This window comes from Trifolium pratense, linkage group LG3 (assembly GCF_020283565.1).
Source record: "Trifolium pratense cultivar HEN17-A07 linkage group LG3, ARS_RC_1.1, whole genome shotgun sequence".
NCBI lineage: Eukaryota > Viridiplantae > Streptophyta > Magnoliopsida > Fabales > Fabaceae > Trifolium > Trifolium pratense.
In genome coordinates, this window is record NC_060061.1 from 28933154 (window position 1) to 29077332 (window position 144179).

Consider the following 144179-nt stretch of genomic DNA (forward strand, 5'->3'; position numbering starts at 1 on the left):
GCAACATCATTCTAGTGATACCAGAATTTCAATTGGCATCAGAGCAGGCACCTTGTTCTGTTATTTTGGGTGAGCTCCAGGGAAAGTACTTTCTGGTACAATGGATAAAGAAGGAGGGTCAGTGTCTAAACCCCCTTTACTGACAGGTCCTGAGAACTATGATTATTGGAAATCTCGTATGGAGGCTTTCATAAAATCAATTGACAGCAGGACATGGAAGGCTGTGTTACGTGGATGGGAACCACCAATGGTTCTTGATAAAGATGGCAATAAAACTGATGTTAAGAAGCCACATGATGAATGGACTAAAGATGAGGATGATCTGGCACTTGGCAACTCCAAAGCCTTGTATGCAATTTTCAATGGTGTGGATGCTAACATGTTCAGGCTTGTTAAAAGATGTATTACTGCTAAGCATGCCTGGGAAATTCTGAGAAAAGCTCATGAAGGAACATCAAAAGTTAAGCTATCTAAGCTTCAGATGCTCAAAACCAATTTTGAGAATCTCAGAATGAAGGAGGAAGAAACCATTCATGACTTTCAGATGAATGTGCTTGACTTTGCAAATTCGTTTGATGCACTTGGAAAACCTATCTCAGATGAGGAGCTAGTTGGAAAAATACTCAGATCTTTGCCTAAAAGATTTGATATGAAGGTGACAGCCATTGAGGAGGCTCATGATGTAACACCCCGAACTAACTACCCTTAAAAATGTGATCTTAAAAACTCTTTAAAGATAAGTAGCCGGAGCGCTACGGAAAACATTTTCAAAACGATCGTGCACATGACACGAAACGTCGCAGCGGAAAACATAGCATAAAGGATTTTCAAAACAATGAACAAAATAGTTCAAAAGATAAATCATCTACATAAAACATAAGTTAAGATGTTCGCATCGATATACGACGGAATACAAACGATCCCCGACTCGATGTTACAACATACCAGAGCACTAATATACATCACAACCAAACTAAACTTAACAAAACTATACAAAGGTAGCCTACACTAGCTCCTCACCAAAAGTGCTCCACACCAAAACGATCTGCAGCTAAAACTCGTCGAGACCTCGACCTGAATACCTGAACCCCCAAAGGTCCAGCACATAACAATTAGGTAGAGAGTTAGTAAACATAATCACATACATACGAATATAGAAACGCACCTATATTCAACCTATCACGTATTACTAACTCACACACATGCCTCAATAGGTAATACACCAGATAACACATACTCACAAATACACAACCAGATAGTTTCACGTCGTTTCGGACAACACAAAGAACTCACATAACACATAACACATAATTGCACATTTACTCAAATGCGACTAATGCCAAACATTCAATGTCATGCCAACCTAGACACGACTAATGCATGTGGTACCATCTTCTTTATCAAGGAACTTACCATTGATATTCTTCTTTATTGGACAAGTCCAATATCCTTCTTTATCAGACAAGTCTGATATCCCTAAGTAATGCATGAATTTATGAATGCCATGCATTTACCAAACATATGATAATCACTTAGCACGAAGCTACTGCTCATTACATGGATAACATAATCCATTAAACTTCTTTATCAGACAAACTGATATTCTTCTTTATCGGACAACCCGATATACAAAAACACATATACTTCTTTGACATTTTATATAAATGCCATCACACAACACGATTATTAAACATATAATAATTCAAAACCAAAACAAAACCATGTTACAAGTGCCTAGATACACTTATAAACAATAACAAAAGTTGCAGGTTCAGTACTGTTCGCTAAGCGAAGCCGTAGCGAACAGGTAGCGAACTTATTCGCTAAGCGAAGCTCAGTTCGCTGTAGCGAACTACATCAGAGGATTACAGGTGCATGGCGAACAGGTAGCGAGCTTGTAGCGAACAGGTAGCGAACTTATTCGCTAAGCGAAGCTCAGTTCGCTGTAGCGAACTACACCAGAAAAATATCTGTTCTTGAGTTTCTAAGGCGGTTTAACACTCAAATCCATCCAAAATACATTATAACATGTTATAAATGCATAACAAGTGATCAATCATGTATATACCATACATATATACATGTATTAACATTCACAAACACCAAAACACATCACACATACAAAATCATGCCAATTTCTTGCAAAATAAGCAAAGTTGCATAAACATGCAAAACCATCATCAAACATATACATATTCCCTCCTAGATGTTCATTAAGCATACTAAGATGAAAAGACATGTTTATGATAAAGAAACTTCACCCAAAACCCCAAAGAAATTGGATGAGAGAGTTTAGGAATGGAGGCTAGACACCTCCCCTCTCTTGGATCACCCAAGCTTATGCTTAACCACTCTCACCTTAGATTGAATGACGATTCTTGGCCTCTAAATCTCTTCTCCTTGCTCGTGTTCTTCTAGCCAAAACCCTAGCTTAGCTTGTTCTTGCTTCTAAGCTTACAACTTCTAACTTCTCATGAAAATGAATTGTGAGACTATTCATTGGTTTGACTTGGTACTTATACCACTCTCTATTGGTCATGAACCAAGCCCAATGGCTTAGGCCCATAAGGTTCTCACACGCCCCAAAGCCCACTAACACGACAAAGGTTTCGCTCACAAACTTATGTTCGCGATAAATAATTATACGTCGCGTAAATAAATATTTAACACTAACCCAAAATATATGCAAATATATAAAATATCGATTTACTAAAAATCGGGTCGTTACAACTCTACCCCCCTTAAAAGAATTTCGCCCTCGAAATTACCTAAGAGATAAAACAGAGAACGAACCCTCAACGCGGCATCTTCGGTTTCTTGCATACCGGACTCTTGTGACCTTCCTCGCCACAATTGAAACAAAACACTTTCACCCGACAAGCATCGGCCTTGTGCCCAAACTGTCCACAATTGAAACACTTGTCGCTTCTCCTCGGGCAATCATATGACATATGACCCCGCTCTCCACATTTGTAACAACTTCCACTTCCTTGCTTCTTCTTTCCACTTCCATTGCCCTTGTTCTCATACGGCTTACCACGATCCAAACCTTTTCCTTTCCTATCATTCAGAACCTTATAGTAGTTGGTCTTAGTTTTGCTATCTTCATCACAAATCCTTGCCTTGGTCATAAGGGTCGGAAAATCCCTGATTTCAGAAAATCCAATCAAAAGCTTGATATCCGGACGAAGTCCACTCTCGAACTTGACACACTTATCCTCTTCGGCTTCCACCGTGTTGTAGTGTGGACTAAACACACACAAAGCTTCAAACTTAGCCGTATACTCGGCGACCGATAAATTTCCTTGCTTGAGCTCCATGAACTCGATCACTTTCTTATTCTTCACATCAGCCGGAAAGTACTTCCTTAAAAATTCCCTTTTGAAAGTTTCCCAAACGATAGCAACACCGTCCACTCCAATCCTGAGTCTCACATTCCTCCACCAAACGATTGCCTCCTCTCTAAGGGCGTAAGTTCCCAAAGTAGTCTTGTTCTCCTCAGAACAACCCATTGCTTCAAAGATGATCTCAACCTCGTCTAACCACTTGATAGCCCCCTCCGGGTTATAGCCTCCGGTAAACAGAGTTGGTTTATGCGACATAAACCTTTCCAATCTTTTCTCACTATCCCTTCCCGGGTCATTATCCCTTACCACCAATGTAGTCAAAGCAGTCAAAGCTTGTGCAATCTGAGCGTTCGTCCTAGCAGCAGCCATGATTCCTGAACGAATCACAACTCGACGTTAGAATGTATTAACAGTGTACCCAACACATGCTTCATACAAGAGAAAGAAAATCCTAATGGCTCACATGAACCGACCTGCTCTGATACCAACTATTGTAACACCCCGAACTAACTACCCTTAAAAATGTGATCTTAAAAACTCTTTAAAGATAAGTAGCCGGAGCGCTACGGAAAACATTTTCAAAACGATCGTGCACATGACACGAAACGTCGCAGCGGAAAACATAGCATAAAGGATTTTCAAAACAATGAACAAAATAGTTCAAAAGATAAATCATCTACATAAAACATAAGTTAAGATGTTCGCATCGATATACGACGGAATACAAACGATCCCCGACTCGATGTTACAACATACCAGAGCACTAATATACATCACAACCAAACTAAACTTAACAAAACTATACAAAGGTAGCCTACACTAGCTCCTCACCAAAAGTGCTCCACACCAAAACGATCTGCAGCTAAAACTCGTCGAGACCTCGACCTGAATACCTGAACCCCCAAAGGTCCAGCACATAACAATTAGGTAGAGAGTTAGTAAACATAATCACATACATACGAATATAGAAACGCACCTATATTCAACCTATCACGTATTACTAACTCACACACATGCCTCAATAGGTAATACACCAGATAACACATACTCACAAATACACAACCAGATAGTTTCACGTCGTTTCGGACAACACAAAGAACTCACATAACACATAACACATAATTGCACATTTACTCAAATGCGACTAATGCCAAACATTCAATGTCATGCCAACCTAGACACGACTAATGTATGTGGTACCATCTTCTTTATCAAGGAACTTACCATTGATATTCTTCTTTATTGGACAAGTCCAATATCCTTCTTTATCAGACAAGTCTGATATCCCTAAGTAATGCATGAATTTATGAATGCCATGCATTTACCAAACATATGATAATCACTTAGCACGAAGCTACTGCTCATTACATGGATAACATAATCCATTAAACTTCTTTATCAGACAAACTGATATTCTTCTTTATCGGACAACCCGATATACAAAAACACATATACTTCTTTGACATTTTATATAAATGCCATCACACAACACGATTATTAAACATATAATAATTCAAAACCAAAACAAAACCATGTTACAAGTGCCTAGATACACTTATAAACAATAACAAAAGTTGCAGGTTCAGTACTGTTCGCTAAGCGAAGCCGTAGCGAACAGGTAGCGAACTTATTCGCTAAGCGAAGCTCAGTTCGCTGTAGCGAACTACATCAGAGGATTACAGGTGCATGGCGAACAGGTAGCGAGCTTGTAGCGAACAGGTAGCGAACTTATTCGCTAAGCGAAGCTCAGTTCGCTGTAGCGAACTACACCAGAAAAATATCTGTTCTTGAGTTTCTAAGGCGGTTTAACACTCAAATCCATCCAAAATACATTATAACATGTTATAAATGCATAACAAGTGATCAATCATGTATATACCATACATATATACATGTATTAACATTCACAAACACCAAAACACATCACACATACAAAATCATGCCAATTTCTTGCAAAATAAGCAAAGTTGCATAAACATGCAAAACCATCATCAAACATATACATATTCCCTCCTAGATGTTCATTAAGCATACTAAGATGAAAAGACATGTTTATGATAAAGAAACTTCACCCAAAACCCCAAAGAAATTGGATGAGAGAGTTTAGGAATGGAGGCTAGACACCTCCCCTCTCTTGGATCACCCAAGCTTATGCTTAACCACTCTCACCTTAGATTGAATGACGATTCTTGGCCTCTAAATCTCTTCTCCTTGCTCGTGTTCTTCTAGCCAAAACCCTAGCTTAGCTTGTTCTTGCTTCTAAGCTTACAACTTCTAACTTCTCATGAAAATGAATTGTGAGACTATTCATTGGTTTGACTTGGTACTTATACCACTCTCTATTGGTCATGAACCAAGCCCAATGGCTTAGGCCCATAAGGTTCTCACACGCCCCAAAGCCCACTAACACGACAAAGGTTTCGCTCACAAACTTATGTTCGCGATAAATAATTATACGTCGCGTAAATAAATATTTAACACTAACCCAAAATATATGCAAATATATAAAATATCGATTTACTAAAAATCGGGTCGTTACACATGATCTCTCAAGCCTAAATTTAGATGAACTCATAGGATCACTTCAGACCTATGAAATTGGTTTGAACAGAAGGAATGAAAAGAAAGATAAGAATCTAGCCTTTGCTTCAAAAAGTGCTGCTGATGATTTACAAATTGAATCTGAAGGTGAAGAAAGCTTAGCTGAGTCTATGGCTATGCTTGGGAGACAGTTCAACAAGTTGATGAAGAAAGTGGATCAAAGGTCCAAGCCAAATGGTCGATTCAACAACAACAAACAATCCAGCTTTCAGAAAAAGGCAAATGAAGATGAAAAAGGAGTAAGATGCCATGAATGTGAAGGTTTTGGCCATATCAGACCTGAATGTCCAACCTTTCTAAAAAGGCAAAAGAAAAGTCTTGTGGTTTCATGGTCTGATACAGATTCAGAGGAGGAAGAATCTGCCAAATTTGTTAATGTTTTAAAAGGAGTTTGTGTATCTGACTCAGAATCATGTGATGAGGAGGTAACTTATGAGGAACTAGCTGCTACTTACAAAGATCTTCATAATAGAAGTATAGAAGTTTGCAAAGCATTGGAGAAACAAAAGAAGATCAATGGCAAACTGCAAGCTGAGAGAAATGACTTACTCATGAACATTAATAATCTCAACATTAAGGTTGAAGATCAGAGTAGTCAAATTCAACAGTTGGAAATGGAGAAATCTAACCTCCTGTGTAAAGTTGCTGAACAAGGTGAAGAAGTGACCAAGTTAAATGCTGACTTGGATCAAGTCACAAAAGTGGCTAAAATGATGACCAAAGGTACTGATGCCTTTGAGGAAATGTTACAAAGACAAAACTACGGGAAACCAAAGCCCATTGGTTTTGAACATGAAAGAGTAAAACAACAGATGAAGTTCAACAATGCCACTATACATACTCCAATCAACAACACGTTTGTGTCAGGAGGATTGTCGCAACATCTTATGGAACATCCTGTGCCCAGGTTCTATAACTGGACCTGTCATCATTGTGGAAGGAAAGGACATATTAGGCCTTTCTGCTATAGGCTGCACGGATATCCAAGGAGAGTTCATCAAGAATTCTATACTCCTGTCTTTCCTAATGTTACAACAAGACAGGAATGGAGGGAAAAGAAGAAGATCACAGGTCTAATAGCTCATACATCCTTGAGAGCTTCTTCAAGAGAAACATGGTACTTTGATAGTGGCTGTTCTAGACACATGACAGGTGTTGAACACTATCTTGAAGACTTGAAGTCATATGCTACCAGTTTTGTAACCTTTGGAGATGGAGCCAAAGGAGAGATCAAGGGAGTTGGTAAACTTGCAAACCATGGCTTACCAAAGCTAGATAATGTGCTGCTTGTAAAAGGGCTTAAAGCTAATCTAATCAGCATAAGCCAACTTTGTGATCAAGGCATGAAAGTTAACTTCACAAAAGCTGAATGCCTAGTTACAAACGAGCAAGGAGAGCTGTTGATGAAAGGAGTAAGGTCAAGAGACAACTGCTATCTCTGGATCCCTAAAGAAGAAGATGTACCAACATGTCTTATTAGTAAAGAAGATGAGGTAAAGTTGTGGCACCAAAAACTTGGCCACCTGCACCTCAAAGGCATGAAGAAGGCAATAGCTAAAGAGGCAATCAGAGGTCTTCCAAAACTCAAAATTGAGGAAGGAAGTATATGTGGAGAATGTCAAATAGGGAAGCAGACAAAGATGTCGCATCCAAAGTTGCAACATCTTACCACAACAAGGGTTCTAGAATTACTGCACATAGACCTGATGGGGCCAATGCAAGTGGAGAGCCTTGGAGGAAAAAGGTACGCGTTTGTCATGGTAGATGACTTTTCAAGGTTCACATGGATTGAATTTCTAAAAGACAAATCTGAAAGTTTTGATGCATTCAAAGAACTTTGTCTTCAACTCCAAAGAGAAAAGAACTCTGCTATTGTTAGGATACGAAGTGATCATGGTAAAGAGTTTGAGAATGCAAGCTTTCTTGAATTCTGCATCTCTGAAGGAATCAAGCATGAATTCTCAGCTCCAATCACACCTCAACAAAATGGTGTTGTTGAGAGGAAGAACAGGACAATACAAGAGTCAGCCAGAGTGATGTTGCATGCAAAACATCTTCCATATCAATTCTGGGCTGAGGCTATGCATACTGCTTGTTATATTCACAATCGTGTCACACTCAGAACTGGAACTTCTACTACACTATATGAACTGTGGAAAGGCAGAAAACCAACTGTCAAACACTTTCATGTGTTTGGAAGTAAGTGCTATATCCTATCTGATAGAGAGCACAGAAGAAAAATGGATCCTAAAAGTGAAGAAGGGTTGTTTCTTGGATATTCAACAAACAGCAGGGCCTATAGAGTTTACAACCAGAGAACCAAGGTAATAGTAGAATCTATCAATGTTGTGATAGATAATTTGACATCTACTAAAACATCTGACACTGAAGATGATGTTGCAACAACTTTGCCAACATCTGAAGAAGCTGTAGCAGAAAAAGAATCAGATTCAGATGATGAATCAACCATTCCTACACCTCGTCCTGTGAGTAAAGTTCCTTCAATAAGAATACAGAAGAACCATCCCAAGGATCTCATCATAGGAAATCCTAACCAGGGAATCGCTACAAGAAGGACAAATGAAGTGGTTACTAATTCATGTTTTGTTTCAAAAGTTGAGCCCAAAAATGTAAAAGAGGCTCTCACTGATGAGTTTTGGATAGAAGCCATGCAAGATGAATTAACTCAGTTTAGAAGAAGTGATGTGTGGGATCTTGTTCCTAGACCCAATGGTGTTAATGTCATAGGCACAAAATGGGTGTTCAAGAACAAGTCAGATGAAAATGGTGTTGTAACAAGAAACAAGGCAAGGTTAGTGGCTCAAGGGTACACTCAGGTTGAAGGACTTGACTTTGATGAAACATTTGCGCCAGTTGCAAGATTGGAATCTATTAGGCTACTTCTTGGTATAGCATGCATCTTCAAATTTAAGCTGTACCAAATGGATGTCAAGAGTGCCTTTCTTAATGGGTACCTACATGAAGAAGTTTATGTGGAACAGCCAAAAGGTTTTGTAGATCCTGCTAATCCTGATCATGTGTACAAGCTGAAGAAGGCTCTTTATGGACTGAAACAGGCTCCAAGGGCTTGGTATGAGAGGCTGACAAATTTTCTTGTTAGTCAAGGATACATAAAAGGAGGCCATGACAAAACTTTGTTTGTTAAAGAACAAGAAGAGAAGCTGATGATTGCCCAGATTTATGTTGATGACATAGTATTTGGAGGTATGTCTGAAAAGATGGTGCAACATTTTGTACAACAGATGCAATCAGAGTTTGAAATGAGTTTGGTAGGTGAGCTAACATACTTCCTTGGTCTGCAAGTTAAACAAATGGAAGACACCATATTTGTCTCTCAAAGCAAGTATGCGAAAAATATGATCAAGAAGTTTGGAATGGATACTGCAGCACACAAGAGAACACCAGCTGCTACACATCTGAAACTAACCAAAGATGAGAATGGCATTGATGTTGACCAAAGCCTATACAGGAGCATGATTGGCAGTCTCTTGTATCTTACAGCTAGTAGACCAGACATCACCTTTGCTGTGGGTGTTTGTGCAAGATATCAAGCTAAGCCAAAGATGAGCCATCTTGTACAAGTCAAAAGGATTCTGAAGTATATAAAGGGCACCAGTGATTATGGGATTCTGTACTCCCAGACAAAGAACTCTACTTTGATAGGGTATCGTGATGCAGATTGGGCTGGAAGTGCTGATGATAGGAAGAGTACCTCAGGAGGATGCTTCTTTTTGGGTGACAATTTAATCTCATGGTTCAGCAAGAAGCAGAATTGTGTGTCTCTATCCACTGCAGAGGCTGAATACATAGCTGCAGGTAGCAGTTGTTCACAGTTGATGTGGATGAAACAGATGCTGAAAGAATATAATGTTGACCAAGATGTCATGACATTATATTGCGACAACTTGAGTGCAATCAATATATCAAAGAATCCAGTTCAACACTCAAGAACCAAACACATAGACATCAGGCATCATTTCATCAGAGACCTTGTTGAAGAAAATTGTGTGGAACTTAAGCACATTGGTACAAGTGAACAGGTAGCTGACATTTTTACAAAGGCGCTTGATGCTAATCAGTTTGAATTTTTAAGGGGCAAATTGGGAATTTGCCTGCATGAAGAAGCATAGCAGTTACAGCAGTTGAGGCGTGCAAAAGGAAACCGCTTTCTCTCCCATCAATCAATGCACGCTAATTTAGGGAAATCATTACAAACTTCCCTTAAATGTGTCTGTACACGCAATCAATGCACTTCCATTCAAATCCTAATTTTTTATCATGAACCCTATTCTTCCACTTCCAACTTCAACTTTCATCCATTCAACTTCCTAAAACTCAAAAATCATCATCCAAACATGTCTGAATCTTCCCAAACTACAAAGTCCGGTCGTTCTACTCGATCAAAAGCAAAGATCGATTCCTCGAAGATCATTAAGGATGCCATCCCTGTTACAGTTGTTCATGCTTCCAAACCAAAAGTTCAATCAAATGTCGCTGAGAAGAAAGGGAAAGGAAAATCTGTTGAGAAAAAGGAAACTCCAAAAGTAAGTGATGATATCCCTCTTTCTACTGTTAAATCTAGTAAAGGAAGTTCTAAAAAGAAGAGAAGGGATTATAAGTCTAAAATTCCTCTTTCTATGTCTGATCTGGTTTTTGAATCGAATGTTAAAACATCTGAGCAAACAACTGAAGTAGAATCTCAGAACCCTAAATCTGTGTCTGAAGTTGTTGAAACACTTATTTCAATTGCTGGTAACCCTAATCAAGATAATTTGGGATCTGATGCTGAGAAGAGAGATCTGAATAATATGCCTGTTGATACTGAGATGGAAGACACTCCTACAGAGGTTGAGCCTAATATTGCTGATAAATCACCAACAATTGCTGAGATGGTGGCTGAAAAATCAACTCCTGTTGTTACTGAAGAAGTTGTTATGAAGGATGTTGAAACATCCTTGAATGTGAATGAAGAAGTTGAAACTGCAACTGCTGAGGAAGAACCTGTGAAGGAAACTGTTGCTGAAAAGGATGTTGAGACAACTGCCACAACATCTGAGTCCACAGATGAAGAAACTGGAACTGCTGATGAGGGTACTTCTGATAATGAAGGGGACACTCAATCTGAAGAAAGTAACCAGTCCATCCCTACAGATGAGCAAGAGGTTGAAGCTGACAAGCCTGCAGAAGCTGAGAAAGAAAAGGATGTAGTAGATGTTGATGATTATGTCTCCACCAAGACTGCTGTAAAACCAACTGGTGGTATAACAAAAAGGTTGAGAAGCTGTACAGGGAAGGCTGTGGCCACTGCAAGCAAGACTCCTGCACCAAGAGTGAAAACAAAAGGTGTTGGACCAGTCAAAGGTTGGAGTAAGGTTCTCTCCCCTCCTGCCAAGAAGAAGGAGACACTGAAGAGAAAGAAGGAGTCATCCAGTGACTCAGATTATGATGCTGCTGAAGATGTTGCTAACATCTCATCTCCCAATCCTAAGAAGGCTACTGCAAAGAAGGTTCCTCAAGGTGTTGAAGAAGCCCCATGTGATAACATCTCTTTCCATCGTGCTGCCTTTGCACTGAGATGGGACTACATTTACCAAAGGAGATTGGCTGTTGAAAGGGAACTGACCAAAGATGCTCTCAAATGTCAAGACATCTTTGACTACATCAAGGAAGCTGGTCTGATGAAGACAGTCTGTGACTTCAGTCCCTGCTATGAGCTGCTGGTGAAAGAGTTTCTTGTAAACATCCCTGAAGAATGTGATAATCCACTGAGCAAGGACTACCACAAAGTTTTTGTCAGAGGTAAATGTATCAATTTTTCTCCTGTTGTGATCAATAAGTACTTAGGAAGATCTGTAGAACCTAAGGCTGAATTAGAGGTTGCTAATGATGTTGTAAGTGCTGAGATAACTGCTGGTAAGGTTAAGGTCTGGCCCACGAAGAAGCTGATACCCACTAGTAAGTTAAATGTCAAGTATGCCATCCTCAATAGGATAGGGTCAACAAATTGGGTGCCAACCAAGCATGCAACCAATGTTGCTACAAACCTGGGTAGATTTATATATGCTGTAGGAACCAAGTTTGACTATGACTATGGAACCTTTATTTTTGATCAAACCATTAAGCATATTAGATCAACAGCTGTGAAGATGCCAATAGCATTTCCATCTTTGCTATGTGGAATTATCTTGGCCCAATATCCAGACATCAAAGTTGTGACTGACACTCCCAAGAAAAGGGAATCTGGTTTTACTTTTCATCATAAGCTCTTTGGTAATCACAATGTTACTGATCATGTTGAGACATCTGCTGCTGGAGCTGGTGTTATGACCAAAAGAGAGATTATTGCTGGTTTGAAAGTTCAATGTCAGGACATTGATAAACAGCAGGCTGAGCTTGAGGAAAGAAAGAAAGTGTTCATGAAAATGATTGAAGGCTTGGAAGCTGATGAAGTACCTGTCAAAGCTAGTGCAAATGTGGCTGCTGCAGGTGAACAAAACAATGCAGATGAGGATGAAGGATATGATACTGCTACAGATGAGGATGAAGCTTCTGACAGCAGTGATGATGAATGATCTTGTAATCTTTTTACTATTTGTTTTTACTGCACTTTGTTATTTGGTTTGTGGGTGTTTTGTGCCCTGGATTTTAGCACCTTCTGAGTGCATGGTCTGTACTTTGTTTAAATTCTGCACTTTTGGTACTTTACTTTCCTATTTTGGCACATTTTGTGGCTAAAAAGGGGGAGTAGCATTTTGGTTTGTTTGTTTCTGCTACATGTTTGTGTCTTTTGTTATGACATGTTTTAAGTAGCAGTAAGCAAGTATTCAGGGGGAGTAATTTTTTTTACCCTGAGATGATGCACAAGCTGATGAATTCAGGGGGAGTTTGCTACTGAATGGATGCCGCCCTGATTGGACGAACAGGTGCTAGAAGATGTGCTCCCATATGTCACAACACCTTTGATGACATATGATATGATTAATCATTTGCTCTGATACCACGTTTTATTTTTGCTCGAGGCTATTTAATGATAACTCCGCTGCTGCTGCCTCTGATGCATATATTTTTCACCTATGTGAAATTGTTTAAATGATGCTCTAACATTCCTTCTTTTGTGTGACCATGGTGATTTGAAGGATTGCGCTTTTTAATCTCTCAAGGGTAATGGCCTGAAATTGTTTTAGCCAAAAATTGCCAAAGGGGGAGATTGTTGGGTATTTGAATTGGCTTAATTTTGCTAAAACAAATATACTAACAAGATGTTGGTAAACATGTTACAACATCATATTTATTCAAGGAAATCTCGCGCATTTATGAGAGCATCTGCTATTTATGGAAATCCACTTAAAGAGCACGCTCAATGGAGATTTGATCTGATCAGGAGCTTTAAGGATAAGACAAACTTAATGAAATAGCTGGATGACTTATCCTATCATATAAAGTCCTTTAAACACTTTTGGAAAGTCTTGATATATCCTTAATGAAGATTGAAAAAGTATCAGATCATCCTTTATGATTCTCAAGGAGCGTCTGAGCATTTGTGAAGAAAGAGGAGCGTGCCTAATCATTATATATACGAAGACCAAGCTCAAGACTAAGTATCTCATTGAAAAATATTAGTTACACATATTGAGTCTTTGTTGAGTCTTTTATTGTTTGATTGTAATTCTTGCTTGTGGATTCTATAACACGAGTTAAGAAGTAGTTTATTATTTTAAGGTGACTCCTAAGCTTTGAAGTACGGAGTGTACCGTGTGTGATTCACTTGAAGTTTTTAAGCAAAAGTGAAGTGTTGTCTTGGCAAGTTGTCGCCACATCATTCCTAACATTGTATAATCAACACAGGTTGTGTTGTGTGAGTGGAAGTGAGATGGGATCTCATGTCTAGGAGTTCCTAGGCAGAAGTTGCATGAGTAGTGTCGAGGTTACAAGGCGTAAACCAGGGGTTTGCTGGAGGTCTTAGTTTAAGGCGTAAATCCTAGGGTTTGCTGGAGGTCTTAGTAACTAGAGCTATTAGTGGATTTCCTTCCTGGATTGGTATCCCCCAGAGTAGGCAGTTGGCTGAACTGGGTTAACAATTACTTGTGCCATTTATTTATTTTCTGTCAGTTTTTATATGTTATATAAGATGTGCCAACAATAGAAAACAACATTATTCACAAAGTAGTTGTTGGGACATCTTAGGCAACATCATTCTAGTGATACCAGAATTTCACATATGAAAAAATCCAATCTACCGGTACATTAGATCAATTAATTAATAAATTAATAATTATTTATTAAATCAAAAAATTATTTGCCGAGTATTGTATTTCAGAGATAATAATTTCATAAGAAAAGACACAATTTCAATGTTTTATAAGCAATACACAAACGTTTTTACATTTTTTCATAAAAAAAAATCAATATTGACTATTATGAGTGATAAAAATTTTATTTTTTTTATAATTTTGATAAATAGTATTTAGTTATTATAATATTTTAAATGATAAAAAATGATTTCTTTCGGGAAAATATTCATTTACCTAATAATTTAATGATCTAATATATCGGAAAAATATTCATTTACCTAATAGAGGTCTGGATAGGGTTCAATTTAAAAGCGACTCGCAGGTGTTGACTGAAGCTATTCGAACGAGGAGTAGTGGTAATTCGGAATTTAGTTTAATTGTTGCTGATATTATCCAAACTATGTTATCGTGTATAAACTTTGAAGTGAAGTTTGTTAGGAGACAAGAGAATATGGTTGCTCGTTCACTTGCTCGGGCGGCCAATTCTTGGGCTAGTTTCCGTAGATTTGAGATTATTCCCTTATGTATTGAATATTTACTAGTTAATGAAAGGCGTTAAGTTTGTTTGATTAAAAAATAAAAAAATTTGAAGTAATATTTTTAGTAAAGGGTAATTTTGGTAAAAACTCTCAAATATCTCAAATATTGTACAAAAAAAATATTTGAGAGTTTCTACAAAAAAAAAATATATTTGAGAGAGTTTTTAAAAAAAAAGTACCGTATATATAATATTTGAGAGAGTTTTTTAAAAAATATATAACATTTGAGATATTTGAGAGTTTCTACCAAAATTACCCTTTATTACAAATATTTCCTCGCTTTTCCTTCTCTCCATCTACTTTGAACCAAACATACCCTAAAGGAAAATGCTACTCCATCCGATCCTACATATAAGAAAAAGTTTATTTTTTAGATTCATTATAAAATTGATGTATCTAGATAACATTATAGTCTAGATACATTAACATTACATTGAATTTAAAAATAAATTTTTTCTTATATATAGGATCGGAGGGGGTATTTAGTAAGAATTTTTTGATGCAAGAAAGAGAAGAATGATACCCACAACCTAAAACAGAAAAAATCCAACCGCCGGAAATTGAAAAACCTCGAAATTGCATATATGAAATAAAAATATGAACTTTACGAGAAATTGAAAGAAATGCTTCAAAACGAGTGGTGCTGTAAGTATAAAAAATAATAGAAATTGATGAAAAGCAAAAAAAACACACATATTAAAACTCTTTTGTCAATTTCACAAAAAAAAAAACCCTTTTGTAAAAAAAAAAAAAATACCCTTTTTGAAATTTTTGTAAATTAAAAATCTCATCTCATCTAAAACATCTCATCTCTTTTTTTTTTTTTTTTACAAAACATCTCTTTTTATTTTGACAAAAGACAATTTAGGAAATTTCTTTAATTTCCATTTTAAAATTTTTGTAAATTAAAAGAGTAATTTAGGAAATTTCTATTTAAAGAAATCTTGAAATGACATGTTAAATTATTATTACATGTGGACCAATTAAAATTATAAGAATGTTAACTTGTGCCCTTAAGGCACATGTTAAGAAGATAAATGTGGAAAATATTTATTGAACTTGTGTTGTATTCAATTCTCTAAACATTAAATTCTTTGTATCATTAAATGCTATATATTTCTATTTTTAGGTAGCTTAACATATGCCCTTGGGGCACAAGTTAACATGACCCTTAAAATTATACACCTTAACAATGTACCGGTACACGTCCACATAAGATGTGTACCGGAGTGCTCACAAAAAAAAATTGATGCTCTAAATTCCTAAAAATTAAAAGATAAAATATGTCCATTTTCTTTGTATTGCTGCTTAAATATTGTACTCTAAATACAAAACTATCATGAGTAAAAAATAAAACTTATAATTAAATTTTTGGTTGTTCTAAAACACTCGTAGATTCAATCAAAATTTAGAATCCATTTCTTGAGATACTCCACGAGATGTTGATTCAATCGTCGTAATAAAAAAACATTATAAACGAAGCAATGTAACCAAGACTCAATCAAATATGAAATGTGATTATATCGCATGGTGGTAACAATTGAAACAAAGAAAGAGTATATATTTTACCAACATTCTCAAACTTCAAATAATAATAAAATATTTCAAATATTGAGTATATACATGGTTGAAGGCTTGAAGCCATTTGAACACTTTTGTAGAAAGAGAAAAAAATTCGAACCAATATTAATAAACAACACAAATGAGAAAAAAATGGAACAAACATTAATGCACAACACAAATATGATGAACACTAACAAAGAAAAAATAACAGTAGATGAAGAACCAAAGAGAAAGGGAGGGAGCGAGTGAGACAAAGAGTCTTGAAATTGAAGCACCATCACTGACATGGTCTTCCATCGTGCGTATTTCCAATGCCAAAGATCAATAGAAAAGATGTGAAACAAAAATCGTAGTGAGATATTTGTTTGCCGCATTGATGATGTCACTTCGTTTCAATTTCAATGAATGGACTTCTGCAATTAAACGTTACTGTAGAAGAAATGCCAATAAATAGTTATATTTCTTACTTGTATTTTTTTGTTGATAGGTGTAACATTTCTTACTTAAATTTCCATGATTTTGACCATGCCATCGCTGAGAAATTGTAAGGTTGAATCTCATTTTATGATTAAAAAACCCTTAATATTTTTTTTTGACAAATAAAAGACCTTAATTAAGACTACTATATGAAGTGAAAAGGAGAAAGCAAAAGGAGAAGAAGGGGTGTATTCAAATGGTAGTGGAATGAAAGGATGTGTAGCGTTGGAAGATGTTGGAAGATAATATAAGCCGTTAACAAATTTTTTTTTGAAATGGTAACCGATATAGGATTTGATTTTTGAATATTTAAAATGAAAACTTTCAAGTGTATTTTGGGATTTTTTTTAAAAATACAATACCAAAACACAATGTTTTTCCTTTATTATTGTTACTAGGTATTAAACCCGTGCGATGCACAGGATTGATTAAAATGTTTTATAAAAAAATGTGTTTTATAAAAAGTTGTATTGAAAAAAATAGTTTTAATAGATGTATTGAATTATTCTATGATTGCGATGCACATGTTTTATTAATTTTTTTATTTTATAATTTGCTTATTGAAGAAAATAATATGATATTCAATTTTTAAAAATTTAATAATAGACTTATAATATTCATAATATCCGTTGTATCTAGTGAAATCAATAACCTCTAATGAGTTTGTTAACCTGTAAATAAGCTTCCCTTAAATTGAATTGTTAAGTGTTAGATTATCTTAGAGTTCAAAGCAAAACTATCAAAGATAGATAGGTATATATATTAAATTGAGATTTTAAAAAAAAATTATGATGAAAGTTTTTTGTGGTATTTAATCAAGACTTTTATAAACTTGATCGGTATTCATTTTCTCTATTTGAAATAATTCACACAAACTAAAATACCCAAAAGAGACTAAACAAAACATCAACGCCTTTCAATCTCCACCACTCTTGTTGGTAAAGCAAATTAATATATGATTTGGAAACCACCTTGCAACTTTTCATCATAGCCAAGAAGGAAAAATAGATATAAAGGACCAAAATGTTAAAAAAATAGATAAATGATCAAAGTGTTAAAAAAAATAAGATAAAGAACCTGCAGTGTAATTATGCCTAAATAAATCTAAGCCTGCGCATTAAATCGGCCATTTTGAAAAAACCTCTGATTCTCCGGATTTGGCCGGTTCATGCCAGTTTCCACCGGTTTGTTAGCATGTCCGATCCAATACCCAAACCGGATTGGTTCGACTGGTTCGGTCAGTCCGGTTTTTAAATTTCTCTCACGCTCCGTTTCTCTTTTTCTCTCTGTTTTGTGTTTCCAGCTACGCGCATTCCCCCCTCTTCTCTCTCTCTCTGCTCCCTTCTCACTCCATTCAAAACCCTAATCAACTAAACTACAATACAACCCACTTCTAAATCCTCAATTTTTCATCTGAATTTCAACCATATTAAAATTACCAATCTACACTCCCGAAACCCTAACCGCTTCCACATGACCCGCTCGTAAATTATCGATTTTCGTAGTTGCAATTGACAATTCAATAGATTCACAGATCAATCTTCGCGACAAAAATGACAGAATTAGATCTGTCTAAGAAAGTAGCTGATAGGTATCTCAAACGTGAGGTCCTTGGTGAAGGTACCTACGGTGTTGTCTACAAAGCCATTGATACTCAGGTATAGTTTTTCTGATGTTTAATTTTTTTTTAGTAAACATGAGCGAAATTATGGGGAATTTCAGTGAAAAATATGATGTTTTGAATAATGTTTTTTCTGGATTTTGAAAAATGGACCTTTAAATAAAATTTGGAAGTTGTTAGAGAAGTTCGAATATGTTATAGGTTGATTATGAGCGAAATTACGAGGAATTTCAGTGAAAAATATATGATTTTGAAGTTCTAATAGAGAAGTTTGAATGTGATATACATTGGTTATGAGCGAAATTACGAGGAATTTCGGTGAGAAAACAATATGATTATTTTGAGTAATTGTTTGATTGGTTTTGAGAATTGGACCTTTAAATAAAATTTGGAAGTTGCAAGAGAAGTTTGAATGCGTTATATAGTGATGGGGTTAATGGAATCGTGATATAAGAGGAAAATATATCGTTACATTGAACTTTGGAGTAATTTGGTAAGGGGAATAATGTGTTGCATTGCAATCAAGCCTTGATATGCTATGAAACGTGTTATAGGAAAATATATCTCTGTATTCCCATGATATGCTTGGAGATTATATCTTTGTATTGCTATAAAATTTGGGAAGTTTGGAATAATTTGGTCTTTATATCTATGAAGCCTTGATAGTTGAAAATTGCTCAAGTAACGTGTTGTACTGCATTTAGTATTCTGGCTTCGTAGGGGAATATTCATGAGTTTATCTCTACGTTTGTATTTTTCTTATAATTTGCAATGGTGAATTTGATTATTTTTTTTTGGCCGCGCCGGACTGAAGATGAAGTGGCGCGTAAACGAAAATAGTGTAGATTTAATTTTACTATATTTTAGATATATTTGTTATTTTTGTGTTTTAGCTAGATTTATTATTTTTATTTTTTAGCTAGATTTATTATTTTTTTTAGCTAGATGTGTATTTTCTTTTACTATCTTTTAGGAGATTTGTTATTTTTATTCTTCACTACTATTTAAGCTAAACAATTGTATCCTTGAAGGCAACCTTTTGATTCAATTGAATTATAGAAAATTTTCTCAAATTTGGTGGATTCCAAATTACTCTTTCTGGTGGATTCCAGAACTTTATCTAACAGGTTTGTTGCTTGCAAACCTGTGTTCCATAATAGGATTTGCGTTTGCTATTCCTTCCCGCTTTCGTACATCTAACAAGTTTGTTGCTTGCAAACCCGTGTTCCATAATAGGATTTGCGCTTGCTATTCCTTTCCGCTTTCGTACCGCGTCAGGTTACTAGTTGATTTTGTTATGGAGATTTGTTATTTTTATTTTTCACTACTATTTAAGCTAACCAATTGTATCCTTGAAGGCAACCTTTTGATTCAATAAAATTATAGAGAATTTTCTCAAATTTGGTGGATTCCAAATTACTCTTTCTGGTGGATTCCGAAATATGGTGGATTCCAGAACTTTATCTAACATGGTTGTTGCTTGCAAACCTGTGTTCCATAATAGGATTAGCGCTTGCTATTCCTTCCCGCTTTCGTACTGCGTCAGGTTACTAGTTGATTTTGTTATGGAGATAATGTTGCATAAATGTCTTCATGATCTGGCTTTTTATTCAACAGTGGAAATGAAAGGACATCAGTAGTACTATTATTATCTTGTGGTCCTTACAAAGATGTATTTATTTCATGGACAGACAGGACAGACGGTTGCTATTAAGAAGATTCGGATTGGCAAGCAGAAAGAAGGGGTGAATTTTACAGCTCTTAGAGAAATTAAATTGCTTAAAGAACTCAAAGATCCAAATATAATTGAGTTGATTGATTGCTTCCCGCATAAAGGGAATTTGCATCTTGTGTTTGAATTCATGGAGACAGACCTTGAAGCTGTCATAAGAGATCGAAATATTTTCCTTTCACCTGGTGACATTAAATCTTACCTTCAAATGACGCTAAAAGGTCTTGCTCATTGTCACAAAAAATGGGTATTGCACAGGTGGGTTATGTAACTGATTTGGCAGTTGCAAATTTAAATGTGCTATTAGTTCATAGCTGAAAAGTTTTCTTTTGTATTTTCAGGGATATGAAACCAAATAATTTGTTGATAGGACCCAACGGACAGTTGAAACTTGCCGATTTTGGTTTAGCACGGATATTTGGTAGCCCAGATCGCAGATTCACTCATCAGGTTTGCTTATCATGTATAATCATATCATGTGAATCCCTTTGAGAATGTGGGAGGACTCCCATATATAGCATTGGAAATTGTTAGAAAATCTGTGTTAATTGTGTTAGGCCACTCCTATGTTCTATTTTTGGACACTTTGTTTGTATGCCTTCATTGCAATGGTACAACACCTTTATGGTGTGTTTGGTTGTGAGAAGAGAGAAATAGGTAGGAGAGAGTATGAGAAGAGAGAAAAAGATGAAAAATAGAGTAGATTTTGATGTATTGATTGTTATAAGAGAAAGATGAGAGAAATAGGACACAAAGAAGTGTGTGTAATTTTTTCAAAGACCAAAATATCTTTTTTTTTACCAAAGACCAAAATATCCTTAGACTAAAATATATACAACATTAACTCAAATGTAAATAATTAGTTAATTAGCCAATTTGGGTGGGCTAATTTAGCTTATTCAAAAAAAATAATTAGTTAATTAGACCTAATATAACTAGACGTTTACCCGTGCGATGCACGGGTCTTATGCATTTTTAGACTATAATTTTAAAAAATTATTTGTATAAATTGAAACAATAGGTATTATATGAAATTCTCCACTATCTGCATTATAAATGAGATGCTACACGACTCTCTAATACTGTAAAGAAAATTTATAATGTTGCATGAACTCAAGTATCATATATGAAATCAGTTTATAAAGAGCAACATTGTTATAAATTGGTTACGTAAAAATGAATTAGATCTAATATAAAGAATGAGATCCTTCACTATATATAATACTAATACATGTGATATTACAGAGTATAAAATAAAAAACAATATTATCCTACCAACGCAATTATTTTTCAAAGATAACACAAGCACATAACACATGTAAAATTTCAAATTAATCCATGTTATTCGAAATACATTGCTAAAACGATGACTAATTTCATAAAACAGAAAGCCAGAGTCGATGACTAGTTTCATAAAGCAGAAAGCCGTAGTCCATCAAAAGTAAACGCTACAAAAACCACATTCCAAAAGTAAATTGTAACATCATAAAAAAAGGTTAAACCAAAAAAAGATAATATCCATAATAAGGAAATTCAACTCTCAATCAGAAGATTTTGTTTCACACGGGCAAGCTTCAATGATTTGGTAGTCAAACTTTCTCCATTTTTAGATGCGTTTTCAATTAAAGACCCCTTGTTAGTAGTTGACCTGCATTTTCTATTAGGTGTCTCACAATCATTTGAAAGAAAAACTTCATCCTTATTTGTAGAGTCAACAAACTCCAATGTCTCCTACATTTAATTTACTACAAATATAAATATATAGATTAATATTTTAATTATTGAATAAGGACGGTGCTATTTTTCTCACTTTTATATGAGAATTATCGTCCAATTCAATTAAAGTTTTATTGTATTCAGCCTTGTTATAATAATCACAATACATGTTTTTTTAGTCATGGACATTACCAATATCACTATTGAGTATCAATTTTATATCATACCATGAACTGGATATATCCATTGTACATTGATATAATTTAGTAAAATGTAACTTAAAATCAATCGACACATTTACACATTATTTTAACTGATAAAAAAAAAAATATAGACTTACCAACATATTTCTTTAATTTACACAAATAAAGTGCAGATTTATCAAAAAAAAAACAAAATTTATAAAGTGCAGAGACATAAAAGAAGTGCAGGTAGTTGACGAGAGAGAAGGGCAAATTAGGAAAAAGCAAAATTGAGGCATTCTCTCCTCTTTCTTCGCAGAATTGGGGAGAAGAAAAATTGTGTGGGCCCTAAACCAATTTAGTCTCTCCTCTTTTTCTCTTCAGTAACAATCAGAAGAAATGTGGTCTTTCTTCCCTTGCTCTCTCGCATGTGTTTCTCTCGCCCCTCTTTCATACGTTCCAATCAAACCATTAGTGTGTTGGGTTGAATGGGTGAGTTTAGTCCCACACTTCCTAGAGATATAACCTTTGCAAGCGATTTTGTGGGTTGAGTTAGGGACAAAATCTAAGATGACATCAGACCTATCCTAGATCTATTAATTGGCCACACATTATTTATACACCAGACCCAGTAGCCCTTGCCCTTTGCTATTTGGGAAAACCCAGGTCTCGCATTAGCAAGAAATAAGACCTAAATAAACTTGTAAAGTCTGTGGCTAGTTCCCACACTACAAGCAAATTTTGTAGGGTTGAGTTAGTACAAGCAAATTTTGTAGGGTTGAGTTAGTATCTAAGTCCAAATGCTAATATGTTATTAGAGCTTATCTTGGATCTTATATTGGGTTGCTCGCATCACCCGCTCTACAGGCTCATTAGGCCTGGCCATGAATATTGGAAACTCTTTCTTAATTTCAGCCTCCCCTATTGTGATATTTTATTCTGCCACTTCATCAGCATTCATTGTAGTGGTGCAACAAAACTTTAGTGTGCTTTGGTTCAAGAGGTGGGTTTAGTCCCACATCTCCTAGATATATAACCTTTGTTGTTTGTAGTACTTATAATGCCGCTTTACAGAGTTAATGAAGCCGGTTTTGCGGGCTGGAAACCTAAAATGCTGTCAGAGTTAGCCTAGATATGGGCCACTTTTATTGTCCACGCACTAGAAACAATAGCCTTGGGTGTAGGGGTTGTATTGGTAAAATCCAAACTCCCACATTGGCGTTAGAATTATGAAGTCCAAACAATCCTCACTTTCTTACCTGTTTTGAATTCTAAGATGAACCATTTTCTTTCCTCTGATAAAACTCAGAAATCTTAGTAAACTTCGAATTTTAAAATTAAATTATATCATTAATCATCCTACTTTCCTCATATTTTTTTGCTGTCAAAATTAGAAAAGTCCACGAGGTGTCTGCTCAATGGTAAGAGCTTGACTTTTTAACCTCAAGGGACAGAGTTCAAATCCCATATGAAACAGTTGTAAAATGGCCATTTGTGCCATCGTCAAGGTATGCGGTATGAAAAATCGCGAGTTAGGACATAAGATCATATGATACTACCTTTTGGAACCTTTCTTTCGTGCTACGATACAGTATAATTGTATTGACTGGGATTGGAGCAACTTGCTAAACTCGTTGGGCTGAATCGGTCAGGTTTTGATGAATCGGGCTGGACTTCTCTTCTCTGGCTTTCCTCCTAAGACACAATCTTGTGTGATGGCCACCATTCGTCCTGCAGTGACGCCACCCCATTCGTCCTCAGGCCCCATGTTCCCTTTGATCCTCTGTTTCACGTGTTGCGTCTTCACCTTGTTTCCTCGCTGAACTTTTTAGTGTGTTCCTCTCTCAATCTCAAGTCAACAACCAGTATAATTTGGGTCATCTGACTGAACCAGACAGGCCAATTCCCCTCTTTTTGTTTTTTGTGAAGGAGATTTGTGGTTTCGACTTTCAACCCATAGTTAAACTTTATTTTATTAACTGTACCACAATCTCTTTTTAATTTTATTATTTATAAATTTAGTCTAATATTATTATTGATAGATTATTTTCTTTACTTGTCTTTTTTTTATATTTTTTATTTTTTATGTTTATCACCTTAGTTTTTAATGTTGTGATTTAGAGGTTATTTTCTCAATATATAATAATTTTTATGCATGTGTATGAGTATATTTTTCCCTATTAGTAGGATTTTACGATCTGCGCTACAATCCTCGAGTTATGATTTTTTAGACCCTTTCCAATTTTTAAAACATTGGCGAATAATAATTTCCCCTTCCCCATTTTTTTAAATTAGCAAACTTTTCCTAAAAGTTGGGTGATTAAAGTGTTTATTCAATGAATTTTTATCATGAATCGTCCACTTTTACTTGTTTTTGTCCCAAAATCTAATGAGAAGAGGAGATGGAAAAATAGGTTCTGGAGATAACCATACATTGATGTATTTGAGAAATGTATTAGGTCTTGGGGCATGTTTTCTGGAAATGTGATTCTCTAGGAACCATACGAATGATGTATAATATTGAACATCACTCGTTTCTGTTTTATATATTTGTATCATGAATTTTCTCTTAATCTATCTCCAAATTTGACTCTTATACGTGAATAGGTATTTGCGCGGTGGTATAGAGCACCTGAACTATTATTTGGCACCAAGCAGTATGGCCCAGGGGTAGATGTTTGGGCTGCAGCTTGTATATTTGCTGAGCTTCTTCTTCGTCGACCCTTTTTGCAGGTAAACCAAGATTGCCATGGTTGATTAAGGATTATTTGTGGTAAATCATAAATGGTTGTTATTCTGGAAAAGATGGAATATGGTTTTTCTTATCTTTACAATTTACCATTTTTAACGGTTTAGCTAATTTTAGGATGAGAATAACCATTTAGTTTTATCATGTAGTTCGAATTTGAATTGGAGTCTAAGTAAACCATTGAAAGCTGTTTTACTGAATTAGGAACAGTTAGGGAGGTGGTGCTGTGGTGTATAATATATAGAAATAGAAATTATTGACTATTAGTTTTGGCTTCCATCTAAGTGTGTAATGTCATCTATTGCATGGATTGATTGATTTTATTCATTTGTTTATGTGTTTAAAGACACCTTTCTATTGGTTAATAGTTTCATGAGGTTGGTTTTATTATTTGGTAGGGCTCAAGTGATATTGATCAATTAGGAAAGATTTTCGCAGCATTTGGAACTCCATCTCCATCTCAGTGGCCTGACATGTTATACCTTCCAGATTATGTTGAATATCAATACGTGCCTCCCCCTCCTTTGCGTTCTTTATTTCCAATGGCAACTGATGATGGTTTAGACTTGTTGTCTAAGATGTTTACGTATGACCCAAAAGAGAGAATTTCAGTGCAGCAGGCATTAGAACACAGGTATTGCCTTAAAGATTCTGCTAAGGAAAAAAAAATTCCTTTCATTTTCCTTATTTTAATCTCTCCTCTTCCACTTCAGATACTTTTCATGTCCTCCTCCGCCCACAGATCCAGAAAAGCTTCCAAGACCTGCCCCGAAGAGGGAAATTAAGGAATCAGATTTGAATCCACATGAGGGTCCAACTGTCTTATCACCTGCGAGGAAGTCTAGGAGAGTAATGCGTGATGGATTTGAAGGAAATTCTTTGCAAGGAGATAAGATTGATGATAATCATGCTAACCTCAAACAGACTGTTGGCGATAATGCAGGGACGAATGACCAAGCACCAATGTCACTAGATTTTTCTGTCTTTGGATTAAAACCTCCAAATCGGCCAACAATTAACAGGTAATACAATATTTGATCATTCAGTCGTTTCAACGTGGCATTATGGTTTGTACATGGTGATTTCATCCGTCTCAAACATGAAAAGAGTAAATAACTATATTCTTTGTCGAGCTTACATATTGAACCAAACATTTTTTCTAATGATATTGACAGAGGAAGATATGCAAGACTTTATACTGTGTGGTTTCTGCATTTTTAATTCATAACCAAGTGGAATCTCAAGGTTGAATGCTATTTTTTTTTTTTAAATTTAAATGGTGGAGCTGTGTGAAAGCAACAATACTAGTATTATGTAGTATGCCGAAGTGCTATTTTTGCTGAAACATTGTTGATTCATAATTTTCATTTTAATCATAAATAGGATCATGGAGAGAACGATTATTATTGATTTTTAATATGCTTATTTTCTATGATTTAAATTCATCATGGGTCAAACTTGTGAGAAATCTTATAGGAGAAGGGATTTATAGAATACATTTTCATCTTTTTATATAGTAGAATAAATGTTTCCGAAGTGTTTGTTATCTCTCAATCTCTACTTGTGAACGATATTTTTTTAATTATTCTGTTTCTTTTGTTCTGCAGTGCTGACAGATCACATTTAAAAAGAAAATTAGATCTAGAATTCCAGTAACCAGAATGAATATTCTATATAACCGTGCATCAGTACAAGGCGTTTGATGCATCTGATAAAATGTTGTGAATCAGCTTTGATTGTATGCCATTCCTTTTCTTGCTATGTGTAGATGTTTAACGGAAGAAGTTGCAGTGCAAGCTGATAAGCATCTCACTTCAGTAGTAGTTCAGAGACAAAAAATAACTATCATAGAAGAAAAGTCACAGAAACCATACTTTCCGGATCCCTTTGTCCGTAATTTGTGTTCTTCGTGTATAAAAAAACTTGTACAAGTCCATGGATGAAGGCCCGAGTGAGAGCATTTTCTGATTTTTGACATTAATTTGTTATTGTTCACAAGAGAAATCATTGTTTACATTTTGAGGTTAAAATATGTATTTTCATGAGTGCTTCAGATCAGACAGGTTTGTTTATTGATCATAATGATTTTAAGGCGGTTTAAACAAACCTCAAAATGGCGGTTCAGACTACCCACCACATTTTAAGGCGGTTTAAACTACCAATAAATTCAAAAAATAAAGCTGCAACAGTTCGAAGACTTGATGGCGGTTCAGACTACCCACTACATGCATGTCCTTTTGTTGTCAACACATTTATTATTGGTAGTCTGAACTGCCATCAAGTTTTCGAACTGTTGCAGTTTTATTTTTTTTTAATTTATTTGTAGTTTAAACCGCCTTAAAATGGTTGTTAAAAGTTTTTTATTTGTATTGGAGGTTTAAATAATCGTATCTGATAACAATCGTTAGTTGGTCCAGTAGTATATTAACTATATTTTTGTCAGGAAATTTTTTTTTTAACTATTTTGTAATAAAATTATTGACAGTATGCATGACAATATAACCCATACTTGCAGATACCTGCGCCATGATTTTGGTGGGAAAAATCTGAATTGACTTGGTTTCGGTTTGGATTTGATTTTTCCCCAATTTTAAAAGACTGGGGTGAGGCAGGTAATGGGGACATTAATACCCTTGGAACCTGACGTTGAACCCTCCCCACTTATAGCGAATTGCATTCATGGTTTCAGTTGAGTATTAAATAATTTGTTTTATCTATTTATTTTCTTTGTTTAAAATAGCATATATATATATATATCAAAACGCAACCTAAGTTCATACGGAGGTTGGGCGGGATGGGGATACCAAATCTCGCTGGGTATGGGTTTATGTTCTACTTTTAATCCCTGATAGATTATTTTGCAAATGTACTAAATTGTCATTGTCGTCATGTAATAATATTCATAAAAAGTTTAGTGTGACGCTAGATTTATTCCAACAATTTCCACTTGTTCATGTAATAATATGCTAAAACAACTTAATGTGCACCGCAACATGTTGGACAAGATATCTCATTCTGAGTGGACATCTTGTACAGGCAGAAGACATTATCTTATTTTGTAAGCGTGCGTGAATCTCTCAAGATATGTTAAAAAGCGTGAATTAAAGATTGTTTGTAGATTAAAGGTTTGTTACAAGTTTGTTAACAAACCTATGTGTTACATATGATTGGAATTCATAACTAACTTAGGAAAAGATTTATTTGAATCTTGGCTCCTTCCGGGGTGGGTAAGGGTGATGGGTCTCCATGGGAGAGTGAAAAATAACCTGCTTATCTAAGTCACCCGGTAATAATAATTTAATAATATTTTTATATTTACATAATTGCCACATATGTGATATTTATAAATAAATGCCCAAACAAACCTTAAATTGCGATTTAAACATTGTCCAAAAAAATAAAACGCAATTTTTTTTAGGACAAAACTTAGCTACAGTATCACAGGTACTGTTTTTGCTGTTTTCAAATTAAAGTTGGACACATGTACGTTTGCTGTTTTCACGCCGTTCCAATTCCATTCTCGCACCGTTTGCTTTTTTTTTTTTTCTCCTTTAATCCCACTTTTTTCATTCTCTCTCTGCGCCATTTACGTTCTTTTCCAACCTCCATTCCTTTTCACTACTCTCAACATGTTTAAAAGGCGGAGTAATTAATAGATGGAAAATAATAAATTGTGAATCAATTCAAGATTCAAAATACACACATTTTAATATGAATTTATTTCACCCATAATTTTTTTCTTTCTAATTTACTATGGCTTTATGAGAGTAAGTGAAAGGGGTTCTTCAATCTGGACAATTAATGGGATACTTCACGTCCCATGTGGAAGGGCATGGTGCTTTAGCAGAGGATTGATGACCAGGATATAGGAAAGAAAACATTGAAATGTAAGAGATTCTGGTTATGTTAATTGTGGCTTCCATGATATATTGATATGTATGCAGTGCAGACTGCAAAGCACCTCTACCAGCACAATTTAATTTGGAAACAAAGTGTTAAATTCGTGTCGGTTGGAAGCTGTGAAGAGGGATTGAAGAGTAAGGGCAAAGAAAATGGAGGGAGGTGGTTGTTGGGAGCAGAGAGAAAGAGAGCACTGCTTCCGTCAAAAAGTAACAGAAAGTTAATAACATCGTTATAGAGATAGAGATTTAACGTAGTACACGTGTTTATATTATTCGGGAACAACAAAAACAGTACCTATGGTATTGTAGGTAAGTTCTGTCCTTTTTATTTTTAATTGTTTCTCATTGTTGAATTCATTCCCAAACATAAAGAAGAGGACAAATTCGGGCAAGAACACAGAGCTCTCAAATCTTGTGAAAAATCAAACCAACAAAGAACAAATCTGGGCAAGTGGGATGAAATTTGAATAATACAAAATATAAGGGTTACATTGGTCATGCACTAATTTTAATTTGTAAAAATCAAGTGGGCATTAATATAAATTACATTAAACATCGATAACACTGCACCTTCAGGTTTCCGGTCATTGATCCTGTCCATTATTATTTTAATAATAAATCTGATGGTAAAAAAACAATTTTCTCATGGGAGACCTATATTACTCACCCACCCTAGACTTGGCCTTGAATTTTTATCTTATCTTATAAAGTTAGTTTAAAATCAAAGATTGTTTTTAAAACTAAAATCATATCATGATGCAACTTAAGCTCAAGCAAATCTCGGGAGCTGCATCAGCTATAAAAGAAGACTCAAGCCAATGTTTTTTAGTACGAGTAAAAATTGAAGGATTTCTAGAACAATAGAGCTAGTTGAGAGTCAAAACACTTCTGATCTCTTGCTAGCAGTTACTTGTGCATTTGCACAAGGGTGACCTTCTCTATAGTTTTAGATCTAGGAAATGTTGAATTAGTTAAGTCAGCACATCTTCGTGATAAAAGAGTTACAATTACTTAGGGGGAGTGAACCTTTAAGTAGAAGGTGCAGTAGGATTAAGAAAAGACATAAACAACAATAAGCTTTGTTGTTCGTTGTAAGACTAAGTATTAATTCAAATTAGTGGTCTTCCTTTTCTGAATTAGTATCCCCTAGAGTAGGTGTAGTTTCACCGAAATGGGTTAACAATTACTTGTGTTGAAGGTGTGAAAACACAAGAAGGGGGAGTTGAATTGTGTTTTAGGTAAGTTAAAACTTTTTCAAAGTTCTTAACTTAACTAAGCTCGCAGCGGATAAATGCAATAACAATAACAGAGATCAGAGAGAGAAAAGCACACAACAGATTTATACTGGTTCCTCTCACAAAACGAGAGTAGTCCAGTCCCCTTGTACTTCCAAGGGATTTCACTATAATCACACAAGATTACAATAGCTCAAGCACACAAGCAAGAGACTTCACCACAATGCTCAAGCACACAAGCAAGAGACTTCTCAAACTTACAAAAGTAAATAAAGTTCGTTGATTGTAATACAAATGCTCTTAAGAGAACCTTTAAAATCAAATACAAAGAGTACACAAAGACTTCAGAGTATTTAGACTAAGAATGAGTTTTCTCGGTTCAGAGGTTCAGAGCTTGTATTAGCAGATGAGAGATTGTTCGTGCGTGTGTTATATCTTGTGTTATTATTTGCACTCTGCTTCTTCTAGTATATATAACTGAGAAAGAGTCGTTGCAAAAGTAACCGTTGGTGGAGATAACCTTTTGTCTTCATGCATCTATCTTGATGCAGTTTGGTCGTTACTAAAACTAAGTAAGAGTTTCAGCAACTTTGACCATGTGCAGAGAAGACTTTCCTTATTCAGCTAAGAAGTCAGACAAGTCACGTTCTCCCTTATGGACAGACAAAATGTAAGTAGCTGTTCTGATCAAGGTTGAGAGGTCATTTTCTTCATTGGTAAGAGAGTTGACCTTCAAATACGAATCTTCACACAATCCAAGATATACATCAGAGTTTGATTAACTTCAGACTTTAACAAGTTATGATGTCTTCATCCTCTGACGCATATAACTTCTGAAGATTCTTATCTTCTGAGTTCTTGCGAAACTCTGAGAACTAACTTCTGAGCCTTCTTCAGAGCTTGTCTGTATCTAAGTTCTGCACACTTAAAATAAATTTTTAGTATCTCCAATTGTACATTAATACTTTGTTATCATCAAAACCTTAATAGATTTAGGGACAACAATTTTTAAATCAATTTTGTTCCAACATGTGTCTTTTACTTGCTTTCACTATTTATCATCCTGCATCACAATTGTTATACACGTTGTCTTAGACATCATACAAAGGAAACAATTATCCTAGACAACATGTACGACATCTGTCCTCTGAAGAACATAATTTGAATTGGCATCAGAGCATTGATAAATCACTTTATGTGATGTTAGTTGTCCCTATTTACTTTGATTATTACTTCCCAACATGGTGATCTACTATTGTTATTGTGTCATTTTGATATATTTTGAGTCTATTGATGTATTTAGGATTTAAATCTAATTTTTCGTTCAAAGAGGAAATTCTGGTGATAATTTGTGTCAAGACAGACCACCGAGTCAAAGCAACAAAAGGCTTCAGAGCTTATTTGATAATCAGAGTCAAGGCTACAATTTTTGTACAACCGAGAACTGCGGGGAGTCTTATGTGCAGTCAAAGCATCCACGTATGCAAATAATGAAGAATACAATGATATCTGAAGATAAGATAACCAGTGATTTCCCATGTGCAGATTGTACTATCCTAGTACTATCCAATTAAGGGAATATGCTTTATTCCATTGGGTTGTCTTATCCTATAAGGTTTGACCCATGATCCAAGATTGAATGATATATAAAGGAGCCTTAAACCCTAATTTCAGTGTGCAAACTTGGAGGCAAAATACCAAGTTAAGTTGGAGAGCTAATTTGTGTGTCGTCACTCACTCGGTTGCGATTCCGATAACGGGAGGCACAACGCTGCTGACTTGTTGTAAGTTTAAGTGGTGTTGGGATACAACGGTTAATTCTTACAACAAAATATGCGATGAAAACCTTCCTTTTTCATTTTATGCCTGCATATTGAGATTTTGTTTTTATAAGTTGTATTTCGTGCTATTGTTTTTGCTTTTCGCATGTTGTACTTCATGTTCTCAAATCGAGTATCATTTTTAATAATACATTTGCTTTCATGATTTCGTGGTTAAAAAATTAAGAATATATATCCGTTACCGTTAGTATATATGTGTCTGTATGCAAATCAATAAACAAATTCTTTCACTTTACATTTGTTTTGTGAAAATTGAAATTTTTACCCGATCCTTGTAATTACTTTAATATCATCAAACTTTTTTTTTTTGTTGGAAACCTTAATTTCCAATCCTCTTTTTTCTTTTCATACCATTCATGTTGGGAATTTGTTTTATATCTTATTCAACGTCATCAAACGTATTTTCTTTACATATTTTCTTTTTATGCCGAAATATATTAAGATTTTTTTCATAAATTGTATACCAAGTATCTTGCCCATTGGAGTACTAATTTGGATATGAGGTTATTTCTAGCATCAAGTAGCCCTGGTTCCTCCCGTCGTAATTCTCTGGCATCAAACCAGGGTAATACGTTAAGGATATTAAAAAAAACACTAAAGATTTATTTGCGATCGACGCTGGATTTAAAGATTAACTTTTTTTCAGATGATTTTGTCCATTATTTCATCCTCATTTTATGTCTTATTTTTGTGTATTTATAATTTAAATTTTTTTTTTGTTGCTTTAATTTGATTATACTCCGTGCGACACACGATCATCGTAGAAACTCGGGAAGATATAAAAAGACATTTGTATATATTTTTGTGTTGTGTTTAAGTACAACCAAGTGCTCCTATTTATAGTATTGGAGACAAAAAGACAAAGAAAATAATTACACATTATTGTTAATAATTGATCCTAACATAATTACAATATAAAGTATAATAATAAGAGAATCTCAATATATCGTAACAATCACTATCTAGTATTCTTACAAAACCCTTAAATAAAAAATAAATTATTTTATATAAATATATATAATAACAATAATATTACATTGGGTGCAGGAAAGAGAGTGAACCACTACGGTACGATTCAATAAAATTAAACGGCTATGATGTTAACAGTCAAATCTGGCCAGCGCCAGTGCGCCACCCGTGACAATTCCACGTTGTTTGTTTTGAAATCACTTAGGGTTGTCAATTTGCATCCGGTTTAGCGGATCCTCGTGGGGATTGTCCCGTTCGGAGCTCCGAAAACAAAGATTTTATCCCTGTGGGGATGGGGATGGAGGCAAAAATCCTCTCGCAGGCACTTTGGGGCGAGGATCGGGGACAAAGCATCCGTCCCCGCGGATTCCCCGAATCCGTCCATATATACACTATATATTATTATTAGTATGATTATTAGTAACCAAATGTTTTTGCAATGTTTTTAGTATGATTATTAATCCATTCCCCGAACTGCCATACTTTGCTATGGAATATTTTGGCCGTTAGGTTTTGTATGATTTTTAGTAGCCAAATGTTTTTGCAACATTTTTTTGGTTATGAATGCATTATGTTGTTTTTATTATTTAAAAAAGAAAGATGCAAAATAATTGTTTTTTTTAAATAAGACAGAAAAAATAACGTCATATTAGTGTCATAATTTGACCGAAAAATATAGAATTTTTTTTAATATTTGATATTCGTGGATCTCCGCGGGAACCGTGGAGATCTGTGGGGATGAGGACACATATTCCCGTGAAGACGGGGATGGAAGCAAAATCTCTCCCACATGCACTTTGGGGCGGGGAACGGGCACATTCCCTGCCCCGTTAACATCCCTAAACTCACTTCCTTCCTTCTCATATATAAACTAGTCCCACACCCGTGCGATGCACAAGTGTTATGCGGTATTTTATATTATAATGTTGAAAAGTCATTCGTATAAATTGAAACAATAAGTATTAAGAAAATTATAATAATAACATCAACAACAACAAAATAATAATAATAATAATAGTAATAATAAAAGTGATGTAAATATAAGATAGATATTAAAGATGTGTTTATACATTTCGAAAAGATTAAAATGGATCCTATTGCATCTACCAAAATAAGTTGGTAATCCATAAATTGTCATGTCACTATGAAAACGGTTTGTGGTCATACTCATACACTGTGGTTAGATGAGTGGTAGCACACCTATCTATGAATATATATATATATATATATATATATATATATATATATAGATGTTTATAAATTTAAAAAACTTATTTATACATCACATTTGAAGTTGCTTTGGTATCTTCTTCATTAACATTGATTAAGAATATCTTTAACTCATTCTTCAAAATAACTATGAAAATGACAACATATAATTGACCATTGAAAACAATCGATGTTGAAACATAAATTTTTATTTATATTATAAATCTTATTGAAGGATTCTGAGTTGGATAAACTACTTCATTATCTCTTACAACAAAACTACAGTATTATCGAATTTGACATTTATATTAATTTGAAACTTATTGGAGCAAAGATAAACCAACTTAACTCATACTCAAATATCGAATATGATAAAAATCATACAGGGCATAACAACCATTAGTAAATTTTATTTTATCTATTTTTTTTACTAACATTAGAAAGTAGTCCTGACAATCGACCAACTCCTTATATTTACACAGATTAGACAAAAGATTATTAGCAAAAACATTAACTTTTTTGAAAAAAAAAACAATAAAATACACAAAATAATAAAATGAACAAAAAAATTTAATTTTTTTTTTGATAAGCAGAAAAAAATTTAAAATGAATAATAACCCAAAACAACAACAACAACAACAATAATAATAATAATAATAATAATAATAATAATAGTAATAATAATAATAATAATAATAATTACAATTAGTACCCCACATTAAATGGATGTAAGTGGATGATGTGACTAAATGAAAGGTTTTAATTGGTTTGTGGATTAGGGTTTAGATAAGCAATTCCACAACTATCTAGAATCTTTTATATTATAAGCTTGTATACACAAGCAAACTTTAAACCCTAATTTGTTTTCTCTATTTTCCCTCCATTTTATCTTGCAATTTTTATTAAAAAATAATACAATTTTGTCTTGACTAGGATTCGAACCCGCAACCCTTCAATGCAAGGCAATATTTCCAACCAATATGGCATATATACCAATTATGATTAAAATTATGTGCAATAATTGATAAGCACCATCAATTTTAAAAGTATATCATATCAAAATTATTGTTGACTATATTATTCATCACGAAATATTTTTATGTCTTTCCTGATCAATATTTTTTTTCTACCGGATCATAAATTTAGAGAATAATTATCATGTGAGATTTGGAAAGTTATTATCACGTGTAATTTGGAAAGTTATTATCAAACTCAATTCTGCTAAATCAATTTTTTTTTTTGCAATACAACCAAACACAACCATAATCATGTCACTAATCACATTCATTATTTTGATTTTAACATTGCAGATTTAATATTAACAGATGATCAATTGATACAATATGCACTAGCAGACCAATTGTGATTTAAATTATGTCCACAAAGTGTTAAGCTCCATCAACTTTCATAGGAAAGATTTCATACGACAATTAAGCACCATCAATTTTCATTGCACAATTTAAACAATTAAAAACCGATAATCTCTTATATTATAAGCTTGCTAACATAAGCTAACCCTAAACAAAAAATTTTCCCCTCTCATTTTCTCTTTCTTTTTATTGCAGCTTTATATTAAAAAAATACAGATTTGTCATCGAACCTGCATCCCTTACTTACAATAAAACCTTTCAACCGCTAAAACATGTGCTTCAATTATGAAAGAATTTAGGAATCCTAATATGTTAACCCTATTTTCAATAAATTTGAACGGAGGAATTAATCACAATTTTTATTTATTTATGAATGTCTACTTAAGTTTATGTTCTTGATTATGTCTTTAATTTTTTTTAACCTTTAATTATCATTAATTTTTTAACCTTTAGTTATCAGCAATTTTTTTTTAATAAGTAAACAAAATGATGGAGTTCCAGAATTATTTAAAAAATATATAAAATATAAAATAAGCACATAAACAAATATAGAATAATTAGTCCATGGAATTCCCTATACTACTCTTATTGAAAACGCTCTTAGAATTTTTGTATTTTATTTTTTATTGTTACATATTACACCTAATTAGACCCATGCACCGCATAGGTCAAAGTTCTAGTTTATATATATAGATAAATTAAATTTAATGAATGAATGATGAATCCACATGCGATGTTGATTTAGTGTATGTTTGGATACACGTTCTAGAGCTTTATACGTGCGTTTACTACGGTGAAACGTGATTTGACTCAAATTTAACTTGTTTGGTTTGAATAGTGTTGAATTGATTCAAGCTTCAAACTCACGTTTAACTGAAGCTAGTGTTTCAAGCTTCTGCGTTAACCCAAACACAATTCTCAAAATTTTCTTTTGTGGCGTATAGCAAATGATACGTAACTATTTTTTATTGACTGTGGTGTACTATCTATTAATATCATTGTACGAGTATTGTACGAGTAATGTTAAGGTCACACTCTTTAACACACCCTTTTGACACACTCCAATCATAATTGAACATGTCATCCACTTCTTCTTGTTGGTTTACCTATTACCGGTTTCAATTTAACACTAGTAACCATTTTTTTTTATTTATTATTACTTATTTTTCTTTGCATCTTCGGACTTTGTCTATTCGTGTTCTCTTTTTCCTTGTTCACTATCACCAACCGAGTTCTTTAGATCTGACTTCTTCTCTTGCCACTGGCGAAGTGTAGGCCGTAGAGTGATAACTTAATTCATCCATGGTAAGCAATAATTGTTTTGGCTACATGTGTTTTCCCAATTTGTAATGCATCTCCAACACGTTCACGTACACACCTTTGAATTTGATCCAGAAAACTACATGCGGCAGTGGCAAACTAATAGAAACAATGAAGCAAATGAAATCCAAAGAAACCATTTTTGTGAGAATATCATTGGGTGAAAAAATTGAAAATAAGGAAATAAGTCAAAGCAGCGTTAAAGAAATCGAGAAATACGGTGAAAAGATTGGATTTTAAAGAAAAAATCTTGAATTGGGTTTTAATTAGGAAAAAGTAGAATTGAACTTGTCTTCCGTAGCCATTGCCATTTAAATAACACAACAATGAAACCTTCCTCTAAAATCTGGAACTGAAATGGCGAATCATTTTTGTGTAGCAATTGGAGCTTGATATTGAAACGACGATAAAGATAACTGATAACAAGGGTTTCTGGAGATGGAAGAGACAATGCGTAAAAAAGTTGTTTTTTTTTTTACAAAGAAGTTTATTTTGTTGTCAACCTGCTAAACAGTTTACTAGATAAATGATTAAAAAAAGGGTCATGCTAACCAGTGCCCCTGGGGCTTTGGTTAAGGAAACCAAAAAAGGAAATTTTAAAATTAAAAATAACAATGTTTACACTTTCGAAGCGTTGACCGCACAAAATTCAATGTGATATTACTATATTTGGTTCCTTAAACAGTGCCCCCGGGGCACTGTTTAGCATTTTCCTTAAAAAAATAGGGTGATGTGACCCAATAGATAGAGGTGTGTTGAAAGGAGTGTGTTTGAGAGTGTGACCTTAGCACTTTCAATGTTTTCAATGAAACATGTCTCTGTTCATATATATATGTTTTTTTTTTTAAACATCATTATGTACTATTACTACTTTCTGAATTTCTGAAAATAAATTACAAATAAAAAATTAAAGAGGTGACCCAATAGATAGAGGTGTGTTGAAAGGAGTGTATTTGAGAGTCTGACCTTAGCACTTTCAATGTTTTCAATGAAACATCTCTATGTTCGTATATATATATGTTTTTTTAAAAAAACATTATTATGTACTATTACTACTTTCTGAATTTCCGAAAATAAATTACAAATAAAAAATTAAAGAGATTTTATAAAATAAATTATATTATTATAAATTTAAATTTAAGGAAAAATGTTAGGTCCTTTAAGTTTTATGTTTGTATCAGATAGATTCTTTAAGTTTTTTAAGTTACAAATAGGTCCTCTAAGTTTTACGTTTCTATCTTGTAGGTCACTTAAGTTTTTTAAGTATCTAATAGGTACTTTAAGTTTTACGTTTCGAATTCTATATTTTGCTAATTTAATAATTTTATTTTATGTTTTAATAAGTACTATAAATAAGGACTTTTCTATTATATGCAAATTTATAAATTTTAAAAATTTCAAAATAGTAAATTTGTATTAAAATTTGTGCATTTTATATAAAATGTATAACTTTTTAATAAATAATTGTTGTTTTTCAATACAAAATTACTACTATTATTTGCTTTAACATGTGCAATATTGCACATGTTAGACAAACTTAAATAAGAATAATGTATGTTATATGAATTTATCTATGCCCATTGTGGTAATTATACACCCAAAATTAATTTTCTTTTTTTTTTTTTTTGGTTTACTAATTTTCTTTAAAATTATCCAAACAATATGAATTGATGACAATCAATTCTAAATTATTGTATCCAAACATAAATTAATTCTTTTAAACTTAATTATATCAAAATCAATTCTGTTCGCAATAGAACCAAACACATGGTTAATAGTAGATCTGTCACAAAGTTTCCTTTTCATTTTCACACTATACTGTACATTATTACATTGGCACCTTCAATGCCCAATTATTTTCAATGGGTTATTCCATTTTTTAAATCACTAAATCAAATCAAATCTAGTCCAATTCTTCTTCTTCTTCTCAATCACCACCCACCCACATAATTTCCTCCTGTGTTATCTGCTGCCTTTGGATTTTCAAGTTACCAGAGGCGGACCTGCATGCATTTGTAATTACAAAAACCTCTAAAAATCCTATCTCTCAAACTCATCTCTATCGCTACGCTGCCGCCGTTGATTCTCATTCTCTCTAGCAGTTTCCCGTATCAGCTGCACCACCAATTCTTCTCTTTTGCCGCGTCTCACCGAGTTCAATAACAGGCCAAGAGGCTCTTCATTCTTGATTTGATCTATGTGATTGAGGTTATTGATTTCTGAATTGGTGATTGAGGTTTGTATTTGATTTGATTTGATTTATTTTTACTGTTTTGTTTGATATATTTTCTTTGTTTTGGTAGATTTGGTTCATAAGTTTATGATTATTTTTCTTTTTCTGGTTTTTATTGTCAATTACTAATTGCCAACGAAAAATTCCATAGAATTTGTAGTACTAGTTTAATCAGAGATCTTAACTTCATGATTGGAAGAGAATATAGCAGCGAAAGAAGGGAATATAATGCTGTCATTTCCAGTGACATAGTTCACTATCTAATATATGTAAACAAAAGGTTTGAAGGGGGAACTAGTAATCAAGTTGGATATCCATAAGGTGTATGATTATCTTGACGCGACGCAATCATGTTTAATCTTGGTTTTGCCACTCAAATTGGGTTAAGTTTAACAGTAGATTTTGTAACCGAGCAATAAATTTTAAGGTGTTTTAAATCTCGTAGTTTAATTTTTTGATGATCATTAAATCTTGATGGTTCTTTTCGCAAGTGTACGAAAGACGTCAAGTAGTACAATTAAGAGTTATCGTTTCCTCAGGGATTGTATTAAATTCGAATCGCGGATACCGTATTTGAACACACTATTTTTGAACATGATTGGGGATTAATTTCAGAAGAATCTTCGATTTCTTAGTTTCAAAAGTTTTGAAATGATTGAGAGTTTTCGGATCGAACTATTTCACAAGCTACACGCGAATTCACACACAATAGGATCAGTTAATTCACTCAATGATGAATCGATGATAAGTGGATTCAATCTCTTGCAATCCACTTCGCTCAATCGATCACAAATCCTTAATCTCTTAAGCGATTTGTGATTAATTGAGGTTTTGCAATACAGGATTCAATTAACATAATCAATTAACATTCAATCTCTTAAACACAAATTGATTACTCATAATTCTCAATTCTACACTAAATCAGATTCTCATACGCATTCAATCATTAAGATCATTTGTGTAATTAGCTAAAAGACACAAAAGCATTACAATCTAAGAAGTTATGAATTGAATAAACTGAACCGATTACAATTGAGGAAGAATTCACGCGAGAGCTTGATCCATAGTCTTCACCTCCAACTCCCAATCTTGGTGCTTAGTGTGCCATAATCTTGCACATCATCACCAGCTGGCTTTGATCTTGCATTATCTTCATCATCTTCAGCTAAAAGAACAGAGGAAATGGCGAGATGGAGCTTGATTCTCAATTCCGGATCTAAAAAAGTCGAACCCTGCACAGGAAAATAGAGCATCTATTTATACTTTTACGCACCTGCGCCATGCGCAGGCCCCTGCGCCCTAGCGCAAAGAGGCAGTTACAGCTGCGCAGTGGCGCAGGCCTCTTGCGCTGTGGCGCAGCTCCAGTTCTGGGTTCATTCTCCAGATGTTCATCCTGCGCCATGCGCAGCTCTTCTGCGCCATGGCGCAGCTTACAGAGATTGACACTTCAAAAGCCTATTATAAAAGCGCCATGCGCAGCTTCCCTGCGCCCTGGCGCAGAGACCAGTGATGTTCTCCATCAAACAAGCTCAAAATGCGCCATGCGCAGCCCTGTGGCGCCATGGCGCAGCTTACAGGGGACTTGAGTTGCTAATTGATGCAACATTGCGCCATGCGCGGCTCTTCTGCGCCCTGGCGCAGCATCAACTCAGTTTTTCCCCTGCTTTGCTTGCGCAGCACTCAATGTAAGATTCGGCTATATTTCACTCATTCTATTCAACTTTTTTACAATATTTCCTAAAAATCGCCTTAAACATGCTCAGATAACATGTCATGATGAGGATTCATCAGGTGGCCTGCCTGAATTTTATAGTCTAGCTCCGCCACTGCATGGTACTCCCTTTGTGACAATATATAAGCAAAATTCACCTTTCTAGGTTCATTGCATAATTAATGTATCTGGTAGATGAATTTTGCTTATATATTGTCACAGAGGGAGTACATTCTTTTTTCAAACTACCTTCTTGCTCCGTTGTGCCTAACTCTGTTATTTGAATGCTTGCTTTTAATTTCACTTTTTATTATGTCTCAATTCTTTTTATGGGTCTCTTTATTGCTCTCAAACACTTTTTTTTTTTGGCTTTCATCACCAGTTGAATCTGGTTCGGGGGTCAGTTCTGGCATCAAGTGGTTCCAGCCCCCTCCTAATCGTAGTTGCGGGGGATCGAACCGCAGCGCTCTCAAACACTTTGAAGATACCAATTTTTATTTTGAATGAATGACAACCCTTCATTTTTTTTAACATGCTTATAATGTGCATTAATGTGTGAAAATTTGAAATTCCTATCTGGGTTTCTGCTGTATAGATAAATTAAATAGACGGGGTTTAATGATTGCATTGAAGATGATTGAAAATTTGAACTTTAGCTTTCTTTAGCTTTTTTTGGTTTTAGCTTTTTCAATTTGGTTGATCTAATGTTCCAAATTTGTCTGTGCCATAAATTACAGAAATCAAACTCTTTTTTCATTCAATTTTTCCAAAATCAGAAATTGGTACTAGAAAGGATTATTTTGAGGGGATTTTCACCTCTATGAATGCATACATTACATAGGTGCTGATTTTGATTATTTTTTTATTTTTTTTTCATTTTTAAGCCATCTATCTAACTGGATGTATTTTTTATTTTAAACAGGGAAAAATGACAGAATCAAAACAAGAAACACCCTTGTTGTCGACATCATCGCAGATGCTTCCCGACTTCAAAAAATCTGTTAAATTGAAGTATGTGAAGCTTGGCTATCATTACCTAATCACTCATGGCATGTACCTCTTTCTTTCACCACTTGTGGTGTTAATTGCTGCACAGCTCTCAACTTTCTCACTCAAAGATATCTATGATATTTGGGAAAACCTGCAATACAATCTGGTATCCGTCATTATTTGCTCGACTCTCCTTGTATTTTTATCGACCCTTTACTTTATGACTCGTCCTAGGCCAGTCTACCTAGTCAATTTCTCATGTTACAAGCCGGAAGAGTCTCGGAAATGCACAAAAAGGACTTTTATGGATCACTCCAGGGCAAGTGATTTCTTCACAGAGGAGAACCTTGACTTCCAGCGAAAGATACTCGAGAGATCTGGTCTTGGAGAAAACACTTACCTTCCAGAAGCTGTCCTTAGCATCCCTCCCAACCCTTCAATGAAAGAAGCTAGGAAAGAAGCTGAGATGGTTATGTTTGGTGCCATCGATGAGCTGTTTTCGAAGACATCAGTAAAGCCTAAAGACATTGGAATTCTGATTGTGAATTGTAGTCTCTTCTGTCCAACTCCGTCGCTTTCTGCAATGATCATCAATCACTATAAGCTTAGAGGTAACATAAGGAGTTATAACCTTGGTGGGATGGGATGCAGTGCCGGGATTATTTCAATTGATCTTGCTAAAGAGCTTCTCCAGGTCCATCCTAACTCGTATGCGTTGGTTGTTAGCATGGAGAACATTACGTTGAATTGGTATCCTGGGAATGACCGCTCCAAGCTTGTTTCGAATTGTTTGTTCCGTATGGGAGGGGCTGCGATTCTACTATCCAACAAGAGCTCTGATAGGAGAAGATCTAAATACCGATTGGTTCACACGGTTCGCACTAACAAGGGTGCTGATGACAAGTGCTTCAGCTGCGTTACGCAAGAAGAAGACGACAATGGCAAAGTTGGTGTCACTTTATCAAAAGATCTTATGGCAGTTGCAGGCGATGCTTTGAAAACAAACATCACCACATTGGGGCCTCTTGTCCTTCCAACATCAGAACAACTGCTGTTCTTCGGCACGTTAGTTGGAAAGAAAGTCTTCAAGATGAAGATCAAGCCTTACATTCCTGATTTCAAGCTAGCTTTTGAACATTTCTGCATTCATGCTGGTGGAAGAGCTGTTTTGGATGAGCTGGAGAAAAACTTGAAGCTGTCTCCTTGGCATATGGAGCCATCAAGAATGACACTTTATCGTTTTGGAAACACGTCAAGCAGTTCACTTTGGTACGAATTGGCATATACAGAAGCCAAGGGAAGGATCAAGAAAGGAGATAGAACGTGGCAAATAGCATTCGGTTCTGGATTCAAGTGCAACAGTGCAGTATGGAAGGCTCTAAGGACAATCAATCCTGCAAATGAGAAGAACCCTTGGATCGACGAGATTAACCAGTTTCCGGTTGATGTTCCAAGGATTTCTGCCATCTAAATGATGCAGTTTAAAATTATTATTTTGCATGTATTAACATTAGGTGGTAGCTGTTGAACTGGTGGAAGTGGATGAGAGTTAGGTTTTGCTTAGAATGTTAGATTTTGTGAATTCAATTTAGTCAAGGTCTGGTCATGAGCTTTGGAGTGCTGACTTTTGCATAAATTTATTGTCCTGTGGTAGTGCTGTTTGTTGTTGTTGTTGTATCTGAAATGTAATCCATGATTTGCTTGGTACTATTGCAGATATGCATTGCAAATTCTTTCTAGAATGGAAATCCATAAATTCTTTTAGCTAACTGGTGTCTTCCTATCACCAGTTACGATTGAAAACTTTATTAGGAATTTACATTTTTACCCCCTTGTCTATACTTTTTTCTTTTCAATTTTTAAATGAACTCAAAATTTGTCTATGGGAAATTTGGCATAGGCGCATTAGTTACAGTGCAAAAATCTCATTGTATTATAATAGTCCTTGATCGGTCAATTAGTTTATTTGTTTACCAATGTAATTTATATCTAGTGGCTAATATGAAAAAAATTTCATGATTTTAAAAACATATTTGGCAGTTTAATATTTTCCTTTTCAAAAACTATTGGCAGAGTTTTTTTTTTTTTTTTTTTCAAGTAGCTTGATGGCTGACAAATGTATTTTACTAAGGTGCCAAAATTAAAATACTTGTCTAACTTATTTTGGTGAATTCTTCGGTAGTGTTCACCACTTATTTTTCTAACATCTTTTTCAAGCAAAGAAACACGTTCATAGTCTTTTTCCTTGAATTGGTAAGCGTCGACGTGGACAGAACATGTAAGCATTTGATTTCAAATAGAAATACTCTGGCTAGACAAAATTTAACAGCAGGGAATCCTCATCCAGATTCTTGAGCATATACCTATATGATACTATTGCATACATGATGTCATAATTCATGACAACATCAGATCCAATTTATTTCCTCTCTCATAGTCCAGATTTATTAGTAGAAATAAAATGAAAGCATATGCACCATCATGGCGAATATTTTCTTCTTTTTTTTTTGAGTAAATTTAAAGATGGTTTTTTTTGAAAGGTGAACACCCCGGTACACGTATTATGTGGACGTGTACCGGTATACCGCTGAGCTGTATAATTTTAATTGGTGCACATGAATAATAATTTAACATGTCATTTCAATACTTATTTAGATATAAGTTTTCTAAATTACTCTTTTAATTTACAAAAATTCCAAATTACACCCATGGAAATTATTGTAATTTTAAAATCTTAAAACATGTTACAGAAAATTACTCTCCTGAAATATTTCTCTGAAAAGAAACATTTCTTTCTCTTTTGTGTGTCTCTCTTCACGGCGTCATCCCGTACCTTCAATTTCGCGTGTCTCTCTTAAAACATGTTACAGTAAATTGTTCTCGTACCTTCAATTTTGGCCCCATCCCGGCGGCGGCAGCGCCTCCCTCCACGGAGTCGCTTAATTTATGGACCTCTACTGTGAAATCTAATTGTGGATTCGTGATCAGTGTGAAAAATGAAGCGAAATGGTATATTTGTTTGTAATTTTTTAGGCCAATTTGACTTTTTCTGAAAAGCTCCATTGAGCTTCCGTGGTGGTGTTCATCGTGGTTTCTTCTTGAGGTAGAAGAAGGTAGAGGTTGAAGACGATGACATGTCATTACGTCATTGGCTCCCTCTTTAGTTTATAACACAGCCGTCAGATGTTTTTTAAAAGGAATTGAAAGCCCAGATCTGTTTTGTCTTTTTTAAATCATAACCATCCGATAGATCGGAAGGTCCGGATCTGAGTGCTCAACCACACATCATAGAGCTTCACCACTCTGAATCTGTTTTTTTTTGTTTGGACGTGAAGGAGATTGGGCTTGGGCAGTTGGGCCTGGTCCTTCTGTTTTGCTATGTGTTAACCCCCATTCTCTGCTTGCACCCTCTGCGGGTTTTAAGTTTTAATTGCTTAAATTGCTTAATCGATTGAGTGTCCGTTTGACCCTCCTTATTTTTTACTTCTCTACTTCTTTTAAGGAGAAGCAGGGCAAAACACAATTTTGATAAAGTTATTAAAATAAGAAGTATTTTTTTCTTATGAAAAAAACACAATATAAGTGGTTAAAAAAAAGAATTTATTTTCATAAAAAAAACAAAGAATTTATGATAATTATCTTTGTTAAGTTGTTGTTGTTATTATTATTATTATTATTATTATTATTATTATTATTATTATTATTATTATTATTATCTTTTTTTAAGTTTGTTATATTATTAGGATAATTATCTTTTAAATTTAAATGATCATGAATTTATGATAAGTTAGTTATTAATCTATTTTACCAAAGAGATTTAATTTAAAAGTGATAATTAAGTTTAAAAAAATAATAAATATCAAACAAGTTTAACTTTAAGTTTAAAGCTTTTATTTTCAACTTTATTATTAAAGTAACTTTAAAGGCTAAAATAAGGAGGGCCAAACGGGCACTAAGTGCTTATTCAAAGCCAGTACTTATCCAAATAAGTGCTTACTCACATAAGTGCTTATTTTTATAAGTGTTTACTCATATAAATGCTTATTTAATTAAGTACTTTTATCTCATGAATGCTTTTATTTAAATACTTTTTTAAGCTCTTTAACTTAATAAATAGAATGAAAAAGGGAAGGTCTGACGTATGACTTTCTTTCCCCGGATGATTCAAGGCTCTGACGTATGACTCGTGACTCGAATCATTCTCATTCTCATTATTTGAACAACCATGATTGACAAAATTAATCGGTTTAACAAAAACTTCAGTCCACGCATATTTCTTTGTTTCTGTTTGTTTTGTTTAAATCATTCGAAACTTAATAATAAATAGAATGAAAAGGGAAGGTATGACGTATGGTTTTCTTTCCCCTGATGATTTGAGGCCCTGACGTATGACTCGTGACTTGAATCATTCTCACTTTCGAACACTAAAAAACGTTAAAATACTTCATCATCTGCTTCATCTTTCCTTTTGGTTTTCTTAAATCAAATAAAAGAAGTTAATCATTAAATGGAATAAAAATTGATAGTCTGACGTATGACTTTCTTTCCACGGATGATTAGAGGCCCTGACGTATGGCTCGTGACTCGGATTATCCTCATTCTCGGACGTTTTCATAAAAACTCCTAAAAGCAATCCAACACATTCAAACCTTTTCTCTGCTCACGCGCGCAGTAAAAGTAATAAAACTCTTTTCACAAACCGGGTGATGTTTTTGTCTGTTCTCCATAACATAAACCATGCTTAAGCCTCACTGTGCGAGCATACAAGCAACGTTTAAATACGAGAATGCGACATTCTCCGTAATACAAACAATGCTTAAGCCTACGAAGTGCGAGCATACAAGCAACATTTAAATACAAGAATGCGACTTAGACGTCATTCGTCTAAAAGCAACCAACCCACAAACATACATTTTCTACGTAGGAGCAAGATTCAACATCTTGTCGAGCATAATCATAAAAAACAAACTTTTTCCCCCACATCGATGAAGTAAGAAACAAACATTTAAGCAAATATTGAAAACACATTAAAACAAACAAACAACTTCCCTCTAAAAGGTTCCCGTTGAGTACAACGGATGTGAGGGGTGCTAATACCTTCCCCTCGCATAACCAACTCCCAAATCCATCTCACGGTTCTCGGACCATTTTCTCTCAAGATTTTTTCGATATTTTGCTTTCCCTTTTTGGGATAAATAAAATTCGGTGGCAACTCTATTTTCCGAGTGTTTACACTCGAGGATGAAAGATTTGATATGCTTTGCTTTGATTTGATATGTGATTACACTCAAGGATGAAAGACTTGATATGTGTTTACACTCTATTTTCCGAGTGTTTTCACGCCGCGACACATGTCTAGAATATATCAATATATAAAGTTTATTGCAAAACTTTAGTATTTTTAAAAACGAGTATGAATTAAATATGAATTTTCTATATCAAAATATCAAGATAAATGTAACAAATATTTTGACCTATAAATCAAATTTTGAGCTCCTTATTTTTGGACAAACTTCTTATAATGTTCTGTATTTGCAAAATAATCTTAAATACACATCAACTTAACAACATCACTATAATTGCATGCATAAAAATTTAGTAGGGATAAAAATATGATATTTTATTATGAAGATGAAAAATTAAATTTAATAATTTTGCAGAAGCTAAAAACTTATTTAACCCTATAAAATATTACGAACCACTAAAAATTAATAGTATTACAATAAAATATATACACATATTAAAAATTATAATTTTTTTTTTGTAAAAAAAGTAAATATATGGTTAAACGATAAATAAATATGTAAACAAAAAAAATGATAAATAAATGTTAAACTTTATAAACTAATAATATTAAAAAAATTATTCAAAAAAAAAATTGAAGGATACATAAAGGATACACATTTTATATGACCCATGAATTTAATCAAACGGTGAAAATATTGAAGGATTAAAATATTTAAATCTTGTTAAAAAAAAAAACTAGGTTGAAAGATTTGATATGCGTTGATTTATTGGGGAACATGATTGATGATTATATTAATTAATGTGAAAGATACATTTTCAAATATTAAAAAGTAGTGTTTAAATTAGAAAACTTAATAAAGAAATAAAATATGCATTAAATGCTTGTCACCTCAGCAGTGTACCGGTACACGTCCACATAATACGTGTACCGAAGAATTCACCAAAATAAGTTAGACAAGTATTTTAATTTGGTGAATTCTTCGGTACACGTATTATGTGGACGTGTACCGGTACACCGCTGAGGTGGCAAGCATTTAATGCATATTTTATTCCTTTATTAAGTTTTTTATTTTTAACACTATTTTTCAATATTTGCAAGTGTATCCTTCACATTAATATAATCATCAATCATGTTCCACAATAAATCAAAGCATATCAAATCTTTCAACCTAGTTTTTTTTTTTTTTTTAACAAGATTTAAATATTTTAATTCATGAGTTATTAAAATGGCCTTCAATATTTTCACGGTATGATTAAATTCATGGTCATATAAAATTTGTATCCTACATCCTTTATGCATGGTATCCTTCAATTTTTTCCGAATAATTGTTTTAATATTATTAGTTTAATATTTATTTATCTTTTTTTGTTTACATATTTATTTATCGTTTAACCATACATTTACTTTTTTTACAAAAAAAAATATAATTTTTAATGTGTATATATTTTATTGTAATACTATTAATTTTTAGTGGTTTGTAATATTTTATAGGGTTAAATAAGTTTTTAGCCTCTGCAAAATTATTAAATTAAATTTTTCATCTTCATAAAAAAATATCATATTTTCATCCATACTAAATTTTTATGCATGCAATTATATTGATGTTGTTAAGTTGATGTGCATTTATGATTATTTTGCAAATATGTATAGAACATTATAAGAAGTTTGTCCAAAAATAAGGAGCTCAAAATTTGATTTTTAGGTCAAAATATTTGTTACCTTTATCTTGATATTTTGATATAGAAAATTCATATTTAATTCATACTCGTTTTGAAAAATACTAAAGTTTTGAAATGAACTTTTTATATTGTTCTATTCTAGACATGCTTGATTGTCGAAATTTAAATTCATAAGTTATTGTTAGTCAAATTAGGTGATATTGAACGACTTGATTGAAAAAATTTGAATTCCTTATTGAATGTAAGTATAATTAGCTAGTTTACATATGAAATATGTTTCAAGTTGAATGGTTTGACGAAGAAATTTTGATTTCTTTAGTCACAATCGACATTATTAGTTGAGGCTTAGAAGTCATTTCTTATCAATTGAATTTCTTAAGTCATAGTTAATCTAATTAGTTGAGGTTTAACTGTTTGATTGTCGATATTTGAATTTTTAAGTGTTTCCCGTTCTAATTTGGTCAAATTGCACAGTTAACTTGACAATATTTGATCTCTCTAGTTCCTTTCAGTCTAGTTGGCTGTGACTTAATTACCATTTCATAATAACTAGATTTTTTGAGTAATAGTTACTCCAACAATATGAGATTAAATCGTCAGATTGTTGAAATTCAACTTCTTAAGTGTTTATTATCCCAATTAGGTTAAGTTGAACATATTGACTAAGATGAAGTGATTCCCTTAGTCACATGCAAGAAAACAAACTTGACTAGTATGCCTAAACAAATGAATACTATTTTCATTGGTTGGAAGCGACCTCGAGAGGGTTGGGTCAAACTCACTGAGCTTTAGTGTGTGCCATCAAGTTCAGTCAACCCTTCAGGGTGTGGAGGTCTTCTCCGAGATAGTAGCAGGGTTTGTCTAGTTAGTTATGTCTGCAAGCTTGGAACTTGTAATACGCTCCATGCGGAAATGTGGGGAATGTATATCGGTATGGATTTGGCTATGAGACATAGAATTACGCACCTTCAAGTTGATAGTGACGCAAAGGTGCTAGTCCACATGGTAACAGGAAATTGCACCATTAAAGGAAACATTTCTACCTTGGTTCGGCATATTCGTGATCTAAAAAATTATGAACTGGCAGGTTCATATAAACCGTACTTGGCGTGAATGAAACAGATTGACGGATTGACTAGCTAACTTTAATCTATCTCTAAACTTTTTTGATTTGCATGTTTTGGAGGCTCCCTTAGAAATCTTTAGAGACTTCTTTTTTATGACATATCTGGCTCTTGCATACCTCGGAATGTTCATTTAACTTTCTAATTTTCCGTTTTTCTTTTAGCCCCCTTTGTACACAAAAAAAAATTATTAAAAAAAATAGCAAAATAAATAAATTGACACAAAAGAGAGATTTGAACCCTTGACCACTAGTTAAAAAAGCATACAACACACCAACAAGACAAACAATCACTTTAGTACTTCATACAATTTGTTATTATTTTATATTAATATCTTGTTATATATTGTTTAAAAAAAAAAAAAAAAAAAGCCTAAACCTTAAACCTAATCTGCCGTCGCGCAGGATGAAGAAAACACACCACAATCTTTCAACTTTGATTTTCTTCAAAAATACTACCTCTAAACAAAAATTGACAAAATCTTTCAACTTTGATTTTCTTCAAAAATACTACCCTAACCCTTCTATATATAATCATGGTATCACTCCTACAAATTCACGCAACAAAACACAGTGTATTTTCTTTCATTGAAATCGCTGTCACTGAATGGAGGACGGAGAAGCTTCCTTTACGTCACCATTATCTCACAAAAAGATGGTTTCTGACGTAAAAAAAGAGGAGGGTTATAAGGGAATATCGTTCGTAGATTTACTAGACAGGTATATGTTTGTTCTTTTTAAATGTGATTTTTTTTCGGTATATTATATGTATACTGTTTTATTCTCCGGTAGTTTCAGCTTTTGTTGCCTGCGTTTTTGTGTTTTGCTGTCTTGCTGCTCGGTGCTATTGTTTTGGTTCTTTTTGTGGCCAGCTTGTGCCTTGCATCTGTTTTGTACTGACTTTTTCTCATTAATTGATATTTTAGCCTTTTTCTAAATAAATAAATCGACATGTATATTGTTTTGTTGAATCTGTTTGTAAAATCTGTATGTAAGCATCTACTTAAAATAAATTATTAAAACAAATTATTGAATGAACTTGTAGCCCACCAAAGAAGTTTTTGAAAACAGAGAAGGTTCTTGAAGAAGAAAATTTTGATCATTGGGATCCTTGTGCTAAAAAAAGCCCGCCGATCACAAAGGAGGTTTTTAAAGAAGAAGAAAATTTTGATCATTGGGAGGTAATTAATTTATAACTTAAGTAATATTTACATATTTCACAAAGTGTTTGTCCATAGTTTTAAAAATTTTGCCAATTTGAATAGGACCAAACACAAGTGTCTATGGTGATAAAGTCAATTGATGACTTTAAGGAAACTATACTGACCATGTTCAGACAACCAAGACAACCTGTGGAAAAGCTGGTCACACCTTTGACAAAGGAAAGTATTCGACCTTTGATGAAGGAAAAAGTTAGTAAAATCTATTCACCATATGCCAAAGATGGCAACAAATATGTGCAAGTAACCACCACTCCGACAGGGTGCTACATCAAATCCAACAAAACATTAGTTGGTCCGTCTATCCCCGATGTAAGTAATTGACCTCTGTGTTACTCGTTTGATAGAACCATCATTCTTGGCATCCATTATTAACTCTTTTTATTTGTCATGACATTTGTGAATGCAGTGGTTGTCTTCACTCTTTAAACCAAAGAAGATAATGAATCTAACCTCCGACCAATGTGCTATGGCATCTTACATATTTGGTCGTTCAACAGACGAGTTAGTCATACATTTCACCTTGTATTCCAAGTCGTTCAGCCCGTCCCGGCAGGAATAGAAGTATCAAGAAACTGGTAAGAAAAACATATACTTTTAATTCTTTATATCAAAAATTCAAATTTTATATCATATCACTTACACTTGTTGTTGCCTTTAGACTGTTTATATGGAGGAGTTACTCATGGATCCCGCTTTTCATGTGACTGGAACAAAACATACACCAAATGTATCTGAATTTAGCCTAGTCACTCCAAATGATTTGGGAGTGCAAGCAGATATGTCGTACGTAATACTAATTTAATTATATTTGTATTTCCTTTACATCCTTTAATTGTCATCTAATGTAGAATTTTATGTTAGGAATGACTGTGGAGTTTGGGTCATTATGTGGATGAAGCAAATGGGAGAAAAAGAATATAAGATTGATGTATGACATACTTCCTTATTCAACTACTTTTATATTTTAACTTATTGGTAATTTTTTCTAATAAATTTTAAATTTATGTTTCAGGTGGATGATGGTACAAGACTAAGGATAGCATTAGATTTGATATTGGATCCTTCCAACGAATTGAAAGAGAAAGCTTTGGCTGCTGCAAAAAAAAACCTTTGGCTGCTGCAAAAAAAGGAAGAGTTAAAGAATCCAACAGCTGCTGACTAAATTTTATACCACATGTTTTGTGGGATTTTGCAGTCTTACAATTTCTTTTAAAGTTCTGACTTATTTAGTTTCTACCAGGATGGATGGTTGACTAGTTTCTATTTTTTGGATATCTTATTTTGACTTTACTTTTTTATGTTTCCACCAACATGGATGGTTGACTAGTGTGATGAATGGATTTTTTTTATATCTTATTTTTTTTACTTATGTCTTTGCAAGCTAGTGTGATGAATTGATTTTTATTTTTATCATGAGGATCTTGTGTGAGATTGGTTGGATTTCTGTTTTGTTTAGTGAACCGATCATCATATATATGAATGTTATTGGTGTGTGATACTTTTAGATTATGGCATGCTTTGACCAAGCAAAGGGTCATTATCATGGTGAAGAATGTAGGCTATAAGTTGTTTGTTAACAGGAGGAAATAGTTGGCATTTGAAGCTTAATTGGATGATCTTTTGTATAGGTGTATAAATTCATGTATTTGTTATTCTTGTGTATTTTCTGTGAAATCATGTTATAGGCCTTGTTTAGATCTCTTATGGTCTTTATGTGATTAGTCAAATGCTTGGATTTTGGCCTGCCATAAATCATGTTATATGGCAGTGATCTGCAATGTTCACAATTGATCATTGCTTTTGCAGTTCTGGTGCTCTGTTGGTTTTTTAAGTAGGCTTGATGTCCCAGTTTGCGTGTGTGCTTGTGGATTATATTCATTTGTTTTAAGGAGAGGTCACTATACATGGTTGGTCACTGTTCGTGAGTCGGAGAATAGGCTGCGGAGCTACATAATTTTCTTCTGTGATTCTGCGTTCTGTAATTTTGTTTGTAGAAAAATAATAAATTAGAGATATTGTTTTACTTTCGCAAACTATTAGCAGGTGCTTTCACTAACTATTTAATTAAAAATCTGAATTTTCTAAGTCCAATATCGTTGCCGTTCTGTCGACGCGTAAACAGTATTTCTATGTTCCTACTTTCGCAGGGAACTATTAGTTTTAAAAACAGAATTTTCAGAACAATAAAGCTATTCTCGTCATAAGTAAATAAGCGCGTAATTTTATATCAGTTCCATCGGTACGACGGTCCTCTCGTGAACTACTCAGACATATTTAAACTAACAAGACATATTTAAACTAATAAACAAGCGTGAATTCATGGTATGCTTCATTGTTGAAACAGGGAGCAATTTTAAGTGAGAACTTTAAGTAGCGATGGAAGCATAAACCTGGTGACTGAAACTTTTCTTAAATAAACTTTATAAATTGAACCAACGAATCAAGTGAATAAATATTCCAACTTAAAACATGCTCTCTGTAACTTGATGTGCATATACCATGAAACACATGAACAGTAACTGAATTGCAGAACACAGCCCCACAACAACAACAAGGACGCAAACCACGGCTTTGCTATTTTTATTAATAAATAAGTGTAGGCATAAGTTATGCCAAAGAGTACATAGCAAATACACTACTTAACAGTAATCCAAACCAATAACACCTTTCATAATCCAAACCAATAACTTAACATAATTGAAAACAAGTCTACACGGTTAAATTCCTATATATGGTCCTTTCAAAAGCCACAAAAATAGCATCATATTGGATACTTGTCCCATTGCTTGTGATTTGTGAATCAAGAATCGTCATTTCCACCTCCATTCCTAGCCTTTTTAGCCGAGTTCTCCACCTCCTCCATAAACTACATAAATTGAGGATAAATATTAGAGAGGGAAAACACATTTCACGAATTAAATATGAATGTTGCGTTTACTCACACGTGTATAACGAGGGAAATCATGTGTTCTGCTTTGTCGAAGAAAATTGTTGTCTACTGGTGGAAACTGGGGGAAAATTGGTGAACTTTGATTTGGATGAAATTGGGGGAAAATTGGTGCACTTTGATTTGGAACAAATTGGGGAAAAATTGATGCACTTTGATTTCGAACCCCATTACATGTGGTGAAATAATCGGCACCATACCCTACACTATAGTTCCACGTTGCTTTCTGACGTTCCATTTTACTAGTGGGATTACCAAATACAAAACCATGTCTCATAACATTCTGAAACAAATAAGGACATAAGATAAACATAATATTATATCTAAATGAACTTTTATTCTCATAAATTCTCTATAACAGATTACTTACGCTGTCAATATTGAATGAGTGATTTGGATTGACAAAAGCACTAGCCCCTGGAATGTCTTGTTCATTTGTATCTGACATGTTCTCCTTAGGTTTGTTGGACTTCTCTTTTTCAGCCTAACATCATGTCGTAAAAGTGTCAAAAATGTTTTTTTTTAGCAGCATAAATAATGATATTATTAAGCCCACCAAAACATGAGGAATGTTAAGGGACAAACAGCAAAAGCTGAGAAAATACAAGTGCATAAAAAACAAACCGCTGGGAACATAACAGCAAGCACAAAAATCCAGCCAAACAAAAAGCTTATAACAAAGGAGGAGAACGCAGGAAAAACACTAAGGGGGTAACGACAAAGGAGGACTACAAGTCACACAACAACAAGTAGAAATTAGCGCTGCATACACTCCAACGGACACCAATTCCATTCATACAGTACTAAATCAACAATGTGAATTAATAAGAGAGTATGCAAATAACAAGGATCAACTATCATAACTTTAGGCAAGTTTCAAAATTTACGGTTTCATTGATTCAACCATTATAAATTTGATAAGCTATCATAACCCACTTAAGATAAAACATAATTTTGATGATGTAACTACACATACTTCAATTTACTAAACTAGGCGCATATATTGTGATACTATCAAATACAGTTGCGGTCACATTTATAAGAAAGAGGTAAGGTGTCGAATACTCACTCAAAGGTCGGTGGCGGCGGCGAACTCAGGTTACAGCGGCGACACGATAGTGATTCGGCGTGAAAACTCGTGTGATTTCGGTGAGAGCATGTGATGCGGCGGATCTCCCCTTTACAAAGCAAGTGAAACTAAGAAGAGAGAAGAAGACCAATTTCCCAAACTTTCAAAAATCCTAAAAATAGAAGATTCAATAACAGAGAATTAAGACAACAAAACCCTAAAAAGCGGCGGTGAAAGACGAACTACGCAGTGGAGAGAGGCGGCGCCGCCGCCGGGATGAGGCCAAAATCGGAGGTACGAGAACAGAGACACACAAACTTACGGGAAAGAAATGTTTCAGCCTGTAAAAAACCTGTAACACGAGTTTGTGTTTCAGAGAAATGTTTCCACTGTAAAAAACCTTTGACAGAGAAAGAAATGTTTCAGAGAAATGTTTCAGCCTTGTAACATGTTTTTTTTTTACGAATACTGTAACATGTTTTAACATTTTAAAATTACAATAATTTCCATGGTGTCATTTTGAAATTTTTGTAAACTAAAAGAGTAATTTAGAAAACTTATATCTAAATAAGTATTAAAATGACATGTTAAATTATGATTATATGTGGACGAATTAAATTTATACACATCAGCAGTGTACCGGTATACGTCCACATAATACGTGTACCGGAGTGTTCACCTGCACCTTAGTAAAATACATTTGTCAGCCATCAAGCTACTTGAAAAAAAAAAAAAACTCTGCCAATAGTTTTTGAAAAGGAAAATATTAAACTGCCAAATATGTTTTTAAAATCATGAAATTTTTTTCATATTAGCCACTAGATATAAATTACATTGGTAAACAAATAAACTAATTGACCGATCAAGGACTATTATAATACAATGAGATTTTTGCACTGTAACTAATGCGCCCCTATGCCAAATTTCCCATAGACAAATTTTGAGTTCATTTAAAAATTGAAAAGAAAAAAGTATAGACAAGGGGGTAAAAATGTAAATTCCTAATAAAGTTTTCAATCGTAACTGGTGATAGGAAGACACCAGTTAGCTAAAAGAATTTATGGATTTCCATTCTAGAAAGAATTTGCAATGCATATCTGCAATAGTACCAAGCAAATCATGGATTACATTTCAGATACAACAACAACAACAACAAACAGCACTACCACAGGACAATAAATTTATGCAAAAGTCAGCACTCCAAAGCTCATGACCAGACCTTGACTAAATTGAATTCACAAAATCTAACATTCTAAGCAAAACCTAACTCTCATCCACTTCCACCAGTTCAACAGCTACCACCTAATGTTAATACATGCAAAATAATAATTTTAAACTGCATCATTTAGATGGCAGAAATCCTTGGAACATCAACCGGAAACTGGTTAATCTCGTCGATCCAAGGGTTCTTCTCATTTGCAGGATTGATTGTCCTTAGAGCCTTCCATACTGCACTGTTGCACTTGAATCCAGAACCGAATGCTATTTGCCACGTTCTATCTCCTTTCTTGATCCTTCCCTTGGCTTCTGTATATGCCAATTCGTACCAAAGTGAACTGCTTGACGTGTTTCCAAAACGATAAAGTGTCATTCTTGATGGCTCCATATGCCAAGGAGACAGCTTCAAGTTTTTCTCCAGCTCATCCAAAACAGCTCTTCCACCAGCATGAATGCAGAAATGTTCAAAAGCTAGCTTGAAATCAGGAATGTAAGGCTTGATCTTCATCTTGAAGACTTTCTTTCCAACTAACGTGCCGAAGAACAGCAGTTGTTCTGATGTTGGAAGGACAAGAGGCCCCAATGTGGTGATGTTTGTTTTCAAAGCATCGCCTGCAACTGCCATAAGATCTTTTGATAAAGTGACACCAACTTTGCCATTGTCGTCTTCTTCTTGCGTAACGCAGCTGAAGCACTTGTCATCAGCACCCTTGTTAGTGCGAACCGTGTGAACCAATCGGTATTTAGATCTTCTCCTATCAGAGCTCTTGTTGGATAGTAGAATCGCAGCCCCTCCCATACGGAACAAACAATTCGAAACAAGCTTGGAGCGGTCATTCCCAGGATACCAATTCAACGTAATGTTCTCCATGCTAACAACCAACGCATACGAGTTAGGATGGACCTGGAGAAGCTCTTTAGCAAGATCAATTGAAATAATCCCGGCACTGCATCCCATCCCACCAAGGTTATAACTCCTTATGTTACCTCTAAGCTTATAGTGATTGATGATCATTGCAGAAAGCGACGGAGTTGGACAGAAGAGACTACAATTCACAATCAGAATTCCAATGTCTTTAGGCTTTACTGATGTCTTCGAAAACAGCTCATCGATGGCACCAAACATAACCATCTCAGCTTCTTTCCTAGCTTCTTTCATTGAAGGGTTGGGAGGGATGCTAAGGACAGCTTCTGGAAGGTAAGTGTTTTCTCCAAGACCAGATCTCTCGAGTATCTTTCGCTGGAAGTCAAGGTTCTCCTCTGTGAAGAAATCACTTGCCCTGGAGTGATCCATAAAAGTCCTTTTTGTGCATTTCCGAGACTCTTCCGGCTTGTAACATGAGAAATTGACTAGGTAGACTGGCCTAGGACGAGTCATAAAGTAAAGGGTCGATAAAAATACAAGGAGAGTCGAGCAAATAATGACGGATACCAGATTGTATTGCAGGTTTTCCCAAATATCATAGATATCTTTGAGTGAGAAAGTTGAGAGCTGTGCAGCAATTAACACCACAAGTGGTGAAAGAAAGAGGTACATGCCATGAGTGATTAGGTAATGATAGCCAAGCTTCACATACTTCAATTTAACAGATTTTTTGAAGTCGGGAAGCATCTGCGATGATGTCGACAACAAGGGTGTTTCTTGTTTTGATTCTGTCATTTTTCCCTGTTTAAAATAAAAAATACATCCAGTTAGATAGATGGCTTAAAAATGAAAAAAAAATAAAAAAATAATCAAAATCAGCACCTATGTAATGTATGCATTCATAGAGGTGAAAATCCCCTCAAAATAATCCTTTCTAGTACCAATTTCTGATTTTGGAAAAATTGAATGAAAAAAGAGTTTGATTTCTGTAATTTATGGCACAGACAAATTTGGAACATTAGATCAACCAAATTGAAAAAGCTAAAACCAAAAAAAGCTAAAGAAAGCTAAAGTTCAAATTTTCAATCATCTTCAATGCAATCATTAAACCCCGTCTATTTAATTTATCTATACAGCAGAAACCCAGATAGGAATTTCAAATTTTCACACATTAATGCACATTATAAGCATGTTAAAAAAAAATGAAGGGTTGTCATTCATTCAAAATAAAAATTGGTATCTTCAAAGTGTTTGAGAGCGCTGCGGTTCGATTCCCCGCAACTACGATTAGGAGGGGGCTGGAACCACTTGATGCCAGAACTGACCCCTGAACCAGATTCAACTGGTGATGAAAGCCAAAAAAAAAAGTGTTTGAGAGCAATAAAGAGACCCATAAAAAGAATTGAGACATAATAAAAAGTGAAATTAAAAGCAAGCATTCAAATAACAGAGTTAGGCACAACGGAGCAAGAAGGTAGTTTGAAAAAAGAATGTACTCCCTCTGTGACAATATATAAGCAAAATTCATCTACCAGATACATTAATTATGCAATGAACCTAGAAAGGTAATTTTGCTTATATATTGTCACAAAGGGAGTACCATGCAGTGGCGGAGCTAGACTATAAAATTCAGGCAGGCCACCTAATGAATCCTCATCATGACATGTTATCTGAGCATGTTTAAGGCGATTTTTAGGAAATATTGTAAAAAAGTTGAATAGAATGAGTGAAATATAGCCGAATCTTACATTGAGTGCTGCGCAAGCAAAGCAGGGGAAAAACTGAGTTGATGCTGCGCCAGGGCGCAGAAGAGCCGCGCATGGCGCAATGTTGCATCAATTAGCAACTCAAGTCCCCTGTAAGCTGCGCCATGGCGCCACAGGGCTGCGCATGGCGCATTTTGAGCTTGTTTGATGGAGAACATCACTGGTCTCTGCGCCAGGGCGCAGGGAAGCTGCGCATGGCGCTTTTATAATAGGCTTTTGAAGTGTCAATCTCTGTAAGCTGCGCCATGGCGCAGAAGAGCTGCGCATGGCGCAGGATGAACATCTGGAGAATGAACCCAGAACTGGAGCTGCGCCATAGCGCAAGAGGCCTGCGCCACTGCGCAGCTGTAACTGCCTCTTTGCGCCAGGGCGCAGGGGCCTGCGCATGGCGCAGGTGCGTAAAAGTATAAATAGATGCTCTGTTTTCCTGTGCAGGGTTCGACTTTTTTAGATCCGGAATTGAGAATCAAGCTCCATCTCGCCATTTCCTCTGTTCTTTTAGCTGAAGATGATGAAGATAATGCAAGATCAAAGCCAGCTGGTGATGATGTGCAAGATTATGGCACACTAAGCACCAAGATTGGGAGTTGGAGGTGCAGACTATGGATCAAGCTCTCGCGTGAATTCTTCCTCAATTGTAATCGGTTCAGTTTATTCAATTCATAACTTCTTAGATTGTAATGCTTTTGTGTCTTTTAGCTAATTACACAAATGATCTTAATGATTGAATGCATATGAGAATATGATTTAGTTGTAGAATTGAGAATTATGAGTAATCAATTTGTGTTTAAGAGATTGAATGTTAATTGATTATGTTAATTGAATCCTGTATTGCAAAACCTCAATTAATCACAAATCGCTTAAGAGATTAAGGATTTGTGATCGATTGAGCGAAGTGGATTGCAAGAGATTGAATCCACTTATCATCGATTCATCATTGAGTGAATTAACCGATCCTATTGTGTGTGAATTCGCGTGTAGCTTGTGAAATAGTTCGATCCGAAAACTCTCAATCATTTCAAAACTTTTGAAACTAAGAAATCGAAAATTCTTCTGAAATTAATCCCCAATCATGTTCAAAAATAGTGTGTTCAAATACGGTATCCGCGATGCGAATTTAATACAATCCCTGAGGAAACGATAACTCTTAATTGTACTACTTGACGTCTTTCGTACACTTGCGAAAAGAACCATCAAGATTTAATGATCATCAAAAAAATTAAACTACGAGATTTAAAACACCTTAAAATTTATTGCTCGGTTACAAAATCTACTGTTAAACTTAACCCAATTTGAGTGGCAAAACCAAGATTAAACATGATTGCGTCGCGTCAAGATAATCATACACCTTATGGATATCCAACTTGATTACTAGTTCCCCCTTCAAACCTTTTGTTTACATATATTAGATAGTGAACTATGTCACTGGAAATGACAGCATTATATTCCCTTCTTTCGCTGCTATATTCTCTTCCAATCATGAAGTTAAGATCTCTGATTAAACTAGTACTACAAATTCTATGGAATTTTTCGTTGGCAATTAGTAATTGACAATAAAAACCAGAAAAAGAAAAATAATCATAAACTTATGAACCAAATCTACCAAAACAAAGAAAATATATCAAACAAAACAGTAAAAATAAATCAAATCAAATCAAATACAAACCTCAATCACCAATTCAGAAATCAATAACCGCAATCACATAAATCAAATCAAGAATGAAGAGCCTCTTGGCCTGTTATTGAACTCGGTGAGACGCGGCAAAAGAGAAGAATTGGTGGTGCAGCTGATACGGGAAACTGCTAGAGAGAATGAGAATCAACGGCGGCAGCGTAGCGATAGAGATGAGTTTGAGAGATAGGATTTTTAGAGGTTTTTGTAATTACAAATGCATGCAGGTCCGCCTCTGGTAACTTGAAAATCCAAAGGCAGCAGATAACACAGGAGGAAATTATGTGGGTGGGTGGTGATTGAGAAGAAGAAGAAGAATTGGACTAGATTTGATTTGATTTAGTGATTTAAAAAATGGAATAACCCATTGAAAATAATTGGGCATTGAAGGTGCCAATGTAATAAATAATAATGTATGTATAGTGTGAAAATGAAAAGGAAACTTTGTGACGGATCTACTATTAACCATGTGTTTGGTTCTGTTGCGAACATAATTGATTTTGTTATAATTGAGTTTAAAAGAATTAATTTATGTTTGGATACAATAATTTAGAATTGATTGTCATCAATTTATGTTGTTTGGATAATTTTAAAGAAAATTAATTTTGGGTGTATAATTACCACAATGGGCATAGATAAATTCATATAAGATACATTATTCTTATTTAAGTTTGTCTAACATGTGCAATATTGCACATGTTAAACTAAATAATAGTAGTAATTTTGTATTGAAAAACAACAATTATTTATTAAAGAAGATGGCGGCATGGTATTCCATGGTTGGAGATAAGTTATACAAAAGAGGGTTCGCTTCTCCTCTCCTTTTGTGTGTTAGTAAGGAAGAATCAAAACACATTATGTCTGAAGTGCATGAGGGTTCGTGCGGCAGCCATATTGGTTCAAGAGCTTTGGCAGGAAAGATATTACGAGCGAGTTTTTACTGGCCAGACATACATGATGATACCGCTATGTATGTAAGAAATTGTGATAAATGTCAGCGACACGCCAATCTACATCACGTACCAGGAGAGCTACTGAAATCAGTATTATCCCCATGGCCTTTTTTCATGTGAGGCGTGGACATCGTAGGTCCATTTCCAGTTGGTTACAAAGAAGCACGGTGGATCATCGTCGCCGTAGATTATTTTACTAGGTGGATAGAAGCAGAGCCAATGTCCAGTATTTCGGCGGAACAGGTTAAGATCTTCTATTGGAAGAAAATCATTTGCAGGTTCGGAATGCCCAAGTATATTGTATCAGATAACGGCACCCAGTTCGCCAGTGAAAAGGTCGTAGAATTCTGTCGCAGCAAAGGAATCCAGAATACCTTCATATCGGTTGAGTATCCTCAAGCTAACGGACAAGCAGAATCAGCCAATAAGGTTATATTAAGGGCATTGAAAAGGAGGCTAGCTAGCAAAGGCGAGGCCTGGGTAGCCCACATATCGCCTATTCTTTGGTCGTATCACACCACCCCCCAATCATCAACAGGAGAAGCACCATTCACAATGGTCTATGGTTCAGATGCAATGATTCCTGTCGAGATAAATCCTCCAAGTTGGCGTAGAGAAACCATAACGCAGGAAGAAAACAATAGAGCCTTGGAGGAGAATCTAGACATGATTGAAGAGAAGAGAGAAAGAGCACATTTCAGGGAATTCGCCATAAAGCAAAGAGCAGTTAGGCGCTACAACTCCAGAGTTAGGCAAAGGAGGTTTCAAGAGGGCGATTTGGTTCTAAAAAGGCCCATGGGAAGAGACAAAGAGGGAAAGTTCGCTGCAAACTGGGAAGGTCCCTTTCGCGTGCAAGAAGCCTTCGAAGGAGGAGCATATCGTTTAGAAACAATGGAAGGAAAGATTCTGCCCAGAACTTGGAATGTAGCAAACTTGAAGTTCTACTACAGCTAGCCATGGAGCGTCACACCATCGTTGGAAGGGCGAAGTAAATTCTATTCTTTTTCCAGCACTATTTAAAATTCTGATGTACTAGAATCATTTCCATCAATAAATAAAAACAATGAGACACTCTTTTCTCCCGTGAAAACAAGAGTTTTTATTGAGGCTCATTGCATTTCAAAATGTCATGATTAGTTCTTGATAGCTTATTTGCATATTTAATTTCACAATCAGAATATCTGAGTCAATAAAGGTTAACCACACGTTCTGATTATGAGACAAAAAAAAATAAAAAAAAAATAAAAAAATGGTTAACTCGTAGTTGAGCTCTGAATCTTAATAAAGATCAACTCAGAGGAGAGCTCTGAACCATAGATAAAGAAAAATGGTTAACTCGTAGTTGAGCTCTGAATCTTAATAAAGATCAACTCAGAGGAGAGCTCTGAACCATAGATAAAGAAAAATGGTTAACTCGTAGTTGAGCTCTGAATCTTAATAAAGATCAACTCAGAGGAGAGCTCTGAACCATAGATAAAGAAAAATGGTTAACTCGTAGTTGAGTTCTGAATCTTAATAAAGATCAACTCAGAGGAGAGCTCTGAACCATAGATAAAGAAAAATGGTTAACTCGTAGTTGAGCTCTGAATCTTAATAAAGATCAACTTAGAGGAGAGCTCTGAACCATAGATAAAGAAAAATGGTTAACTCGTAGTTGAGCTCTGAATCTTAATAAAGATCAACTCAGAAGAGAGCTCTGAACCATAGATAAAGAAAAATGGTTAACTCGTAGTTGAGCTCTGAATCTTAATAAAGATCAACTCAGAGGAGAGCTCTGAACCATAGATAAAGAAAAATGGTTAACTCGTAGTTGAGCTCTGAATCTTAATAAAGATCAACTCAGAAGAGAGCTCTGAACCATAAATTATTAAAGGCGAGGAAGACAAAGCCAGATCTTTTGCAACGCCAGCAGAAAAATCCTACATGCAACAAAATAAGGCGACTCATCGTAACGCCATATCATTGGCAAATCGCCAAAACCCAACAGGTATGAAGTCGTTCATAAAGTCGTTCATAAATGACATCTAATTGTAAAGCATTACAGGTGTAGGGTTAAAGGATCTCAGAGACGAGATCGACCTCAATACCGAAGGCGAGAACGATAAAAGGCGTCACATCACGACGTAATTTAAAATTTATCCACAATACTATGAAGACAAGAAAGTAAATAAGCAAGAAAGGAAATAGAAACCCTATGAAGGGCAAGATGTTTAAGCCAAAAAAGGGCGTACAAGAATAATTACAAAAAGCCATAAAGAGCATGATAAGTTCATTACAGCAACAAAGAAAAGCATTCACGGAGGAGGAATATAAGGGACGAGCTTCCCATCAACGATTTGGTTCATCGCATCAGCCTCGCCTAGACGCTCAGCATCCAAGTCCAGAAAAAGCAGCTTGATTTGCTCAAGAGCGAAGGAGAAACCCTCATCATACTGGGTGGCGGCATAGAGTTGGAGCTCAGTAACATCAATCTCCAACCTGGCTTTTTCCTCACCCAAGGTTCCGGCAGAGAGTACCGCCTCATCCCTCTCCGTGACTAGCTTCGAAATCTTCTCATCCTGAGCAGCAGTATTTCCTTTAAGTTTAGTCTCTGAGGCGGCGTAGCTTTCTTTCACCTTAGCCAGTTTGTCCTCATATTCCTTTCTCAGCCTCTCCGCCTCGCTCTCTTGACCCTCTTTCAACTTCTGCGTGTCCTCCTCCAGTTTGGTCTTGGTATCAGAATACCTCTTCTCAATATCACCAAGGTTGTCATCAACTGTCTTCACTTTCCGCCTCACTTCCAGAACTTCCTGCTCCTGACGATTTGACAGCAAATAGTTAAGAAGAGTACCCTTGACCTCATACTCCAAAGCTTTCTTTCTCAGACCCTCCGTCGGAGTGTTGGTGAAGCGAGTCATATCGCCTACCATGGTCACCCCCCTCTCGATAAATTCGAAGGGATCGAAGGAGCTCCATGAGAGGGGAGCAGTTGCAGCGGCGTCATGGGGAGAAGGTTGAGAAGAGCTAGAAGCCACGCCTTTGTCTTTGGCGGCACCCCCGGAAGATTGCGAAGTATTCTTGATCTTTTGTTTTTTAGCAGGGGGCGGGGCAACAACCTCGGTCTCTGGCCCTCCAGCAGCAGGGCTCTCCTTCCTTGGGATGGTGATACTGATTCGCCCATCATGTTTCTTCTTGCTCTGCCCCTCCTTTGAAACAGCTTCCTCCACTTGTAGCTGTTTCAAGGGGTCGTCAACGACAAAAACAGGATTGGCCCTCTGCTGACGAGCTTTAGCCAAGAATGCTAACCTCTCCTCGTCTGAAATAATCCTCATTCTTTCTGCAAAAACAAGGAAGACAAAAAGCACAAATTAACAGTGAAGCGAAATCAATATTAAACAAAAGGAAGGAATGCAAATTTATTACTTACGTAAATACTCTTCCAAGGCGTTACTATTACCCTCGTACTTAAGAATCTCAGCAGTATCCATGAGAACATAAGAATCAAGGAAGTTGATAGTGTCTTCCTCAAAGTCACTCAAGGTCTCAAAGATGGTTCCCTTGATAAGTCTAGGGTTATCAGTCCAATAAAAGGGAAACAGAGGATCGTCAACCTCGTCATACATCAAGTCCGGGAGCTTCTCACCACAGCGAACCCGAAGGAAAGAGTCCTTAAAGTTTTTAAAGTTGGAAGCATATAAACTAAGGAGGCGACAGTTAGGTTGACTGCTGATGGAAACTAAAGAATGAGGTTTTAAATTCTTTATTTGGTAAAAGGAGAAGAAGACGCCAATAGAGGGCTCCAGGTTAAAACCTAAACACATCACCTCAAAGGCTTTGATGAAGGCCCAGCTATTAGGATGAAGCTGGGTGGGGGCGACATTAAGAACTTTCAACATCTCCGCCTCAAAAGCAGTAAGGGGTAACCAGATGTTAAGAGGCTGGATTACATTGGTGTAAAGGTAGAAATAGTCTGGCGGGGTGTCGTTTCTAGTAGTTACGAACTCGTTCTCTCTAACGAGTTCGGTTATAATGGATTCTTCGTGAGAAGGGTCAGAAAGTTTGACGGCTTTCCTAAAACTTCTCACCATTTCCGTGCTGGTATACTTTAAGGAGACTTCCATGGTGACGGGAGTATAACCAGCAACGACCAAATCACGACAAGGGTTCTTCCGCTTTCCTGTGAAAGAGGAAGGGGAGATTATGACGCAATCACTGTCATTACTGCTATCACTATCGCTATCACTGTCACTACTACTGCTTCCAACATCAAAAGCCCACAATTCTGAGTAAAACCCTCGGCTATTAAGAACGCCGTTAGCCCTAGTATAGTGGGCGCGAACTTGTCGCGCCCACTCAAGATAACCAGGGGAAGAAACGGGCACTTTCCCCTCATGATCATCTAATTCCCTCAAAATAACCATTTTCTTTTCTAATCGGAAAGATTATTAGGGTTCTTACCTAGGGCAGACCAAATTAGCGAAAAGAGGAAAGGTATAAAGTAAAATACCTTAAGAAATTGATGAAACTTTGAGCGAGAAATTGAAGGCGTCCCAAACACGAAGCGTTGAACAAAGAGCCGTTGGAGATGCGGAGAAGGGGATGTGATTGGAGATATTAGTTTATGTGAAGAAGTAAGTAAAGGAAAGAATAGATAAAAACACTACTTATAAAGGGTTAACATCTTCGTCTTGTCGAAGTCCAAAAGTTGGAACGGGTAGCAACGCACGCGTCGTTAGATCACATACGTGTCAAAAGCGCGTATCTCGAGAATAAATTTTGGAAGATTTATCGTCAGAAAGTTAACGGCAACGCCTAGAGGCGAAGTTCGACTCGCCTAATTACTAGCTCGAGATATACAACGCCTTAGAAACTGCCACGCCAAAGGTATAAACCTCGCCTTTGCAGGCGTAACAAAGATAACAAGGGCAACGCCCAAAGGAGAAAATTCAAGATCAAGAAGAAAGCAAAACACATGAACAATAGATTCAGTCATAGACTAGAATGGAAATCTTTATTAATACTGAAAGGTAAAGTACAGCAATGGAAAACAAAGTTACAAAGGAAAATAAAAGGGCTAATCCTAGATCCTATCAGTCAGACTTTGAATCCTTCTGCACGGGCTCAGGAAGTGTCATCTTGGACTCCACGGTAATCCGGGATCCATCTTCTTCACCCGACGAAGAAGCACGAGGAGAAAACTCTGGAGGATCATATGTCTCCAAGAACGTGGCGTAATCTCCATCGGTGCTATCAGAATCAGAGGTATCAGAGGAAAGAATAATAATCTCCATTTCTTTAACCTCCTTGGATTTCTTGGAACAAGTGGATTTGGAAGTGGTTACTTCCACCTTTTTCTTCCTTCGCTGAGATTGAGACTTATTGGCAATGGTTGTTTTGCCATTATTCCTTTCCATCGTGAGGACTTAGAACAAGTTGATGGAAATATGAGAATAACAGTTGATATTTATAGTCAATCTTGCCTAACCCTAGCATCGTTATTAACGGTCGTAATTAATGCTTGGACGGTCGCAACTACTTTGGTTTGACTGTCTTGAGAACCGTTATTTTTATCTTTCCAAGGAGTCAATGTTTGACCCATTTAAGTTAATGAAGATTTTAGAGGAGGGCGATACTAGCAGAAATAGAAAGCAGTGTATAACGGAAAAGGAATGATTGAAATTCAAATTACTTAAAAGGAAATACAACGGAAGCAAAAAGTATGAAGAACAAACAAGGAATGTCTTAAATGCAAAAGCAAATTACAAACACGCAAGGAAAAAAGCATAAAGGGAAAAGCTGGCGAGCAGGAACTTCATGGCATGGTGGAACTTCCCAATTCACTGGCATCGGCGACGGCGATACGATGCATCTCCTCCAACGCTCGTTTCACCCTTTTCGCCTTCACCATGTTTTCTTCAATAGGCTTCAAATCTTCTCTCAGTTCGTTCTGCTTGTCCAATAGGTCCACCAGGGAGTGACGCCTAGAAATCAGCTTAGTGACATCGTCCCTGATTTCGCCTTGAAGAGCCCTTTTCCTCTTCAAAAGCGGTTTCATCTCCTTATGCAACATCAGCAAACGGTCATCCACTCTCCGCTCTTTATTAAAGCATATCCCTAGGATCTCCTCTTGCACGCCCATGGTTTCCTTCGTAATCTCTATCTGACTATCAACAGCCTCAGTCACTTCAGAATGGCAATCCTTGACGTTCTCGACAGCAATAACAAAGGAAGCACTATCTTGTAACTCTCTCTCCAGACGGAGAACGCTATCGAGAAAGCGTTTCTCCTCCTTACTTAATCTCCAGGAGTAGTCATTGAGTTCCTTAACAAATTCAGAGAATTCGCCAAAATCTTCCATCAAGTCCTCCGTACTTATGGTCAGCATACGCCGGAGTCGCTTAATGACGGGAGAAGCGGGAGATTGACCGCATTCAAAGGGAGGATTTTTGGGAGACATAACTCTAGAAAGAATCCTAAAGTTAAGCAGATGAAAAAGGATGAGTTGATCACATAGCAAGATGCTTCATTTATAGGTGAAAAATCTCGTCGTGGGAACAAAGAGTGGGATACTGGTTGATGGTTACTATTTTGGAAGATAAGAACGTGTGTAAGAAAATGGGGAAGGAACGTGACGAGAATACTTCGCGCCAAAACACTGGAAATGACTCAAACCACGTTCAAGCACTTCACCCCTTTGGGCTTCGTGCTTGGGGGGCTGTGGACTGGGCAATGAGCTTAAAGAAATATCCATTAAGCCCAATTAGTATAGGAAGGAAAATAGGCCCAAATTGAGTAAACTTTGAATACCCAATAGGCGAGAAGAAGCCAGGGCGTGACCAATAGGAACGACGTGACGCCAAGAAGGATAGATCTTATGTCACCAGAAATATCTTCTCCTTCCCTATGTCAACTGCCAGCTTAACGAGGAAGAAATCAACCTCCCATAACCGCCATAGCTTGGAGGCCAAGGTTATCACCCGTATCCTCACGCTACCTCACCAAAGAAGATGCTAGTGGCCGTATTTCTAGGAATCTTAGCTTGGAGAAGAAGACTTGGCAGTCTATAAATAGCTCCACACTTTCATTTGTAAAAGATGGAATGCTAACTTATAAAACTCCCAGGGTTGTTGGGATTGAACAAAGGTGTAATTAACATCATTTCACCAATAATATAACCCCCTCTGTGTTTTCACCAGAACAGACACAATTTCAATGTTTTATAAGCAATACACAAACGTTTTTACATTTTTTCATAAAAAAAAAAATCAATATTGACTATTATGAGTGATAAAAATTTTATTTTTTTTATAATTTTGATGAATAATATTTAGTTATTATAATATTTTAAATGATAAAAAATGATTTCTTTCGGAAAAATATTCATTTACCTAATAATTTAATTTACCTAATAGAGGTCTAGATAAGGTTCAATTTGAAAGCGACTCGCAGGTGTTGACTGAAGCAATTCGAACGAGGCGTAGTGGTAATTCGGAATTTAGTTTAATTGTTGCTGATATTATCCAAATTATGTTATCGTGTATAAACTTTGAAGTGAAGTTTGTTAGAAGACAAGCGAATATGGTTGCTCATTCACTTGCTCGGGCAACCAATTATTGGGCTAGTTTCTGTAGATTTGAGATTATTCCCTTATGTATTGAACATTTACTAGTTAATGAAAGGCGTTAAGTTTGTTTGATTAGAAAATAAAAAAATTTGAAGGAATATTTTTAGTAAAGGGTAATTTTGGTAGAAACTCTCAAATATCTCAAATATTGTACAAAAAAAATATTTGAGAGTTTCTACAAAAAAAAAAAATATATTTGAGAGAATTTTGAAAAAAAAATAAAGTACCGTATATATAATATTTGAGAGAGTTTTTTAAAAAATATATAACATTTGAGATATTTGAGAGTTTCTACCAAAATTACCTTTTATTACAAATATTTCCTTACCCCCCTCTTCCCTCCATCTACTTCGAACCAAACATACCCTAAAGGAAAATGCTACTCCATCCGATCCTATATATAAGAAAAAGTGTATTTTTTAGATTCATTGTAAAATTGATGTATCTAGATAACATTATAGTCTAGATACATCAACTTTACATTGAATTTAAAAATAAACTTTTTCTTATATATAGGATCAGAGGGGTATTTAGTAAGAATTTTTTGATGAAGAAAGAGAAGAATGATACCCACAACCTAAAACAAAAAAAATCCAACCGCCGGAAATTGAAAAAACTCGAAATTGCATATATGAAATAAAAATATGAACTTTACGTGAAATTGAAAGAAATGCTTCAAAACGAGTGGTTCTATAAATATAAAAAATAATAGAAATTGATGAAAAGCAAAAAAAACACACATATTAAAACCCTTTTGTCAATTTCACAAAAAAAACCTTTTGTAAAAAAAAAAACCATTTTGAAATTTTTGTAAATTAAAAATCTCATCTCATCTAAAACAAACATCCCATCTCTTTTTATTTTATTTTTTTTACAAAACATATCTTTTTATTTTGAGAAAAGGCAATTTAGGAAATTTCTTTAATTTCCATTTTAAATTTTTTGTAAATTAAAAGAGTAAGTTAGGAAATTTCTATTTAAAGAAGTCTTGAAATGACATGTTAAATTATTATTACACGTGGACCAATTAAAATTATACACCTTAACAGTGTACCAGTACACGTCCACATAAGATAAGTACCAGAGTGTTCACCATAAAAAAAAATGCTAATTGCTCAAATTATTTAGTTTCTAACTAAGCTCTCTTTTTTAATTTTATTTATTTATTTGTTTCAATTATTTTTTCTCTATTTTTTGGGAAATTTACGGACTGCAAACTATTATGGTTTTGTTTTGTAAAAATGAAATAGTGGATAGTTGATAAACAAGTTTATTGATGAGTTCAAAAAAAAAGAGTTTATCGATGAGTTCATAACGAATAAATTATAAGATAGTTTATAGTCAATAAGCTTGCTAATTCAATTTATAGTGTTTAGTAAAATCAATGGTTGGACTAACTTAATAATCAATAACTTATTTTGTCATTTCGTTATATAGTAAAAAAAAAATTAAATCATTCTTCACCTAGGTAAACTTAAAATATAATGAAATATTGCAAAATAACATGATTGGAACAATTTTTCAAAAAAATAAATAATTGGAACAAGAAATAAACGAAAATATTTAAACAAACCAAAAGAAATAAACGAAAAATATCAAACAAAAAAATAAAAATAAATGAAAAATAAAAAATAGAGCTGGAACAAGAAAAATATGAGGGATTGAAAAAATAATAATTATATAATGCACACGTTTTTTTTTCTTATTTTTAGAGAAGAGATTTGATGTACCAAAAAGAAAAATAGAAGAGATTTGATTTTAATGATTACTTCATTAATTACTAGTAAGTAGTAATAAATTAATTATTTATAATTATATGATTGGTTGTGCCTAATAATTAATGCTTAGGTGAGGACTCACCTAAGAATTTCTCCACACACCTATGAAATGATTAAGGGTCTGTTTGTTACAGATTAAAAAAATTGTGATTTTGATGTAAAATAATTTAGAGATTAGTTTTTAGAGATTTTTAGAAAAGTTGAATTTACTTTGTGTTTGTTTATTATAATAAAAATCACTTTTTTAAATAAAATAATCTTTAGTTTGTTTGGATACAACTTATAAAAGTGATTTTTTAGTAGCTTCTTATAATAATCTTTAGTTGTTTTCTGATTATTTTTAACTTCTAATTATTTTAAAAATCTATAACAAACAAATGCAAAATAATTAAAAGTAATTATATTTATAAAAAAATAATTTTTTTCTAAAATAAGCTATAACAAACGGCCTCTAAATATCATTTTTCATCGAAATCAGATATTGTGTAAGTTTTAAGTCGAGGGGAACAAAGAAATTTTGCAATTATATTATTATTATTTTATTTTTAAATAAATTTGAAAACTAGAACACCTTTGATGGAAGAAGAACATGGTGAATCTCGTACAATTTTCAAAATTGTTATCCTTAATTTGTCTCCCTAAAGATCTGCCATATAAATCCCCCCATATTCTGACAAGACTTTTCTCTCATTACAATTACAACCCCTTCTTCCGTATCACCACCATGTCCATAAACCTAAGCACCCACGTCTTCGCCGGAAACCCACTAAGATCCAAAACACCGAACAATAACGACCTATTTTCACCCACAACCGCACTCGAAACCCTCAAATCCCGAATCACCGACAACACTCATCACCAATCTCCTAATTTTAAGGTACTACCATTCAGAAACGGGAAGCCCCTCGCGACTTCAATTGGCGGTGAGTCATGGCAGCTCGGTTGGATCGGTCTGGGAGAACTGAGTCCTGAATTGAGCGCTGGTGAATCGTTTGTTTATCTTGGTTCGGATGTTGACGAAGATGCGGTTTACTGGACGATTGATGTGTCTGGAGAGGAGATTGGGTTTGTTCCTGAATTTGGTGGTGTGCGGTTTAGCTTTGTGGAGCTTAGAACCCTTATGGTTGCCACTGATTGGGTTGATTCCAAATCTATGGGAAACTTGGCTATTGCTGGTCATGTAAGTTCCCTTTTTCTTGTGTTATTCAGTCAGTATTCACACTGTTTAGTTAATAAATTGTTTTTGCCAGATAATAGTTTCTTGTTGTCATCAGTCCTCACTGTAACTGTATTATTATATACTATACTATATGGATGGATGTATTATATTGTATAATAATTAAAATTACAGGAGAAAATTATTTTCTACTTGCTCGTGTTCATCTCCTGCATTAGTTGATAATTATTGTATAATATACATTCTCAATGTCTGAGAATTAGTTGATAATTTTTATAAGCATGAGAGTTAGTTATTGTATTGTTTTGTGAATACATCATATTTCTTTGTGACAACACTACAATACTTGTACCAGTTTCTGCAGTTATGTTATTTTTCTAGTTTGTCGATACCTGTTATAAGATATTTTCATATTGCAAAACCAATAGGAAATGCTGCATTACTAATTTTTAGATTTGGCCAGGCCAGAGCACTGTTAGAATGGCATAAGATATCACTTTTTTGTGGACATTGTGGAGAGAAAACAGTCCCAATGGAAGCTGGGAGACGGAAGCAGTGTTCAAATGAATCGTGCAAAAAGAGGATATATCCACGAGTTGATCCGGTTTGCTACTATCTTCTGTTCCATGTTTTGAGTGATTAATTTAATGTTTCTGGGTTTTGCTGAAGACTCTTGTCAATTGATCTTATCTTATGCAGGTGGTCATTATGCTGGTAATTGACCAAGAGAATGATCGTGCCCTTTTGAGCAAACAATCTAGATTTGTGCCTAGAATGTGGAGTTGCTTAGCAGGTTTTATAGAGGTGCATTCTTCACCTTATTTAAGGTTTCTTTGGCTTGATATTAGATTTTAGTTTATGCATGAATATTTGCTTTTTTGTTTTAGCAGTAATATTTTATCACTATTTTAAAAACTTATTTGTTTGTCTCTGGGTGTTGCATTTAGCCAGGAGAAAGCTTGGAGGAGGCTGTGAGAAGAGAAACTTTGGAGGAGACTGGTATTGAAGTTGGAGAAGTTGTATATCACAGTTCTCAGCCATGGCCTGGTATAACATATTTTGCATACCAATTTTATTTAATTAAGTTTAGTACTGTTATTATTTTGTCCATTTTTTTTTACACAAACATTTTGTCCATTGTTTGTATCAGATAAAATACGAAAAATGTATAGTCGATGCGCTGACTTATGCATTTAGTAAAAACAAAAAATGTTTCGGTTTTGGCTTTTTCTTTCTTCCACAATGAACTTTGAGGATATTAACGGTGACCAGATTGAATGAGACTTCTATTTAGTTTATGGAGTCTTTTATACTCAACTTTTGGTAGAATTTATTAGCAAGAAAATCAATGCAGTTGCTTACATACATCTTATATAGTATGCGACTATGTGTGGCTACATTTATTACTACCTATGTATTGTGATTTGCCTATTATGATATGAATTAACTTTTTTTTATTTTTTTAAAAAAGTGACAGAAACTTATAGGCTGTGTCAAAAAAAAAAGTGATAGAAACTTTTATAGGCTGTGTTCTTTTTTTTGGAATTAACCCTCTCGTTTACGGGAAGGGGGCCCGGTAATTCAGAGTTCGGCTGCGAGGTAAGTAAAGTTTGACCAAAAATTGTTCCCGGCCGGAATTGAATTTGGGTTCTCCTGAACGATTCATCCTAGGGTGAGCTCATTAGAAGAAATCCGAGTTAATGTCTCGAATATGATTAGTCTACATGAATATCGTAATATTTCGTCAGATGTAGTCAGTCAGTTAAATGCAAAGTAGTCTAATGTACAAAATGAACACATTCTTTGTATTCTCTTTTCTCATCAATATTATAAATATTTTCGCATCGTTGTATGTTATTACTTTTCTCCATTTGGTGTTTCTAGTTGGACCGAACAGCATGCCATGTCAGCTGATGGTTGGATTCTTTGCATATGCTAAATCCCTTGAAATTAATGTCGACAAGGAGGAGTTGGAAGGTATATTACCATCAGTGTTTCGTTACTTATTACCCACTCCCCATCTATATGCATTACATCAAGCGGTGAGCGAACAACATATTAATTATGAGCGGTGAGGATTGATCGCTATGCTTATGCAGCTGAGATATAGGTCATACTTGTCCATACATCTTTGTATAGTTGCAACTTGCAAGTACTTGAGTTTTGAAGAAAGTGAATTTTTTAATGTTGTTTGGTTTGAAGTTCAGAAACCACGAGAAGATTATGTAATTGTCTTCAAAATATATACATATTTTCCTAATATTATTAGCCAGATCCTTTAAAAGTTCATCTGGATGAGAAAAAGATAATGGTGAATGGAGAATTGTGTATTTTGATAAAGAGTGTTTAATTGAAGTCTCATTTCCCTTCACCCCCATTTGCATTCTTATCTAGCAAGCCTTCCTATCCTAATTCAACAGCACAGTATTGTGTAAATTACAACTATGCAATGGTTTAACTTTTCAAGCATTCACTTCAACTTCACTTCACACACACTCCTATTTATATCACAACATTGTTTTTATGATCAGTGACCTAACATCCTTCAATTTGCTTATGTAGATGCTCAGTGGCACAGTAGAGAAGAAGTAAGAAAAGCTCTGACATTTGCCGAGTACAAGAAAGCTCAAACAACTGCAGCAGCAAAGGTAGAACAAATGTGTAAAGGAGTAGAAAAAACTCACAGCTTGTCTACCGATTTCAATGTGGAAAGTGGTGAACTTGCACCGATGTTTGTTCCTGGACCCTTTGCAATAGCCCATCACCTTATTTCCTCTTGGGCATTCCCCGATAAAAATATTAACGGCAGTGAATTACATTCAAAACAACCAATTGGTTCTGCGTCAAATTTGTAGGATTATCTGGATTGTTTTGAAGACAGCTTTGAATATAAAGCTTATCTTAATTGTTATATAACTCTAGAAATCATACAGTGGCCAAAGGGGTTTGAAATATTCATTTCCGATAGTTGTAAAGATTATGCACACATAGAACTTGAAAAACCTACCTTTGAAGTTGTGGTTAGCAAGCCCATTATAGTTTATTTAGATGTATTATATAGAATAAGGATGGACATTTATTCGCCATTCGGTTGTTTTTATGTTTGGTTGGGAGAGCCCGGTCACTATTTTCCTCGATGTTGTGTTAGTTACTACTAGGAGAGTTACTGTATTTTCTTCCTGTGCTTGTAACCAACTCCGCAGAGATTTATTTGCCTAAATGTTGTTGAATATAATTATATAAGTATTGTTCCATTATATCCTATCTATTGCTTGCATTATATACCAGATAGAGCAGTTGTCTTCTTTTTCATACTAACATGTTATATATTATCATTTAGCATCATACCATAAGATTGGCTGCATTTAAGAAATACAGAAACCACATTTTATTTCTGTATAAATTATGTGTAATAATCATACTTTCTCCTGGAAGACAAATCAGCTGGAGTGTTTTTTTCTTCCCTTTTTTAATCAAATAATTCAGCCAACAACATTGGGTAAAATAGAAATATCGAGTGATCCGTATGTGCAATCATACCAGCACTAGTATACTGAATTTCATAAGAAATTCATAATTAAGTGTGTTTGCTATTATATTATCAATTGGTATGACCTGAAATAATAATAAAAAGAAATTGAAAATAAAAATAAAAATTATCCTAGCTTAACGGTAAATACTGTTATATTTTCATAACAAAATGAGATAAGACTTCCAAATTCCAATTGTAAGATCCTATTGTACCGTCTCCAACATCAGATGAGGTATTCAACAAGAAGACGAAATATACTAAAATTGTTACATTTTTCAACAACTAAATACTTGTATGTAGAGGTGGGAATAGGCTAGGTCGAGCTAGGCTTTGCCAAGCCTGAGCCTGGCCTGTCAAAAAATCGAAGGTCTGAGCCTGGCCTGTGGCCTATCATAGGCTTAAATTCTAGGCCTGAGCCTGACCTTTTGAAAGTCTGATGTGGCCTGTTAGCCTGTTTAAAAGCCTATTTCATATGAACATATTTAAATAAATAATTATATTTATTTTGAAATATACTTATGAACTAATAAAATAATGTTCCATTTGATATTTTAGAGAATTTGACTATATATGTCATCATATTTCAATTCTAGTTTATAATAATACATTTATATATGTTAAAAACTAATGTAGATTAATAAACTTAAATTACTTAAAAAGTTAATAGATTTATAATTTAATCAAAGTATAAATTTTAATATATAAATAATAATCGTAATAAAAATATTATTCATGTTAACTTAAATAGGCCGGCCTAGTAGGCCTCAAAGGCTTTTTTAATAGCCTGCGGTCTGGCCTTTTTAGCTAAATAGGCTTATAAAAAAGCATTGGCCTGCTCTATTTAAAGAAATAGGCTGGCCTGGCCTGAGCCTATGTAGGCTAGGCCTTAAGGCCATGTAGGCCGGCCTGGCCTGTTCCCACCTCTACTTGTATGACATTGACAGATTGACATATATATGGTGGAAATATCAAGCATAAGAGAAGTGAAGTTAATTTAAAAATAAAAAAACTAAAGGTGATGTTAATCATCCGCTGCGTAAAATAAAGAACAAATTCACATTTTCAAATACTTCATAAAGAAATTTACATGGCATATATAGAGGCAGATGGGAAATTAAAATCCATACTATTATGTAACATAACAAAACATGTACTTCAAACATAAAGGCATAAAAAACAAATAACAAGAGGAAGAAAATTTAAACCTTTGAATTGAAAGAGATGAAGTATAAAAATGATGAAAGCGAAGAACTAGGAGCTCCCTTCAGTCCAAAACAGAATTTGCCTTTATACTTCTCGCTCGGCGCTTTGGACTGCAAGGAACTCCCATTTCTGCAACTTTCATAAATAACAAAATCACTCAAATATCTTTGATGAATTGAACAAGAGTGCATGCAGCTTAAGAATGTAAATGGACTCATTTATACAAACTCCATTTCCTTATCTATGTTTTAATTAATGGACCAAAATAATTCAATTCAATTTTCAACCATCAACCATAAAAGACAAAGAAAAATTCTATATTAAATGAAATTGAAGTGATGTATTCATTTATAACTAGAGTTACCGTTACAACTTAGAAAACCACTAAAAAGAAAGTGTTACCTTTTGGACAATTTGTGCTATCATGAGGGAGATTTTAGCCATGTAAGGAGCACCTATAGGTACCTATAGGCATAGCTGGAAATATTGGTTCATGACTCAGTTTCAAGTTTCCTAAATACAAAAGTAATAAGAACATAAATGCTTGATGGTAACTAACACTTTCATTTTCAAAGTGAGAATATGAAAGGCAACAAAAAAATACCATCTAGCTAACAACATTCTGAGAAAGGTATATAAATTACATCACATATAAATGTCATTTATCTTTTCCTTTTCCAATTTCAGTATTGAGTTTCTTGAGAGGTTAAGTGGTCCCTTTGTTGGCCACTATCAGAATTTTGCTGCTTATATCTACTAGTCTGAATTTGGATTCTCAAAATATCTTTAATTTAATGAAAGTGTAATTGTTTTGCTTTGTGTCCCATCAAAGGCATAGAGATGGCATTGCATTCCTACCATGATTCCTTTTTTAAACCACGTGATATGAACTTCATTTTCTTTCCAACTAACATTTGTGGCTCTCTTTCTTTCCTCTACATACACTTTAGAATATTGCTACTAAAAGATTCAGTCGATAATTAAACTTTGAAAGCTCGCTTGCTCTTTTCTTTTGTCTCCGCATGAAATACTTGAGAAGAAGTCGTTAGATAAAGAAACCGGAATACTTTGAAAAAGAGTTTTGGTATAAGTGAAAACGAGATCTATCTACAGATTTTTGACTTTTAAGGTGTGTTTGATTCGTAAATCAGTAAGGACTTGACAGAATAATACATGACAAAATAAGATAATACAGGACATGACAAAATTGTACCGGAGAGATATAAGACGATAATATTTTTATATTCGAAAATAAAATGAGTATTTTCATATTTTTTATAGTTGTACTTTGGACAAAAAGTTGTGCTGTGGTTCAGTGAGGGACAAAAAATCTTGTTTTTGTCCTGTCCATTGCTACCTAATTTGTCTAGTCCCATAATCAGTTTCAAATCAAACAAGGTACAACAAAAATTGTCCAGTCCCTTGTTTTTTAGCAGATCAAACACACCCTTAGTAACAGTTGTGTCTGTCACTATAAGTCAAAAATCTTGTATATAAATAAGTATACTGGAAATTCTAAAGCAAGTGTTCCGATAAGAAATAATGAACCAGATTACTTTGAAAAAATGTTCCGGTAGAGGTTGAAAACATATCTATTTACAGATTTTTTTTTTACTTTTAGTGACAAGTTTGTCTGTCACTATAAGTCAAATTTCTTTTAAACTCAAATAATAATGCGTAAAATTATTCTACCAAAAATAATAAAGGGTAAAATTGGGGAAAAAATTGATTTGTAGGGATAGAGGTATAATTGTTGGGATGGAAAAAAAAAATTCTCTAACTCATTCTCTCTTTTGAATGATAAAATTGTAAAAATAATATCAATTGTCAATAAATTTAATACAACAATTCACTTTTTTAATGTGCGCAATCTTATCAATAAGCTCTTATAATTAGGGACAAAAGTAATATTTTATAATTTGTCTCCATTTGACTACAATCATGTGCGTGTATTAGTTTATAACCCCAGTGTTGCCCAGATTAAACATTAAATAAGTTTGTGTGTACGAACATACATATAAGTACGATATATTGAAATTTTTTAAAGTTAATATTACAATAATATCTTAAAAATAAATATATTAATATGTGAGATGAATATCCAATGTAAGAATAAAATGTGTAAAAAAACCAACAATAAATTGATTCAATTGGTAAGGGTCTTGAGCCCCTTAAGTAGGTGGTGATGGATTCGATTCATGGCTCCTGCGTATAAAATCAAATTGATTGGGAGGAGAAAACATATCTTGTGTACCTCATAGGTTCCTAGTGGAGATTAGTCAACGCTAACGCCAGTAAAAATAAAACTTTGTATCTATGCCATGATAACAAAAAAAATAAATAACAAATATGTAGACAAAAGATGTCGTAGTTTTAAAAATAGTTTACATTCGGGCCGTTTGTTACTTATTAGAAAAATAGTGATTTTGATGTTCAATAATTTAGAAATTAGTTTTAGAGATTTTATAAAAAAGTAGAATTTACTTTGTGTTTTGTGTTTGTTTATTGTAATAAAAATCCTTATTTAAATAAAATAATTTTTAGTTTATTTGGATACAACCCGTAAAAGTAATTTTTTTAATTATAAAATAATTTTCTCTTTTTAACATTTTTTTCTATCTTCTCTAAAAAATCTATTATTATGCTCTACGTAAAAAAAAAATCATACAATTTCTAAGTGAACATGACCACTAATTATGAGTACACCACTTCTAAACTCCGACCCTGTAATCTAAATTCCAAAGGTCAATAAAGGGTAGAAAACTGCAAAATTACATATTTTTAAATTGCATCCCCAAATCCAATATAAAGAATTTTGAGGTTTTTGCAACAACATAACTGAAATCACAGCTGTAATGACAGTATTTAAAACCATGGTCTCTGCATGCAATTTCTTTACTCATGAATGCAAAAAGCACACTTATCAAAATTACATAAACCTATAGATATAGAGACACCAATACATACAGTGCCTATGTTAATGTTAAACTCTAAGCAAGTAAATGCTGAGTTCAGGACCAGCACTACCAACCACAGGGTTCATCATATAGAAAGCTTCAGAGTCTTTAGACCCAACAACCCTCTCATACTTAGTTCTCATATACATAAGTTCACCTTCAAACTCACTACTTGGCGGCATTGGCAACACACCAGCACCCATTGAAATAGGTTCCAAAGCTTTCAATATCTTCCATTCCTCTGAACCACATTCATGCTTATATGCATAACCACATTTCCTGCCATTGCAATAAGTCCTCCAAATGGGTTCCTCAAGCAACTTCAAACCCTTTCTCCCTCCTCCTAACTTCTTCTCACACTCCAATGCAATTCTCACCACCCCAGAAGCCATTTCCCTAACCAAAACACTTGTTGGTGTTGCTAGCTCAATCAAGAATACAGGGCTTAACTTTGAATCCTCTTGGAATGCGAAATGGACATGTCCACGACGGTAGCCGAAAAGGGTACCCACCATACGTGTTCCAAGGGGGCTAGAATTGTGAAGTGAACGATTCTTAGTAAGAATTGTTATTGCTGACTTAAATTTTGACTTTGAATTCTTCTTCTTTTCAAGAGCAGCAATTTCTACTGGAATTTTGATTCTAAGGTTATTATAGTGATGTTGAGGATGATCCTCGTCATTCTCACCGCCAACATCTTCGTCATCATCCTCAGGAAAATGTGATGATGAACTTATGTTGAGGATTTCTTCTTCATCATCCTCATCCAAAGCCTTCTTTTTCCAATGGAAATATCTTCTAGAGAAGGAGAATGAAGAGTCGTGTGGTGATTTCGCTGCCATTATGGTCTTCATCAAGGTTATTAGACTCGGGGTTTTACCTCAGCTCGTTTTGTCTAAGTAGAATCAATTCGTAAATTCGACTTGTAAAACCGTTGAGTTACATGAGCATAATTATAATGATCAAAGGAGAGTAACCAAAGAAAAGTGTTACAAAAAATGTTTCTGACTTATGATTTTGTAGTGTGTTTAAAAGGGTGATTTAGTGTGTTTAAGCACTTTTATAATATGATACCCAAGAGAATATAGGTAAGCAGCCACCACCTACCTTTTAGGGAAACAAGGAATTGGAGATTTTGAAGGCAACAACAAATCATAATTGAAATGGACAATTAAAGTTTGATGATTTTGTTGTGTGTGAGGTGGAACAACATAAAAAGTAACATTGTTTTGGTGTGATTTCTTTATCAAAAGAAATGGGTAGATGAGGGGCTTTGACTTGTTACACTGACTTGCACTGGAGACTGTTAATGGCAGGTGAAGCCACACCTACCCATACCCACCTTGGAATGGAATTGGTGAGGGATAAATACAACCACATGATATATAACCTGCGGACCTAGAAATAAAAGGGCTTAAATATGTTACTAGTCCCTGCAGTTGTAGCATATTTTGGTTTCAGTCCTTGCAATTTCTTTTGTTTGGTATTAGTCCTTGCACTTTGAAAAACTTTGTTTTTGGTCCCTGGCATTGATGAGTCTGTTAAAAAAAAGTTAAAGTTAACGGAGTGCCACGTGGCCCAATCATTTCATGCCATGTGGCACAATAAAAGTCTTTTTGTAATTAGAATAAAATAATACAGTAAAGTTGATTAATTATAATTATTTTAACAATAATAATTAGTAACTAAAATAAAAAAAAAAAAAATACCAAAATCATGGTTGTCTTCTTCTCCATCGCCCCACCCACCAATCCACCATCACCATAGAAACACCATTTACAAAATCATGGCTACCTTAACTCATCGAATCACCACCACTCACAGTTCACCAATCCCTTCAAATACAACAAATTAAGAAATTTATTCAAAATTCATTCAAAATTGGACTGCAAAATTTCGAAATTTATTCATCCATTTGCGAGCAGAGGCTATGGAAGAACCAGTTAGAGTTAATTTCGAAGTTATGAGTTCGATTCACGTTCAATTTAAAACTCAAGGTTTAACTCTTCCCCTTTCACAAAACCTTCTATTGGTGTTCATGTTGAGCAGACCCACAATCCTATTGTAATAATATTGAGTATTGACAATGGAGGTGGTGATGGTGAAGAGAAGCAAAAATGAAGATTGATAATGAGGCGGTGATGGGGAAGACAATACACAGGATGAGGATCTGTGTTTGTTTTTGGTAAAGGGAGATGTGTTTGTTTATTCTTTCTTCTATTAAATATTAATTAATAATAATAAAACAAATTATAAATCAATTTTGATATTTTATTTAATTAAATTTAAAAATAACAATTTTACAATGCCACATGGCATGAAATGATTGGGCCACATGGCACTCCAGTTAACTTTCAATTTTTTTTAACAGACTCACTAATGTGAAGGACCAAAAACAAAGTTTCTCAAAGTGCAGGGACTAATATCAAACAAAAAAAATTGCAGGGACCAAAACCAAAATATGCTACAACTGCAGGGACTAGTAACATATTTAAGCCAAATAAAAGTTAACAAATCTTAGTTAAACGGAAAATAAATGTCGTATACTATAACAAAATTCGATAACAAAATTCGAATATTGGTGTCCCTTCGGAGTAGGGTTTAGGCCAGGCGGCCTACAGGCGCCTTCGACCTGGCCTGTGTAAGCCTGGTCTGACCTGACCTGTTTATTAAAAATATCAGGCTTAGGCTTTGAAAAAAGTTTGTTTACATAAATAGGCCAGACTCATGCTTCTAAAAACGCCTACAAAACCTGATAGGCCGGCCTGTTTATATTTAATTATTATTATTTATATAATATTATTATTTATATTTTTTTTGCCAAAGAAAAAATATATTATTATTTAATCATATTTGTTATTTTATTAACTTTTAATTATTGTGCTAATCATTGTATTAGCTTTTTCTTAATGTTGAAGAAATTATAAAAATTTAAATGTGAAATAGGCTTTTAAGACATGTTTAGCCTATTTAAAAAGACTATATAGAGACTTTTATGTAACACAGACTTTTAAATAGGCTACAAGGTCAAGCCAGACTTTAAAAAGGCTCAGGTCAGGCCAAAATAAATAACATTTGATAGGCCGTAGGCCAGGCTCAGGCCTGAAAAAAAAATCGTAAGCCAGGCTCAGGCCTATCAAGGCCTGGCCTGGCCTGTTCCCAACCCTACTTCAGGGACATCCGATAAAATTCGAACATTGATTCTTTCACTTATGTGTGTTTCCGACAGTTATTGTCATTTTGTGTGTCTACCCATAAAAATACAGAACTAAATTGAAAATTTTGCTTATTCTCTTTTTTATATATATATATATATATATATAATCTTACCATTTTTCTTTCTTTGACTGATCTCTTTATATTTACTTTTAGGAAATTATTTAAACTTTTAAAAGCATTAATTATCTTTTTTCCGATGAATATCAGTAATTATCTTAAAAAAAGGTTCGGTGGTGATTAACATATTGAATTTGATAGGGAGAATCACGGTTCGATTCCCCGCAACTGCGATTAGAAAGAGGCTGAAACTACTGGTCAGAACTAACTCCCGAATAAGACGGTCCAGTAGACCAGATACTGGTGGTAAAAAACAAAACAAAAATAAAATAAAAAGTGGGGTCTAAAAAAGGTGAGATCTAACAAAAAAAAATAGTGAGACTAAAAGAGAGAGTTAGCAAAGAGATGGAGGGAAAAATAGGAGAGAATCCATATCATCCAATTTTCTCTAAGTCATTCACATATGACCACTTTATTAAGAGGAATTGGATCATCTCCAATTCTTTCTTTTATGATGCATTATTTTTAGAATCCAGATCAGCTCCATTACCTTATGTTCCATTGAGTCTAGTTCCTCCAGAAGATGTCACCACATGACACTTAAAAGTTTTAATGGCCCAGATTTAATCTTTCTTTTTTGTTATTTAGAAAATACAAAACACCGGATAACCCTTCATTCTTCCTTCTCATCCTCCTCTTCTTGTGTACTGTGCGTCTATCCATGTTTTTTTTACAGTACTCTATGTTGTTGTCGTTCTCATCTTCTTGCATAGAAACTGAATCTCGCTCATTGATATTCCGCCACTAACTCGCTGCCGTATTACCTCTGCGCCGCCATTGTGCTTTCCTTCTGTCATACCCTAATTTTGTCCTACCCATTTCAAATACACACTATCCATCTCATTTTTATTTTTTCTTCATTATTCCCACATTCCATTAATTTATTAAAAAAAATCCAAAAATATGTTCTTTATTATTATTAAAAAAAAATATAACACAACAACAGCAAAAGCTGTTGCTGGCGTCCCCCACCCCCTTTTTTATTTTTATTTTTATTTTATTATTATTATTATTATTATTATTATTATTATTTCAAAACAAAAAAAATAGAAAAAGTCAAACAGAAAATGACAAAAAAAGAAGCAACAACAGCAGCAACAGCAGCACGCTCCCCCCTCCCCTGTTTCAGCTTTTTCCTTCACCTCACCATACTTTCTTCACCTTTTCTCACCAAATTCAATTCTCACACTCAATCCAATTCAAACACTTCAATCCAATGGATAAAGAAACCCTAAATTTGCCTATAAATTGATCCAGCAGAATTGAAACAAGGAAGAGAGGTGAAAAATCAGAGGGAGAGAGAAGAAAAAACGATCAAAAATCTCACATTTTCATCACTTTCTTCCATTTTTCGAAATCCATTCAAACCACCCTCAAACTTCAATTTTCTTCACCCAAATCACTCCAAACACCTCCCTAAGCTTGAAACCACAAGAAAAACGAAGAAAAACCATCAACAAAAGCTTACACAAGGTTCAAAAATAGCCAATAAAAGAGTGAGAGTTAACCCACCGAAACAAAGCACAAAGCAAGTAGGTTTCTAAACGTTTTCTACTCATGAGTACCTACTGAATCTTTTCCAACCTTTCATTTTGTCTAAATCGCACAAATGTAGATTTTCAAATTTTTGGGGTTTTAAAGTTTCGAACTTTTTTTGAGATATAAACATCTTTTGAAAAATCTAGGTTTATATTCGTGATCTACGCGAAAAACCGAGCAAAATCGTATACTCATTTATAATTTTTGATGATGTTTTGACGAAGTTGTTGTTTGGCCGCGAGCTTCAACAAGCTCTTCCATGGCCGCTCTATACCTGTTCTTCGCGAAGAGGAAGAAGAAGGAGGTTAGGGATGACCACGTGTCATCCCGTGAGTGGTTCATTTTATTTTAAAACGTGACTGTTAGATAGATCCAAGGGCTGAGATCTGTTATGTGATTTTTAAATCACAGCCACATGATTTAATCAAAAGGCTCAGATCCATGACGCCTACTGTGCGCCTCTGTTCTCATGCCACACTGGATTATTTTTTCTGCTTATTTTTTGTTTGGACTAATTAGAGATTGGGCTGGGCCTGGTGTTGCAGATTGCTATTGCTTCACCCCCAGAACTTATTCTTGCACCCCCAGTGGCGTTTTTGTCCATTTTTAAGTGCTTATTTAAATAAGTGCCTATTTAAATAACTGCTTATCTCTTGAAAAACCCCACAATTAAAATAAATGGAATGAAAAATGGTTAGTCTGACGTATGGCTTTCTCTCCCCGAATGATTCGAGACCCTGACGTATGGCTCGTGACTTGAATCATTCTCATTCCCCAACGCTAAAAAACATTAAAACACTTCATCATCCGCTTTATCTTTCCTTTTGATTTTCTTAAATCAAATAAAAGAACTTAAGCATAATTAGAGTGAAAAGGGGTTAGTCTGACGTATGGCTTTCTTCCCCGGATAATTTGAGGCCCTGACGTATGGCTCGTGACTCGGATTATCCTCATTCTCGGACGTTTTCATTAAAACTCCTAAAATCAACACAACACACTCAAACCTTTTCTCTGCCCACGCGCGCAGTAAAAGTAAAACCCTTTTCACAAAACGGGTGACGTTTTTGTCCTTTCTCCGTAACACAAACAACGCTTAAGCCTCCGCCGTGCGAGCATACAAGTAGCGTTTAAATACGAGAATGCGACATTCTCCGTAATACAAACCACGCTTAAGCCTCCGAAGTGCGAGCATACAAGCAGCGTTTAACTACGAGAATGCGACTTAGACGTCATGCGTCTAAAAGCAACCAACCCACAAACAGTTTTTACCCTGAACTACGAAACCCTGATTTTCCCATTGCACCTGGGAATACGTAGGAGCAGGATTCAACATCTTGTCGGGCACAATAATAAAAAACAAAACATTTTTCCCCATATCCGTAATAATAGTAATAAATAAAAAAACTTTTTCCATCGATGAAGCAAGAAACGAGTAATCAAGCATAATTAAAAAAACCATTAAAGCAAACAAACATTTCCCTCTAAAAGGTTCCCGTTGAGTACAACGGATGTGAGGGGTGCTAATACCTTCCCCTCGCAAAACCAACTCCCGAACCCATTTCTCTACCCCTCAAGGTTTTCTCGATATTTTCCTTTCCCTTCTTTGGGATAAATAAAATTCGGTGGCGACTCTGTTTCTTTCTCGAGTGTCCACACTCGAGGTTATTTTTCGCGCCGCGACAGCTGGCGACTCTGCTGGGGAAACTAAACCTTTTGAGAGTTAAGCCTAATTTAGTGTGGTTTTCGCTTGTTTGCCTTAATGTGTATGTTATTTACATATTTGTTTTTTCTTTACTGCTTTTAATATTATATTGCATGCTTGCTTGAATATTATCTGCTATATTTCTCTCTTCTTCTTTATCTCCTTTCTTTTTCCTTTTGCCCACTTGGGCTGGTTACCGGTTATTGAGTGAAAAGTCCTACACCCGGACTTGAGGAAAACTTAGGACATAACGGTGGATCATTGTTGACCTTCCTGACGTATGGCTCGTAAGGTTGGCATGATACCCCACCTAGAGTAGATTCCCTTGACGATGTCGGTTCTCCTGACGTATGGCTCGTAGGACCGATGTTTTCTTGTGGGGTCCGTGACTCTAGGAACCTTTTAATAACCTAGAACCCAAAACGTGTTACTAGGAACCTTTGTAGATGAGATTCATTCTTAGGGGATGTTTGTTATGAGTCGTTGCAACACGAACATGATCTCCTAAGAGATATCTAGGATTCTAGAACCCGTGTTAAACCTAGAACGAACATGTGAGAATGGGATGGGTTGCAGGTAACTCTGAGCCGTTGGCCTTCAAATTTTTCACCTAATCTGTTGCGTGACATACTACTTGCATTCATGCATCCATAAAAATAATCATGCATGTGCATTGTTTTTAAAGAACTAAATAGACACTAGTTACATAAGCAAGAGGTTTTTAAATCATGAGAAGTAAAAGTTTGAATTTTTCTTATATCCTGAAACATTTATGATAACTATGTGTCTATGTTTCCCCTTAAACCAAAATGACTAAAAAAGATTAACGGATAATTTCGCATGCATTCTCATTCATGAATTGCATCTCATTCCTTTCGTTCCTATAACCAGTCATATTCCCGGCGCCGGTATTGGACAAAGAAACGTCACCAAACAAGTCATGGAGAATTGGCAGGATCAGCATGATGCCTTGAAGGGCGAGGTTGCTCAATTAACTGGAAAATTAGACAAAGCTTTGGAGCTTTTGGCTAATATGAGTCAACAAGCACAACCAACTGTTTTGGAAGCTACGGAACCTGCTACTTTGACATCACAAGGGGGATCTGTATGGCCATTCCTTGGTTTATCCGCTGGATATACTCCCCGAGAGTATATACCTACTCAACAGGTTCCTCAGAATGCTCAGACTCCACAGAATCGGGTTGAAGGTTCAAATACTCATGCTACTAGCCTACTAGGGTCCCTCAAATCAAACCAGTTTTTGTCTCACAACAAGAGAATCTGGATGATCCCAGAAATGCCTATCAGGGTCCTAATTTATTGGGCGATGTTCCAAAGGTTATTTCTAAAGTTCCTCGGCTAGAGGAAGCTCATCAGAAATTCAAGGCTATTGAAGACCGTCTAAGTATGATGGAAGGAGGAGGTGATCCCCTAGACCTTGCTAATATGTGCCTAGTGCCAGACTTGGTGCTTCCGCCAAAATTTAAGGTCCCTGACTTCGAAAGGTATAAAGGCCTCAGCTGTCCAAAGAATCATCTGATTATGTATAGCCGGAAGATGGCCTCCTTTGCTAGTGACGACAAGCTCATGATGCATTGCTTCCAAGATAGCCTCACTGGGGCATCACTCAACTGGTACATGCAGCTGGAAAGGAACCGAATCCTGTCATGGCGAGATTTGGCAAATGCTTTCATTAAACAGTACCAATACAACATTGACATGGCTCCGGATCGTACTCAGTTACAAAACATGTCCCAAAAGGAGGGTGAGCCGTTCAGGGTTTATGCTCAACGTTGGAGAGAATTGGCTGCGCAAGTACGTCCTCCACTCTTAGAAGCTGAACTAGTGGATATATTCACTAACACTCTACAAGGGGCATATTTTGAAAGAATGGTTGGTAGTGTTTCATCTGGTTTTTCTGATCTGGTAAAGATAGGAGAAAGGATTGAAAATGGAATCAAAAGTGGTAAGATCCAAGCCAATGTGGGCAGCCAAAATACCTCGAAGGAGCCTGCAAACAGTGTCGCCAAGAAAGAAGAGGGGGAAATCAATGCTGTTACTCCCAAGGGGAGGGTTCTTGAGCCAATCTCAATGCCTTACAGCCAGCTCTTATCATATTTGGTGCACAATGGGATGGTAACCCCAAGGGCCACAAAGCCAAGAACCGCGCCATTCCCTGCGTGGTACAATCCTCAAGCCAAGGGCGAATATCATGCTGGGACAGAAGGTCATTCGGTAGATAATTGTCAGTCCTTCAAGAACAAGGTTCAAGATCTGGTGACTAAGAAATTGTTGACCTTCAAAGAGGAAGAGCCAAACATACAAGACAATCTATTGCCCGGCCATGCGGACCCATCTATGGATGGTAGTTGACAAGCTCAAGGACTGATTATCTTTAGACTGTTTTCATTTTTGTAATTTTCCTATTTGCAAAGTTTGATTTGTGCTTAAACTTGTTTATTCGCAATAGTAATCATAATAAAATGTGTATGCATGTTTCGAATTAATCTTTTCATGTCCATTCACTTTTCTCTCTTCTCACGAAAGCAAAAAATATATTTCACTCATTTCATTTCTTTCATTATCAAATTTGTTTGAACAAAGATTGGAGGGAGGATGATGAAAAGCGAAATAACCAAAATTGCTACAGTATGCTTTCGGATAAAACTTTGATGATGATGTAAGGCATTGTTTCAATCCTCAAACACTGGAGAAATAAGGAAGATAATCCATAGTCACCCCTGTTGAGCCTAGAAGTTGGTGTTTCTTTCTATACGAAAAAACCCGCAATTTTTAACCCGGGGCAGGGTAGTGTTCAATTGATTCGACCATGCGTTCGAGTTTCAAGAGAAAAACATCTCATTCGAGGATCAATCACATTTTCTACCTTGAACACATCACACAATCTCAAGGAAATAAAAGAGAGTCAAAAAGAGAATTTGTTTTCATCGACCTTTATCAAGGCAGTCACAATTCTCCAACAAAAAGAAGAAAGAAAAGCCCGCTAAGTCAAAACTCAAAATGACTTAGGCAAAAATTAGGGCATCCCGGTGGACTAAAAACTCAAAAATAGTCCAGGCAAAAATTAGGGATCATAAACAAAAAAAGAGAATCGAAAAGAGCGTCACCAATGAAATCAAAATCATATGACCAAAACAAAAAGTAAGTGATTGTCACGTCAAAAGACATCATTGACCTCTAAGCCATCATATCCTCACCATCGCATTTCCAAAATCTCTTGGAACTTGAGAGCATAGGTTGAATTAATTGAACGTAAGACTGAAGAACATCAAGGAGAATGAGTTGGGTTAAAATTAAATTTTGAGCCTTATATCCTTTTATTCAAAAACCGTGAACCAGTCCACGTTACAACCCTCAAAAGACCTAATTGAAGCAAGATTTATGTTGAAAGCATACAGTAGCAAGGTTGAGTTAACCTGACTCCCAAGATCTTTTGTTAATCATCAGTGTTGATATCATGCTCTCACACCATCTTCCACAAATATTCATCCATCAATCTCATCTCAATCTTGATTTCAAAACTAGCATGCACATTGCATTAGAATTACTATGTTGAATAAACAGGTTTATCTGCAAATCAGCACTTAACAATAAGGAAGTTTCAGCTATGAACGGTCACCAAGTGATCAGCAAGAAGTTCGGTCCAATCTGGGGCAACTATCTCGGAACTTCAATTAACCAAGAGGGACATTCCCTAGAAGGGTCATTCAGTACGGGAAAAATGCTCAAGACCATATCATGGAAGCTGCATCAAAACCCAGGTGTTCAAGACCTAACAAACTGGTTCAAGATGTTCCTAATTAGGGGCAAACCACCTTGGGATCCTGACAATCAAGAGTGAACCCTTGTGACTAGGGGCACCTGAAGATCTCGTTGGTCCGGCCAAAACATTTCAAGAATGGGTCAATATGAGTTGCACCTTCAAAGCGTCAATCAATCAAGGGGCAAAATACTTCAAAGACCCAATTGACTGGGGCAAGACAGGATACATAGGGGAAACTCCTCCTCATAACTTCAAGGCGGCCAAGCCAAAATTAGCACAAAATGCCTACAACTGTTGAGTCTAATAGGCGTCGGGGATTATGCCAACATCACCACCTTTCCACAAAAAGCCTTGTTACAAAAAGCATTCACCGGTTCTAAAACCAATCCTCACCCACTACAGGGGCATTCATAGTAACATGCAAATCATCGCATTAATCATCTTCATGCATTAATCATGTCATTTCATTCTAGCAAATCGACATCACACATTAATCATGTCATTTCATTCATCTGGTATGCCCCATACCACAAACTCAATAACCTCGAGACTAGACAGCAAATCAAATATCCTCAAGCAAAAGTCCAATCGTTATTGGCACCCACTCAAAGCCCAATCGTTATTGGCACCAACTCAAAAGTCCAATCGTCATTGGCACACCCAAAATCCAATTGTTATTGGTACCAACTCAAAAGTCCAATCATTATTGGCACCAACTCAAAGCCCACTCGTTATTGGCACCCACTCAAAAGTCCAATCGTCATTGGCACACCCAAAGCCCAATCGTTATTGGCACCCACTCAAAAGTCCAATTGTCATTGGCACACCCAAAATCCAATCGTTATTGGTACTCTCAAAAGTCCAATCGTTATTGGCACACCCTCAAAGCCCAACCTCGCTTGGCACCACCCGCAGCCTAATCACTGTTGGCAATGTTTAAGCCCAATTGTCATTAGCACCTACTTCACAGCCTAATCACCATTGGCACATGTTTAAGCCCAATTGTCATTAGCACCCACTTTGCAGCCTAATCACTGTTGGCAATGTTTAAGCCCAATTGTCATTAGCACCTACTTCACAGCCTAATCACCATTGGCACATGTTTAAGCCCAATTGTCATTTGCACCCACTTTGCAGCCTAATCACCATTGGCACATGTTTAAGCCCAATTGTCATTAGCACCCACTTCGCAGCCTAATCACCATTGGCACCTGTTTAAGCCCAATTGTCATTAGCACCCACTTTGCAGCCTAATCACCATTGGCCACATTTAAGCCCAATTGTCATTAGCACCCGTTCGTAAAAAAATCAATTTCTACTCGTCCCAACAATCATCATATGCACTAGTCATGCATTCCACTTCATGCATTCATGCATCAACAATATGCCCAACAAACAAAGACATATCATGCATATCATGAATCAACAAATTCATTTGCATTAGCTTTGCATCTTTAGGCATTAAGACATGCATAAACAATCATTGCATCATCCAAGATATTCATGCAGCAGATTCAAAGGTTTCTCTCCACAGAGTGTAACCTTCAGCCTTCAATCTCGAGCAAGGTAGAGTTACCTTTTCCCCAGCAAGTCTGAATTGAAAGATGTTCAGCTTTCTCCCCAGCGAATCTTTTGAAGAATCCTTAGACAGGACATCTTAAAAGCACATCCCCAGCAGAATCTCCTAGAAGAGCATCACCTCATCAGTAAGGATCAACCTTCGGCAAAAATGGTTGAACAAGATTATCTTACCCCCGGTGGGATCTCAAGATCACCTTATTTGCAAAGCTCTCGAAGCGGAGTATCCGGTATTTCAAAAGCTTTCAAAGCAAAGTGGAGAACAAGTGTTAGGTTTCGAAACTTACAAAGTGAAGTGGCGAACAAATTCAAAAGAAGATTGACCTTCAGTGTGGGCGGCTGAATAAGATCAAAAGGGATTGACCTTCAGTGTGGGCGGCTGGATAAGATCATTTTCAAAGATTGACCTTCAGTGTGGGCGGCTGAATAAGATCAAAAGAAGATTGACCTTCAGTGTGGGCGGCTGGATAAAATTACTTTCAAAGATCGACCTTCAGTGAGGGCGGCTGAATAAGATCAAACCAAGGATTGACCTTCAGTGTAGGCGACTGAATAAAATCAGAATCATCTCTACCTTGAGTATCCGGCTTTTCCAGGGAAGTGGATCTCATCATCAAATTCATTTTTTTTCTCCGTGGAGCAAAATTAGGGCATTTATATTTAATTACCTTGCACCTCAAGAATATGAAGACAAATGTCATACACATTCATGGGTCCAAGATAATTAAATAGGGGCAGCTGTCATACCCTAATTTTGTCCTACCCATTTCAAATACACACTATCCATCTCATTTTTATTTTTTCTTCATTATTCCCACATTCCATTAATTTATTAAAAAAATCCAAAAATATGTTCTTTATTATTATTAAAAAAAAATATAACACAACAACAGCAAAAGCTGTTGCTGGCGTCCCCCACCCCCTTTTTTATTTTTATTTTTATTTTATTATTATTATTATTATTATTATTATTATTTCAAAACAAAAAAAATAGAAAAAGTCAAACAGAAAATGACAAAAAAAGAAGCAACAACAGCAGCAACAGCAGCACGCTCCCCCCTCCCCTGTTTCAGCTTTTTCCTTCACCTCACCATACTTTCTTCACCTTTTCTCACCAAATTCAATTCTCACACTCAATCCAATTCAAACACTTCAATCCAATGGATAAAGAAACCCTAAATTTGCCTATAAATTGATCCAGCAGAATTGAAACAAGGAAGAGAGGTGAAAAATCAGAGGGAGAGAGAAGAAAAAACGATCAAAAATCTCACATTTTCATCACTTTCTTCCATTTTTCGAAATCCATTCAAACCACCCTCAAACTTCAATTTTCTTCACCCAAATCACTCCAAACACCTCCCTAAGCTTGAAACCACAAGAAAAACGAAGAAAAACCATCAACAAAAGCTTACACAAGGTTCAAAAATAGCCAATAAAAGAGTGAGAGTTAACCCACCGAAACAAAGCACAAAGCAAGTAGGTTTCTAAACGTTTTCTACTCATGAGTACCTACTGAATCTTTTCCAACCTTTCATTTTGTCTAAATCGCACAAATGTAGATTTTCAAATTTTTGGGGTTTTAAAGTTTCGAACTTTTTTTGAGATATAAACATCTTTTGAAAAATCTAGGTTTATATTCGTGATCTACGCGAAAAACCGAGCAAAATCGTATACTCATTTATAATTTTTGATGATGTTTTGACGAAGTTGTTGTTTGGCCGCGAGCTTCAACAAGCTCTTCCATGGCCGCTCTATACCTGTTCTTCGCGAAGAGGAAGAAGAAGGAGGTTAGGGATGACCACGTGTCATCCCGTGAGTGGTTCATTTTATTTTAAAACGTGACTGTTAGATAGATCCAAGGGCTGAGATCTGTTATGTGATTTTTAAATCACAGCCACATGATTTAATCAAAAGGCTCAGATCCATGACGCCTACTGTGCGCCTCTGTTCTCATGCCACACTGGATTATTTTTTCTGCTTATTTTTTGTTTGGACTAATTAGAGATTGGGCTGGGCCTGGTGTTGCAGATTGCTATTGCTTCACCCCCAGAACTTATTCTTGCACCCCCAGTGGCGTTTTTGTCCATTTTTAAGTGCTTATTTAAATAAGTGCCTATTTAAATAACTGCTTATCTCTTGAAAAACCCCACAATTAAAATAAATGGAATGAAAAATGGTTAGTCTGACGTATGGCTTTCTCTCCCCGAATGATTCGAGACCCTGACGTATGGCTCGTGACTTGAATCATTCTCATTCCCCAACGCTAAAAAACATTAAAACACTTCATCATCCGCTTTATCTTTCCTTTTGATTTTCTTAAATCAAATAAAAGAACTTAAGCATAATTAGAGTGAAAAGGGGTTAGTCTGACGTATGGCTTTCTTCCCCGGATAATTTGAGGCCCTGACGTATGGCTCGTGACTCGGATTATCCTCATTCTCGGACGTTTTCATTAAATCTCCTAAAATCAACACAACACACTCAAACCTTTTCTCTGCCCACGCGCGCAGTAAAAGTAAAACCCTTTTCACAAAACGGGTGACGTTTTTGTCCTTTCTCCGTAACACAAACAACGCTTAAGCCTCCGCCGTGCGAGCATACAAGTAGCGTTTAAATACGAGAATGCGACATTCTCCGTAATACAAACCACGCTTAAGCCTCCGAAGTGCGAGCATACAAGCAGCGTTTAACTACGAGAATGCGACTTAGACGTCATGCGTCTAAAAGCAACCAACCCACAAACATTTTTTACCCTGAACTACGAAACCCTGATTTTCCCATTGCACCTGGGAATACGTAGGAGCAGAATTCAACATCTTGTCGGGCACAATAATAAAAAACAAAACATTTTTCCCCATATCCGTAATAATAGTAATAAATAAAAAAACTTTTTCCATCGATGAAGCAAGAAACGAGTAATCAAGCATAATTAAAAAAACCATTAAAGCAAACAAAAATTTCCCTCTAAAAGGTTCCCGTTGAGTACAACGGATGTGAGGGGTGCTAATACCTTCCCCTCGCATAACCAACTCCCGAACCCATTTCTCTACCCCTCAAGGTTTTCTCGATATTTTCCTTTCCCTTCTTTGGGATAAATAAAATTCGGTGGCGACTCTGTTTCTTTCTCGAGTGTCCACACTCGAGGTTATTTTTCGCGCCGCGACACCTTCTTGCATCCTTCATATAGTTATTTTGAATTTTTCAATTTTTCCAGTTTTTTAGTTTTAGGGTTCAACATTTGGGATTTCTTAGAAATGAGTATTAGGCCTAACTCATCCTTACAAAGGTGGCCCAACGGATCGTGGAGAAGTTCTGATACCATCTTAGAAATGAGTATTAAGCCTAACTCATCCTTACAAAACCGGCTTGTAAGGTGAGGATTGCCTCTAGTATATAAACACTTAGTCAGGCCATCTCTCAACCGATGTGAGACTCTTAAGAGGATTATCTTCCCTGAAATTAGTATGATAAGTTATGATTTAAATCCATGGCAATCAATTGCTGTAATCAATTTCTTCTGCGTCTCTTTGCAAAGACCCTTAATGAAAACATGAAATATTTTTTTCAAAACATTACAATAACACATGTGGCAGACGAATCAATTTGAAATTTGTGAATCAAGCTTTTCAAAAATTTGTGGCAGACGAATCAATTTCATATCTACACAACAACACATGTGGCAGATGAATCCATTTCTTCTTTCAACTTCCACCCTAGGGTTTATAGCTTCTCTTGAAGCTTCTGGGTTCGTAACTAAACCCGTTGTTCTTTGAATGTCGTCGTCTCTATATTTCATCGAAGATTATTTCTATAAAAAGATAATCGCAAATCCAAAAATTTAGGAAGAAATTGCGGATCTAACTAGTGAATTTGAGAGAAAGAAGATCCCCAAGAATATAAACACAGCGGCGGTGAAGCTTTGGCATGGTGATGGCTGTTGAATGAAATCTGAGAAGAAGAGATTTTTAATCTCACCCATTGAAATTTGCAATTGTCACGTGTCATTCACCCATTGCAGCTATTGAGTCTGTTGTGGGCCTAGAAGAGAGCTTTCACTGGCTTTTTCTTAGGATGGATGTAGATATAAGTCGTCTCTTGGCCAGGGCATTGGCAGAGCAGCTTCCACTCCTCCCTTCGATAAGCTTCTCAACTAATTTTTTTTTTTGCTCTTTATAATTTATCAATCATATATAGAGGAGAAAGAACATCTATTTATGCACGGATTAGATGTTATGGAGAGATACCTATTGAGATTGATCATAACATCTATCTATGCACGAATTAGATTTTATGGTCAATGACAACTTAGTCAAAGTAGTTGCAACATTTTCATATTGCTCCACGAACGCAACCAGTAACGATGAATATCCCGATTTTCCAAATAATATCCGGCGGATGAACAACCATAGATGAGAAAGTTCTCAAATCACAAGATTGTTAAAGGAGTTTTTTCTAATGTTTCATAGATTGCATAGTGTATTCTATCTTATTTTGATGATTTCTCTTCTGACCCCGCCTTTCTTTTATACCCCCTATCTGACGTTTTTGCCCTTAGGGGTACTTCGGTTTCTACAAACCGAAGTTTGTATTTTCCGGTTTCTACAAACCGATGTTTACCTTTTCCCATGTATTACTTCTCTTCCTGTCATACTTGCCATAAATCTTCCACTTTCTGCATCAATATAGTAGCATACCAACCAATTGAATAGATATAGTTCTTGATTTATGACAATTTATATTCGTGCAATAAAGTGACCGAACGACAAAAACTTATCGAGGGGCTTGAAGCAAACAAATAAGCATAATCTCAAATTGACAGAAATTGAGTGAAGAGTAGGCATATGACTGTCGCTAAGCCGAGTCCCAGTCCAATTGACGAGTATGCAAAGGACATTATGCAGGCAACAACAGAAACCCAAACCATGCTATGGAGATCGATCTGGTATGAATCACATTACAAATCTGCTATGGAGATATGGTTTTTCGGTTTCTACAAATCGAAGTTTGTATTTTTCGGTTTCTACAAACCGAAGTTTACCTTTTGCTCATCCCTGATATATCGGAAATCGACGGAATGACGGCGGCAGTGATGAGTGATCCGGGAGATGAAATTGATGCACATCTCCTTTAAATTAGTTGAGCGAGAGTTGTTGTGATTGTGAGTTCGAACGATTCTCGGTTTCACACGGTGGTGAGAGGAACGACACGAAAGATGAGAACGATTCTTCTTCCACCATAAATGCGAATTGCCGAAGCTTTTTGGATGAGAAAGATGAAAGGGAGAGAAAGAAGCTTCAAAACAATTTTTCTCGCAGCCATGAACGCAAATTCAAGAAGCTTCTTGGATGAGAAAGATGAAAGGGAGAGAAAGAAGCTTCAGGACGATCCCAAAGTTATTCGGTTTCTATAAACCGAACGTCTAATTTTTCGGTTCGTATAAACCAATTTTTCTTGTTCCAATTTCTTCCAATTTTAAAGGGCAAAATGAGATTTTAGGGGATATAAAAGAAAGTATGGGGATCGAAAGAGAAAACATCTCTTATTTTATGTGCCTCGAACTTGTAACTACGTTCTTGCACGAGTCTCCGAGCCCAATCTATGAATCGATTGATATAGCCTATTTAAGAATTTTTTTTCCTACCCCAACATTTATACCTTTACCCCTACAAACAATTTTTTTTCCAACTTTACCCTTTTATCATTTGACTTCACCCCTACAACATCTGGAAATTCCATCAGAACGCAGTAATTCATCATCAAGCATTATCTCACAAATTTCTTCAAAAAAAAAGAGCATGATCTCACAAATTAATCCTGCAATGACCCCTTCCAATTGTTATTGGTAGGTAACAATATCTCACAAACTTTAATTAGATCTCAACCTAATTTTTTGGATCTTCAATTTGTTTGTTAATGGCGTTGTGCCAATTTGACATCTTGAGAAATTGCTGAATCATATAAGGATAAAGCTCCCTTTAAATCACCTATTTTAGAACACATATTCAAAGAATACTGCAATTTAACTTGTGGGGTGTCCTTAATCTTCTTCTTATTATTCTTCTTCTCCACAACATTTTTAGTTTCACTTTCATTCTGCTTCTTTTTCTTAATAACCTTGTAACTGGTACTGTTAACTGATTTTGATTGCAAAGAAACCCTGTTGTCAGTATGAGATAAAGAAGAAGGAGAAGTGGTTTTGTTAGAAAACCTTCTTACTGAGTTTTTGCTGGTGGTTTCAACCAGAGAGTTGTGTGTGAAGAACATTGAATTGCAGTAAGTTTTCTTTGAAATATTCTAGATTTTCGATCAAGGTTTTGAGGGTGGTGAGGGAGTGAGAGAGATTGTGAAGATTTTGGTGAGTTGAGAAGATAGCTATGACTTTTGATTAACATATCAGCACACTTTTAACATATCAGTACACTTTAATTAACATACCAGCACATTTTTTATGCAATTTTAACATATCAGTACACTTTTAACATACCAGCACACTTTTGATGCACTTTTAACATACCAACACACATCAAATTGCCCCCTGCTCCGTTTACTCCGTCTATTTTGATGAGGTGATTGTTAACTACATACGCTCATGTGACACCACGGTCACATGAGAGGGGTAATTGATCAGGATACACGTCAAAGGGGGGGGGGGGGGTAATTAACTAAAATTTGCACGGCTAATTTCAAAAATAGAGTTAGAGAGATAGGAGAGAAAAGTTAGTCAATTAGTCTCCTATGACGTGTATATCGATCAATTATCTTTTCTCATGTGACGTGGCGCCACATTGGCAGGTGTCACGTACGCAGATGATAACTACGTCATCCAAATAAACGGAGTAAACGAAACAGATGACAATTTGATTGACATTATATAATTTTAGAGGGTATTTAATTTGTCTATTCCAAATTTCAGCAGGAGTATTTGACGAACTTTTAAATTTTAGGGGTATTTGACATTTCACTCCTTCAAAATTAGGTTAAATAATTGGAAACAAAAACCAAATATTCTAATCTTCAAAAGTCATGATCTGATTCGATCGACATGGCCTTGCACAAGAAGTGGACAAGTCAGTTAAAGAAAGAATCAAAGAAGCAGTAAGGAGAGCGACACGGAGAGGGATGAATGAAGGCAGTGAAGACTGAAGAGACTAATGTGTGTTAGTTGTAAAATAAATATCATTTATTTTCATCTTCATTCCTCTCGCCTCTCGTAATAAAATTCCTCTCACTCATTAGCGGAACCAGGTGTGGACTACGGTCCACCCCACTCCAAAAAAATTAATTTTTTTTATATGTAGAGTATTAATTTAAATGTATTATTAAAGATTTTAAGTCACCCGGTATATATATTTGTACAAATACTAATCTAAATATTAATTTAGAGTTTATTATTGATAATTATAAGTAATTTGGTACACATATTAGTTCAAGTATTAGTGTAAATATTAGTTAAAATTAGCAATTGAACTATCATATATAAATATGAAATGACATAAAACCATTAGATTTGATCTAGTGGGGAGGGGTTTGGGTAGTACATTATAGGTCCTGAGTTCGATCCTCAGCTCATTGTAAACAAAAATAAAATAAAATGAAATGACATAAAAAAATATGTTTAATTAATATTTGTTATGAATAATAATATGTAATGAATGTCCATTATTGTGTAGGTTTTCTTATCCCCTAAATGTGTCCTATAAATAGGACCCCTTTGTTACAATGTAAAACACACTTGTGAATAAGTCTATTCCTTTCTCTTCTTCTTCTCTATTCTTCCATATTCTTGTTATTCTCTAGAAATAGTTCATAACACGTTAAAAATATCAACTAGAAGTTCAATTGAAATGTATAAATTAATAATTGTTATTTTGATCCTCTTAGAAATCAATATGAACCAGAAGTTCAAAATATAACTCATTTGCAAAGTTTATGAAATCAAACAACAGCCGCTAATGCTCCAATAAAAATGAATGTCTTTGTTGGACAATCTAATATTGCAAATGATTCTTAACTACGCTTGAAGCATGGTAAGCAAATCGGTTTCAAGGATAAATTCCTCAAATAAGATAAGGAGTTAAAAACAAAAATGACCCAAGTGAGGATATGAAAATTTCAAAAGAGCATTTGACATAATAGATTTTGCAGTTCCAAAAGAACTTATCAGGTACCTGAAATTTATGAAAATAAAGAGATCTCGATAAATTATGTCATGAAAAGAATACGATGAAACCGAAAGAAAATCAACATTGACAATGATTATTCATATAATATAGCGCTATATATGATAAAAAATAATGAGGATCATGAATTAAAGTCTATTAAGGATTATAGACAATGAAATTATTGACTAAATAGATAGACACATTAAAGTAGCTTTGCAAAGCGAAATGTTTTTGGACCCGTAGTCCATTTCATCTGCAGATGAAAATAATTCGATATGAATAAGTTTTTAAGAGAAAAAAAAAATAATGGAAATAAAATATTTAGAGTTTGAGTTCTTATTCAAGTATATTGATAAATGTCTATCATTAATTTTCAAGAAGCATATTCACCATAAGTGAATTCAAAAACTTCTTTGTAATTAATTAAGTTGAGTAGCATATGAAATACTCAATTTATGTGAAATATGTGTTTTAACGTATTTGATGGCTCACTTGATAATGATGATCCATGAAGGATCTAGTTTTTATGAGACATAAATATATATGTTCTGCACTCTTTTTCCCTTCACCATGGTTTTGTCCCACTGAGTTTTCCTGGTAAGGTTTTTAACGAGACAGTTCACATATAAAGGATGATTTGTACTCTTTTTCCTTCACTATGATTTTTTTTTTAATGGTTTTTTCTCTAATAAGGTTTTAACGAGGCATATCCTTAATGAACATTCAAGGGAGAGTGTTATGAATAATAATATGTAATGAATGTCCATTATTGTGTAGGTTTTCTTGTCCCCTAAATGTGTCCTATAAATAGGACCTCTTTGTTACAATGTAAAACACACTTGTGAATAAGTCTATTCATTTCTCTTCTTCCATATTCTTGTTATTCTCTAGAAATAGTTCATAACAATATTTAATTTTTTAAGTCTCATATTTTCACATTTGTTGCAATTTTAGTCCTATCTCAATTTTTTTCTCTTTTGCCGTAAAAATAACAAATTTTAATGTCAAAAAAAATTTGAATTTTGGGCCAAATTTGATATTTCATCTTTAGATTCAATGTTGGAGACAATTAATCACCTTAATGGCCAAAAATAACAATTTTTAGAGTAAAAATATAGATCATTGGTACCAAAATTGTAACATATAAAAATAGAGGACCAAAAAATTCAATTTAAAAATAGATTGACTATTTTTCGATCTACCCACTACATTTTTTCTGGTTCCGCCACTACTCTCATTTGAAAGCTTTCACACACACACACACACAAATATATATATATTAGACCCACCTAAAATCATGAACGTCTAAGTTAACAAGATGCACCTTTTCACTTTGGACAAAAAAAGCTTGACATTTAATTATTTTACACTAGAAAATTGAGGGTTATTTAGGTAAAGTTTATTAAATGTTGGTGCACTCATTTGCTAATTTACACCCACTTAATTATAAATATATGCAACCTAAATAAACAACATAGGAAATCAAAAAATGACAACTTAAGAAAATATGTTACTCAACTTTGAAAAGTTGCACCTTGCTAACTTAGACATTCATGTTAAAACATCAAATCAGTTTTACTAAACTACCCTTGGCTTAAAACTATATTAAAATAGTAAAAAAATGGTATTTTGGTCTAAAGTGAAAAAATGCACCTTGCTAACTTAGACGATGGGTCTATATATATATATATATATATATATATATATATATATATATATATATATATATATATATATATATATATATATATATATATATATATATATATATATATATATATATATATATAAATCCTAGATAGTTGTGGAATTGCTTATCTAAACTCTAATCCACAAACCAATGAAAACCTTTCATTTAGCCACATCATCCACTTACATCTATTTAATGTGGGGTACTAATTGTAATTATTATTATTATTATTATTATTATTGTTTTGGGTTATTATTCATTTTAAATTTTTTTTGTTCATTTTATTATTTTGTGTATTTTATTGTTTTTTTTTTCAAAAAAATTAATGTTTTTGCTAATAATCTTTTGTCCAATCTTTGTAAATATAAGGAGTTGGTCGATTGTCAGGACAACTTTCTAATGTTAGTAAAAAAAAAGATAAAATAAAATTTACTAATGGTTGTTATGCCCTGTATGATTTTTATAATATTCGATATTTGAGTATGAATTAAGTTGGTTTATCTTTGCTCCAATAAATTTCAAATTAATATAAATGTCAAATTCGATAATACAGTAGTTTTTTGGTAAGAGATAATGAAGTAGTTTATCCAACTCGGAATCCTCCAATGAGATTTATAATATAAATAAAAACTTATGTTTCAACATCGATTGTTTTCCATTGTCAATTATATGTTGTCATTTCCATAGTTATTTTGAAGAATGAGTTAAAGATATTGCTAATCAATGTTAATGAAGAAGACACCAAAGTAACTTCAAATGTGATGTATAAATAAGTTTTTTAAATGTATAAACGTCTATATATATAATTCCTAGATAGTTGTGCAACCACTAATCTAACCTTAATCCACGTCAGCCACTTATATCCAATTACATCATTGTCATCTCTATACACTTTTTCATATGCCTACATTTATATACCTATGACTTTTCATTATACATTCACTCAACTAATAATAATAGTTTTTACTAAATTATACGCACTAATTAATCTTTTATACTATATATTGAATTATACTGTCCAATTAAGAATCAAATGCACAGTGTATGAGTATGACCACAAACCGTTTTCATAGTGACATGACAATTTATGAATTACCAACTTATTTTGATAGATGCAATAGGATACATTGTAATCTTTTCGAAATGTATAAACACATCTTTAATATCTATCTTATATTTACATAACTTTTTAAATTATTATTATTATTATTATTATTTTGTTGTTGTTGATAGTATTATTATAATTTTCATAATACTTATTGTTTCAATTTATACGAATGATTTTTCAACATTATAATATAAAATACCGCATAACACCCGTGCATCGCACGAGTGTGGGACTAGTGTGTGTATATATATATATATATGGCGTAGTGCATAGTGGACAAGCCATAAATAAAATTATAATGAATACAAATTTTATAAAATTCACGGTTGGATTGAAAGTTCATATTATATAGACAATCTATAAAAAAAATTAAAAAATTAAAAAAATTAAAAATTATTTGATATGATATTCAAACTCATCAAAATTATGAGCTTTTATTAAATACGGTTAATTTTGATTGATCTCATCATCTCAATGACATGTAAAATAATTTTCAATATTTTTTTAAAAAATTAGTATAAATCTATTTGATATAAACTTTCGATAGATTTTGTAAAATTCATATATTTGTTATTATGTTATTCATGATTAACTTCCCTAATTACTCTTAAAAATTTATTATAAAAATTTTGGGGTTTGTCAAAAAAAAAATTAATATAAAATTAAATTTCACCAATTTAACCGTCGAATTAAAAGTTCTTGTTGAATAAATCAATTCTACAAATTATGCCGTCTAGAAGTACACGAAAAGCATAGGTATATTTTAGTTGGATGTTCTGGATCAGAAGTAACTAAATCAAAATCTGCAAAGATTATTACAATACACGGAGAAAGAATGAGAAATCCATTTGAAAGCCTCAATTTCAAGATTACAACAATAAGGAGCTACCTGAGCTCAAATTAAATGCCTAACTTTGCCATCATTGTAATGGCCGACTACAAAAGATATTTTACACAAACATTTAACTACAATTTTTTTATCGAAACATTAAACTACATGAATCAGGGCCTCGTGCTAAAAACTTCACATACCAACCCATGAGTGATTGATGAAGTTGAATCTATCTCTATTCGTTCCTGCATTCCGAAAGGTAGGATAGCGCCATCGATACATGCTTTTCTTTCTTCCTTTTGTACTCCTTGTATCGAAGGAAAAAGTAATCAAGATAATCGAAATCTATTGGGGACATCTTTGCCTGTTATCATGCAAAGAAATATCAATAGTCAGGGATATCTCATTTAATTAACAAAGCATAAAAACAAGTAAATATAGAACCTTGTTTTTCTTTTTTTTTTTAAAAAAAAGAAGTAAATATAGTACCTGAATTAGTCCCCACAAAGACCAGAAAAGGTGCGATGCCAGTGCATATATATTTGCCTCAACATACAAAGTTTTAAGATCATTCTCAGGCACCTGCATTGCAAAGTGGTATTGAAGACCTTAATGAAATAAAATACAGGCGGAAAAGAAAACAACCTAAATTGCTAAGTTAATAATAATATACACCAATAACATAAACTTCCTCAAGTGCAACAGGACAATCAAGTCCTACACTTGTTTCATTCTTCAAGCGTAAGAATCTATTTGTATTGATTAAACTTTATTTATTTACAATAGCTGAGTATCCTTCTTTATATAGGACTTACAAACAGGAAGTTCAGGGTCCTTTTAGCCTGCACTCATAGAGGTATTGGTTCATGCTGGACCATAAATTATAGCCACTGGAATTCAGAATCAAAGAAGCCCTTAGTGAACAACAATGAGTGGTGATCAACCTAAAACCCATGTTCAACCCACCAACACCAGACTTTGACTCTCACTACTAATAACACTCCATATCCTAAACTCGACCCAAACGATGTCATACCACCGCCACTCAACCTGGTACAACAGCCACAGATGTTGCCACCACCATGCCCACAAATTCTAACCCCAATGTCACTCCGGCACTGTTTCCCACACCTGCAAAGAGTTTGTTTTCTGTCTTACGGGAAGTGAGAAAGAGTTGATGATTTGGTAGATGATCAAAACACTTTTTACTGGTGCATTTTATACCAACCCTCAAGTCTGAGTCAAGATTCAAAAAGTGATGGGAATAAAGACGGTGATGTTAGAAAGTGATTACAGTGTTATGTCACAGATACATCAGCCTCTTGACAAACTGTAAAGCGGACCTAATACAACTGATGCACTAAAGGACTGTAGCCCGGCTTAGGAGTGACCAAATAATTGATATGTTGGAGTAACAAGAAACAACCACCACTGGTCAAAAGAAATTCTACATCAGCCTTTTGACAAACTGTAAAGCAGACATACAACTGATACACTAAAAGATTGTAGCCCGGCTTAGGAGTGACCAAACAATTTATATAAGAAATCACCACCACCGGTCAAATAATTTCCCAAGTATCAATTTGACATTTTTCATCCATGGCCAATAAAGAGATTAATATCATTGACAGATCAGAGAATTTTGTAGCAAGTATGAGAAAGTGTCGGCCAATGTAAAAACGATACGTTAGAAATGCAAAGTAGCACTGAAATGGTACTTTAATACTAGACAGTAAAAACCTAAATAAACATGCCTGATATAAAAGATGATGATCATGGCCATAATTGATAGACTATGTATTATCTAATTTCAAAGATGACTGAGAATCTGGAAACAAAAATAAAATGCAATTTTAAATATTAATCCCCTACACTATGATTATTACCTCATGAGGTCTGTCAGGCTGTAAGTAATGCCTGAAGAAATGATATTGTTCATTCATATTTGGGTACCTGCATGATACAATGTTGAATAACTAAGAAATTAATCATGACTCATGTTGAATAACTAAGAAATTAATCATGACCAAGTAAATCGAGAAAAGCAAGCATAAAAACTTACAAGGAGTAGTCACATTCAAAACCAGCATATTCTGCAAAGTGGTTCCCTATATCAAATCCTCTGTAGTTGTAGGACGCATATTCATAATCAATTAAGTAAAGTGCATCTGGACATTTGTCAGAACAAATCAAAGATTAAAAACTCGTGAACTAATAAATAACTAGGTTAAGTAGCCATTCTCTCTTGACACGAGAGTGTTACATAATTTCTGATTGCAAATGCTAATCCGGAGGCATGTTTATCATTTTATGACTTTGTTATAAACAAATAGAATATATTCACATATAAAATTCTTGTTATCAAACAAACTCGGTAAGTTTTAGATCATGATTAATCTTTTATAATCAAGTTTTCCTACTTCGATTTAACTCCTCAACATTGAAAACAGGAGACATTAGACCAAGCTCATGACCTTTATTAAGGTAAATTTTGTACTAGAGCATATCACAAACATTGAAGGAACACATGCATATTACTTTCTAACATTACATTTAAACTTGCTCCCAAATCAATAACAAGTAATTTAAAGTATGGATTGGCTCATTGAGTCATGTATTTTGAAGTTTCAATAACATCGACATAGTTTAGGAAGACAGGTAAAGGTAACATAAAAACTCTCAAAGATACAGTAATTTCTACAATGAATTAAAAAATAAATGAAGATTCAACCAAAAAATAAATAAATGAAGATGAGATACACAGCAACAAACTGGAAGCATAACCATTCCATAATTGAGGTATATACCTTCTTCATGATTAATCATTATGTTTCCAGAAAGCAAGTCATTGTGAGAAAAAAGAACAGGAGATTTGAGACGGTCACACAGCACCTGTTGCAAAATAAAAAATATATGTTTATTGAGAGACTATTTTTTACAAATATAAAATGCATCATTCACTGCCGCTATTTCATCCGTTTTTCAAAAATTACCAAAGCCATAAACCACCATTATGAAGACCAATTTCTATTCATTTCGCTTTCAATGAGATAAATTTCTTTGTTATTTTGTGATCTGTATTCAAAGATTGAAGAGATATTACAATCAACTTTTCGCATTTATTGGAAGATGAAAGAAGCCAGTGTAACTACATAGAAAAAAGGAAAGGAGTAATTTCTGAATAGACTTGGATCAAAAGTTAGGAGACACAAATTGTTGATTGCCTAGGAATACAACTTAACATTTGTGTGATTATGTAAATTCCTGAGCTTAATGGACATTTCAATCAGTTTCACCCAAAGTATATATATATATATATTCCAAATTATTATTATTTTTCAATTATTTTTATGGTTTATACTATATAAATAGGTGGATTCTTGGGTGAGGGCTTAATTAAGTCCCTCACCGGTGTACCACTAACCTTAACCATCAGATTAAATTGCCCCACATGATTTCAATACTCTTTGCCACATTAAATTTTGGTCTCCCCTTCTCTCTCCATACGTCCATTTTCATAATTTGCTTTCAGATTTTAACCTTAATTTTTCGATTATCACACTTGAAATTATGGAGATGAAAAGTTTATTTTTTAAAAAATTTATTTATGAATTGGATTAAACCAAGGGGGTGATGATTGATGTACGAAGAGCAAACTGGGATTCTTTGAAAGCACCCTTTACCACTATTAATAATAATGCTAATTTTTTTTGGAACCGCTAATAATAAGAACAATGTCAAAAATTAATATTCTGTTATGCAAAAGAAAATCCATGGGTGTCTTTAGAGAATTTTCTTTGTCAAGCACTTGATGGACATAAGAGAACACATGTTATTGGATCAACAACAATAATGACGGTTATCACACACTTTCAAGTTGAAAACAATTTGTGAAATCTAAAATTCATCTTGTTCTTTGGATGATTATGGGCCCGTTTGTTTGAGATTTTAAAAAAAATGATTTTTTTTTAAAAAAATCATTTTCAAGAAAATCTTTTTTTTTATAGAGATTTTGAAAAAAATCTAAAGCTATTTGTCGTTTGTTTATAATCATTAAAATCTATTTTTTTAAGATGGTGATGGATGATGGATAAAAAAATGGATTTTGATAAAAGCTATTGAAAATAGATTATCATTTTTTACTAAAATGATTTTTGAAAAAAACTGAAACAAACATAAGTAAGATAAAAAAAAAAGATTTTGTTTTGGGAAAAATAGATTTTTTTGGTAAAAAATCTGAAACAAACAGGCCCTATATGTTTTGGCCCAAATTGAAAGTTATGTGGTTTTAGATGCAGAATTTGCACTTTTGCTTTTCTAATAGATAGTGAAATCTAGTATGGAGGAGAAACATGGAGTGGAGACCAAAATTCAGTGCGGTAACAAGTATTGAAATCATGTGGGGTGATTTAATCTGATGGTTAATGTTAGTGGTACACCGGTGAAAAACTTAATTGAGCCCTCACCTTAGAATCCACCATATAAATATGAATATTTTAGTACTAAAAATGTTCAAGTAATTATTTTACTATTATTATTATTATTATTATTATTATTATTATTATTATTATTAATTTTCTGTTATTTTTTGACAAAAAAGGTATGTTATTTTACTGGGATAGCGGATAGTGGGATAGCCGTTAATCTAGCTATGGCGGCCACTAAGAGTCTGTTTGGTTCAATTGAAGCGGGGGGGAGGGGAAGGATTTCAATGAAGGAGAGGGGATGGGAGGGGAGGGGAGATCTTTTAATTATTTATATGTTTGGTTCAAAAGAGAGGATGGGTGGGGAGGAGAGGAATTTTAATTACAAATATGTTCAGTTCACGAGGAGAGGGGGGAAGATAAAACTAACTTTTTTAACCTTATAATTTTATTTTACAAGAGACTCATAATTTTAAAATTATTCATTTTACAAATAATTAAATATAAAAAACTTAATTGACTCAAAAACTCCACAAATCAAATCATCTATTAATAATAATTTTTTAATTTTGATGATCGATCTAATCTAATAAATCATTTTTAAAATTAAACTCCACACAAAAATTTAAAATAATTTTTTAATATAACAAAACAAAGTTTAAAAAAAAGTACTATTAACGTTAAATTTAATAACAGCAAGAAAGAGTAAAGAAGAACTACAACATAGTTCTTCAGCGTAACAGTCTCTCGTCTAGGAAAAAAATATTATATAAAAAAAATGGTTTAATCAACGTAAGATTGTATGGAAATCTATTCAACAAAAAAAATAGCAAGTTAACAATATAAACGAAACAAAAAAAAATAGCAAGTTAGCAATATAAAAAAAATGCAAGTAAGGATAATTTTGACATTTTTAAATAAATACGAGGATAGTTGTATCAATATAAATAAAATTGTAATAGATATCTTGTATCCCCTCCCCTCCCCTCCAAATCCCACAAATTTGGGGAAGCAAAAATTGAGTTTAGGAGGGATTTTGATGCCGTCCTCTCACCTCACCTCACCTCACCTCCCCTCCGCTCCCCTCCCCTCCATTTACCCCTAAGGGTCTGTTTGGTTCGACGGAGAGGAGAGGAGGGATATTAATGGAGGGGAGGGGAGGGGAGGGAAGAGGAGGGGAGAAATTTTAATTACATATATGTTTCGTTCAAAAGAGGGGATGAGAGGGGAGGAGAGATATTTTGATTAAATATATGTTTGGTTCACAAGGGGAGGAGAGGGATTCTAAAATTAATTTACTTTTTTATCCTTGTCATCTTTACAAAATCTCAACATTCTAAATTATTCAGTATTCACTACATAAATAATCAAATATGAAAACTCAATAACCGAAAACTCCAAAAATAATCAAATGCAAAATTCTAACAAAATATTTGATGTTCAAAAATATTAGAGCACTTCTAAAATAATGAGTAGAATATGAAAATATGTATAAAACAATCTATTGATAGTTAATTTTCCTAAAAAAACTTGTTGACAGTGCACCGAATTAAAATGTGTTCATTTTATCATATATAAAAAAAGTATTCATTCTTAAAAATGTTGTAGGATAGGTAAAAAATAATAAAAAAAAGTACATTAAAACAAAAAAATAAAAATAGTACACGTAAAAAATAAACACAGATGTTGGCAACGTAAAAAAAAAACGGCAACAAGCAAATAATTAGTACTCCCTCCGACCTTATTTATAAGCAAAAATTACTTTTTAGATTCATTGAAAAACTAAGGTATCTAGCTTTAATATAGGCTAGATACATTGGTTTTTCAATGAATCTAAAAAGTAACTTTTGCTTATAAATAAGGTTGGAGGGATTATGATTTAATATAAATTTAAAAGGATAGTTTTGGTATTTTCAAATAAATATGAGGATAATTATGTCAATATAATTAAAATTATAATAACTCATCTCTCCTCACCTCACCTCCCCTCCACATACCCCCAATTTGGGGGGAAGCAAAAATTGGTCATTTGAGGGATTTTGCTCCCCTCCCCTCCCCTCCCCTCCCCTCATAAAATTTGAACCAAACACAAAACATTTAAAATATTCTCTCACCTCCCCTCCAAAATCCCCGAACCAAACAGACCCTAAGGCTAATTGCACCGCTCTCAACCATCCTATAGCGGTGAGCAACCGCTCCACTCCACCGGGATCCCGCGGGATTGACTGCCCTGATAGGAACACAAAGCTGACTCATCTTGTATAATTTGGAGAACTTATTAATTGCATTCATCATGGCACTTTTTTTTTTTTGGTTTACCATCAGGGCATTTTCTATCTTGGCCCCCAGTCATAATGTAGTTTGAAAATATTAGGGCGTGTTTACTTCGTGAAAACGTTTTTTATTTTCATTTCTTAAAAGTTGTGGTAATTTTAGTTGCTAATAAGAAGATATTATTAGACTCTTGATGTGAACAATTGTGTGGAATTTCTGGAAAAAATGAAAATGTCAAAATATTGTTTTCATTGTTTTCAAAAATGCATCATCTTTTACCGATATTTCATCTTCTCTCCATCACAATGGATCATTTCAATAGTATCGCATTTTCTTCTTAGTAAGTTAAATCGAAAAATACATTTTAGAAAATGAAAATAGAAAATGATTTTACAAAATAAACAGGGCCTTAGTAAAATTAATTAGAAATTTAACAGGACAAAAGTTTTTTTTTTAAAACAGCCAAAGTCAGTTATTAGTTGTTAGTATTTTCTCCTTCACCTCAAACCAGTTGAGCCACCCCACCCCCCAATCCCTTTAACAGGACAACAGATGGCAAGAAGAGCCAATCTTAAAACCTAAAAGTTTTCACGTATAGTGATTAGCATTGGACTTGAGGTGGTATTTATTTGATCATGTTTTACAATATGAAAAGAAAAAAACACCTGGAGATCATGAATTTCCTCATGAAGTTCCTTGAATGAAACTGTCTCGTAAGTCTTTTGCTTTTCACCATCGTCAAATTTTAGAACAGAAGCTGTAAATAAAAACAAACAAAAAATTGAAGCAACTCTAATATTAATAATACCAACCTTACAACCATATACAATAGCCCATGACAAAACAAAATTGCACGAGGTAAGTCATTATTGATAACCATTTTAATATTTTGATCCAGTACTTTTTGCATAGATAGGACTAAGGAGAAAGAATGATAAATGTAAGGACCTTCTAATCAAAATATGAGGACAAAAAATAGATGAATTCTAAGCCAATTAGGGCAACAACCCAAGAGATTCTTCACATAGCAAACCAAATCATTCTAGTACCATAAGATATTTCACACATATTTGAAATCAGGGGAGGTGCTAAAATTAAGAGGGAAGCTCAAAATTTGGCCGAAGATTCAAAATCCTACAACTCGATCAAACGCAAATCCAATTCACCTTAAGCAAAATTACAGAAGCAAACTAAAACAAAAGAAAGAGAAGTGAACAAAGATCTCATTAGTTAAAAGGAAGAAGAAAGAAACCTTTCTCATAAAACTTCCATATATCATTCCATAATTGAGGTTCCTTAGAACCTGGAATTTCCACATGGTGAAATCTTCGAAGTTGTTTGGCTATTTTAGCAACCAGTTTTGGGTCTCGCATATCTGCCAGGGAGGAAAAGCATTTGTATGCATTAATCAGGTTGTATTTACAGGTCGTCAAAACGTTAAGTACATAATTGAATGAAAGCCAAAATCATAGGATAAGCTTACTCCAAATGATACTTATTTCAGAAATTTCTAAAAAGCAATATTGTATGCATGTGAACTGGGAATTGGATTAGAATATAGGGAGGACAAGCTCGTTACAAGCAAAAGCAGCCCTCGGTAAAAACTGGAAATGCAGAAATACAGGAAACAAGATAAAGGGGATTCTGTAGAAGAATAAAATATCACAACCCACACCAAAACTATTCCACCCTACTCAATTATTGTCTTCCTTCCTTCTCCTTGACACATGACAGTGTCCTTGTTGTTATATCCTCCTTTCCCACTCTCTTCCAGGTTCCAACAAACTCTTCCTTTATGCATTCTATCTGCAGAGTGTATTTTCCCATTTTCTTCAATTCCCCTCTTGCTTCTTCAAACATATGCATCCCCGCACTTCACAGATCACTACTCCTCAACACGATTTTCATTTTTCTAGCATAAACATGTACTACAGAGCTATCATAATCGTGGAGATTTAATTAAAAAAGTTGGGTTAAATAACAAAATGTCATAATGTGTATTAAGTTAGTAACAAGGATAACTTCAGCTTAGAGCCTTGTCACATTAAATTGTTAGGAGAAAAGAGTTCAAGGTTGGGGAAGACAAGCTCAAAACCAAACAATCCCGATAAAATACAAATTCATCAAGGAATTTACTTCAGGACTATGGCCTCCTAAGGTTAAAACCCAGTCACCGATTGATGTAAACTGAAATTGATTGAGAAGGTAAGTTTTGGTACATATCTAGTAAGCAGTTCACTGAACTCTACAAGATTATAGTCCCTAATATCATCCCTACATATGCTACATTCAGTAAAAAAGGAAATTTCCATAAATACAAAATGAAATATTAGATACAGATTCGCTGTCTAGTGATACTTAATTTTCTTACAAATTATATCAATAACAGAAAAAAAGTGGGCAATCTAACAAAATCTAATAACATTTCTCAATTTGGTATGTTATTTGTGATCCAATTATGAGGTTTTTAATTTGTACCTGATGGAGTAAGAGTATGCGCATTAATAAAAGATTGCACTATGCCATTTCCAAATATTCCAAGCCACTTAGCACCAAATCCTGCAGCAGTGATGTATTTGATGGCCTAAACACCATTTCACAAGCAATTATGATGTAGAAACATTAAGTAAGCTATTTACTTTATAAATAGATGCAATTAATCTATCCTACTGTCTGACTTGGTTTCAGGAATCAACTAAAATTAGCACTTAGAATTCATATTTTTCTCTGATCACCACCGAAATCCTATGTGCATATCTATACAGGAATTTTAATGTATAGTATGAGTCAAATGCAAAAATGGTTTCTTTTTTATAATTTTAGGCAGATAAACAGATATTTGAACCTCTAAAACTATAAGATATATAACTTTATGAAAAGTTTAATGTTATTGAAAGTTCGGGTTGTTTGTTTATACCTATTCATAATCTTTGTTATTGTTGTTATTATTATCATAATTTTAAATTTGACCTAACTCAAGCATATTCAGAATAATAAAATCTACAAAACATATTAAAGGAATTGATATATACTTTTAAATTTTGGTACCGAAAAATAAAAAACATTTAGTACATAGTATGCAGTATCCTCTAACTTACAAGCACTGTAAATCTCATAAGACCGAAGGAGAAAGGGTAGTAATAACAACAGAAAAAATAAAGGAAGGAAGGAATTGTTGTTTTAATAAAGTTGGCTTGTTTTAATTTAATTCATATCAACAACAACCAAATTCTTGTTACACTAGGTCGAGTTAGGCCGATGGATCAAAAACACTTAATGCACTATTATCAATCTTGTCAAATAATATACACAGAAGATTGTACACTTCGCACTATTGGTTTGACCAGAATCAGACTATCCTCCATATAGTTTACACTTCTCACTATTGCTTCTACAGGCATAATCAATTCAGATCAAAATCAAATTCAACTAGCAACCGGAAAAACACCCCAATAGCAGAAGACAGTACACACAACATCCAGAAAAATATAACCACAAGAAACAAAACAAAATCCAAACAGGAATATCAATATAGTACATTGTCTAACCTGCAATTCTCGATGGCGGTCAATGATGTACTCAGTGTTAGGTCCATACAATCTGATGGTTATAATCTCATTAATAGAATCCCCTTTTTTAACTGTGACCTTCAGTACTGACAGATATTGAAAAAATTATCAAATACAAAATACTGCCAATTCTGCGATGGACCACCTTCATAAGTGGTCCGTCGTGGATCAATGCTAAAAAATTATTAGAAATTCTAAGGACAGTCGGCAATACTCTGTAAAAGTAAAAAAAAATCACGACTCTCTTTGCCTTTAAGGCTAAAATAATGACATAATTGGTGTCATTTCAATCCAAGTTACATATTTATTTTCCGTTGTTGTAATCAAAGCAGTATCAATTAAGTCGTTATTTCAATGGTAAAAATGATGATGACCATGAACTTATATTTTCAAACAGCGATATCCACATGGACTAATTGTAGATGTGGCCCAGACTAATTGTAGATGTGGCCCATATTAGAATTTTCCTATAAAATACTATGGATGAATGAAAAGTAATTAAGCTAGCCATTTTTATGGATATAGAAAGTAAACCATTATCATAAACCATCATTGATTCCCTTGTTTTAAGGATAAAATGAGAATGATGATGAGAAAATACTCACACATATTTGTTATGCCTCCAGAAATTTGCTCAACTTTAAAGCAAGAATCATCAAATTTTGACCAGGCCTTGAACATGTCCTTGCACAAATTACTGCATTCAATTGCACAAATCAATTTCTGGAAACAAACATTGAATTGCAAAAACCTCAATACTCAATAATTCACACAACGCAATTCAAAATCTAAAAGAATTGAATATTTCAAAGAAACAGGAACAAATAAAACATAAAGAAAAGGAAAAAGGTTGAGAATTACGAACATGACGAGAGGTGTCATTTGAGGAAGGGAGAGAGAGGGATCAATGGTGAGAAGAGAGGGAAAAATCTGCGAGGCATAGTCATTACGAGCTTGTTCTGCGATTTCAACGGGATTCCAGATCTTAACCTCTCCACCCATTATTAATGCTATTGATGATTATTGAATCAAACCAAAAATGAAAGATAATAAGAGGGGAACGTTTCAGAGCGGGGAAAACAAGGAAAGTGTAGAGTTTGAAGTTTGATGTAAAAGAATGAAAAATGGAATGGTGACATTGGCAATGAGAAGAGGAATGAATGGTATCATACATATATATATTGCGTATGAGGATTTGTTTGTGTAGTAGTCTTACAAAATGACCATTATAGCCACCGCCCTATAACCACTAAAATATAACCGTTAGATAAGATTAACGATTTAGATTCATTCAAATTAAAACAGAGAACATTTACATCTCGCTACACACCATCTTGTTAACCTTTCTTCATCATCGTAAGGTTTCAAGGTATTAACGTGAAACCAACTCCGATCCACACTTATGCCACCAATGGCGACAACCGATTCTCATGAAATCAGAATTCCATCAACCATAGGGTCGGTGAAGATAGGGGGTTTGATGTAAATCGCTTCAGATTCTTTAAATCAAATTTCCGGCGTTAGGGACGGCGGCGATAGGGACGGCGACGTTATGTCTGACGATGTTAAGGCTGACAAGGATAGATGTTGGGAGGAAAAGAGTTTTTCGAGACCACAAATATTGGGCGGAACAGAGCTTTTGGAGGAAGAGAGGGTTTTGGATCAGATATGATGTGGGCAGAGGTTCTGGTTTGTAATTGTGTGTCGAGAGATGTATATGTTCTCTTTTTTAATTTGAACAAATCTAAACCAATGATTTTGTCTAACAGTTATATTTTACAAGTCCACCAGTGAGGACTTGATGACTCCCTCACCTTAGACGTCACTTTATTATTATTATTATTATTATTATTATTATTATTATTATTATTATTATTATATGTTTGAGTGTTTTTTAACAAGCAACTATGCATATGTGACAAACATTTAATTATATTGTGTCCTAAATCAACAGTTATTTCCTACATTTATTTCTTTTGAATATGATATTTTGGCTAACCAATCACTACCATCATTCACACGATTCATTTAATTATTAGATGTTTTTCCTTTTTTATATGTTTCAGAATTTATATTTAATCTTTGGTCAAACAAAAAAAAATAGAATTTGTTTTTAATATTTTTAATTATTTTTCTCTCTTTTACTATGATGCATGGGTACTCCATTTTAGACAGAGTATCAGTGAATAAACTACTCCCTCCATGATTAGTGTATTGTTCACTAAAGGTGTGTGACTAAATAAGGGTTGCGGCGCTGTTACTAGAGAACGGAGAGAACGCACCTTCCTCAACGAGGGTTGCGGTGCTTTTTGGTTCCTTCACGGCCGTCTTCCTCGCGAATTCGCGAATCGTCTCCTTGCGGCGCTGTGTTCCTCAACTGATTGGTTAACCTCTGTTCCCGAACCGTCTCCTCCGTGAAACAGGGTTGCGGCGGCTGTGGTTTTTGTGAGGGAAAGACTGGTTGCGGCGGCTGTGGAGCCTCACGATGGCGACTGTGCCGTCAGAAACCGCTCATGGTCAACATATTTCGGCACCGTCAAGGCCTCCAGAGTATGTTTCTTTTCGTGATAAACTCCTTGGCAGTCAAGAACCGATTCCTCGCAGAGAAAAGGTAGACCTCATTAGTAATAATCTGTTTAGGATTGAATACGAGGATGGTGATCGACGACGTCCACGATGTTATGCAGATGATAGTGTTTTGAAGGACTTATGGCTACCATGGCAACATGCCATCATTTTTAAGTTACTGGGTAAAAACATAGGGTTTTATGCCATGCGGGACCGTTTGAAGGCTGTATGGAAGCTCACAGGAGATATGGAAATCATGGATATTGGCCATGGTTTTTTCATGGTCAAATTTGATTTGGAAGCTGATAGAGAAAAGGTTATTAATGGGGGACCTTGGATGATTTATGATCGCTATGTTGCTATCAGGTCTTGGACAACGGATTTCATCTCATCCCAAGTTAAGATCAACAGAACTCTAGTATGGATTCGTTTTCCTAGTCTAGGCATGGAGTATTACGATGAGAGCCTTTTATTAGCACTAGCAGCAGCGGTGGGTACACCGGTAAAGGTGGATATGCATACTTTGAATGCTTCACGTGGAAAGTTTGCTAGGGTTTGCATTGAGATAGATCTAGACAAACCAGTTGTGGGTAAAGTATGGTTCAGAGACTTCTGGTATCATGTGGAGTACGAGGGTCTGCATCTACTATGTAAATGTTGTGGTATCTATGGTCATGTGGCGCGGAATTGTCCTACGAAGGTTGCAATGCAGGAAACGAAGTCCATAGTATCGATTTGTGCAGCTACCAACGTCGCTGACGTCGGTGCGACAGGGAAGACGGCGTTGACAGATCCACCGTCGAGCACTGAGCCGGGTAAGGAAGGTCCCCATGTAGCGGTGGAAATCAAGGGGGATGAGCTGTATGGAGATTGGTTGGTTGTTAATAGAAAGAAAAATAATGGGAGAAAGTCAAGTGGAAAGAATCAGGGAGCTGCTGCAAAGTTACAGAGTGGGTCTAACACGAAGTCAAATGGCAAAGGATTATCTTTCTCTCACCTAAATGATGCGGAAAATTTGTTGGAAGATGAAAATCAAAAAATTCCTATGGTCTCTCAATTCCATCCAGGTGGGGGTGTTGAAAGTACTAAAGTATGGACCACCAAGAGAAATAAACGGGCTCGTGGTATGGTGCCCAAAGGCAAAGAGCCCAATAATACAGAACACTTAGTTCAACCCTCCAGGTTAATGGAAGCCAGCCACGTCATCTCCCCACTAATCTGGAGCGGCAAGGTCGGGTCGGGTCATTTTTGTTGGAACAAAATTGATTTAAAAATGTTTGCCCCTAAATCTATTAAGGTTTTGATGATAACAAAGTATTAATAAACAATTGGAAGGACTAAAAATTTAATTTAAGTGTGCAAAACTTAGTTTCAGACAACCTCTGAAGAAAGCTCAGAAGACAAGTCCTCAGAAGTTCGCAAGAACTCAGAAGATAAGAATCTTCAGAAGTTACTTACATCAGAGGTTGAAGACATCAGAACTTGCTAAAGTCTGAAGAGAATCAAACTCTGAGGTATATCTTGGATGGTGTGAAGATTCGAATTTGAAGGTCAACTCTCCTACCAATGAAGAAAAGGACCTTTCAATCTTGATCAGAACAGCTACTTGCATTTTGTCTGTCCACAATGGAGAACGTGGGTTACCAGACTTCTTAGCTGAATAAGGAAAGTCTTCTCTGCACATGATCAAAGTTACTGAAACTCTTACTCTGTTTTGGAAACGACCAAACTGCATCAAGACAAGTTGCTTGAAGACAAAAGGTTATCTTCATCAACGGTCATCTTTGCAACGATTCTTTCTCAGTCCTATATATACTAGAAGAATCAAGTTGCAAAGTAATTAACTATTATTACACGCGCTCGAACAATTCTTATTTGCGAATACAAGCTCTGAACCTCTGAACTAGTGTTTTTAACTCTTAGTCCAAATACTTTGTGCTCACTGTATTTGTTTATTAAGGTTCTCTTAAGAGCAGTTGTATTCATTCAACAACTTTATTATCTCTGTAAGTTTGAAGAAGTCTTAAGCTTGTGTGCTTAAGTGAGAAGTCTTAAGCTTGTGTGCTTAAGCATAGTTGTGAAGTCTCTTGCTTGTGTGCTTAAGCATTTGTAATCTTGTGTGATTGTAGTGAAATCCCTTGGAAATGCAAGGGGACTGGACTACTCTCGTTTTGTGAGAGGAACCAGTATAAATTGCTTGTGTGCTTTCTCTCTCTCTCTCTCTCTCTTATCTTGTTATATTGTGTTATTTATCCGCTGCTGTTGTAGTTGAGTTAAGAACTTTGAAAAAGTTTTAACTTGGCTAAAACACAATTCAACCCCCCCTTCTTGTGTTTTCACACCTTCAATTGGTATCTAGAGCACTGGTCTGTTACTTTCACTTAACAGTGAGACAGTAAAGATCTTGTGAAAAAGATACGCTAGAAAAATTCAACTTTCCGTCGCAGCTAATTTCCCTCATTATGTTTGGGATCTCCTCATCCTCAAATACTATTCTTTGGAATGGGAGCAAGACAGATGCTTTTAATCCAGTTTGTGGGCTACGACAAGGAGACCCCTTATCCCCATATCTTTTTGTGTTGTGTATGGAAAGACTTGGGGCAATGATTTCTAAACATGTCAGTGACGGGATTTGGAAACCAATGCAAATATCTAAAAATGGTACTAAACTTTCTCATCTTTTCTTTGCAGATGATGTGCTTTTGTTTATGAAGGCTAGTGTATCCCAGGATAAGATTATTAAAGAGGTACTAGATCAATTTTGCAGTCTTTCTGGCCTAAAAGTTAGCTTCGAAAAGTCGAAGTTCTGTACATCCGCAGGTGTGTGTCGGCAGCTCCGAGATCAAATCAGCGTCTCAACCCAGATACAAGCCACCGATCGTTTTGATAAGTACTTAGGCTTCAAAATATTTTATGGTAAAGTCACTAAGCAAGATTTCAGTAATATTTATGATAGAGTCTCTGCTAAATTGGCATCTTGGAAGAGTAGATTGTTAAACAAACCAGGGAGAGTGGTGTTAGCTAACTCTGTTATCTCCTCGTTACCGTCGTACCATATGCAAATTAACTAGCTCCCACAAGGCTTATGTGATGACTTGGACCGAGCTGTTAGACGATTCATTTGGAAAGGTACAGGTGATTCCGGTATGTATTTAGTCGGCTGGAAAAAAATTACGTAGCCACGTCGTTTTGGAGGGTTAGGTGTTCGTATTGCTCGGTTTCAGAATGTTTCTCTTCTTGGTAAATTAGTTTGGGAGATCCTCCACTCACCAGACAAGTTATGGGTGAAACTTTTTGAGGAGAGATATCTTAAGGGTCGTCTTCCGTTTAATAATTTAGTGGCTGGTGGCTCAGTAGTGTGGAACTCTATGTCAAAAGCCTTGTGCTTCAAGATGGTTTCACTTTTAAGATTGGTGATGGTAATGCTAATTTTTGGTATGATTCTTGGGTGTTTAAAGAAAAAATTTGCTCGATGGTACCGTTTGTGGCGATTCAAGACACAACAGTCAAGATTAATGAAGTGTGGAGCAATGGGAAGTGGAATCTGGAGGAGCTCTATACTAGACTTCCAGAATTTGTGAAAACCGCCATTCTTCAAATCCAACCTCGCATTGTTAATGATCTGCCTGATGTTTGGATCTGGCAGAGTTCAAGTTCAGGTACTTTCTCTACCAAAGATGCGTATGAGTGGCTCCTAAAGCCCCTCCCTATCAATAACCATGTTAATTGGAAGTGGATATGGAAGCTCAAGCTCCCAGCAAACATCCAATTTTTTGTTTGGCAGGTGATGCATGGATCCATTCCTACTAGAGACGTGTTACATCACCGTCGGGTGTGTACTTCTAACCTTTGTCTGAGATGTTTAACTAGGTCTGAAACAATTGAGCATTGTCTGTTCCATTGTGTTGAGGCTGTTTGTGTTTGGAAAGCCTATGGTTTGGATTCTACTCTTTCCTTTTTACAGGGTGGTGACCCTTTCGCATGGAGTAGAAGAGTCTATTCTTCTCATGGGAGTATCATCTTTATTATTATGTGGGTTGTGTGGTGTGCGCGGAATGACTTTCTCTTTAACAATCATAGATCCAACGTGCATGAGAGTGTGGCGAAAATTCACTCCTTGTTGTCCTGTTGCACCTCTTCCTTTGACACGCAGTACTGGAGTCGACCCCGTCTATTCATCCTCGGCAGGTTTCCTGGTCTCGTCCAGCTGAAGGGACGATTTGTCTTAATGTTGACGGGAGTTTATTGGGCTCGCCGCAAACTGCGGGTTTCGGTGGACTGATTCGTCATAATGCCGGCGCATTTCTTGAGGGTTTTTATGGTACCGCGAGTCAGCCAAACATCCTTTATGCTGAGATCATGGCAGTGTTACATGGCCTGGAGTTATGCTGGAATAAGGGGTTCCGTGATGTTGTATGCTTCTCTGACTCTCTGCTTACTGTCAAGTTGATAAAGGAGGGTGTCTCAAACTGTCACAGTTTGGCAAATGAGGTTCACATAATTCGGCAATTATTAAGAAGAGATTGGAGGGTGGTGATTGACCATACTCTTCGGGAAGGCAACAAGTGTGCAGACCTTTTGGCTAAATTGGGAGCTTCAGCGAATTCTCCTCTAGTGTTGTTAACAGTTCCCCCTACCGAGTTGCTCAACCTTATTGACGCTGACGCTAGGGGTGTGATTTTTATTAGGGAGTAGTCCCTTTTGTTTTGTCTTTCTCTTTTTTTTCTCTTGTAACAAAAAAAAAAAGACAGAGTATCAGTGTCAGATATCGGTACTCCTCGGTACGTACCCTCATAGTACCAAGTTTTTTTGTTGTTCAAATACTATTCATTGGTATGTGTATTTTTCTTGATGTGTTTCTTATAAAATTATAATTTGAAATTAGTATTTGAACTATGTGGGAAAAAAAAACATTTGAAAAACTATAAATGAAGTTATATAGACATTTGAATAATAAAGTTGAATTTTAAATCATGATGAAAATAGAAAAGATGATTAATAGAATAAAAACACATAATTTTATAGAGAGATAGCTGAGAGTAAATAGAATAAAAACACATAATTTTGTATAAATAAAAAAGCTGACAAAAAATTTGGTTTTCACATCATATCAGTCAATTTCTTTTTAAATTTTAATGCAAAATTGGAGTCATTGTGAGAAAACATTAAAATTTAAGTTGATTCTGGCAGATGATCAGGAAAATATGATGGAACATTAAATTTATCCAAATTAAATTTCATAGAAGGAGTGAACTTAGGAGGATGAATAACAGAATCAAATTTGTCCTTCAAAATCAGTCCAAACTTACTCATCCGGTGTATAACAAAATCACCCAAACACCAAACTTGATATTATAAAAATCACGCAACTCAGACCATCCATGTGTTAAATATATAGTGCCATTAATTTTTTCAACGAAAACATCAAATTGATTTCCGTGTGGATCAATTAGTGTAGCATATGATTTACAATGTCACGGAAATCCGATGAAAACATTTTTGGCAACATGACTGCGCCCTAAAATAAAATCAATAAAAGTGTTAAATTGTTAGCAATGTGAAATGACTTATTGCAAACAAATACATTCATTTGATATAAAAGTGGAAGAAGTAACAAATAAAATGAGGTAATTTGAATTTGAATTACATACATAAAATTGGATGTGTAGATAAAAAGAAAAAAAATGGCATTTGTATCTAAAAAGAAAGAAAAAATATGTGGCAGGTGATATAAGACAATAAATATATAAAATAAGAAAAATTGTGCATTTAACGCATATTGATTATATGTTAGTTACAAAATATATCAAATTAATTGATATGACTTAGTGGTAAACCTAATAAGAAGTGTAACTAAAAAGTCATGAGTTCGAATCTTGCTTAGGAATTTTTTATCATTTTAATATGAATTATCAGGGTTAAGATTAGGGTTAAATCAGGGTTACTTGGAGACTTTATAACTTTTATGGCCCGTTTGGTGCGCATGATAGGATAATGACAGGTTATGATATAAAGCAGGATAAGAATAAGATAGGATATAAGCAAGATAACAGTTATCCTGAGTTATCCTATCATGTGTTTGATGCACACAGAATAACAAAAATGATAACTATCATATCATGTTTTTAATACATACTATCTCATAATAATATGATAAAATATATAACATACTTAAATGATAAAATTACACTTGTAAAACAATTATTATTTTTATAAATTATTTTGTAATACTTTACATTTTATAAATAAAAAATATAAATAAGTAATCAAATAACTTTGTATGATTTTAAATAACATCATGATAAAATAAACAAGTTAAATTTTTTATATGAATCATAATCAAATAAATAACTCGATTATATATGTTAGATAAGCTAAATAAATATATGATATATCTCATATGTAATAATAAAACTACCATTGCAAAAGAATTATATTTAATTTGTTATAAAATTTAAATTAATATCACTTATTTTGCAATTTTTTAATAATTTTTTTACTTTAAAATATTGTAATTTTAGTAGAATTTTGTGTTGGCGTTTTATGTTGGCCTCATTTTGCTAAAACAAATGACCAAACCAGATGTGGAACTACATGCTTCCAACATCCAGTACAAGCAAGATGTTGCATAGAATGCTTCAACATTGGATACCACATCCAGTGGGCCGGGCCTGTTACATTGTGATCTCGCGCCTTTTATATTTATGGAATCCACATAAATTTTACTTGTGCGCCAAGTAGCGTCGTTCCTTATGTTTCAGAAGGCAGTCATGACCTAGTTTTGTTTGCTAATCAAATCACCCATTTAAGGAAACAAAACATTTGCTCGAAGAATATTCCTTGAAGGAACTTTTGATCCTGCTGAATTTTCGAAGCCCAATTCAAGACCTAGCTCATGCTAGCGCAGGTTATTTAAAGAAAGCTTACACCATTGTTCAAATGACTGAAACCATATTTGTGTTTTACAAAGCGTGAGTTTAAGGTTTTAGTATTGTGTCATTGTGTTCATATTCTTGTGTTGATTTGATGCAAGATTAAGAACTGTGTGTCTTTGTGTTGTAATATCTCTGGAGCTTCTAAGCAATGAGATAGTGTGTGTAAACCATTCCAAAGCTTTGAAGCACGGAAGTGGTGAGTGTTTTCTGAAGTGTGTCTTCACTTGTTAAAAGTAATAGTGTACGATCACAGTGGCTGTGGTCAAGAGGAGGTGAGCGGAGGTTCTCATACCTAGGTGTCTCTTAGGTAGGATATAGCACGGGTGGTGATTAGGTGAGAAGTCTTAAACAGGTTGTTTAGTGAGGGCTTCAAACTAATACTATCATAGTGGATTCACTCCTGGATTGGTATCCCCCAGAGTAGGCTTATGCCGAACTGGGTTAACAAATAACTGTGTTATTTAGTTTTCTGTTTGTTACGCTTATTGTTCATTTCGTATGCGCAGTTGGATGTTGAATCATCTGATCAAGCATTAAATCTGTGTTACAGTGTTGAAGCATCAGGTTCAACATCGAAACATTAGTGTGCCAGAATTACATTTTGATTTTTTTAGATTATGTAAATTACAAAATTACCCTTACGAGGAAATTGTTTATATATTTAAAAATTAATTATTTTATTTTAAATTTAATATCAAATTATTTAATTATTTATATTTTTTATTATTTAATATTTAATTATTTAATTATTTAATTATTTTTATATTTATATTTTATTAAAAAATAATTATCAATAAATTATTTTTTTATCCTATCCTGCTGGAAACCCAACTCAAATTCAGGATAAAAATTTTAACTAGGAGGCAGGATAAGATAAGTTTCAGGATTAACTTATCATATCATGTTGTCGCACCAAACACTAGATTGAGACAAGATATGATACAGTTATCATATATATATATATATATATATATATATATATATAGAGAGAGAGAGAGAGAGAGAGAGAGAGAGAGAGAGAGAGGAGGGTTATATTGACTCCAAGAGTAAGTTATAAAAGCTACTCCAAATCATGGCCTTTGATTTTAATTTCAATTAATGGCTAAGATTGATTGATCATAAAACACAAAGTGAGACTTATTTTTTTATTGTATTGAAAAATTATCAAAACATACCATAAATAGAAGAGAATGAATCAATTATAATCATCAATTGAGACTTATTTGTTGATCACATGGGAAAACAAAGATTCCACACACTCTGAAATGGTGTAACACTAATCGTTTGACAATCATGCTTCTTTTCATACAATTTTTTACGGCATGCTTATTTTCTTTTCAATTTTACAAGTGTACCATTTTTTTTGTGGTGTATGCTTTTTTTGTTACAATATTCTCTTTGCTCGTATTTTTCTTTTCTTGTTATTAGTTCAATATTTTTTGTTTTCTTTTTTTACAAATTCGAACAATAGGTTAATTTTTTTTTTTTTGGTGATAGAACAATAGGTTAATTTAATAATTTAATTTGTAATGATTTTGTTGAAGAAACAAACAAGTTTTTAGTAATGGATGTCAATGTTTTTGAAGAGATTCCATGTAATATGCAAGTAGAAGTGGGGGGAAAAAAATAAGCAAGGAATGATCTTGTTTTGACAATTAATGGTTATAATTAATTCATTCTCTTCAATTTGAAGAATGTTTTGATAATGTTCATTTTCTAGTGTGATAAAAAAATAAGTCTCACCCAACTAATTATTATGAATCAATCTTAGCCATTAATTGAAATTAAAAATAAAGGTCATGATTTGGAGTAGCTTTTATAACTTACTCTTGGATTCGCCCCTCGTTTACAAGTGGATTCGCCCCTGCTCCCAGGGTACGCACATGGTACTCCCAGGGTACGCACGTGGTACATATTTTATCAAAAACTTTTTCCATTTTTTTTTCAACAGTTCCCAATCCCATTCTTCTTTTATTTGTCTATTTTTTAATAAAGTTTCACTCTGGATTAGAAATATAATTGATTCAGCCCCCTTCCATTTTTATTTCTTTTTAAAAGCAGAGCTGCATAATACTACTATTCATAATTTCCTAAACATGTAAACCACAATATAATTACTTTTAAATTTTACTATTTTTTATGTTAAATTATTTGTTTTAACACGTGTTCGAAAAAAATTATTTGTTTTAACTATTTAATTCTATTATTTTAATTATATAACTATATTAAAAAAAATTATACGAACATACCTGTACCTTAATTTTTTTTTTAAAATTGCCGTACCACGTATCGGTGCCGGTACCGGATACCAGTATCGTACCCGCACCTATATCTATATTTTTTTTGTTTGTTGATATAGTTCTTAATAGTATATCTCTTAGAGTGTCTACTAATTAAGAAAATGATTAAACTTCTTCTCTCACTTTTTCGATACAAAATTTTATTCATCTTTTTTATAATAAGGCTAAATTACACTTTTGGAACCCTATGTTTCAGAAACTTGCAATTTTGGTCATAATAATAAAAATAAGGCTAAATTGCACTTTTGGAACCCTATGTTTCAGAAACATGCAATTTTGGCCATCTATGTTTCAAAATAGCAGTTTTGGCCCCTATATTTACCCGTTTTTGCAAAAGGTCAATTTTGACCAAGTCAACGCTGATGTGGCAAGTCACTTAAGTGACTCAGCTGCCACGTCAGCTTTTTTGTCACTTATTATTATTTATTTTTTAAAAAAAAAGAAAAAGAAAAGAAAGAAGTCACGTGATATGACTTTCTCTTCACATCTATCTATTTTTTTTAACAAAACCAGCAAAAAAAAAACATAAAACACGCAAAAAAACATAAAACACCCAAAAATAGCTGATAAACTTCAATTTAGTGTATTATATGTAGATACTTTTTGTGGTATTTTAGAATAATTACTTATTATTATATAAATTACTAGTTTGATTTGCTCTTATTATAGAAAAGTGAAGAAAAGACAAAAGATGCAAATCTAATTTTTGAATATATATTATACTAAAAACTATTACTATTATTATTTGTTAATATTATTATATCATTTTGTCTTATGATAGCAAGCCCAAATATGGATAAATGGCGTTGTGGCCCAATCAAAAGGAGGAAGGATATACACATTGGAATTAAAGAGAAGGCTGAAGCATGAAACCAAGTTACAGGGTCGGTTCACTCGGTCGCATTACAACACAAAAGAGGATTGCAAGTTGAAGTCTGACAGCAAAAACAAATTGACTACTTTGAATGGCAAATTGACATGAAGACGTAGTGGTGAAGTTTTCTGCACAACAAGACAAGAGTGGAAGGGCGGTTTAATCATTCAAGAGGGTTATAAATAGAGTTTATGAGTTGCAATTGGGTATGACGTTTTTCTTCGGAGAAAACACGCTGTACAGAGGACGAGATTTTGGAGAGAGGTTGAAGCCTTGAACAACATTTCTATCTTTTGGGTTTTATTCTTTTCTCCTAATTTCATGTTCTTGACTATGTATAATTAAATCTTTTCTAGGGTTTATGGTGAATCTTGCCATTAAAATTCCTTTTGCTATGTCTTAGCTTATATGTTCTAGTTTCTAATTTGAATTTCGATATTTTGTTCAATTAATGTTATCCTATTGATTTTATCACACATGATTAGGAATGATCAACCTATGAATGTTAATAATCAATTGATTGATCAGCGACCGTACTGCAGTTAATTGGTGGACCTATAGGATAAATGAGATTTAGATTATTGCATGACCAAACCTTAATCTTTGTCTTCCAATCATTCAACCTTTTTGCACTTTATGCTTTTCTTGAATTTCAACTCTTTGCATGACCAAACAAAGGTTAATTTAGGAAAAAGAATATTAATCACAAATGACCAAACGGGTTAATAGTTTTCGTAAAGGGATTGGTAATTGAGTTAAAATAAAGGGATTCGAGTGGAACTAGACATAGGGAATCAATGATTGCAAGTGAAACCATGGCCCTAGGTCTCTCTATCTTAATAACAACTTTTATTTTAGTTTGTATTCGTTCTTATTTGCTATTTACTTCTTTTAGTTACCGAAAACAACTCCACTATTAGTCCGTCTAAGTAATAAATAATCTTAAATAGTTTGGTACTTGTTAATTAATCCATGTGGATACGATAATCTTTTATACTACTTCTGCCCTAGAGTACACTTGCTCTAAGTGTGTTTTTAACGCAACAAGTTTTTGGCGCCGTTGCCGGGGATTAATTTAACAATATTAGACGAAAAAGATTTTTTTTATTAATTTAGACATTGTACAGTTTTTGTCAAGTTTATTTTGTTTTATTTTCCATTGTTAATATCACTTGTGTGTACTCACCGCTCTCAAAGAGCCTGTTTGTAGCTGATTCTCTTTTACAGAAAAAGAATAGTCATGGCTGAGAGGAAAACTATGAGAGATTACATCATGGGTAATCAACAAAGAACCACACCTAAAAGAAAAACTATGGGAGAATATATCATTGAAGCTAAATTGGAAGCTCTCAAAAGGCAATTAGAGCTATTGACGCCTCCTCTTTGTGAATGTTGTGGCTTGGTGGGGCATGAAAGTGAAGAATGTCCAACAAGAAATCTTTGGGATGATTGTGAGCTTATTCATAATGGGGAGCAAAACCATACTTACCCTTTCAAGAGGGACATTAACTACATACCGCCTTGCTTGAGATGTCTGTCCAGAACAAGCGGAAGAGCCATATATCAATGAGACACTTACAACCTTGAACCAAAACACTTTTACTGAGTTATCTCAAAATGAATCAACCGGAAGCCAATGATGTTTTGGTCAAGTTTATGGAGCAGACAAATGAAAAATTTAGAACCTTGGAAGGCAAATTTGGAATCTTGGAAGGCCATATCTCAAGTATCCTTACCTTGTTATCTCAAAAACCTCAAGACTCAATATCCACACATGTTGAGCCCAAGCAAGAGGAAGAATACGAAAATGTCACTCTCGTTAGTGGTGTAGACTTAAGTGAAGAATTGAAGCATGAGGAGCAAGTGTCCATAGAAAATGAAGAAGCTCTTACTGAAGAGAGCAATGATGAAGAACAAGACCTTGTGGTTCTCAATATGGAAGAAATTAAAGAATCACCAATCATTTTGGGTCAAACTATATTAACAATTGGTGATGTTGTAATTGAGGTTCACAAGGGAAAGGTAAATTTACGGTGTGGTAAGGAAGATGATGTTTTGAAAGCTTTAAATTCTGTTGAAAATTTCTCTCATTTTATTTCTTCCTATTTTGACAATGTGGTTATTCACAGCAGTTTCAGTGATTTAAGAATGCAGGATTCTTTGGAAAAATTTCCTATTTTGCAGGATCCTAGCATAATGGTGGATATAGTCAAGATAAAAATTTCGCTTTACTTTGAAGCTCATCCACCACATAGAAAAAGAAAGAATAATGTCAACCACATGGTTAGAAAATTAAGAAGGGGCAATGCCTTAAAGGTGAAATTTGCCCTTGGAGAGCCACCTGATTGATTATTTGGCTCTCGTCAAGCTCAGGACGTTAAATAAGCGCTTCGCGGGAGGCAACCTGTGTTTATTGTTTTATATTTTAGTTTATTCTAATAAACCTTATTGCGTTGGTATGCTTGTTTGTTTTTGTTGTTAGGAAAGTCATCCTTGATTTGCAAGGTCTGCAAGATCTCTCAGGGAAGTCACTTTTACTCTCTCACTTATTTAGTTTTTTGCCTAGTTGAATAATTTGCACTAAGGACTATACTTTGAACTAGTGTGGGGGAGGATCTATATTTTAGCACTTGACATTTGCTAGTTCTAGTTGATTGCATTTTTCTGGCTTGTTTTGATTGAACTATGCTAAACAATTGAAAAATAGAGATTATACCTTTGAGGGGCCTTTGAAAATTTTATTTGACAGACTTGTTCAATTGAGATAATGGGGTTGTCTTTAGGTAGCTAATAATTAGCATAATGTTCCGTCTTGACTATCTTTTTGTGAACCAACTTCTATATGTGACATTTGAGCCTTTATAAGGGGATTTATCTTCAATTATAAATGTTTACCCCTTCTCTTTCTATGAGTGTGTTTCCCATTTTGTCACATTCTAGAACTTGTCTTGTGACCGTGCTAAAGCGAAAATTGATCTGCATCATGTGAAAAATGTTGGGGCATTTGTAGGTATTTTTTCTGGCCTTTAATTTTATTGTTTTGAAATCATCCTTAGTTGCCCACTTTGAGCCTATTTATTATGCATTTCCTTGGTACCTTGATATGATTAAATATATTTTTTTTGGTAATCACTTGGAATTGAAAATGGAGCAAACTATTGAAAATAAAAGAGAATTGTCATATATTTGAGATGTTCATGTATTTTGTTGAGCTGAAAATAAAAATTCCAAATTTGAGTTGCTCATGTGTACTCTATGTATAACTAGAAAAAAAAAGGCTCTGGTGTTTGTAATGAAAAAAAAAATGAAAAAAAAAAAGATGATGATAGTAAAAGGAGAAAAGAAGTGGCTTGTGTGGAATATTGTGAATACTTCCTTCAAAAGAAAAAAAAAATTGCAAAATGAGAAATTAAGAAAAAAAGTTTTAGGACCACACTTTGTCTGAAAGAAAAAATGAAAGAAGTAATAGTTTTGGAGTTGATCAAAATTGTGAAAATATATAGGAGCTTCATTCTTGTTTCAAAGGTTACTATTTGTTTCTTGTTTTCTTACCCCTTTGATTATCCATTTCTTCTTATATCCCACCTTGCATGAATTAACCATGGCCCCGTTACAACCCGTAAGACCTCAACTTTTGCATGCATATAGACTATTTAGTGGAGATATCGGTCAAACTACAAGCTTATGGTAATGTGCATTTTGTGGAAACTTGAGTGCTTATTTTCCAAAGTCCCTAAACACGTTGAGAGATTGTGAGAGAGCGCTCCTGTTCATTTAAAGGTAGTCTTCATGGACATAAGACTCTAATTGGGCAATTTTTGACTACATATATTTTACATTGTCTGTCATTGTTGCTTATGATCTCATTTGGCTATGTCTGTTATCCTTTTTGAAAATATATTGAGCCATGAAGTTTGCTTGAGGACAAGCAAAGGTTAAGTGTGGGGGAGTTGATAAACTCCAATTTAGTGTATTATATGTAGATACTTTTTGTGGTATTTTAGAATAATTACTTATTATTATATAAATTACTAGCTTGATTTGCTCTTATTATAGAAAAGTGAAGTAAAGACAAAAGATGCAAATCTTATTTTTGAATATATATTATACTAAAAACTATTACTATTATTATTTGTTAATATTATTATATCATTTTGTCTTATGATAGCAAGCCCAAATATGGATAAATGGCGTTGTGGCCCAATCAAAAGGAGGAAGGATATACACATTGGAATTAAAGAGAAGGCTGAAGCATGAAACCAAGTTACAGGGTCGGTTCACTCGGTCGCATTACAACACAAAATTCCTTTTGCTATGTCTTAGCTTATATGTTCTAGTTTCTAATTTGAATTTCGATATTTTGTTCAATTAATGTTACCCTATTGATTTTATCACATGATTAGGAATGATCAACCTATGAATGTTAATAATCAATTGATTGATCAGCGACCGTACTGCAGTTAATTGGTGGACCTATAGGATAAATGAGATTTAGATTATTGCATGACCAAACCTTAATCTTTGTCTTCCAATCATTCAACCTTTTTGCACTTTATGTTTTTCTTGAATTTCAACTCTTTGCATGACCAAACAAAGGTTAATTTAGGAAAAAGAATATTAATCACGAATGATCAAACGGGTTAATAGTTTTCGTAAAGGGATTGATAATTGAGTTAAAATAAAGGGATTCGAGTGGAACTAGACATAGGGAATCAATGATTGCAAGTGAAACCATGACCCTAGGTCTCTCTATCTTAATAACAACTTTTATTTTAGTTTGTATTCGTTCTTATTTGCTATTTACTTCTTTTAGTTACCGAAAACAACTCCACTATTAGTTTGTCTAAGTAATAAATAATCTTAAATAGTTTGGTACTTGTTAATTAATCCTTGTGGATACGATAATCTTTTATACTACTTCTGCGCTAGAGTACACTTGCTGTAAGTGTGTTTTTAACGCAATAATAGCAAACAATGTTTTCCTATCGTATTCCATTTTCTCAAATGGCAAGATGCAAATTGTGAAACCCTAATCCTAAAGGATTACAAGAAATAGTGCTAAGATTGCTACTAATGCTGCTGATCCAATTGGGACTCAACAATCTGTCAACAAGCCTTAGATTGATATTTTAGTGACATTTTGATAATGGACATGTTATGTTATTTTGTGTGCAAGTGTCTTGAACCTCCATTTTGGATGTAATGAATTGACTTGTTATGTCATTTTGATTATGTTATTTTGAGTTAGGCAAGTGTTTTGAACTTCCATTTTGGATGCAAAGACTTGATGGCTTTTTATATGTAATGACTTTACCTATTATGCTTAGTTTGGATTTTAAGTCAAATTTTGATGACCAAATTGTCTTGAACTTCCAGTTTAGATTTATAGCATTGATACACTTATTGACGGATTGATATTGGAATTGTGTGGTATTGGAACTTTGTTTAGACTTATTTCCACTACACCTTAAGTTATGATGAATTATATGCATAACAAGCCATTATATGCAAAATAGGCCTTTATATGGTGAACAAAAGTTACCAATATAGTGTGACACAAGTGGTAGATACTTGGGTCCCTTAACCATTTGGTCCTAGGTTCGATTCCTGGCCGGTGCGTATGGAGAGACATTTGTTGGGAGAGGTCAACCCCTTGAATGGATCTCAGTTACCTCGAGGGGATTAGTCTCTGCAGTTAAGCGCGTAGGATACCTTTGATTTAACCAAAAAAAAAAAAAAGTTATGATGAATTATATGCATAATAAGCCATTGATTTAACAAAAAAAAAGAAAAAGTTATGATGAATTATATGCATAATAAGCCATTATTATTTTTTTGTTTGAAACTAACTATCACAAAAACAACTCTTTCATTTAACCATAGACAATAGTCTAGAAAATTTCTTAGTTCAACGATTCATTCCTAGATCAAATTAAAAAAAAAAAGTAATGCATTCCACAAACTAATTCATTAACGGAACCTTTCCTCACTTCTCAGATGAGTTAGGTCCACGCTTGACGAATCGGCGATTATATTGCATACGTTTGTGAGCACGACCGCACGGCTTCTTCTTTTTGTCTTGCTTTGCAACTTTTGGAGTTTGTCCTCTCACTTTTCCAGCACGAGCAAGAGATCCATGAACCTTACTCATTGCGAAGAACTTGTGGATGCAGAAATTCGATTTGCAGTAATCAAATAACATGCCATTAAGTTAGAAGCATAATATAATAAGCATAATTTTGCGTGTTTTATGTTTTTTTTATTTTCTGGTTTTGTCAAAAAAAAAAATAGATAGATGGGAAGAGAAAGTCATATCACGTGACTTCTTCCTTCTTTTTTCTTTTTTATTTTTTCTTAAAAATTAATAAGTGACAAAAATACTGATGTGACTTGTCACATCAACGTTGACTCAGTCAAAATTGACCTTTTACAAAAGGGGTAAACGTAGAGGCTAAAACTGTTATTTTGAAACATAAGAAACTTAAATTGCAAGTTTCTGAAACATAGGAGAGCCAAAAGTGCAATTTAGCCTTATTTTTATTATCATGGCAATGCTTATGTTTTGATTTTTCTTTTTTGTTTTTTTTTTTTTTCATCAGGTATTTGGATGTTCATGTAGAAGATGTCGATGATTTCCCTAATGGATATGAATTATGAAAGAGAGCCATTTGATATGCATCGTTTATTTTCTCATCATATTTCCATACGGTATGAATATAATAATGTTCTTTTATTCATTATAAAAAAAATTATTATTTTTATTCTTCTCTTAAATTATACACCATAGTAGATTAGTAGATCAATACAATATTGTCATTCACCATTATCACCAACAAAAAATGAGAGTAAAATATCATTTCATCGTCTCTTAATTATGTCTTCACAACCAACACAAGAATGGAATTTGTTTGTAAATTCCTTCACAGAAAGTTAAAATGGTACTATTAAATTTTCTTATCAATTTACACATATCCTAACTTAAGATTTTATTTTGAAATGTGTAGCATTTGTTATTTCAGTTCATTCTCTATTTTAAACTCTTTTTATTAATTAATTTGTTGTCAATACTAATTATATTACGTTGATTTATTTTTACGGATAAATATAATGATTCATCTACTTGGGAGGTGAAACTTATCATATTTTTATATTTTTTTCCATGTTGGAGTCACTTTTTGAAGATTTTGAACCACCACAAATGACTGTGGATTGATTCATCTATGTTGTACTCAATCATTTGAAACAATCGGTAGTAGCATACGATCTTGATTGTTTCGTAGATTTTAATATTCTCAATGACCACCCTAAGTTATAGTCGCTTCCTCATAAATTTACTTTTTTTTATTTGTATTCACCACCAATTTAATTTGATTCGGGGGTCAGTTCCGACATCAAGTGATTTTTCAGCACCCTCCCGATCGCAGTTGTTGTGGATCAAACCGTGGTAAAAAATCCGATCAAGTTCAGCGTCAATCATCGTTGAACCAACTAACGATTAGTCTCATAAATTTACACTTGATTTGGTTGGAAATTTTCTTAATTCATGAGAATCAATTTTTTCATTAATATTTCAATCCTAATTAAATGAGACATTAAATAACACAAAATGAATGATGTAATTTAATACAGAGTATTTTATTTGATAATGAATGTCAATCAAGAGCAAGACATTTTTAGAAAATACATTTAATTGATTTTCATATTTAACACTTAATTAATGTTATTGTGTATGAATATAATACTATACTTTGTAACAAAATAAAGAAATCGAATCAAAGTTAATTCCTATACAACCAATAATAATAATTTGGATAGTCAACCAAGTATTTTTTTTGGTAGAAAGATAGTCAACCAAGTATTATTCATCAATGTTCAATTATAAACATAAACATATATATAGAAATTTCTTATTCTTATAAATTAATTTCTTATTTTGTTCCAACATATTATTACTTTTTAATTAATAAAATAAACTATTAATAAATCATATTCCTTTTTTTTTGGGAAGGTATATTCAATTTGTCTACGGTCCTATAATAACTTTCATGATTAAGGCAATATATATAGTTTAAGGATGAAAATATTCTTAATGAAAGTGTGGATCAAGTCTACACACATCATCATAATCGTAAGATTTTTTATTAAAATTTAATATAATACGTTGCACATACTGCATCTTTGTAGACCGCACTCAATCTACTTCCGTTTTCTTTTCTTAAAAAAATCAATGTAGTGATGTACACTACAAGAAAATTGACTTATAGTTACAACAAAATACCGCAGGTAAAAGGCACAAATCCGTTGCTATATCCCAAAAAAACCTATTCCAACGGCAGACACCTTTTATCCAACTTACAATAGTTGGTATAGGTTTTTTCAGAATTTACAATATCATTATTATCTCTATAAATAATTTATTGTTATAAACTAATGTAAATAGAAGCAATAGTATAGATGGAGAAGGCAGAAAAAATAGTGTATGTTATTCACTACTAGGATTAGGGTTACAATATAGTGATATATAGTATTTATATATAGGTAAACATAATGAGCCAATTACATGGGCCAGGACATCCACTAACAATATTCATAACACTCCCCCTTGGATGTCCATCGAGATATGCCTCATTAAAACCTTTACTAGAAAAAACCCGGTGGAAAAAAAAAATTCAAGTGAAGGAAAAAGAGTATAACATCCTTTGGAAAACCCAATGAGATAAAACCATGGTTAAGGAAAAAAGAGTGCAAAACACAATTATATCTCCCCCTCATGAAGACAATTATATTGGAGACGAAGGAGGCCAATTAATCTTCTATATAGTTGATCAAAAGCTTTGACAATGACTTTGTAGAAATATCCGATTCTTCTCCTTTAGTATATTCTTCTATGAATTAGCCGTTGATGCAATATTATCTTCTTCAAGTTTCTTGTATGTGTAGAATCACAAACCTCAACAAGACCAAATTATGAACTTCCTTGATGTAGTGCTAAAACTTCCACATAATTCGATCATATTGTTATATCTCTATGATACAATTTATATATTTGACTTTGTTCCAATATCTTCGAGTTTATTGATATCATCACATACATAATTAGCAAAATGCAATAGTATTCTTAAAAGAACTAAAGTATGGTACTTTAAGACCAATTCAAGTAAGTGATCATTTTCTTGAGACATGAAAAGATCTTTATTCACATCAAGTGACATCATACACAACAAATCAAATTATTTTTGTACATTTAATATATAATTTTCTTGTTGCACAAAACTTCATTGAAATACTAAGTTTGCAATTCCAAACAAACTTTTATCATCAGACATTTCATTTTAAACTTTTCTTTAATCAATAGATTTCAAGAACTCTTCAAGAGTTCCGATCAAGTTTATATCATCATTAACAGGTAAACCATACAAATATTGTAACACATTTTTCAAATAAATCGACTCTTTCATGTGTTACTAAACATAGTCAAAAGAGATTTTGATTTCACTTCAGGTGAATATATCTCTTCACATTCAATGGAAAACTTTTACCAATATGTTTGAATAAAAAGTCAAGCTTTTCGTATTTCGACATTTTCTATTCCCACGAAAATTGATTCGTATCTCATCATTTTTACATCTTCATGTGTATGGACTGCTGGTCTAGAGACCTTTCACTTTGCAAAGTGGCTTTACGTAGCAATTGCGTATTTTCATTTAGACAATCATTGTCTATAATTCTCAATAGAATTTAGTTCATGATCCTCATTAACTCTTTTCACATATAGCGCTATATTATATATAAAAATATCATCAATGTTGACTTCCTTTTGGTTCCATCATATTCCATTCATGACATAATTCGTCAAGATCTCTTTATTATCATAAATTTCAGGTACCTGAGAAGTTCTTCTGGAACTTCAAACTCAATTATGTCAAATACTCTTTTGAAGTTTTCATATCACACTTCAGGGTGGTTAATACTGATTTGCAATATAAGATTGTCCATCAGGGACATCCATTTTGTTTGGAGCATTAGCAGCTAATAGTTGATTTCATAAATTTTGCAAATGATTTATCTTTTGAACATTTGATTTATACTATGAGGATCAATGTGAGATAATAACATTAATTTATTTCAAGTGATTCATTTGAACTTCTGGTTCATATTTTTCAGCTGCTTATTCTCCCCCCTAATATTGGGAAAATTAATTTATCACTTGAAAATCAGCCTACAGGGCTGTAAATAATTCTCCAATTTTTGACTCAAGATGATTTATAATAGATGGAGATTCATATCAAATACATTTTCCCAATATTCTTTAAGAACCGTTTAAATTCATTCTATTGGAGCAATTGCACATACACAACACATCCAAAAATGCTTATATGGGAATCATGTTTATAAACAAAGTTTAAATTGTAAATTAGGGGAGAACTTATAATAACTTGTTGGCTTGATGCGAATTAGTATCTCAATATACATGTTTGAATGTTCCCAAAATATAAATTAGAAGTTATGATCTCATAAGTATTAGTCATGTGATTAACTTTAGACGTCTAAAGAATGGATCTTCAAGTCCATTTTTTTTCTTGTATGACCATATTCTATTCGATATCAATTTCAACTGACATACGATACTTATCAAATATTTCCTAAGAATTTAGAAAATGAGATCTTAGCAAAACTATTTGAGAAAATAATCTCACAAACTTCTGGTTGTGAGTAAATATGCATGTGACTAATTTAGTTGATGTATCAATTCAACTCACAAAGTGTCTAAATGATCCATATTCTCAAATTATCAATTTCTTTTGGGAGCTAGCAACACATAAAAATTATTGAAATGAAGAAACTTCGGGCCCTTCAATACATATCTATATTTTTTTTCGCATCATAAAAATCCGGGATGATCCAACCGGTCTTGCCAAAGATAAATTTAATATGACTTGTAAACTTCTGGTTTACCATAATTTGTGCTTCAATTGCACAAATAAATTAAATTTTAAAGTTCTTCAAGAACTTTATGATGTACAAATAATTTTTTGTGCAATCCTTCAGGGATGTGTAGACTATTGAATTCTTTTGGAATTAATAGAGAATAAAAAAAAACAAAAGCTTATCATCAACCATTGAGTTCTTCAAGAACTAGATAATAAATCATTATGTAGGAATATTGAATTCATTTGGAATTCATTGAAGAGAAAAAGAATTTATTTTATTAGTTCTTCAAAAACTATACAATAAATAAAATCATATCTATGTGCAATCCATCGGGGATGCATGATTATTGAAATTCTTTCGGAATTCATAATATGGTGACACTTCATAAGTTCTTCAGAAACTAAATTAGTAAATTCTTCCGGAATTCACGAGGGAAAAATTTGAGTTTTCTAAGTTCTTCAGGAACTAGATTAGTGAATTCTGCCGGAATTCATAGATTAAATTTATAAGTTCTTGAATTCTTCTAGAATTCATAATAAAATTGAGATTTTTGTAAACTAAGAGTATTGAATTCTTCGAGAATTCATATATTATATTTCTAAGTTCTTCAGGAACTAAGATTATTGAATTCTTCATAAATTCATGGATTAAATTTGAAGCTCTTCAGGAACTAATTTTGTTGAATTCTTTAGGAATTCATAGATTAATTTTCTTAGTTCTTCAAGAACTATATAATAACAATATCTTTTGTGATCCTTCAAGGATGCATGAATATATTCTTCTAGAATATATATAAGGAATAAATAAATTACAAAAATAAAAACGTAATTTAAAAGATCGCAAGTAAGTAGATCGTGAACATTGTCTTGCATTCACACAAGCAAGAAAAATGAGTTAGGTTCATATTGGATACCGGCCATATATTAAACCTTAGGCAGCCAAATATCGATTTGCAGTGTGTAGTTCATAAAATTTTATCAAAAGAGGCTAAACCACATCAGAAAATAATTATAGTAAAATTGATTATATACTACATCAAAAGCCATAAAACATAATTGTTTCACATGATGAACCGAAAAAACTTGTGCATATTATGCAGAGAAGCCGAAAATATTACCACAATGAATAAATAAGTCTTTGTTATACGATAGGTATTATCTCATATGACAATAAAGCATGAAAACTAATCGTTGCTCGATGATATAATATAAATAGTAGCTATGATGCAACAAAACTGAAATGCAAAGATGTTTCGGTTTACATACCTTGGCAATAATAATTCGGTTTACAAAAATAAAAGGCATAATTAAAAGGAAATGCTTTTCAGTTTTCACGGCACTTGTTTTAAACGAAATCAAGCTATTAAATATTTACACCATGTATTTCAAAATTGCATCTCAACTACTATATTGTGTATAAAGTTATCTCAACTACTATATTGCATCTCATCTTTTTAATTTATTTTAATAAAGTTCTATTATTTTACTACAAAATTGATATATCACACGTATAATCAATTAACGAATCATATAAGGAATGAAATCTTATATATGAAATCATAAATATAAGAATAAATCTTAATCATGGTCATAAAAAAAATATGATCAAACTATATTTGCCAAATATTTGTTATATCCAATCCAATAAATAATAACAAACCACAATAAAATTAAATTGACCGTAATATTAGGTTGTTTAGTTTGATAATACCAAAATATTAGGTTATTTGGTTTGATTAGATAACAAACTTACATGATTCAAAGAGGGATTTGCCTTAAAAAAAATCACAACAACAATTAAACTTTTCGTTAATTCTACTATTCAGAATTAAAAATAAGAGTTCTAAATTATAGCCAAAAAATGTTTATGTTCTTTTGGATGATCGTAGTGTCGATGTTTCACCGTACAAGTGTCGGTCACGAAGCATAATGATGATTCACCAGACTATTGTCGGTCACGAAACTCAAACAATATCAAACATCCAAAATACATATTATAAATAAATAAATAATTGATCAACATTTTATGTAATATTAATGATCAAAGTGTTATGCTTCACCATACAAATGTCGGATATCACGAAGCGTAAACAACATTGAATCAATTAAATACATAAAGAAATGATGCTTATTTATTTATTTAATTTTAATTATTATTATTTGATCTTTATAAGTATACAAGGTTCAAACGATTCATAATCATATAATAATCAAAAATAAACTACTTGTGATTTCATAAAAATAGAATAAGAATTGCGTACCTCAATTGGTAAGCTCGTGCTGATAACGTGTTATAAACTAATGTAAATAGGAGCAATAGTATAGATGGAGAAGAGAGAAAAGAGAGAAAGAATAATGTATGTTATTCACCACTAGGATTAGGGTTACAATATAGTGATACATAGTATCTATATATAGGTAAACATAATGGGTCAATTACATGGGCCAGGACATCCACTAATAATATTCATAACATTTTTCAAATTCCTATGATTAAATAAAAAAATATATTGTAAAAAAAAAAGGCTTAAATGCAGTTTTGCCCCCCTATTTTGATTAAATCGGAATTTTACCCCCTCTATTTTAAAATGCGGACTTTTACCCCCTGTTTTATATTTTTTTTGGATTTTGCCCCCCACCAAAATTCTGCACAAAATCTGCTTTCGTGTCTCAACTTCAAAGTTTCGCACAGAAATCAATTTGATCCTCAATTCACCAAACTGGTACCGAAATGACCGCAATCGAATTAGTTTTCCACAAAATCAAACTATACTAAATTTGGAGTTACAACGAGAGATTAATTATTATTTTAGTGAAAGTCTGTCGAAATTAATTATTGTATGGAACTACTACTTGTATGTTTGTCATGTCTCTCACCCTGTAGCTCATTTTTTAATAGTAGTTACATGTTTGGAAAGCTAACGAAATTACCCATGTTGTCATTTCAATTTCGTCAAATTTGAAGTTTCGATGTGTTTGGTAGATGATGTTGAATTTGAAGGTCACAAGTAGATTTCTGCAAAATTAGTAGTTTGACAGACCTTCACTAAAACGATAATTAATCTCTCTCTGTAACTCCAAATTTAGTGGAATTTGATTCTTTGAAAAGCTAACTCCATTACGGTCATTTCGGTATCAGTTTGGTCAATTATTGATCCAAATTGAGTTATGTGCGAAGTTTTAAAGTTGAGACTCGAAAGCAGAATTTTAGGGGGGCAAAATCCAAAAAATTGTAAAACAAGGGGTAAAAGTCCACATTTTAAAATAGAGGGGGTAAAATTCCGATTTAATCAAAACAAGGGGACAAAACTGCATTTAAGCCAAAAAAAAAATTATGAAACAAAATCAAATGGACCCTTCAATCATATTTAAAAATTTATCACCAAGTCTTACGAACATGTAAAACTAAAAGTATCATGTAATATTTAAATGAAAATGTAAAGTCATAACAATCCTAAAAAATTACAAAAATCTTCATTAGATCACATTAGATTACAAAAATTACAAAAAAAAACCTCTTGTTCATGTTCATCAGTGTCATCATCTTCATTAGTGTCTGGATTAAGAGAATTGGTTTGGCATGAGGCACTAGAGGCATTTGAAACCTGTTAAAAACAAAATAGTACAACTTAAGAATAAGGAGTCCTAGAAAAAGAATATTAAAAAAACTAAATACCATGGCTACATTAGATCACAGGATATAACTTATCCTTAAGATAAAGCACAACTAGTGATGCACAACTAAAAAAACAAAAGGTGCTACAATTTCATGAGAATAGAGAATTTCCACCTTACACTTCTGCTATATCTTGAGGATAAGTTAAGTTAATTGACCTGAATTTTTTAATAGTCTCTGAAAATGACACTAGTTTCTACAGCAGATATCAGAGGAGAGTTTATGACCGAAAATGAACAAATCATGCACATATATTATTATAATCACAATATGTTTTAAAAAGACCCCATTCAGTAGGAAGATAAGAGACATAAGTTCTTTCAGCCAGTTTCTCATACTTTCTCCGATACCTTGAAGCATCATATACAGTCACATCGTTGTGTTAAATTAATTAGCTTATAAACCATATGAAGAGAAAATATGTCTAGATACACAATTTAGTTAATTGTTCATTCAATAACACTTACTCATACTGTTATTTATACAATTGAAGAATAAATGATAATAAGTCCTTACCTTATAGAAAATTTCATACTTCATATGCTTTTCTTTACTGCATCTTGAAAGCACCAACAATCTGCCCCAAGTCTGACTTGTCAAATCACCCATTGTTTCACTGTCAGAAAACGATATATCCTAGAGCACTACCAAATCAGTTCAATCATACATCAAAAGAAGAAAATAAAACAGTAAATGAAACAAGAGAAACCAGTTATTAAGTGAAGCAGAACCTGAAGTAGAAGAAGATAAGAATATCATGTTTCCATCATTCTCTTAACCTGTACATATAAATTACAAACACAAAAATAAAACAATAAATGCAACAAGAGAAACCAGTTGTTAAGTGATGCAGAACCTGAAGTAGAAGAAGATAAGAGTATAATATCATTATTATATCATACTCTCAAGTGCTAACTTACCCACTCAGCAAAGCACTGTTGTCCCTTGGGCCTAGTGAGATCAAACAACTTTTCTACCAATTTCGTTTCTTGTTAAAAAAAAAACAACTTTTCTACCAGTAACGAGCTCCACCAGTACCACTCCAAAGGAATAAACATAAGCTTTTTCAGTGATTTGGCCACGTTGAGCATATTCAGCAGCCAAATACATACACATACAATATCTTAGTTGCAATATAAAAAGCATGAATACAACTTGACACAGATATATTATACATTATATAGAACATGTCACAGTTATAAGAAAGAAATCACATAACCGAACTAATGTCTTAAAATAGCATTGTAAGAAAGAAATCACATAACCGAACTAATGTCTTAAAATAGCATTATGATTTATGAACTTATTCTAAATGCTACCCTATATTCAAAATAGGTCCTTTGACAAAGTAGCATGAAATTAATCAAGAAATATGGAGACAAAAAAATCTCATATAGGAAGAATTAAAGACACTAACGCATAACTGAATCAGTCAAAAATTAATTGTGTTGGTCATTCTTCAACCCTGAAATTCAACTGTTAGTACCTATAATAGTCTGGATTTGGCTTGAAAGTAGTATTCAATAGACCATAGTATCCTCCTATAAAAGTCTGTCTGCAATATGCCCCGGTGCCATAAGTAGCTGACATACCAAGCTGATCCAAATACCTATATTTGATATGATTACATCAGAAAAAACACTTTTAAGTAATTCCTTGCTGAATTGATTCTGATATATTGATAAATCGTGGGGATTTACGGTATACTAACCAGAAGCTAAGATTATGATTTATCTTCTAATTACTTCTAATAAGACCCCTATGTTGATAGCTATACTAGTGATATTTATCTAGCCGTTGAATATTTCAATTTTTCTAAAGTAACAAAACTAATCAAAATGCAGCAACATGGGAAATGAAACAGGACAAAAATATTTAAACAATTACTAAGAAAATATAAATTTACATTGCGGTTCTTTCATGAATAAAACAAAGGCTAGTTATTTTAAATCTTAGTAATGGATTAAATTATTATAAATGTGAGCAAGTCCATAAGTACACTTGCCTCGATATGATTATTGGAAGTAACATTTAAAAGAATGCCTTGGTTCTGAATGAACTGCATGCATAAAATAACAACTGTAAGTATTTAGGCACACAAGATTAAACAGATACAAAAACGCAAATAAAGAACGCATGAGATTTGATCACAGAGTTTGACTAATTGTGTCTACGTCTCTGACTACAATACCTTTCGACTATTCAAGCTAGGTAACAATTTGTGTTTAAATATTACGGTCCAATTTACAAGATTATCTTTGAACCGTACCCAACAATTGGTCATGAAAAGGAAAGTAATACATAACCTGTAAAAACTTGCTAGGTAGATTCTCACTCGAATCAAGCACGGCTTGAGCATTATCTTTCCATATAGTTTAATCCGGCCATCCCTTTTTTAAAAAGAAAACTAAATCAGTTTCACTTTTCAAGATTATCAAAATACATTCAATTAATGACCCTAACATCATGTTAACACAAATTTGATAAGTCACAAGTTATCTATAATGGTAATTTATCTGACTTATTGGAAAGTTTAACAAAGGGAACAAACTTTGTAGAAAGGGCAAGTATCTTCTGAATGGGGTCATAGGCAAACTTGGCAGCACCTGATGGTATCCCTTGATGAAATACCACTCGTGGATCCACATCACTAGCTTTTAACCCTTCTGGTGAATTTCCACCAGGCTGCATAAAAATTAACTTATTCAATTGTTCATTTTATCATAAGAGATAAGAACATGTAAAAATATTGAATTATTTTAATTGTTGCGCTGAGGTCACAAGTTCAAATCCTAAAAAAGTCCTAAAGCTTGTTGACATAAGGCTGCCTATATTTTTTTGGTAAACCAACACTATCAAACCTTCCTAACCAGTATGAAATGCATACAGAAGCTATAAGGAAGCTGTAAATTATTGCATGAGGAAAATCTAAGCAAAGTTAAAATCAACTTAAATTACTAATCAGAAATATCAGATCTAAACATACACAACACTGAATTAGAAAATCAAATCTCTACTACTAAAATCACTCAATGATACATAAAATCAATTGAATTAGGAAAATGCATGTTCAGAACCAGAAAAATTGACTTGAAATGAAGCAAAATGAATAAATCAAAGGAAGTACATGCCTCACCTCAACAATTAATTTTTGAAATTGACATGAAAATAAGAAATCAAAACCTAAGCAAAAGATGAAGATTCGGTGAATGATTCCGCAAATTGAAGTTGAAGATGTAAGATTCACGAGAGATGAAGATGTAAG

The 144179-nt window shown here is 34.1% G+C and overlaps 9 protein-coding genes and 2 long non-coding RNA genes across 17 annotated transcripts in view; 6 read left to right on the forward strand and 5 right to left on the reverse strand.

Moving 5' to 3' along the window:
* The first annotated feature begins 18084 nt into the window (after nt 1-18084).
* Nucleotides 18085-26897, forward strand: LOC123915673 (cyclin-dependent kinase D-3-like). 2 transcript variants are annotated; one of them, XM_045966872.1, is made up of 8 exons: nt 18118-18497; nt 20152-20450; nt 20534-20642; nt 24698-24823; nt 25238-25473; nt 25553-25861; nt 26015-26084; nt 26447-26897. In XM_045966872.1, the coding sequence occupies exons 1-7, from the start codon at nt 18393-18395 to the stop codon at nt 26058-26060; spliced, it is 1230 nt and encodes a 409-aa protein (XP_045822828.1). In that variant the 5' UTR covers nt 18118-18392; the 3' UTR covers nt 26061-26084; nt 26447-26897. The 2 variants fall into 2 exon arrangements, with proteins under 2 accessions (XP_045822827.1, XP_045822828.1); XM_045966871.1 differs by lacking the exon at nt 26015-26084 and having other exon boundaries at nt 18085-18497.
* An 11592-nt stretch (nt 26898-38489) lies between these two features.
* Nucleotides 38490-43388, forward strand: LOC123915674 (3-ketoacyl-CoA synthase 11-like). Its single transcript, XM_045966873.1, has 2 exons — nt 38490-38921; nt 41552-43388. The coding sequence occupies exon 2, from the start codon at nt 41558-41560 to the stop codon at nt 43088-43090; it is 1533 nt and encodes a 510-aa protein (XP_045822829.1). The 5' UTR covers nt 38490-38921; nt 41552-41557; the 3' UTR covers nt 43091-43388.
* Nucleotides 43389-50070: 6682 nt separating this feature from the next.
* On the forward strand, nt 50071-52248 carry LOC123915675. 2 transcript variants are annotated; one of them, XM_045966874.1, is made up of 7 exons: nt 50071-50389; nt 50715-50850; nt 50935-51201; nt 51299-51467; nt 51551-51675; nt 51754-51820; nt 51905-52248. In XM_045966874.1, the coding sequence occupies exons 1-4, from the start codon at nt 50277-50279 to the stop codon at nt 51449-51451; spliced, it is 669 nt and encodes a 222-aa protein (XP_045822830.1). In that variant the 5' UTR covers nt 50071-50276; the 3' UTR covers nt 51452-51467; nt 51551-51675; nt 51754-51820; nt 51905-52248. The 2 variants fall into 2 exon arrangements, with proteins under 2 accessions (XP_045822830.1, XP_045822831.1); XM_045966875.1 differs by lacking the exon at nt 51754-51820.
* A 1199-nt stretch (nt 52249-53447) lies between these two features.
* LOC123915676 (3-ketoacyl-CoA synthase 11-like) lies at nt 53448-60861 on the reverse strand. The gene is made up of 5 exons (XM_045966876.1): nt 60424-60861; nt 54909-57792; nt 54210-54323; nt 53835-54122; nt 53448-53758 (listed from the first exon to the last, which is right to left on the reverse strand). Exon 2 carries the CDS (start codon nt 57784-57786, stop codon nt 56254-56256), a length of 1533 nt encoding a protein of 510 aa, XP_045822832.1. The 5' UTR covers nt 57787-57792; nt 60424-60861; the 3' UTR covers nt 53448-53758; nt 53835-54122; nt 54210-54323; nt 54909-56253.
* Nucleotides 60862-71224: 10363 nt separating this feature from the next.
* On the forward strand, nt 71225-75197 carry LOC123915677 (nudix hydrolase 19, chloroplastic-like). Of its 2 annotated transcripts, XM_045966877.1 has the most exons (6): nt 71225-71943; nt 72404-72544; nt 72640-72744; nt 72888-72987; nt 73825-73917; nt 74503-75197. In XM_045966877.1, exons 1-6 carry the CDS (start codon nt 71353-71355, stop codon nt 74793-74795), a joined length of 1323 nt encoding a protein of 440 aa, XP_045822833.1. In that variant the 5' UTR covers nt 71225-71352; the 3' UTR covers nt 74796-75197. The 2 variants fall into 2 exon arrangements, with proteins under 2 accessions (XP_045822833.1, XP_045822834.1); XM_045966878.1 differs by lacking the exon at nt 73825-73917 and having other exon boundaries at nt 71252-71943.
* A 266-nt stretch (nt 75198-75463) lies between these two features.
* Nucleotides 75464-77391, reverse strand: LOC123915679. Of its 2 annotated transcripts, none has more exons than XR_006811952.1 (3): nt 77078-77254; nt 76678-76804; nt 75464-75555 (listed from the first exon to the last, which is right to left on the reverse strand). It is a non-coding gene; the product is annotated as an uncharacterized LOC123915679 (long non-coding RNA). The 2 variants fall into 2 exon arrangements; XR_006811953.1 differs by lacking the exon at nt 75464-75555 and adding an exon at nt 77280-77391 and having other exon boundaries at nt 76583-76804; nt 77078-77188.
* A 2033-nt stretch (nt 77392-79424) lies between these two features.
* LOC123915680 (protein MIZU-KUSSEI 1) lies at nt 79425-81829 on the reverse strand. The gene is made up of 2 exons (XM_045966879.1): nt 81342-81829; nt 79425-81170 (listed from the first exon to the last, which is right to left on the reverse strand). Exon 2 carries the CDS (start codon nt 80484-80486, stop codon nt 79659-79661), a length of 828 nt encoding a protein of 275 aa, XP_045822835.1. The 5' UTR covers nt 80487-81170; nt 81342-81829; the 3' UTR covers nt 79425-79658.
* A 5320-nt stretch (nt 81830-87149) lies between these two features.
* On the forward strand, nt 87150-88582 carry LOC123914917. The gene is made up of 2 exons (XM_045966079.1): nt 87150-87417; nt 87468-88582. Exons 1-2 carry the CDS (start codon nt 87150-87152, stop codon nt 88580-88582), a joined length of 1383 nt encoding a protein of 460 aa, XP_045822035.1.
* A 14776-nt stretch (nt 88583-103358) lies between these two features.
* On the reverse strand, nt 103359-114792 carry LOC123917081 (probable ethanolamine kinase). 2 transcript variants are annotated; one of them, XM_045968702.1, is made up of 11 exons: nt 114496-114792; nt 114236-114327; nt 113610-113716; nt 112540-112645; nt 111314-111436; nt 110727-110818; nt 106171-106255; nt 105426-105531; nt 105250-105316; nt 103853-103945; nt 103359-103727 (listed from the first exon to the last, which is right to left on the reverse strand). In XM_045968702.1, exons 1-11 carry the CDS (start codon nt 114630-114632, stop codon nt 103599-103601), a joined length of 1137 nt encoding a protein of 378 aa, XP_045824658.1. In that variant the 5' UTR covers nt 114633-114792; the 3' UTR covers nt 103359-103598. The 2 variants fall into 2 exon arrangements, with proteins under 2 accessions (XP_045824658.1, XP_045824659.1); XM_045968703.1 differs by lacking the exon at nt 111314-111436.
* A 9747-nt stretch (nt 114793-124539) lies between these two features.
* Nucleotides 124540-124749, forward strand: LOC123912714. The gene is made up of 2 exons (XR_006811454.1): nt 124540-124604; nt 124639-124749. It is a non-coding gene; the product is annotated as an uncharacterized LOC123912714 (long non-coding RNA).
* A 15839-nt stretch (nt 124750-140588) lies between these two features.
* The window catches only part of LOC123917569, a 3780-nt gene continuing 189 nt past the window's right edge, over nt 140589-144179 (reverse strand). The window contains exons 1-5 of one of the 2 annotated variants that reach the window (XR_006812487.1): nt 144098-144179; nt 143466-143599; nt 143221-143304; nt 141431-142973; nt 140589-140843 (exon numbers count right to left, since the gene is read on the reverse strand). The exon at nt 144098-144179 is cut by the window's right edge and continues 189 nt beyond it. Coding sequence is in view for 1 of the 2 variants with exons in the window: in XM_045969328.1 (XP_045825284.1) it covers nt 142946-142973; nt 143221-143304; nt 143466-143599; nt 144051-144179 (375 nt within the window). In the remaining variant the exon portion in view is untranslated. Of the gene's footprint in view, nt 140844-141430; nt 142974-143220; nt 143305-143465; nt 143600-144050 lie in introns of both variants that reach the window. The other variant, XM_045969328.1, reaches the window with a different exon arrangement.

Bases quoted from the DNA above. Each gene is read 5' to 3' on its own strand.
- LOC123915673 (XM_045966871.1), top strand. From the start codon at position 18,393: ATGACAGAATTAGATCTGTCTAAGAAAGTAGCTGATAGGTATCTCAAA. The intron at 18,498-20,151 runs GTATAGTTTTTC...TTTCATGGACAG, and splicing joins ACAAAGCCATTGATACTCAG to ACAGGACAGACGGTTGCTAT. The intron at 25,474-25,552 runs GTATTGCCTTAA...CTTCCACTTCAG, and splicing joins CAGCAGGCATTAGAACACAG to ATACTTTTCATGTCCTCCTC.
- LOC123915674 (XM_045966873.1), top strand. From the start codon at position 41,558: ATGACAGAATCAAAACAAGAAACACCCTTGTTGTCGACATCATCGCAG.
- LOC123915675 (XM_045966874.1), top strand. From the start codon at position 50,277: ATGGAGGACGGAGAAGCTTCCTTTACGTCACCATTATCTCACAAAAAG. The intron at 50,390-50,714 runs GTATATGTTTGT...ATGAACTTGTAG, and splicing joins TTCGTAGATTTACTAGACAG to CCCACCAAAGAAGTTTTTGA. The intron at 51,202-51,298 runs GTAAGTAATTGA...TTGTGAATGCAG, and splicing joins TTGGTCCGTCTATCCCCGAT to TGGTTGTCTTCACTCTTTAA.
- LOC123915676 (XM_045966876.1), bottom strand. From the start codon at position 57,786: ATGACAGAATCAAAACAAGAAACACCCTTGTTGTCGACATCATCGCAG.
- LOC123915677 (XM_045966877.1), top strand. From the start codon at position 71,353: ATGGTGAATCTCGTACAATTTTCAAAATTGTTATCCTTAATTTGTCTC. The intron at 71,944-72,403 runs GTAAGTTCCCTT...AGATTTGGCCAG, and splicing joins ACTTGGCTATTGCTGGTCAT to GCCAGAGCACTGTTAGAATG. The intron at 72,988-73,824 runs GTATAACATATT...TGGTGTTTCTAG, and splicing joins CAGTTCTCAGCCATGGCCTG to TTGGACCGAACAGCATGCCA.
- LOC123915680 (XM_045966879.1), bottom strand. From the start codon at position 80,486: ATGAAGACCATAATGGCAGCGAAATCACCACACGACTCTTCATTCTCC.
- LOC123914917 (XM_045966079.1), top strand. From the start codon at position 87,150: ATGGAGAATTGGCAGGATCAGCATGATGCCTTGAAGGGCGAGGTTGCT. The intron at 87,418-87,467 runs GTTCAAATACTC...AAATCAAACCAG, and splicing joins TCCACAGAATCGGGTTGAAG to TTTTTGTCTCACAACAAGAG.
- LOC123917081 (XM_045968702.1), bottom strand. From the start codon at position 114,632: ATGGGTGGAGAGGTTAAGATCTGGAATCCCGTTGAAATCGCAGAACAA. The intron at 114,328-114,495 runs GTTCGTAATTCT...AATTGAATGCAG, and splicing joins CAAATGACACCTCTCGTCAT to TAATTTGTGCAAGGACATGT. The intron at 111,437-112,539 runs GTACAAATTAAA...CCTCCCTGGCAG, and splicing joins GCATACTCTTACTCCATCAG to ATATGCGAGACCCAAAACTG.